The 144,179-nt window shown below is 31.7% G+C and overlaps 3 protein-coding genes across 34 annotated transcripts; 1 reads left to right on the top strand and 2 right to left on the bottom strand.

The window, feature by feature from the left end:
• Positions 1 to 5,971: 5,971 nt before the first annotated feature.
• Positions 5,972 to 21,202, bottom strand: LOC148621379 (monocarboxylate transporter 3-like). 7 transcript variants are annotated; one of them, XM_088575667.1, is made up of 7 exons: positions 14,470 to 15,871; positions 13,402 to 13,584; positions 12,990 to 13,133; positions 12,273 to 12,403; positions 7,530 to 7,736; positions 7,131 to 7,299; positions 5,972 to 6,926 (listed from the first exon to the last, which is right to left on the bottom strand). In XM_088575667.1, exons 1-7 carry the CDS (start codon positions 14,492 to 14,494, stop codon positions 6,772 to 6,774), a joined length of 1,014 nt encoding a protein of 337 aa, XP_088431793.1. In that variant the 5' UTR covers positions 14,495 to 15,871; the 3' UTR covers positions 5,972 to 6,771. The 7 variants fall into 7 exon arrangements, with proteins under 7 accessions (XP_088431793.1, XP_088431794.1, XP_088431789.1 ...); XM_088575668.1 differs by having other exon boundaries at positions 6,786 to 6,926; positions 7,131 to 7,261; positions 14,470 to 15,878; XM_088575663.1 differs by lacking the exons at positions 5,972 to 6,926; positions 7,131 to 7,299; positions 7,530 to 7,736; positions 14,470 to 15,871 and adding exons at positions 10,133 to 10,611; positions 15,907 to 16,123; positions 21,071 to 21,194 and having other exon boundaries at positions 11,234 to 12,403.
• A 17,236-nt stretch (positions 21,203 to 38,438) lies between these two features.
• Positions 38,439 to 102,056, bottom strand: LOC148621378 (uncharacterized). 23 transcript variants are annotated; one of them, XM_088575638.1, is made up of 24 exons: positions 101,866 to 102,056; positions 87,029 to 87,046; positions 83,062 to 83,145; positions 81,918 to 82,031; positions 78,855 to 78,911; positions 76,206 to 76,493; positions 75,235 to 75,278; positions 73,657 to 73,806; positions 71,541 to 71,610; positions 70,804 to 70,951; positions 67,370 to 67,405; positions 66,915 to 66,944; positions 65,755 to 65,829; positions 65,381 to 65,404; positions 61,420 to 61,533; positions 61,186 to 61,206; positions 59,211 to 59,303; positions 58,751 to 58,870; positions 57,201 to 57,221; positions 53,842 to 53,940; positions 51,203 to 51,613; positions 48,377 to 48,514; positions 45,514 to 45,582; positions 38,439 to 43,750 (listed from the first exon to the last, which is right to left on the bottom strand). In XM_088575638.1, the coding sequence occupies exons 1-24, from the start codon at positions 101,917 to 101,919 to the stop codon at positions 43,608 to 43,610; spliced, it is 2,421 nt and encodes an 806-aa protein (XP_088431764.1). In that variant the 5' UTR covers positions 101,920 to 102,056; the 3' UTR covers positions 38,439 to 43,607. The 23 variants fall into 23 exon arrangements, with proteins under 23 accessions (XP_088431764.1, XP_088431773.1, XP_088431774.1 ...); XM_088575647.1 differs by lacking the exon at positions 45,514 to 45,582; XM_088575648.1 differs by lacking the exon at positions 45,514 to 45,582 and having other exon boundaries at positions 38,439 to 43,747.
• A 337-nt stretch (positions 102,057 to 102,393) lies between these two features.
• Positions 102,394 to 133,821, top strand: LOC148621377 (uncharacterized). 4 transcript variants are annotated; one of them, XM_088575635.1, is made up of 24 exons: positions 102,394 to 102,468; positions 105,723 to 105,913; positions 106,099 to 106,193; positions 107,101 to 107,285; positions 107,709 to 107,767; positions 109,021 to 109,223; positions 110,211 to 110,269; positions 112,290 to 112,369; positions 113,160 to 113,272; positions 113,665 to 113,790; positions 114,390 to 114,671; positions 115,343 to 115,455; positions 116,379 to 116,449; positions 116,965 to 117,095; positions 117,553 to 117,971; positions 119,047 to 119,123; positions 119,872 to 120,044; positions 121,904 to 121,978; positions 122,527 to 122,726; positions 123,226 to 123,344; positions 124,056 to 124,210; positions 124,826 to 124,905; positions 125,919 to 125,954; positions 127,983 to 133,821. In XM_088575635.1, the coding sequence occupies exons 2-24, from the start codon at positions 105,729 to 105,731 to the stop codon at positions 128,040 to 128,042; spliced, it is 3,096 nt and encodes a 1,031-aa protein (XP_088431761.1). In that variant the 5' UTR covers positions 102,394 to 102,468; positions 105,723 to 105,728; the 3' UTR covers positions 128,043 to 133,821. The 4 variants fall into 4 exon arrangements, with proteins under 4 accessions (XP_088431761.1, XP_088431759.1, XP_088431762.1 ...); XM_088575633.1 differs by having other exon boundaries at positions 113,139 to 113,272; XM_088575634.1 differs by lacking the exon at positions 102,394 to 102,468 and adding an exon at positions 102,510 to 104,142 and having other exon boundaries at positions 113,139 to 113,272.
• Positions 133,822 to 144,179: the final 10,358 nt, after the last annotated feature.

The raw sequence follows: 144,179 nt of genomic DNA, 5'->3' as shown, positions 1-144,179 counted from the left end.
TTGTTTTTCTGTATGTGTATGTGATTTGTCATATGTTTTTGTCTGCAAAACTTATTACATCAAGTGTTTATTATCAAAGTGTAAAGTTAGAAAACAATGGGAGTAATAAGACCTTTACTACTACTACACTCTCTTAAAGAAGAGATATTGGAAAACCATAAATCTATGCTATCCTCTTTTGGTCTCTCCACCAAAGACAATTATTGTATTCCTTAACTCTACACAAACCCATACAAGCAACACTACATAGATTATGGAGTGTTCATACTACAAATCATACGTTATGCCAGAGCTTGTCGAAACTACGTAGACTTTTCGTATCGCACTAGAACTATAATAAATAGGCTTCTGGAACAGGGTTATGTTGCTACAAGATTGAAGTCATCACTAAAGAAGTTTTATGGTGGTCATCATGAACTCGTGGATCGTTATGGTGTATCCATCTGCACCCTGAAAAATGATTTATTCAACGGTCTTAGTTTTCCTTTCCTCGTTTGTCTATCCCGGGCTTGACTTTTTATGAGTAACTCGGCAGGTGTTTCTAGAAAAGCAGAGGACACTTACCCTACCGGTACATCTGGTTCATGCTCCCAGGTTTTAGTGGAGTCCGAGTTGCTCATTTACTTTTGTTACTTTGTATGTATGATTTTAGTTACTTTATGTTCTTTGTTGTGGATGTCTGTTTTCCATATCTGGTCTTTGTCCCTGGATTACATTCTTTTGATTACCGTTATAACCTTGGTTTCCTTGATTACTCTTGATCTGCAAAATGTACAATCAAACCTCTTTCAAAACTTATAACTTCTCCAATCCTTCAATCACAATTGTTATCCTCGTAGTATCCTGAAAAATTCGAAAGATCTTCTTGTAACCATAGATTCAAAATTATTATCAAAACATTGATTTTTCAACTCTTTATACTTCTAACCATCATTCTCATAAATTCCCAATTCAAAAAAGTTATACTTCGTTGCTACTTCAGAAAGGACGGTACAACTACATACAGATATATAGTTCTTGGTAGAAATTCATCATACTTTGAAAGGAAAACAATTCCAAATCATCTACCAAATATACTGAAGAAAATGTTTTTTTAAATGTTGGAATTTGTAACAGCAACCTAGTTATTCAGTTTGGTGGTTGCGTTTTCTAACAAATTGTCGACATTCCAATGGAAACAAATTTTGCTTCTCGCTGGCTGATTCCTTCACTCTCGCTTTATAGCTCATCTGATCTGAAGGACGGAATATCGTTTACCCAGATCCATTGATCCATTTATCTGATATAGATGACCGTGTTATCGTTTAACAATTCTAGTTTCGGGGATTTTATACTTCACATCTACCCACAGAGACATTCACTGTGAAGTCAGCCTCAACTCTTGTACGTGATATTTGTCGTGTCCGTATACAGATTTGATTTTGCTAAAACCATACATACATTAATCACGCACTTAAATCAACTAAAGAATGATACCTCTTATAAAATACAATCTATGAATATTTGAGACGCATTATGTAATTAACCAAAGTTATTAGTTTATTTTGTAACTGATTATCATGGGTCATGATAATTTCACTGTATTTATTATAGTCGCTATGTAGCACAAATGCCAGTTAAACACATATTGATGTCTGTGTCAGCAAGAATTGTCATTACAAGAATGAAAAAAGCTACTTTTAGCAGCCAGTCTTGTAGTTCGTGATTGAGGCTTTTGCTGTTTTCATATGATGGCACGATATGTAAGATGACAGAATTCTTTTTAAAGAAAAAATGATTTTCTTAAATACCAGTCCGCATAAAAATTTAGACACTGCCAATAGTAAAATTATTCGTGGAGAACAAAAATCCACCAAACAAACGATGCTTTTTTAGTTTACATATACTATACTTTCACATGACAACAATCTTTTCTGCATTTAGATCTGCACTTGTTAGATAATCATACATTCATCTCCCACCAAAATCAACCAGATGAAGTTAAATCAAGAACGATAACTCTTGCAGAGTACAAATTTCATGTACAATCTTTATGACGTTTATCCCAAAATCGCAACAACTAAATGAAAACATACATGTAACTTGAGAAAAAAATCTTGAAATCAACCATAAATGAGATAATGGTAATCTTTCTTATATTTTGGCGTAAGTCTGAAAAAAATTAAACCTATTATTTGATAAGCACATCTAAATTAATTTCCTACAAAGAGGGAGAAAAAACAACATAAGAATCATTGCACTTTTTAGCAACTATTAGCATTAAAAATTTACTATTGAACTTAAGAACTAACGTATAAAATGACGATTATGATTGTTTTTGCATTGTCGACTAAATTTGCTATGTTGTACGTACTTTCTTTACAAAATAATACGTCAATGCATAATTTGAAAGAAAAAGTAAAACACATTTTCCCAATCAATTCTACAGTAACTATACACACTTTTCTGCATCATCTGCTGTCACTTCTGAGATGAACGAACGATCAATTTGTCTTAAATAGACAAAAACCTATGTATAATAGTGTTTTTTAGAGCAATTTGCCTGAGTACGACTATAGTTACACATATTGTATACATGTATAAGTGCAGTTAATTGTGTTGTGCTTACAATTACTTAACGATTCAATTAATTGGAAAAAGTGGAGAATGTGCATAAGGAATTAAAAGTGTATACATACAATAGTGGTAAGACTTTATAAAGTTGAATCCAAGTTAATTGGAAAAGCCTTTACTTTTCAAAATGATTTTTTTTTATTTAAAGTAATGAAATGTTTCCGTTTTGCTCACCATTTTGTAAATGTGAACCAAATAATAATAATTTGGTGTCAGTTGTCACTGAAAAAGAAATTTCAAATATTGTCTCGTTTCTTTTTCGGAGTACTTATTTCAAAAAGTAAGTAATGTACTATAGATTAAATGGAACGCAAGAACAAGCTGGTGATTTTTCAAGGTTTCGTAAAAATAAATGTTCGTTCAAGAAATTAAATTTCAACCTAAGTCTATAGTGAAAAACTTGTTCTGTTTGGGGTTCTGTATAATGATACTCTGGACATTTATTGTTCTAGGTTCTCAAGTTGTTCTTAAAAAAAAAACCCTTAAATAATTGGTATGTTTGGTATCATCTGAACTCCTGTTGCATAATCTGATAGAGTAAGGCATATAATAGCCTGAGTGAAAGTATGTACGATTTCGCATTTACTTCTAAATTATAACAGGAATGACGAGTGCTGTACATGTAGGAATGACGATCACTAAATGAGCCTGGAACATGTTTTGCACATAACTTTGGGAATTTTCATGAATAAATTTGTACATCATAATTAAGTGATAATTATTTCGTGTGACAGAAAGTATGTCAAATTCCACCTCGGCATATAACTTATCTTGAGATGTAAGTTTATAGCCTTATTCTGATTGATTCCAGCATTTAAGTAGCACTTTAGAAAAAAATCACGCACAATGTAATACATAGTTTGAAAGCCTATATACTTATATTTTTGATATTTGTTTAATATGTTCTTGTTAACAGAAATTGACATGTGGCTTTTCATATAACTCATATAATATCTGAGGAGATAAAAATGATATGGAATGCACTGTAGAATTAAAAGACAAAGGAATATAACTCAGTAAATTACACTTATACAATAGAAACATTTCTTTTTCAATTTATATTATCTCATAACAGCAGACATTTTAAGCAACTTAATAACCAAACAAAATGTGTAGCCTATTTTTAGGATGTCGTCTCATGCAATTTTGCGACTTTGCAATCGGTATAACAATTTCGTCATTTAAACATTTTTATTCAAATAATGTCACATCTACGTGAATCAATATAAGGAGGCTACACGTATTGTACAAAGTCAACCGTTATGCGAAATAAATTATAGAAGTTTTGGAAGACCAATATGTGTGGCCACGGAAATATGAGCGACTGGTGACAAAGATTTGTAAAAGAATTTGCATGCCTTTTTATACATATTGTGTCTATTGGTTTGTTCAAAATTAAGTCACTTGTACGTAAAATCGTGATTAATAAATTTTCCATATTTGTTTTCTAGTATTCTTAACATTGTGGGGATTCTCACAAATTCAAATTAATTATCATGAGTGTCTGTCTTTTGAAAGCCTCATCATTTCGTTTATCTTTCCTTGCACATGTACACCACACTTACACATGACAATCTAAAATCAGTTCTTTGTGATCTGTTAGCACTTTTTCCATACAAAACGAGGGGCTTAAAGATGTACTATTCTATCATTATATAGAGAAAAATGTAAAAAAAAAGAATTATATTAACTATCATAAGGAACACTCTGAGTCTATTTTTGTTACAATATTTGAATTTCTGGTCGACAAATCATGTGGTCAAATTTGGGCGATATGTGTTTCCCCACTCTTATGAGGCTGACTTTATAGCTAATCTGATCTAAAGGAAGGAACGTCAACAAGCTAGATCCTGTAAACCCAGTTTCCGCTGTATAGATGACGAATTATCGTTAAAGAATCATAAGTTTTGAAATTTTATACATCGGATCTACCAAAAAGAACTTGAGATGAAGGATATTACTGCCTCATATCTTAATCTACACTTGGAGATCGATAGTAAATGCAAATTATTGACCAAACTTTGCGACAAACGCGATGAGTTTTCATCCCGTTTTTTTTTCATTTTTCATTTCATCTGTGGCAATATCTCAACCCCTGCGTATAGAGATTTCATATCACAAAAAATACGCTATGTCAGAGCTTGCCGTAACTATGCAGACTTTTTGTACCGCGCTAGACTTCTTCAAATTAGATCCTTGAACAGGGTAATGTTGCTACAAAACTGAAGTCATCACTACAGAAGTTGTATGGTTGTCTTCATTAAATCGCCGTGGATCCATACGATGTGCCCTTCTGCTCTATGAGAACCGATTTGTTCAATGTGGCATAGTTTTCCTTTCCTCTTTCTTCTAATCTGGACTTGACTTTTTAAGCAATTTGGTGGGTGTTTCTAAAAAAGCAGAGTACGTTAACTCTACCGGTGCACCTGGTCTATGCATCTAGTTTTTTGTGGAGTCAGAGTTGTTCTTATACCTTTTTTTTAACTGTGTATGTACTATATTGGTTATTATATGTTATTTGTTGTGTGTCTGTTTTCCTCGTCTGGTCTCTTTCTGGATTTCATTTTTTTAATTTCCACTAGAATCTTGGTTCCCTCGATTACTCTCACCATGTTTTTGAAATACCTTCCGGGCAAACTGTGTTCCACTCTTGTCTGGTCCGTTTTTATTTGTTCATATGACGCTGAATTTTCACAAGAGACGGAAAAGAAAGAAAAGCGATAAGCCCGATGATTTGACTTCCCAATTACAAACTTATGCCAGTATACCAACTTCTCTAGTCTACAGAGTATTCATTTTACTGGTTTGCCTCTGATTTGTACACTGACGTTATACGTGAAGCATTGATACCGTCAAATAATCTCCTAATACAAGGGTACATTGATGTTCCTGTGGTTGACATCCCCACACTTTGATTGATTGGTATAAAGTTTCTGTTTCACGAATGAGTCAATCTATATTTTTAATTAGATGACGATTACTTGCCATGGTGATGTCATGGGTACCGTTTGCCAAAGGGGACATAGTTGCAAATCATCTTAAATATAACGCCCGATTGTTTGTGTAAGTTCATACTGCAAATACATTAGTGTTTTGTGTGTTTTCTTGTTTCTTTTTCATAATTTTAATGTAATTGTGTTTTCATACTTTTAAAGCTGTCTATGATTAGTGGATTGTTTCTTTATTTTTGCCACGTTTTGACATGTACATCAATTTTGATGTTTCTCAAGTTGATTTCTGTGATAATTCTTCTGTATTTTTTGGCCGACGTTAATCTAAAATAACCATTGGAACAAACATCAATATCACCATCTTCTTTTCAACCTTTCAAACTAATTAGTATGATTCCTTTGCAATAAAAAACATATATATTTTTTCATTTACTATCATTAATTATGTAAATACATTTTTACGGATACAAACATACTCCATAAATTGATGACAAAGTCGAGACAGAACTGATAAAACACTATAAATAGAAAAAAAACTAAACAATGTAGTTGTAATTCAGACTCAACTGAAGATGGGCAGAATTGTTAGCACCATATGCCGATGTAGGTGTAAATCTTTCTTTTGATTGTCAGAATATTAATTAACACATTGAACTTCTCAAATAATATTTCGATACTACAAAATAGTACTCGAGTGTACATTTATCATTTTAATCCCATGTAAGCGACGAACTTACTTTGTAAAAGGGTTGTACTATTATGTCAATCTGTATGTCACAAATTATCTTGTTTTCCACGTAATGTTGAAATGTTTGGAACATTATAAAATATTATGACCGGTAAAGAGCTAAATAATCAAATGATGAAATGTTTTAAATGGGTACTTGAACATTATGAGAAGAGAAACTTGAAATACATTTTGGGGATTTGGAATTTTGATTTTTACGGCGTAATGTTCCAGCATATGCAAATAAATTGTGCATCGTTCAGATGATTTTCTTGGCATGACTTTCTTGATATTGTAATTATCATGCTTATATTTCTTAATCATATATTTTCAAACTGCCATAACTCTGCATTTTCAATTATTCAGAAGCGAATCAAATTGGAACATAGTTTTAAATCATATACCACAAATATGTTCATCTCTGCAACATAAATAATTCAACAGATCAACTTTTATGTCACTGAAATAAAAATGAAAATGTTATTCTACAGCTCCATGTACAAGAGATGCTTTAATTACATGCCCTTTTATGAGGAGATCTGATTCCTTGAATTTAACAATGCCATTCATATCTACATGTAAATATTTTTTTACCGCCTTCCAAACCCTATTTCTTAATATGTTATCTGGCTGCACTGAAATATAAATAATTTCTTTAATAGAACAAAAAATGTGGAAACAAGTTTTCATAAAAATGTTTTTCATTACAAGAGTGAAAAGTATATTTACTCAGAAGAGTTGAATAAATAAAATAAACAGTGTTTCTTTACTAAAAGCTGTACTCATATAGTCATTTCTGGTTTTATAAAGAAATAGCAGTGGTGTATATAAATATTTACTCTTGTATCCCTCAAAATACGCTTCATCGCCAATTCTGGTGCCGTGTGGAGATCTGAGGATTTCGATTTTCTCTGAAGTACTGGCGATCAACATGATCAGATCGGATTTTATACCTCGAAGAATTGCTGGCCTACAGTTACACAGAAAAAGAACAAGTTTCCCCTTCACCTTTAAAATTGAAAATATTATATCATTAAGCGACCTCCCATATGTACTTATTGAAAAGGGTATTTATCTTTTTTTTTTTTATTTCATACATTGTGTGCCAATGTGAGAGCAAGAACTTATTTAATTGAGCATATTTTCTTTCATTTTTTACATAATAAAATGTTGTAGATTATGAATTGACGCTAGAAAGTATTATAAATTTTATTCATCGATATAATATTCTATCTTACATGTAACTCAGATCCTCCTAGACTTGACACGCACGTAACTAGTTTTCCTTCTCCAAAATCAATACAACTGACGTATAAAGATAGTGCATCTTGACATTTTGTCACATCCAATACCTTTCCAACTCTTATAGCAAGCCTTGATGGATCACATTTTGAGAGTACTTTCTTTGATTTCTCCATATGGTCAAGTCTAGAAAAATACTTAATCTGAAACGATAATCGGAATCATGCTACAATTAACTTTTCTAGCACATTCTGTAACATTTTATAATTTGTTATCTTATTTAGTTCAACAATACTCTTCGTATATTGAGCTGCGATGTAAAGAAACGTCTCAGAATGTGACGACTCTATTCACTACACTGCTCCATCGGATCAAATTGATACAGGAAAGATATATAAACATATAGAAAGGTCTGAAAAATTCCCAACGATGTTAGAACTGTTAAATTTGCGAAGCAAAAATCGATACTATACAAACGTATATATATATATCTTTCCTGTATCAATTTGATCCGATGGAGCAGTGTAGCGAATAGAGTCGTCACATTCTGAGACCTTTGTATAATATCGATTTGTTGTGACATGCATCATTAATTTGATCCTCTATTCTACATAATAACATCTAAAATGAACTGTCCCATACATCGTGTACTAAGTTACAGCCCTAGATTAATCCTACGAGGAGGAATGACCCGGCCAGCGAAATCTAAAATTTTATATAGTCTAGCTGGTCGAGTGGTCTAGGGCGTTGGACTTAGTGCAGGCGGTGTTGCCATAGATGTCACAGCGGTACGAGTTCAAGTCCCGCGGAGGGAACAACCAAAACTTTGCTTCGCAAATTTGACAGTTCTAACATCGTTGGGAATTTTTCAGACCTTTATATATATATATATATATATATATATATATATATATATATATGATCAAATAAATAAAATTCAACAAAAGATTTGATCAGAATGTTAATCTTGAGCTTAATTGAGCAGGTACATTTTCCCATGTCATGAACTATCCATCGATTACAGAAAGTAATTCTGTCTGTCTTAAATGATTATTTTCCTGTATTCTAAAGTTGCCAATCATCTAAACATGAATACATTGTTAATTTGACCGAATCACCGTCACTCAGTTTTAAGACGTTTTTGACATGACGGCAGCGTTAATATGCTTTATTTCTTTACCTTGTTATACGATCTTTTGAGGAAACATTCCATCCTATGGCTAAGACTAATAGAATTGATGTTACGAAAGCGCATACTATAAAAAAACATACTGATTTGATATAAGTCGTAAACGCAGTTAAAGTATTAAACTGAACGGCATTCAGGGGTGTGCAGTGCACACTCTACACATATATTTAATTGTATATTATTTATTACAGAAGTGGTGCATATTGTGAATGTGTCAATGGTCATCTAAACACAAGTTCGTATATATTAGTGCACCAACCTGTGAGTTCAATAGAAGCAGTTTGAATGTATTACTGACATGATTCATATGAGTACGAACCAGCTACATGTAGCAGCGGCAATGAAACCCCGATTTTTTAATAAAGACAAATTTGGAAATGCCCTAAATATCAGAAGGTAATACACAAGATGCAAAAACACAAACGTGTAATGGTATATAATCACATTAGCGAGTGACATCAAATTCGTCAAATCAATGTTTCACCCGGCGTGCTTGTCTGACAGTAGCATTTAAAGCATATTTAGCAGGGATGGATACATTTTTGTCCTAAATATTTGACGGCTATCAGTGGTGGTGTTGATTTATTGATTTTAAAACAATGCCCATAACTTATATTAGCATTCTTAGTCTTTTCCATATTTTTATATACACCGTTCAATGTAAAGTCAATATAAAGGTCACAATTTCAAGCTTTTCAATGTTATGCAGAAAGTAACATGTTCTTCATTTATATGAAATTTAATATAAGTAAACATTAAAACATTAAAAAAACAACATAAAAACAAAAGAAAATAAATACACACAAAAGGAAAGCAACCCACAAAACAAAACAAAAACAAAAAACAAAAAACCAAACAAAAAACAAAAAAAACAAAAAGAAATTCGTCATCAAAATAAAAATAGAATTCAGACTTCAGTGTAATTGTTATGTTCTTATGTTACCATTTATGAAAACAAATATGATGGAGAGTGTTATATCGATGAAATATCATCAGGTTACAACTTTTCAAAGATGTCTCCCTTTTTTCAGGGGGATTTGTCTTTATTCAAATCCAAAATATAATTATAGTAATTCCTATTAAAATAAATATGACTGTAAAAGCATAAAATAGGATAAAAATATTTGGAAGATAAAAATGCCATTTTTATTTGATCATCTTTTTTTCAACACGAAACACAGTATATTGTGTCATTGACCAGTATGTTAAGGATATAAAACTAAGGTAAGGTAAAATCAGTGACATGTTTGTATCCTATTCAATTTCCCCAAAGCCTATCATGCTTTCATTTGAAACCGAATGAAATCAATCCAAGTTACTTTGATGCTTACGTGAGATTTATATAAAATGCTAAATACAACATGAAACTTTAAACTAGATAGGCGAGGTTACAGACATTTCAAAACCCAATCAAATTAACTTTTGTTTTATTTAGAAAGTACAGTCTACATTACTAGTCTTTGTGTGTAATTCGATTGTTTCGCCTTTTGGATACAAATTACATGTATTGTGTATAAAGTTGACCTTTTGCAAGATTTGTGGTTCTTGATAAGGTTATTATAAGTACAACATGAATGTATGTTTTTTTTTCTAAAAAGAAAGGTCTGAATACAGAAAGTATTATTACGTAATAGTATAGCACATGTAGACCAACAAAAGTGTCACATTTCTGCCGTAGGGAGTTTTATTGGAAGCATTTCCTCGCTTTTAGAGATTTATGTCGGACCTTTTGACTTTACGATGTTCAGACATAATCTTTGCTTTTTTTGATGAACCGTCGCACATTTTTTTAATCGAAATTGCGATCATAACAACACCTCCAAGCATAACATTTCCACTTGTAAAATAAAAAGTTGTCGTGTAATCTCCAAATAAATCCTTAAGTGCCCCTGAAATGTAGAAAACGATAAAATAAAATCCATGATATGTTTTAAGTATAAATTCACAAAGCTAGGATTCATATACCATACCATAAAACTATGAATGATCATTGTCTTTTGTGAAACAATGTGTTTATTATCAGGGTATATTTGGAAGAAGTAAAACGTCTACTCTTTCGATACGATGCAATGTACGAAAGTTTGTAACAGTTGAAACTTATACGTCCTCTAGGTTTTCACCCTAGCACTGTAAATATGAATTATATGCACATATTTCTTATAAAAAGAAATATCTGCTGTATTGAATTAAGTCATATGGCAATGAAAGCGAATTTTAATGGACAGTGTTTAAGTCGTATCATTCACAAATATCAAATACTCTTCACATTGAAGGAGAATATCTTGTTATAATGAATACCTGATTTTTTTGTAAACGAAAATTAATCAATATTATCATACCCAAAGACCTTTCAAAGAAAAAAATTAAAGCAAAGATGTCAAGAACGAGGAAAGCATATATTTTGAACAAACATGTATTTTTTAAAACAGCCTAATAACTGATTGTATGTCGGTATTTTTCTAATATCTACTAAACGTAATTAGGAGTCAATACGGTAAAAAAATATCTCACCGCCAATTGGAGGTCCTACCAATGATCCAATACCATTACTCAGCATCAAAAAACCATACGCGTCAGAAAGAGCATCTTGTCCTAGGATATCGACCGTTAATGTTATCAATAGTGCCATAATACCACCAAAAGCTATCCCAGTCAGAAGCATGATACCATACAACTCCCAAACCTGGTTTATAAACTCGACCAAACATATGATACATAATGCCATTATGAAATGCCAAAATGCGTATAAATACAATCTGTTGATACATTTGACGTTACCAAGGAGACCTCCCATCACGGCACCTGTCATAATGCCTATTCCCCCGAACGTAAGAATGGTTGCAGCTTCGCCTTCCGTATAGCCAATTGATACAAAATATTCCGGAGCCAAAATCCAACAAATAGCTACGCTCATGTTCCATAAAATATTATTAACAAAGAAAACAATGAAGGAAAAGTTACATAATAAATGACATATCTGAGAAGCACAAGTCTTCAATGATCCCTCAACTTTGTTTACTTGATTTGTAATGTTTGTGTTAAATGTATTTTTTTCATCCTTTAAGATATCGCCTTCAGTTTTTGGTCCATGTAAACTCCCTTCAAATTTGTTTAGGTCTGCATTTGATCCTATCTTAATTTTATCAATATTGATATTGACATTATGTTTTGCTGTTTTGTGTATGGAAAAATCAGTTTTTACAATATCGACATCATGTTGTGAATCCTTATAGTGTATTTTACTGACAGATGCATTGTTCATGGTTTCAGTCATTGCATGTACCACGGTAGCCTCGTTGATTACATTGATATTAATTGTATCAAGTACAACTAAACTGTTGGCATCAGTTTTGCTTTTATCAGAAGTGATGCTGCTTTTTTTCACCAGAGAGTTTCTATTCATTTTCAATAATTCATGTTCAGATCGTAGAGATTGATTATTGTTTTGAAGAGGAGAAAGTGTTGCAGCAAAAGCAACGCATTGAAGCATAATACCGGCTAGCATGAAAAATGAACCCTTCCATCCGTAATATTCTATTAGAGTCTGTACCAATAAAGGAAAGACAACTCCTCCTAGACCACTTCCACACATCAATATCCCACTAGCTAAACTTCTATGTTTGTTAAAGTAAAGACCGACAATAATGTTGCTTGGCATAAAAACCATTGCCATTCCAAAGCCTAAAAGACAAAAAGTACCGAAAAATCAAAAGGATGATCTAATTCGGTGTATAAATATAAACGCAAGTTATGTAGTAGTATTTTGCTTTCGTATGCATGTTTGAGGTCTAGATATAGATTAAATATAGCTTTATTTCAGCACATTCATTTTTGTCTTGGAAAGCGTAGCATAGATTCAATTAAAAAGACAAGCTGTCAAGAATGAAACAATGAAAAACATGTTTTTTTAATTATTTCAAAAAAGCTTATTTCACTAGATTGAGTTGTTATTTTTTTTATATTTAAAACCATAAAAGTGTTCGTATCTTGTTTTAAATTATTTAAATCAACAGATAGAGTATCTCTCCATTAATTACATTCGTTTTGAAATGTTAAGTTCCAAGTACTATAAGCATAGGATTATACCTTCGAATAAAAATATGTGTAAAATATATGCGTAAAAGAATACAAAACGAAAACAAAAAATACATGTAGGAGGTGTAATATATTTAAATGTAATATGTATATTTAATAATATCATTCACTTGAGCAGTGTTATCGGTGACTTGAATACAATTTCATACTTTTGTGGCTGATAATACTATACCTTGAACAACACCGTAAACCAAGTACAGGTATATAATGTCATTTAAAAATGGTATGGAAATAAGACTGCCTGTACTGATAAGACTACCAAGAAGGGCTACGCGTCTTAGGCTCATCCACTTCAAAAGCATGCTCACAATTGGGCCTGTAAATAAAGTGCCTTTAGAATGTAAAAACAAACAGAAATATGGTTAGAAACATGTTTGTTTTTCTTCCTTTTTATCTTGTTCAATTTTCGAAAGCAAATTCAATTTTATTTATGAGAAAGTTGCATCGACTTTGATTAAAATGGATTATAAAGAAACGCTTTCCAAATCAATTGTTTCCCCGTTATTAAAATACAATTAATAAATAGTGTCAATTCTATATTTACTTTCATAACATTTACAAAAAAAATCGTTCAAATAACCAACCTGTTCCCATATACATCGCCATATTAAGTGATCCAATCCAAGACACGTCCGCAATACCCACGTTAAAATGTTCCAAAAACTCAATGTTATAAATTCCGGTACTTCCGGTAATTCCGAATGTGATCGTCTCTATCATGAAGGACGAAAACAGAATTACTAATTTCCACCATCTCCGAATCATAGCTAAAGAAATCGTCGTAGGAGTTATTGCGTTTATTAAAATTAGAAAAACCATATTTCAGCGTAAATGTGTTTTAATTATTTTTCTGTACGTTGATGTGATATGCCATATTCATATCTAGTTATAGTTTAAATTTAACACATTTTGGCATTTTTTAGGTTTCGTATAGTGTTAAAAGCTACAACGGTAAGATATTCATGAGATATATAAAACTGAAATTTTACGAAAATGAAAGCCATTTTATCACATTCAATTGGAAAAAAGGACAAATGATTTCAAAAATGTGTTTAATGTTTTGGTTAAATGGTATCTATTTCGTTTTCTTTGCATCTTTTGATAGATGTGATATAAAGCCAGAAAAAAAACCCAACAAGGCTTTTTTGGTCAACATACGCCGTTCTAATACGTGATATTATTTCTGTATACATATAGATTTTATTGTGCTGAAACCATACATGTATTAATAATGCTCTTAAATCTATCAAATAATACTAACTCTTGCAAAGTGGGAAGCACAATCTATATAATAAAACGTTGCAATGTGACTGAAAACGTTGTTTCGGATGTTGACAAACAAAAAGTACTTCCGTAAAAGTTGGGCGTGGCCTAAATAAAACGTTGCAAAGTGACTGAAAACGTTGTTTCGGATGTTAACAAACAAAAAGTAGTTCCGTAAAAGATGGGCGTGTCCTAAATAGCAAGTTAGTTTATACAATTGAAACAATGTTGATTTTTGTCAACAAACCAATCAAATTCCAGAATTCTCATCAAATTAAAATATGATAAAATAATCTATATAAGAATTATGTTAAAAGTGCAACAACCGAATTTCAACATAAAGCTTGTGATATGGTACGTTACTGTTTCTGAAACAGAAATATACATACTCTTTTTGAGTTTTTTTACATCCATGTACAAACATACCAGGTCGTATTTATAATATTACGACTTGATATTTGAGACACATTATATATCCTCACAAAAAGTTGATAAATAAATATGTAGACGAATTCATGGATTGTTATGATTCTTTCAAATGTTATTCCACAACGCAATGTATAGGTCTATATAAACTTTCCCAAGCTTGTCCGCTGGGAATCATTAGTTTATGTTCGATACCTTTTAGTGCACTGTATTTGGAATGCACTGGTTTATCATTTTTAGCAATGCTTTCAAACGTTTCCAAAATGTTTTATGACATCGTTATCAATCGTTTATTTTCAGATTTAACAAATATATACACGGTATTTCCCTTCAATCGAACTTGTTCCCATGTCTCCTACTTTGAAAAAATTTCAAACAAAACGCAAACATTAAATAACAAACATAACGTACATATCTAGATGTACTCCATGGTTTAAAAACAATTTAATGTTAGAGGGTTTGTATATTACTCCACTGTTTATTAAAATAACATTAAATCATTCACACGAAGTATTCAAGGATTGGGCTGAAAGCAATAGAGTAAAGTGGTTGAGTGAATTACCTTTACACATATTCTTTAGTTAATCTTTAGGTTTGAAACATCTTTTGTGCGATTTTGAGAGATAGTTTGAATACTATAAATGACAGTGTTCACTAAGGTTATAAGAATTGAATATTGTTTAAAAATATTTATTATGTTTTCTTGTGATATCTTTTTGTATTATGTCGGTTTATTAATGCATTCAAACAGTTCAGACAAACACAACAAAGAACATGAGTTAACCAAATTAATACATACAAAGTAACACAAGTAACAAAAGTAAATGAGCACCTCGGGGTCTACGAAAGACTGGGAGAAAGTCCGGGATGGATAAAAGAGGAAAGTAAAACTATGACACTCAATCAGTTTTCATGGTGCAGATGGCTACACCATAACGATCCACGAGGTCATGATGACGACCACAAATTTTCTGTAGTGACGACTTCAAACTTGTAGCAGCATAACCCTGTTCCAGAAGCCTAACGGTAAGAAATCTAAAGCGATACAAAACGTCGTAGTTACTGAAAGATCGTATGCATAACGTATGAGTTGTGATATGAAAACTCAATACGCAGTTGCTGATGGGATGTTACCACAGATGAAACTGAAACTTTTGAAATTTTATCAAAATTCCTTGAACATTGTAGGATGAGTTCGCTTACGAAGCTTTAACATGTAAAACCCTGGTTTTGGGTCACTTCCTTTATGGAATCCTCCGTCAGTAAACATATTCTTTATGCACATTTGCATATGAGACTTAAAGATCTATTATAATTTCATGAAAATCCCTTGTGGGTTTTGGGAGGAGTTGTGCTTACGAAGTTTTAACATATAAAATCCTTAATTCGGACCATCTTACCCATGGTGTCCTCCGACAAAATCTATATTACTTCATTCACATCTTGATATCATAATCAATTTTCTTAAAAATCATTATAATCCATTGAGTGGTTAGGGAGGAGTTGTGTTTACGAGTACTAAACATGTCAAACCCTTCGTTTGAAATATTTGCTTTTTGAGTCCTCCGACAGCATTTATATTTCTTTACGCACATTTACTTCTGATACTCGACTTTCCTACAAAATATTCATCAACATCCTTGAGCGGTTTAGGAGGAGTTTCGCTTACAAAGTTCTAACATGTGAAACCCTTAATTCGGATTAACTCCCCATGGAATGTTTTGAAAGTAATTAGAGTAAGTAGTATAGATATGGGAAACCAATAGTATTGTTCAGGGGGAGCCAGGAGAGCACCCCATGCGCATGCGCATGACGTCACATCCGGTGGTCGTGAACCGGAAGTGACCGGTAGAGGGAGGCACCGGAAGTAAACATTAGGTATGACCGGAAGTGGACCTTGGGTGACCGGAAGTGGACTTATATGGGGGACCAATAAAGGGAACATGGAGACATTTTGATGTAGGAAGGAGGGCCTTAAAGTTTGGGAGGGGGAAACGACCTTCATAGGTATCCTCATTAAGTGCCCTAATTAGTGTCATTATATAGTATAAATCGGTAAGTATGAAAAAAGGGGTGTATTATGACAAGAGTTATCTTTCTTTGTTTATATTGCTTTTTTCATTTTTACATTTTTATTAACGTTCATTGTTTTTTTTTTAAATTATTTTTGTAAATTAATTGTAATTTAATTGTCTTTGTATAATAATGTCAAATTGAATGGGCACTTTGAATAGATTTTAAATTTTGATTTGGATTTCTTTGTGTTCAATGGATTATGAAATTTGAATAGATGTCTCACGGATTAGACAGATGTTTGAAACTTTCCATTTTATTGGTGATTTTAATAGCCCATATATTGATTTTTTAACCGCTTTTTATTGTGCTTTCGGAATACATTACAGGCGTAAGGAGGTGTTGTGCAATGTTTACAAAAGGGAAATAAATTTTTATCATTGTTTTTTATTTAATTATGTTTCATATTTTTTGTATTCAGTTTGAAATTTTGACTAACCACTAATGATTATCCTGAAAATTGTAAGATTTACATTTTGAATGTTAATGGCTTTTGAATGATGTATTGCCTTTCATTTCAGATTTTTAAAGTCGACTTATTCGTCACCTATAACAGATGGTTTCTACTTTCGGCTCTTTCGGGTAAACCGATTTCTTTTTTTTTTTCAATATATATTTTCAATGTTTACATGTCGCGTGTACTTGACCCGTTATGGGGTTGTTTTGGGTAAACCATTGATTTGTTGATTTTTTTTCTCTCTGAATTTTCATTCGTATTTTGTTTCTTACGCCCTTTTTTGTTAAAGGTTGAGACTTGTGTTCTCGTTTAATTCTTTTCTTTTGTTATTATAAGGAGATTGAAATTTTTACTGCTATAGTGTTTTCGATATTTGCATGTCGCGTACACCCAGACTTGATTTGAACGTGTTATGAGGCTCTCCCGGGTAAACCGGTTTATTTTTCATACTTTCAATGTTTACATGTCACGTGTACTAGATAGTGGGGGTAAACCATTCAAGTACGGAATATATTTTTCTCTCAATATTTTCATTCGTGGTTTGTTTCCTTCGACCCCCTTTTTTTGTTAAGTATTGCATGATGGTTTTTTTTATAAGGAGATTGATTTTTTTTACTGCTATAGTATGTTTTAAAGTTACTTACACTCAAACTTTGACCCGTGTTATGAGGCTATGATAGTAATATGTTTGTTATGCTATCGATAACGGTTTAAATATGTGTTATCTATTGAGCTACCCTGTCTTGTAAGGAGGTCTTTCTGTAGTCTAGTTTTATTACACAACAAGATTTTGTTTCTTTTATACTTTATTGATAATTAATATTCATTGTTCCATTCGTCGGGGTGTCGTCTGTATTTAAAATCCGGGTCCTGCTAAATGGTCTGTTCCATAAACCATTTATTATTTCTTCCCCATTAAGTAATTTCACGATCCGATCTTCTTACGATTCCTCTTTACTGTATCGTTGACGTCAAGGCTGTTTTTCCACTCTATTGAAGCGTCTCTTCTGAACTATCCTCTGACTATATAAGGTTCTGGCACGTAGATCAATATGATTCATCTTGTTGAACATTTGTAACTTTCTTAAGGTCGTTATTTCTTATACCAGGATGCACGATATTCCGCTCTGGTTTCCATTTGTATTTGATATTCTGACGTTGTACGTTCTTAATACATATGCACGATCTTTGTTCCGAAATCCTCGCTATACAGTTCCATTTATAGGTGTCACATCTGTTTTTCTGGTTAGTTTTTGTCCCTCCAGCTGGTCTACCACGAGGTCTTTTTGGGACCTCCTTTTCTTTTGACAGATCATTCTTTCTTATTCTAGACGATATGATGAATTCGGTCACTGAATCTATCTCGCGTCTCACCATAAAAATATAAGTGTCATGTTGCTGGTTCAGAATCTGTTCAACAAAAACAGGTATCACAGGACCATCAGTCTGAATGCCCATTAATTGGTTCTGTTTAAATATCCCAGAGACGGATCACAGGCCATGACCATGGCCCAACAAATTTTCCCCAAAAAGACAAACTACTTTATGAAATCGTACGAGTATGCCACCACAAACCCCACGGATATTTATTGATCGACATTAAACAGGGCACTCCCGACAACTTGAGATTGAGAAGCAACATTTTCCCATGGGAAATTCAAGATGTGTTCTTTGATGAAAAAAAGTATAAATAGAGATGAAAACGGATATGTGGTCATTTCTTGGCCGAATTGTAAAAGAGGTGGATGCACCCGGAGCAATATAGATTTACAAGATAGTTCCCTGTCTAGGGATTCATTTAGAAGGTCACCAGACGTGATGCCATACACGTGCAATGGACGACAGAACGTCCACAATACACACCAAAGAATGATCTGTCAAAAGAAAACGAGGTCCCAAAAAGACCTCGTGGTAGACCAGCTGGAGGAAAGACAAAAGCTAACCAGAAAACAGATGTGACACCTATAAATGGAACCGTATAGCGAGGATTTCGGAACAAAGATCGTGCAGATTTATTAAGAACGTAAAACGTACAACGTCAGAATATCAAATACTAACTAGAGCGGAATATAGTGCATCCTTGTATCAGAAATAACGACCTTAAGAAAGTTACAAAAGTTTAACAAGATGAATCATGTTGATCTACGGTGCCAGAACCTTATATAGTGAGATGATAGTTCAGAAGAGAAGCTTAAATAGAGCGGAAAAATAGCATTGACGTCAACGATACAGTAAAGAGGAATCGTAAGAAGATCGGATCGTGAAATTACTTCATGGGGAAGAAATGATAAATGGTTTATGGAACAAACCATTTAGCAGGACCCGGATTTTAAATACAGACGACACTCCGACGAATGGAACAATGAACATGAATTGTAAATAAAATATAAAAGAAAAAAAATCTTGTGTAATAAAACCTTCTTATACAAGACAGGGTAGCTCAAAATCGATAACACCTATTAAAACATTTAGCATTAGCATAAGAAACATATTTAATATCAGAGCCTCATAACACGGGTTAAGGTTTGAGTGTAAGTAACTTGTAAACATAATATAGCAATAAAAAGTTCAATATCCTGATAAAAAAACAATCATATGTAATTATATCCCTTCACGCCCAATTACATAAAAAAAACTCATTAACACCCCTTGAGCTGTTTGGGAGGATTTTCGCTTCAAAGGTTTTAACATATAAAACCTTTAATTGAGATGATCTTCCCATGGAGTGCTCTGAGAGTAATTAAAGTCCTTCATGCACATCTACATATGATACTGAAATTTCTATAAAATTTCATTAAAATCTATTTAGGCAGTTTGGGAGACGTTTTGTTTACAAGAAATGTGGACAAACGAACAGACAAACGGATGGACAGACAGACTGACGGACGAAAAAAACAGAGGGATTTCTATATACCCCCAAACACTTTGCTTGCGGGAGGGGGTGAAAAAACACAACAAAAGAAAAAGAAGAGATTTTTCCTCGCATATCAACAATTGAAAGTCAGTTTTCACCCAAAAATAAAAATAATATGTTTCTCTGTTGAAACAGGGTGCTTGATACATATTCCATGGTCATTTTTGTTTTCACATATGACATAACAGACGCGAAATAAAATGTGCGCATGATTGTTTTTGCGTGAGAAGAATCATATTTGGTTCAATCAAAAATAATTAATATGTTAGATAAATGTTTCTTAATCAATTGACGACGACAGTAAGTAAAATAAATAGCAAATTTTGGTTAATTTGGACCAGATCTGAGACAAAGAGTACTGCATCATGCCATCGCCTTCTTCTACCTATCAGATAAAAACGAATTTTGAACTTATTTTTTCCGTAGTTAGAAAGTTCATTTGTTGAATCAGATAATTTAAGAGAGAACAGGACGTATTTTATAAATATTGTAACAATTTAATGTACATGTATACGGTTTACAAGATGATTCCTCTAATGTTAATAATTATATAATTAAGAGATCACTTTGAATATTGTGACCCAATAAGGAATGCATTTAAGCAAGCATTATAGAGGAGAATAAAAATGAGAAAAAAAAATAACCATTTTTTCCATAAAAAAACATAAAACAATTACACCGTTTTCAATCAAATATTGATATGCAACCAAACAAATATTGGAAATTAAAAAAAATAAGAATCCGTAAGTTGTCTGTATATTTTGTAATTTCTCAATTCAATTGAATTATTTTTGAACGCAGAAAACGTTTTATAATATTAAGAACATAACAATGATATGAACATAAACGTATTTGTCATCATCTTAATGCCATCTTCTCAGATGCTAATCAGGAGTTGAATAAAATAATTTTTTATAGTTCGCATATATGATTACAAAGATTTAATAAATAACTTTTACTTATAATTACATCGTGTTTGTTGAAAGATTGATTCATTGCTAGATTTCAGTTTTGTTTATAAGGAGATGAATAAAATAAGAAAAAGATTCGTTGAAATGTTTTCCAAAATTTAATTACTAAGCTGAATAAATGTATTAACATGATAACTTAATTAACTTACCGCCGTATCTTGGACTAGATCTAAGTCAAGCAGAAATACATCGGATCATCGCATCATTTATATAATGAGATGACAACCATTTTTGTAAGGATAAGTTATCTAAATCAACAGTCCGTGGAATTGTGAATCGAATAATCGTCGTCTCATTTTACCATGCGATGGCGTTATAAAATGAATCGACTACCATATGATTATATTATGACGGTGTTTTTGTTGGTTGCTAGAGTGTTTTGTTTCCGTGAGAGTGTAGGGGAAAGCTCACGTCGTCAAAATATGGACTGGTACCTGTTAATTCTAGGCAGCTGTTAATCCTATGCAACTTAAATTACAATACGTTAGTGTAGTTGGTACCAGACGCCCGAAACGGCCAACGTCGCCCATTATATAGGGGCTTGATATTGAACCTGCCGTTTCGATTCGCCCAGTAAGACCAACCCACTTTCATATATAATGAGCAGGACAAAAGAAAGAGGCCCACATAAATAATAAGAATTCAATGAAAGAAAAGTTTCTTTAAATTTCACATATATCTAATCCTCGTTCGAAACGTAAATATAAACATTTGCCAAAATACAAAGGAGTTAACCCAATTAATTAGTTTTTTAAATTCCGAAACAAGTAATTTTAAATCATCTTTATTAATCAATTCCCTTATGCAAGCCTTAATTCTTAAGTACAAAGATATTAAAGGAGAAGACCATGTTATTGTGCAAGTCATAAATATCGAAACTAGTCTTTTAACTCTTCATGAAAATTAAATTGAAACAATATTATTTCCTTTTTTAATTAATTAATCGCGATTTAAAATTAAGTAATTTTAATTTCCCGCGTCTATGGGCGCCACCATGACCGGTTGAGTTGTGACGTCACAAAGTTAGTCTATAAAGTGAAAGAAAATAGGTAATTGGTTACGATATCCGACGAAATCTCAAATTTGGGACTTTTCCCCAATAATTTCAAACCAAAATAAACAGAAGAAGAGATCGAGGCACAACATGTAAGCAAATATCATACAACATTGACGATTTGCTGCCAGAAGACTAGTATGTCATAGGAAAATCTACTTCCAAGGAATGTTCATGTTGCCGATCAAAAAACTTTTAGAATATTCTCTTTTATCATTCCTGCAATCGTAAGCTTGACAAGACAACATGTTTGATGATTAGGTAAACAGGATCTTCTTTTTAATTAAAATTGTATCACACAACTCATCAATTCTGAATTAAGAGTGATTTGACCTATCCCTTAAGTTATTAAAATCTATTCTCAATTCTCAAAAGAAAAAGGTATTAATTTAACTGGAGATGTCATTAATGCCATCATTTGAATTACTAAATCAATTTTCATATGGATTTATTTCGAAAGAATGACTAGTGGGATAAATCAAGTAATGAAATTGCTGACCTAGTTAGAAATAATATTTTTGTTAAATACAAGAAAGCTAAATTTTGTATCACAATAATTATCATATGTGGCTCAATTTGGTCTAACCGCTGGAAACATTTTTTTTCATTTTTTAACAGGTCGGGATAACTAGAATTCTCACGTATGAAGGATGTTATGCTTCTAAACCAAATAAGGAGCAAAACAAAAGACTCCATTCACGTGCTATGAAATGACCAACCGCGTTAATTACTGTTCTCCACTACTTCAGCTGAATTGGCGTTTGAACACGTGAAAAATATGATAAAACTCTTTTTATTTGTCCAGTTTTGATTTAGTTCCGATTCAGCTTTATTTAGAAGATATATTAGGTTCACATGGTGATCTACAATTCCATTCTTACATAAGAAAAAAATGGAAACGTGACCTGGCTATAAGGGTTGTAATTTAGAAGTAAATGCATGATACTAGATTTTCCATGGAGACGCAAGTTAACATCCAAGACGTGTTATTAACTAAATCATGTACCGACTACTTAATGCAATATGTTTAACATTCTACAAAATGTCAATTCGATTATAATTAATAAAGTGACAATTATAAGTTTTTTGATTTTATATACTTTCAAGAACATGATACAAACCTTCCCAAATGCACTCTTAACCAGAAAAATGCATTCAATTATTCTGAACATCTGTAGAATCATGCTGATATATAGTCCTCTGCAGGTTAAAGTTAAGGTAAAGTCCAGAGAAGCCATTGAATATTGTGAAATTAGCATAGAAGCCTATGGAAAGTGGAATTAGTGGTTTTTAGCCTTAAGGAGAAGCCATGGCAAAATGAAATGTTTTTTGAAATAGCTTTAAACTACTTGAAGATCTTGTTAACTTTGCCACGAGAGGAATACACTACAAAAATCCTACAAAATATGCATTTTTTTAAGTTATAGGTCCAAATTATTGAAAATTGGTCTTTTTGGCTGATTTTTATGTCCTATCTTGTAAAAAGTGTAGAAAATTTAGTAAAAATATCAAATATTAAACTTTGAGGGCTATATTTACCTAAATATGGTGGTAATAAGCACTTGAAATCAAGTTTTGTGTAGATTTGAGCAAAAATTAGGTTAGAAATGAGGAAAAACTCACTTTCATTACTGCGGTTAAGGCCATATCAGCATTCCCCTATGGCAACATGGAAAATCCATTATTGAGTATTTTTTTTGCTTTAGGTGCCCTTTACTGGTCATGTTTTAATGTGAAAACACTGTATTTACAAATTTAAAGCCAAATATATCACCTTTTGTGAAAATTTAAAGATTTAGGATTTTTGACATGTGATCAAGAAAAAGGGGGAGGCATGTCAGAAATATTTTTTTTAAAAATAGACCAATTTCTCAGAAAATGATTACTTTTAAAACTATTTCTTCATTAATATTGTTAAAAAACAAGTTGTGATTGATATTTTTTATTTGAAAAGTCAGAAAAAGTTCTTTGCAAATATTTAATGCATTTAAGTATGGTAGAATATTGTCACTTTTTTGCTCGCACAACTTGGTTACCCTATATTTAAAAATCAAATATTCAAAAAAGTGCTTGTCACATTTCACTGAAACTTTGCAAATGCATTCAGTATGTGTGTAGGAAGATACCTGTATAGTTATTTATTTTTTCTAAGACAAAAAGTGACTCTTTAGGTTACAGACCACCAATTCAACCAAGGAGCATTTGGAACGTACGCAAAAATAGTCCTACGCAGAAATTACCCCTGTTCCTCATAGTGCTGTGAAAAAAGTTCTCATCTTATTTAAAAAATTTAAACAGTTTCTGAAAGGAAAAACATTTCTTTACATTTTATAGGTGCATTTTGCTTCTTGTGATGTGAAGCCTAATCTCCATAATGATTTTTAAATATACCCCTATCTTGTGAAAACACTGGGATTTCCCATGCTATTTATAGACCCTTCACTTCCGGTGACCAGTACTGCACTGCAAGTCTGCTAACCCCACATGCCATTCTGAGGATTGTGAGCTGACATATGTAGAATCATGCTGATATATAGTCCTCTGCAGGTTAAAGTTAAGGTAAAGTCCAGAGAAGCCATTGAATATTGTGAAATTAGCATAGAAGCCTATGGAAAGTGGAATTAGTGGTTTTTAGCCTATACACTGATCATTTAAAATGCCTAATTCCCTCACGTTTTACCGAATTTAAAAGAGAAATGCCTATTTTTTCGGATTTACATATTAAATTCGATGTTCCGGGTCAAATTCGGACTTGTGCCGTTAAAATTAATATAAGATAATTAAATTAGGCTATCAATTTAAAATTCGGATATTTCCGATAAAATTCGGTGTGTACGATAAAATTAGGATACACAGCGTATTTAAATTCGAGGAGGTTGTTCCCATTTAAACTCGAACTTGTTCCTAATTAGATTCGACGTTGTTCTCGGTTAAATTCGGAGATGTTCCAGTTAAATTTTCACTAATTTTGTTTAAAATGTGTCATAAATTTCTTTTGAAACCTAAATTTTTCACTAGTGCAGGTGGCGCCCTTCGTAAAGAGAAAATGCTAGTGCCCGGAGTAAATTCTTTAAAGACGCGGTAACTTGTAAAATTTGAACGTGAACAGGCTAACGTGAGTAATAAATTAGCGTACAATAAAAAAAAAAGGATTTTTATCATATATGATAATATTAATTGATTATTGAAAATAAATAAAAAGTAATAAGTAAAAAATACATTATAACGGGTATTTGTTAAAAAAATTGTATTTCAGCTCCTCATTTTTAAACATACGATTGTAGAAAAAATATTTAACCATCTTTACGATGCTCAACAAAAACATAATAGTCTGGCTATTAGGAATAATGTATTAATTCAGGACTTCAGTCCCAATAATAAAAAAACGAAAAACAAAAAACGAAAAAACACTATCTAAAGTCAGTGGTCACAACAAAATGTGAATTATTTGAATGTGAACGAAATAATAAATATTTATTAATAAATATATCATTTGATAGTCGGATCTAAATTACATTTCGAACAAGAAGATTACATGCGTTGTCGCGCTAGGTATATCGCCACTTGTACAAGTTAATTAGGACATCACCCCAGACTTCGTATGTATGCGCCGTCTATATAAAGACACCCACCAAATTTAAAACCAATTCATCAGTTGTGAGCCCTAGAAGTGAAAATTTAAAAAGGTGAAAAGTGAAAAAGGCTCACAGAACAGGATATCGGAGAGAATCCAAAATCACTTACAACGTATGCCCTTTGTAGGTAAAGCCTAACACCAAATTTAAAAGCCCCGTGCAGGTCCGGGTGTCAAAAGAATAGGCATACAGCAGCGCTAAGCTTGTCGTAAAAGGCGACTAAATAGTGCTCAGAAACCTAACCGGGGGCTAGGCGCTCTGCCTACAGAGCAACTGGGATGCGTGCCCCAGGTGGTGGAATGGGGTGCCCCTGGCGTGTTACATGCTGGGGGTTGTCAGGCTGTAATACGGAAAACCTGACCGCAAACCATAGTGGTGCACCGTGTTGGGAAAGATGCCACGTTCATCGCACGTTAAAGAACCCTGCTGCGGTATTCGATAGGAGTAGGAACCTTTGAGTAGGCTAAATTGCCCGACCCTACCCATCCCTTCCTTTTTCTAGTGGCAATCTAAATTTGTCGACCCTGCTGCCTTTGTGTCCCATCCAATTTTTATTTCATCATCATTTCATGTTCATTTTATCATCCATTTCATGTTCATCGTCTGAATATAACTGAAATATTGCTGCTCGGACTTTACACCCCAACAATCAATCAATCCAAATTAAAAATCATTCAAGCCATATTGGGAGTTGACGATATTCGGCCTGCCGAAATGACAGACGGACGGACGAGTTGTCCACTTGTTAAATGGGGGTATAAGTTGCACAAACGGTCGTTTACAATTGAATTGATTTCTATCGATGCAAGCAGGTGTGACAACAGATAATGTTATTGTGTGTATTTTAAAAAATATATATATCAAAATTGTTTTTTTTTTCATTTTGATTCTTAAAATTATTTACATTTATTTAAAAATATATATATTTGAGTAAACATTTTGTTGTTATAATAAATTTTCATTCATATTTTGTGAATTCAGTATGCCTTCGTTTGATTTAAAAAAAAAATATACTGTAACAGATCTTATTGAATACATGTAATCAATTTATCAGGTAATTGTAGAAAAAAAACTTGCCAGCGACAAGATGGATTAACTACCTCCGAATTCTGTTTACAGTCAACTTGCAATCTAAACTGACTGAAGTATATGCACATTGTATATATCCATAAAAGTTGTGTTTTACCTAATTCCAAAAGAAAAGTTCCGTAGAATTAAAAGCTCCAGTAAACACCCATTAACCATTAAGAATTGTTATAATATACTGTATACCGAATAAACCAGTGATATGTGAAAGTCCTCATTTATTTAAAGCCTTGCAAAATCAGGGGGAGGGTCATTTTACATTAACAAGGGGGGTGTCCGATCCAGATTTGTTTCACTCTTCGGTACGTTGACTTACTTTAGCGTGTTTAATACTCTCAGACCCACATAGGGTACATTTGTATGAGAGTGAGCCAGGAAATCAACACAGCCGCTTGGCTGTTACATGTAGTAGGACATATTTGCCTGAGTTCTTCGGTAAGGTTTCACGGAAGCTGGCTCTGCCAATATCTACTAATCAAGATCTCCGTACGGGGCGCTCATTACAGACCAAAAAATGTATATATGTCAAGTCTATGAAAACATATGGTATTAACAGCTTGTTTTATTAAAAAAGACGATTCTTACCAAATGTCCATCATTTTGCTTTAAATAGATTAAATTCTCAATTATAAAGGGGATAAACACACTTAAATAAACATTAACAGTACCTACATGTGTATATATGTAATAACAAAATTATGTAATAAACTTATGTGACATGGTTTTAATAATCTAAGTTTGAAGATTTATTTAAATGAGGAAAAAAATAAATGCATCCCCTACATCATTATTAACCTAGACCCCGCTTATTGGGTATTACATTTTGAAACATATACAATATTTCGAATTTGCCTGTAAACATGTACTGTATTTACGGACATGTAGAAGTAATCGGATTGTGCGCTGTTTATATCATCCATAAAACCATAACAAGGGCCATTCTCGATTATTTTTTGTGTTCATATATCAAGTGTTTTATAAATGTTTTTTTTAAAACATTGTTTTTTTCTGATCTTGGGTTTTGTATACCCCGCCAGCCGAAGAAGCGAGGTATCATGCGAATCAGATAACTGCTTTGAAAGTATGCATAGTATTTTAAGTGCCATACAATACAGGATAAGTTCAATATGCAATTAATTCAGTTCCATTTTTGAAAAGTTGGTGCATATTCCCGAAGACACCGATAAATCTTCATGCAATTGAGATATAGGTACATGTAGGTATGCAAATGATTAGCGGTTGAAATACCATCAAGTATTTGTAGTGGAATAAGCAGGAACGCAGCAGCAGGAACGGTTGGTATCGGCCAATATTTTTTGTTTGAACCGCACGCCGTGTGTATGCTCTTTTCGCTGTATAATCTAGGTTTCAGTGCTAAGCCACACCTCTATGTATATAGGTATACAATACATTATCATTCAAATGTGTACCCGCAAATAATATTATTGATATTTACAAGTCAGAAAAATAACAATCACCCTTAAATGTCACACTTGACAAGATTGTAACATGTTTAGCTATTTAAGTCCAAATTCGCATTTTGAAAAGACTGATTACAGTACTAAAAAATGAAATAAAAAAAAAATAGCATACATGTACAACAAACAAATAGGCTTGGATTGGTTTTTTCGGCAATTGGGGAAGGGGTACACAAGTTTTTTTTCCTGCAATCCAGACAGTTAATATCATAATATTTAAGTGGTTAGAACTCCTCTAATAATTCGTACCACAATATTAAACTCATCAAAAAGTAATTAAGGGATTGGCTGTGATAACTGTTATCGAAACCATTCAGGAATTTGTGAAAAATATGTGATAGTGTGATTTTGATATTATATTATTCTGTGTCAAATATTAATCACAATCCAAGTTTAGATACATGTACATCTAGAATAGTTATTAATTTATTTAGAGTTGATATAAACGATTAGTGTTGATTAGTGTCTGGCCATGGACAAACATTTCTGGCCACAGCATTAATGTGAATTAAACATATCTGACCCGTTTTAGTACAAAAAATATTTTTTTGATTACTTGAAGTATGTTAAACGAACCACGGAAAACAGTGGCATAACGACTGTTTGAATTTTCGAGATATACATTTAGATTTATGCACGTACGCAGAATATATGAAACAATGCGAAGTGCATTAGGCCGTTAATTACATATATATCACACTGTCAGTGCAGGGTGTTTACATTTATTTTACAAAACCGTATCCACAGACCCCTTGTGAATTCTCTTGACAGTCGTGTGTATTGCATAGCCGACCGTAAGTAGGTAATCAGGGCCCAGGGGCGAAGTCATTAATTAATGATTAAGATATTCCTTTTTGTGTCATAGTTATATAAATACATCTAGGGAAATAATTAATTATCTAAACAAATATTCTATCGAATTATTATGTTAACAACTAACACAAAATTGAGCTTCAGCTTGAATTTAAGTACTCGAAATTTTAACGTTTGCCATCCGCCTCGGCGGGATGGCACATATAACGATGCATTCTACTTTCGTTTTACTATGAAGCCTGTAATTAAAGTGTTCATTTTTGGAAACTACTAAGATAATAGCAGTGTACAGTAAGCTAAAAAGGGGTTTTGTCTGTCTTTTTAAAACAAATTCTAGCCCCGTGCGGATCCGGGTGTCAAAAGAATAGACGACAGCAGCGTCAGGCTTGTTGTAAAAGGCAACCAAATAGTGCTTAGAACCTTGACCGGTGGTCGGGGCGCTCTACCCACAGAGCAGTAGGGTTGTGTGTTCAAAGTGCACATGGGATAACCCTGGCATGTTACATTCTCAAATCGTTAGGCAAAAATACTGAAATCCCGACTACACATCATAAAAGTGCAATTTGTTGGGAAAGATACCACGCTCATCGCACGTTACAGAACCCTGTGTGGTATTCAATCGGAGTAGGAATCTTTGCACTCCGCCACAAGATGCTAAATTAACCGACCCTACCCACCACTCCCCATTTCCAGTAGCAATCAAAATTTTTATACCCTATTATCCTTGTATCCCACCCGTTTTTTTTTTTTTTTTGGTTTTCATTTCATCATAATTTCATGTTTATTGTATCATTCATTTTATGTTCATCGCTTGGATATTCTTAAAGTTTATATTTAATTGCACATCTTTAAATGACAAAAGATTATCTGAAAACATCATATAATTGGTCTTAGTACAATTTTTATTGTCTTAGTGCACTAAGGCTAAAATAAATTTGTTAATTTCACATGTGCAATAAAGCCTTTAGTTCCGCTCTCGGATTTTTTTATGCCAAAATACTGATAAATTTAAAATTTATTTGAAAATTGCTATAAACTGTTGAGAAAATCTATAAGATAAATATGTAACCAATTGGTTATTGTAAATGACCAAAGTATAATAATATCTTGTGATTTAACTGATCATTCTAGGGGTTCTTCGGCATTTGTGATCATGTTTCGGTTTTTTACTCTATCCAATTAATCATCATATCTGTATTTTTGGAAGAACTATGAAACTAAAAGAAAAATCAGACAGAAACAACTTTTTCAAATTTCCTTTAACCTCATTCTGATGCATTTCAATAACAATAACATGTCATTTTTTCAAGTAATAACATGTATTAAAATCACTTGTCAGTTCGGAAAAAAAAACGATATCCTTTTATGATTTTAAAGTACATGAAATAATAACTTATCGATGGTTGCCCCATATAGTTATAATACTAGTAAATGAAAACTTAGTCACTGTCGGATGTCCGCACGGCTGATTTTAAATAGGGACAAGCGAATTCTCATACATATTTATGTTGTTTTTTTATTTCAGATTGATGAAAATGCATGCATTTACTTTTATTGCTCAAGTTGAATAAATTTTTAAGGGATTTCATTTTTCACATCATTTCCTGTTTTAATTTCAACTGAATGTTTACTCTTGCGATTTTAAATTACATGAAATATTTAATGAATAAATTATCTACAATTTAATAATAAATGAAAACCTAGGCACTACCGGATGTCTACACGTCTGATTTTAAATATTTTGAACCAATGTTCAACTAATGAAATAAAAATATCAAAAGACATCAAAGAGTCCAGGTAAGGGTATGTTACCCACGTAATGGCTGACGTGCCGGAAAAACTTTGTACAAAAGAAGTCTATAAATTTGACGATGTAATTACTTTTTTAATAATTAACTTAGAGCATTACGTGCAGTTTTACATGTCATTTCCACTGGTAGTACTTTTTTTGTGAAAATTGTCTTTTACTGGTTTGTTTTGTTTGTTTGTTGGGGTTTAACATCTGAGCAGCAATATTTCAGCTATATTCAGACGATGAACATGAAATTGATGATAAAAATGAACATGCAATGATGATAAAATGAAAAAGGGACAATGGGGTCGACAAATTTTGATTGCCACTGGAAATAGGGAGAGGTGGGTAGGGTCGGTCAATTTAGCCTCCTGTGGCGGAGCCCTATGGTTCCTACTCCAGAAGAATACCACAGTAGGGTTCTTTAACGTGCGAGGAACGTGGCATCTTTCCCAACACGGTGCACCATTATGGTTTGCGGTCAGGTTTTCTGTATTATAGCCTGACAACCCCAGCATGTAACACGCCAGGGGTACCCCCATTCCACCACCTGGGGCACACATCCCAGTTGCTTTGTGGGCAGGGCGCCCTAGCCCCCGGCTAGGTTTCTGAGCACTATTTAGTCGCCTTTTCCGACAAGCTTAGCGCTGCTGCAGGCCTATTCTTTTAACACCCGGACTTGTACGGGGCTCGTTTATTGGTCTTAGTGCAACTTTTATGGTCTTAGTGCACTAAGATCGGTCTTTGCGGTGTTTAGACGGAACCCCACACAGGGTTCTGTAACGTGCGAGGAGCGTGGTATCTTTTCCCAACAAGTTGCACTTATATGATGTGCGGTTGGGATATCCGTATATTTGCCTAAAGATCCCAGAATGTAACGTGCCAGTGTTACCCCATGTACAAGGTTCTAAGCACTATTAAGTCGGCTTTAGCGACAAGCCTGGCGCTGCTACCGTCTATTCTTTTGACACGTACTATGATCCGAACGGGGCTAGAATTCGTTTTAAAAAGACAGACAAAACCCCCTTTTTAGCTTACTGTACAATAATATTATCTTAGTAGTTTTAAAAAATGAACACTTTTAACTACCTGTTAATTACATAAATGAAATAAACATTCTGTTCTTAATCATGTATGGCTTGTTGAAAAATCGGAATCTTCAACCTCGAGGTTTTCTTTGAGGAGTAACTAAGACTGGTCTTTGTGGTGCTTAGACTGACCGCCTGTGTGGTATTCAATCGGAGTAAGAACCTTTGCGCTCCGCCACAGGATGCTAAATTAACCGATCCTACCCACCACTCCCTATTTCCTGTGGCAATCAAAATTTGTTGACCCAATTATCCTTGTATCCCACCCCGTATTTTTTTCTTTTTTCATTTCATCATAATTTCATGTTTGTTGTAACATCCGTTTTATGTTCATCGCTTGGATATTCTTAAAGTTTATATTTAATTGCACATCTTTAAATGACAAAAGATTATCTGAAAACGAATTGTTCGAAATCGAAATCTTTTAAATTTTTTACCAATTGGTTTAAATCAGCCCCTTTTCGAAAAATAAGTTTGTCATCGACTTTTTGCTTCTTTTCTGTAAGTAATTTGTTGTTTAACAGCTGAAGTTTTGTCCTTTTTATAAGTTAATGTATTCAAAAAATCTTCTACTTCTCTTTCTGACTTCCATTTGCCACCCATTTTTGAAATTGCTTGATGGAGTAAATCAGTTTGGACATTATTTTTTTTTGAATTTGGGTCCTTTTTCCTCATTCTCTTTTTCAAAATTGAACCCCTCTCTAACTAAGGTAAAAAATTCCCTTATATCTTTTTGCCTCAATTTTTCACCATTTCTTCTTGCTGTTTCTATAATTTTTGCTTTGTCATGTTTTGTCTCTAACCAGTCTAAAGTTTTATCATTACGCAGCATAAGTTTGGCATTTATAGATGTTACATTGATATTGGTGGAAACAGTTTTTTGTCTATCGAGTTGTCCAAACATCCTTTCCATGGTTATGTTAGTTGCAAAGCAGCTTTCACTTTCCTGTAATTTTTTCAGGGTTGGTTGATAATATTTTCCATCTGGTAAAAAATTTGAAAAAAACTTCCGACATTTTAACAACATAGCTCCAGTAACATCTTTAATGACTTCAAAAACAATTGAGCTGCGTTCTTCCTTTAAAAGTGCCATCTGATATACTGGTGTATCATATTTCTCATCATTAAATAAATCATAATCATTGCTCAAAATAATTTCTGGACTTTTAGTAATTTTTTTCCAATTCTTCAACAAATGTATTAAATATAGGACCCATTTCAAGTATGGGTAAATCCTTTGATGCTATTGAAAAATAAGGAGCTGTAAATTTAGTATTAATAATTCCCAGTGCCAAAAGAATGGAGTTGATAATATCATTTTCTAGAAGTTGAAGTATGGACTGTTTCAACAAATTTGGTTTTGATTCACATGAATAGCCGGTAATAAAACTTTTTATCTTCCCCCTCAAGTAATAAATTCCACAAGCATTGTTAAAAAATACTCTCCACCATAAACTGTTGGAAAAAAACAGGTTCCTCTACCTTTTCATTATATAAAAGTTTTTAAACGCATACTAATAAGTTCTTGGTAAAAGATTCTCCTTGTTTATTGATTAAACCTGGAAATTTCAAATTATGTTTTTGCTCAATGTTTCTTGAAATTTTTTCAGCAATTTCATAAAATTGAATCAGTACATGCATTGAACTTTGAAACTGATTTAGGTCCAGTGCTAATTCATCATCTATATTCTCATTTTTCATTTTATAAATAAGTCTATTAGCCTTTAGTTCGATGTTACTTCTATCAGTCATACAATTGGTGATTTTCGATAAAAACTTCTCTTTATCATTGACCATATCAACAGTAGCACCTACATAGTTTTCAGCAGATCCACTAGCTATTTCCTTAATTCCCGTGAGAATCAATTTATATATCACAGGATGCTGTATAATTAAATAAACTTGATAATATGTTTTGGATGGGTACATTGTGAGACAAGCAGCTCATAAAACATTCACTAACTGCAAAACAGTAACCCTGACTCAAATAAACCCACATACCAAAAACAAAAACACTGGCAGAGTAGGACATGCTTACACTTCCGGAGCATCTGATGTCTACATTGTGTATGTAAAACATCTTTGTTTTCACATGTCAATCATTGTTTTGGATTTTGTGTAGAGAATAGAGTCGTCACATTCTGAGACGTGGTATATATATATATATATATATATATATATATATATATATATATATATATATATATATATAAACGTCTCAGAATGTGCGAGTCTATTCACCATACTGCTCCATCGGATCAAATTGATACAGGAAAGATAACGTAAACTTATAGAAGGGTCTGAAAAATTCCCAACGATGTTAGAACTGTCAAATTTGTCGTTCCCTCCGCCTGTACAAATTTCAGCGCCCTAGTCCACTCGGCCAGCTAGGCTATATGAAATATATCTTTCGCTGGCCGGTTCATTCCTCCTCGCAGGATTAATCTAGGACTGTAACTTAGTACACGATGTATTGTTGTACGGGACAGTTCATTTAGATGCTATTATGTAGGATAGAGGATCAAATTAATGATGCATGTCACAACAAATCAATATTATACAAACGTCTCAGAATGTGACGACTCTATTCACTACACTCCAACTTATCAAGTGTTTATCTGCCAAAGTCCAAGAATAATTTTATATTCAAACATGACTTCATATATGAAGTTATAGGATATCGTTACGGCAAATCCAACTTAGATATGATACGTAAACACATGCCAAGTGAATTCGTTTGGAACAAAGAAACCGTCCGTAGCGAACTATGCAACGATAACCTTTGTATAGAAGTAAGAGAGGAGCAGTATAGAGTATTGACCGAGAGAATGTATAATGATATCAAAGACCTGGGTGTGAGTAAATTGTACGATGTCTTTAGGAACAGATCAGTCTACTATGAACCGTTTATAAAAATATTTATCAATTTAATAAAAGAAAAATCACTGAATGGAATAAAACTTGTTTAAGAAACGCAGGTTATCTTTTAAACTAGAAAACTGCCCATGACAAAAGGAAGTAGAATCTGAAAATCATGATAACAAAATAAACAAGTCTTATCATCAGATATGTCACTCACTTATTGTTGCAGGACTGTCCAGGAATTAAATTAACTGAGTACAATAACACAATAAAATATATCAGCTGGTTAGTATATTATAAACAATGTAATACCACAAAAGAACTTGTCAGTTACATACAATCGAGGAATGAATCAGTATCACCTTTACTTGGAGACAAATTAGAACATGTACGTTCATTAACTCTGGCATGTTTCAGTGGATGTGTAGATATGGTTAAATTATTACTGAAGTTCATAGACTTTGATTGTATCTATTTATCATTACATCGGATGAGGTCGGTACAGAATTATGTTTGGTGGTATCATAGAAAATATACACCACTGACAGCTGCTAGCACAAGTAATGTTGAATTGATATCATACCTTCATACAAGGGGAGCTGATATTAACTCACTTGACAGTAATAATTGGACACCTCTCTTAATGGCTTACTGGGCAGGACGTTTTGAAATTGTTGAATTTCTGATAAATCTAGGAGCCGATATTATTATATGTGATCATTATAACGTATCACCTTTATCAGTAGCCTCCGAAAAAGCACATGGACATTGCTCGAATATTGATCAACAATGGAGCCGATATAAACTTTTGTAATAGCTCTAAGGAATCGCCTATTTATAAAGCCTCTAGGGAAGGACATAATGATATTGTTAAACTATTAACGAAACAAAGTGCTATAGTGAATCTATGTGATTCAGATAACGAGTCGCCTTCGTATATAGCCTCAGAGGAAGGACGTACTGATATAGTTCGTCTGCTATTAGATGCAAGAGCGCAGGTAAATACCTGTAATGAGGATTACAAATCACCTTTACATGCAGCTTCAGTTGGAGGTCATACTGATATTGCTGACATATTGATAAAGCATGGAGCTGATGTTAATCTCTGTGATGAGGAGAAAAAGTCATCTTTACATGAAGCTGCAGTACGAGGACATACTGATATTGTTAAATTTGATGCTTGATCGTGGAGCTGATTGGAATCTTTGTAACAATCATAGTGATTCACGTTGATATTAAGCCACAAAGACTGTTTTAGTTGAAAGTAAGTTTAAATGACAAACGATGTTTCATTTTTTTTTTTAAATACAGCAACATGGCGTTACAATCACATCATTTTACCCGAGGAGTCGAGAGGAATATAAAATATGCAAAATGATGCAGAAATAAGCATCAGATAAAAATGTAAAAGAACAGTAAACATATTATAAAAGCGATGTGCTGAAAGCTCTTGGCTCATCATCTGGAATACTTAAAGATGAAAAGGTGGTATACAATGTAAGCAATGATATCCGATTAAATCTACGTCTCATCCAATCGATAACTTGCAACTATTCACTTTCCAATTGACTTGGATAAAATCTTAAATAGAAGCGTCACAATTAGACATTCAATAACGATTCTGTAAATTTTTTTCTAAAAGAATTCCATGGTGCAAGGGAAGTGGTGGATTAAAGATGGGTGTCCTATATTTATAAGTTACAAAGTTAATGTTTTGCTATGGACCCACCCTCAAAAAAAAAAAAAACAACAACAACAACAAACAAACAAACAAACAAAAAGAAAAAGAAAGAAAACTATAAGATCAAATCTGTAAAACAGGTGCACATCTTCAATAATTTACAAATATTCCATAAAAGTATTATCAAATTCCATTCAGTGGCGCAGTAGGAATGGCGAAAAAATAAAGGACACTCTTCAGTGTAACGTACATACGGACGGAATGACAAACATCCCATTAAATATACCTCTTTGGAAGTGAGAACATTAAAAGGTTTCGGGAAGATTACCATTCATAAAAGTGATTAATAGGGAAGCGCAAACATTTGTTTGCTAAATCGGGTTCGGCGCAACTATTTATGTTAGCCAAATTTAATATAAAAGAGAATTATTAAGATTTTACGTCAGGTACTCATTACCTTTTGCATCGGCATTGTGAAAATATTCAATTGCCTTCATCTCAAAACAAGTTTTGGATAAAGGAGTTTTTTCGGAAGTCCAACACAAAAACTTAAATATCAAAACTGCTTAATTAATATATTATATAAAGTTGCAAAATAACTTACAAATACTGCAGGAAAGCAATGATAAAATCATGTTTGCAACCTACAAATTACTAGGTCCAAATCAATTTATTTCCTTGTCTGGCCTTTGACCTTTTATGAGTAACTCGGCGGGTGTTTCTAGAAAAGCAGAGGACACTTACCCTACCGGTGCACCTGGTCCATGCTCCCAGTTTTTATTGGAGTCCAAGTTGCTCATTTGCTTTTGTTACTTTGTATATATAATTTTAGTTACTTGATGTTCTTTGTTGTGTATGTCTGTTTTCCATATCTGGTCTGTGTTCCTGGATTACATTCTTTTGATTGCCTCTATAACCTTGGTTCCCTTGATTACTCTTGTATTACAATTACAATTAATAGTATTACGTCTTTTCGCTTCTTCTAATAAAACTTGTTTAAACTGTACTTTTGTTTTGGTTTAAATATAACGGTTTACACAGTTTTGAAATCGATAAAAGGGACATCAAAAAGGGATTACGTGGTTATGCGTTAACGGCAATGTATGTTATATTTCAGTTTGACTAATATTTGAGTATTTAATTTCAGTACGTCTTAAATTTATTGATATTACGTTAATGCCTTTCCATCATTGTTGATAAATTATTAGTACCATGTTTTACTGCTTATAAGGTTATGCATTACAATGAGTAGCTAAAGAGAAACCGTAACGTTCTTCTTAATTTGTGAATCCATGTTTTAATACAAGTTATTAAATTATTGTTTTAACCTGTGATAATCATACAAGGTAAATTAACTCTATGGTAAAATACATTAACAACTGTTTTAGCTTTGTTTTATTTATAAATGAATGTACATATCTGTTTTGTTTTTCCCTTTCAAAATTTACCCCATTTTGGTACAAACAAACATGTTCCCGCGGGACACTTCAAAAACTTTATGTATGAATAAAAAAAAGCAAATTAACTAGCACTCCAAATAAGAATCATGCCAGATTTGATTCATGGTTGAAAAACTTACCTATTTTTAATGTTTGATATTTTGTTTAAAATGTTATAGTAAACAGAAATTAGCACGTGGCTTTTCATATAACCCTTGTTCTAAGGAGGTACATATTATATAAAAAGTACTGTTTAATTCAAAATTAAGAAAGATCAATCTGTAAATGACACAGAAATACAATTGAAACTGTTGGATTTTCAATGTGGATTTTCTCCTAAGAGCAGCAGATTGTGCACATTTTGTGATAGAAATTAGGTTTGCATTTATTGTCGCTTTACCTATTTGTGTAGGGGCATGGAACATTCAATTCAGCGAATATTTAATTATACTGAGAATTACAAGGACGTAAACGGACCAGCATGCCGTCTTGAAAATATATTGAATCAAGCCTAGCAAAAGCAAACTAAATCTGTAAAAGAAAATGTCTCCTCAATATTTCATTTACTTGTTGTAATAAAACAAAAATATCTGTAAAAATATATTGTATTCTACATGAAATCATATTCACGATATAAACAACAAAACATGAAATCAAACCTGCTTGATTACTTTCTAAACTCAAATGTACGACAGAGCAATTAAGTTACAAATCAATCAAAAACCTTTTATAACTAGCGAACCTGAATTTCTATTTTTTTTTTATCAGATATAGAAAAAATACAATAAAATCGAAATCTTGTGTAGGAAATGCTGTGATAACTGTAATAAAAAATCCTTTAAAATCTTATTTTTTTAAAGAATTTTACATGCAAAAAAACAATTATCTATTAGATAAGATAACACATCTTATGAGTTTTTAAAGACCACCTGTGATAAATCATTTTAATTACAGCATTCAACAGTACAATCAAACAGTGGACAAACGTTTTCAACTCTTTCGAGAGAAGATTTGATTCACTAGATTTTTTTATGGAATGGACACCCCTGTTTTGCACAATTCTATACATGACAAAATCATGTCCGAGACAGTATATCTAATTCAAAGTTCTCAAAGGTTGTAGGCTACACATATCACTGATCATTTTAAATCACAACCAATAATTTCAAGTGAGCTCAGACAAAAAAAAAACTATTCAGCTGTATACAAAATACATACTGCAATGCATCCTCAGAGGAATCATATTTGAAAACTACAAAAATGTTGTTAAAACAGTAAAAGGTTAAGCAGATATCACTACTGTTACTAGTACACAGACTAGAAACCAAAATATTCTGTATTCTTGATAACCATGACAATTTTTAGTATAGTGAACTCTGTCTAAACTGAAAGTTTTGTCTATGGTTGAGTGAGAAGTATCGTTAAAACAGGTGGAAAATGTTTTATAAATGGACTTAACACAAGTTACATGTTTTCTTAAGCTTTAGACAAGTTTTTGATTCAGTTGAGTCAGATTTTAATGCCTTAATTATTTTCACACAAAGAAAGCATAAAATGTTCATTTTTACAAACATCAAATACCAACTACTTATATAATCGTTGTTTCGAAGAAAAATGATTCAACTGCAGAAAATGGAAGAAAACCTGGCAAGACTTTACTTTGTAGCAACAGAATAGAATAGTAAATATGACAAAACCGACTATAGAAGAATATATACTTTTTATCATGTTTAATTCTCTACCATTCTGTCATTAAAGTACCATTCAGAAACACCCTGACAAACACATGTTTCATGCAGAATTCAAATAATCGTATTCAATTTCAAAGCAAAACTATAAGAAGCAACAAATAGGATATCAATGGAACACTGATACTCCGCCATATAATCATGTGAAAGGGAGAGGGCAACATTAGTGTTTAAAATGGCTTAACTCAAAATCTACATTTTGGATTTTGCTGAAAACTGGACTTAACCTGTAGTTTATAGTATGAACAACAAAAATTAATAATTTTATGTTTTATGGTATTTGGTGCAGCTAAGGAGAAAGACCTTATTATCGAAAGAACAAAAACACACATTATCAAAAGCAACAAGCCAAAAAAGTACATCATCACTCAATATGCCAGTCTAAGTAAGAAAAGACACTTTGGCAGTACTGACTGACCTTTTGGAATATAAACTGTCACTACACTCAAGCAATACAGATTATAGTTTAAGTTTCCAACGAATATTTGTAATTATTTCTTTAGTGAGACAGAAAAAAGACATTATTGTGGCACATAGCATGTTTTTACATAATATGTTCTTCAACAAAGTCTCCAAATTTAGGATGTCTTTACCTCTAAAATATTTACACCTATAAAATACATATATAGAATTTTATTCTAAATACACATTAAATTAAAACAAATATATCATTATTAAAAACTTGTAATGGAGGTATAAAACGTTATAGAATTGTTACATAGTATCTCATTTTTATCAATAATTAAATATAAAAACAACTGTTTTAAAACTCAATTATGATGATTAAAATAATAAAAAAAACTAAAACTATCGGACATATATTCTCCTTCAGTAATGAAATATTTAAATTGTTTCTTCCCTCTGGATGTTAAAATAAAAAATCCAGCATGTGTGCTTTAGCGAGCATGTTAAAATCATTATTTGACCATAGAGAGTGGAGAAATAATTTAAATCAAGAAAATGTAAAATTGGGGGAACTCACGCAGAAATTTAATTTCCACCCAGTTGTTAAAAATTCACATACATTTTAATTACCGGCTAGGAGAAAAAGAATTCTTTATACAAAAATGGATCATAAAATCATTTTTTTTTCAGGATAAAGTGATCTATATTCTTCCTCTCACATCATGAAATTTTGATTTATATTATGCCAGCTTCAGCAAGCATATATTTCACCATCTAAAATGGATTAATCTTATAAATAAAATCCAGCTGAAGGCGGATGTTTCTAGAAAAGCAGAGGACACTTACCCTACCGGTGCACCAGGTTACCATTATAACCTTGGTTCTCTTGATTACTCTTTCTATTTCGTCTATGTCATGTAACACCGAAGAATAATAATCACTCATGGAGATAAAATCTCAGTTTTTTGGCTGAAGATTACTTGGAAATTTAACCACCAACTCAGAAAAGAAGAAGTCAGACACAAACACAATCAATCTGGAAATAGGACTCAGTTTTCGTTTTTTATAACAATACCCCTCAATATCTCTTTACCAAAAAATCGAAGTGTTGTTAGTATTATGGGGTTGAGATACAGTTAGTTTTTTTCAGGCATTAATCTAGAAATACATTAAACAATCTCAAGCAATAAAATATACCTCTTCGATTTGGACTCAACTTTGAAAATGGGTGCTATTTCCCTGCAATTAACTATCATGCACAAATATAAATATTAGATAACTTTCTATAATGTGTCATGACATCAAACTTAATGGTTTTGAGGGGATTGCTCATGAACAGAATATATCAAGTCCTAGTGTTTGGTTGAATCATCCAGGCAATTACCTTTCTGATATCAAACCTCATTTTCTTTTAGTTTCATCACATTCAAATAAGTTGCTTATAATCAGTTGGGCTTTTTATAATGACAAGTTGATTATTTTTTTTACACCTAATCTTGTTTTATATGTAAAGTTCTAACCATATGCAAGACTGGTAAAACCATCAAGCTCTTTATATAGATATGATATATATACATATCAAAAATAAATGTAAAGTAAATGTGTAAATACAAATGAGTACTTTTCTAGAATATACCTGAACAATGTATAAGTACAATAACATGAAAATAATTGATCACAAAAAAATAACAAGATCAAAGCAAACAGCATAGCATCAACAAATATAATATCAAATGATATCAGTTTTATGAATACAGATTCAATGTTTATAATGGAAAACAATACAAGTTCAAACACAATTGATATGTAAAAGAGATTAAGAACAAGGTAATATTTGAACTTGGAATTATTTTGGATCTAAGGAAAAAAAAATAAAAACTTAAAAATTCTAAGGAGGTTAGGAAGTTCTTCTTGCCTTTGGTTATTCAACTAACCTTATCCCTAGCCATGCTGGTGTGACTAATCACTGAAGTGAGAATTTGTTGTCATAATCTAAATTCCAAAACATTAATTCAAAATTCAAATAATGCCTTGTTTAACATGATTAAGTTGTTCAATGAACTATCAAGTCCAGGGGAAATCTATGGAAATGATTAAATAATTATACAATCTACCATACATGATAAATACCTGTGATACTTGCGAAGATCTTTTTTGACATTAAAGCAGTGTGGATGTTTTTGAGAAGATTAAAGTCTACAGTATCATCTGGTTTATAATATTTATTTTAAGTTTGTTACTTCTGAGATTACCACAAATCAGACAAATCAAAGTCAAAAAAAAAAAAAAATTAACAATGAATATTCCTTCAAGTCTTCCACTTGGCCTCTGAACATGAATTCATTAATTTGAATTATTCCCACATATCAGCACCTCACAAAAAGTTTTTGGCTTCTTGAACATTCATATACCATACATAATCTTCATTGAAAGTTTCATTTAATCAATTAAATGCAAAGAAGGAAATAATCTAATAAAGTAAGATGAGAAACAGTTCATAAAGAATGGAGAAAGAGTTGACACATCCCAAAAAATCCATTTTTAAGATAAAATGTTAATTTTTAAAATTTTAGCAGAAAGCAGCAGTCCAAGGTTTGCATTTCACATTATCTATGGGAAGTGCAATTTACCCAAAGGAAAAATACAATATTCTAAAGCATTGCAAGATTTAATATCTTTTAAAGATAAGACTTTTTATTTTGATTTATGGAAGAACTAAGAGTCATGTGACATAACAAATTAATTGTAATTAATAGTTATAGCAGAAATAACACTTTTAATGTCAATCATATAAATCTATAAATAATCATTGAGCAACCAATGAAACACAACCCTGTAAATCTTATCACTTTATCAAGGCTTGTGTAACAATCTTGTAAATCGTATCACTTTATCAAGGCTTGTGTAACAACCCTGTAAATCTTATCACTTTATAAAGGCTTATGTAGAAGTCTACTACATAAATCCTTACATTTATCATCATTTTTTTTTTCAGCACCATAAGAAAATGAAAGTAATATGTTTCATACCATTGACTTGGCACATGAAAATACATAGAATTTTTATGTTAGTTATTACTTCATACTACTTGAACAAAATTCAACTGCTACAATGTTCTTTTTTTACATTTTATGATATTTGCAAAGAAATAATAACCAACAAAGCTGTTTTTAGTACAGTTATGGGTTCCAAGATGTTTTTTTTTGCTTATAATTGTGAAAAAAAAATGAATTGTAATTGACAAAATACCATACAGAGATATAATTTTAAAAAAAATATTTTGCCTCTCATACAGGTACTGAATGGTTCTGATTCATAAAAAAAAATCTCAAATCTAAAACTGCCTCAAATCTTCAATATCAAGAAATTTGATTGGTTGAAATCTGAGATGATGCAGGATTTAAGACTTGAGAAAAGAAAAAAAAAAAAAATTTTAATTTTTCTAAAAACCAGGGCCAGCAGTAGGATCTATATGAACATGTACGGTAGAAGTTGTTCAGTAACCATAAATTGTCATTAAAGACACATCCCACTTTTATCTTGTCTATAATGTAAATAATAATAAGCATAAAAAATGTCTCAAATAACAAAATGAATCAAGAGGGTCAATCAGGCAGCTCTTCGTATACAATTTCATCATCACAATGTTGAGATTTTCTAAGAGGAGGCTTTGGCACTTGGCTTGCCTGTCCTCCAATCATTTCATTCAGCTTCCGTCTGAATGAGCTATCTGAAGACAGTCTTGCTACTGAAATAAGTACGAGAAAAAGCTTTTAAAATAATTTACAGAATAAAAGCATGCAAACAGAAACATATATCTTGTCAATATATTTTGAGATTTTGCATAAACTTATGAAAATACACATTTATTCCAAGCTTATTAGTCTAAAGCTAATTATATCATTAGAGAGAATTGAATACTGGCTACACTACTGTTTTCATACTGAACAAAATTAACTATGGTTAAGCTATTATGCTAAGAGTTGATTAAAATTTCTATAAGGTCTATGATAACAACTGCACTTCAAACACATTTTTAAACACACAAGATTCCTTGGCAAATCATTCCGATTCGTCTCTATATGAAACATTATATATTTTGATTCACGCATATTTTTATTTGGGCAGCCAAGCTTTTAAGATGTAAGTGCCAAAGAATGTGAGAAAAATAATTGATAAAAAACAATAATCCAAAGGAAAATGCTGTCAAATCAGCTTCAAAATGTGACCGTCCCATGCCAAATGTGTTAACGTTGGCACTATTGCTTTATATCTCTAATTATGCTCTACTATGTCTTTTGTCAGTTTAGGAAATCTGACCAAGTGTGTATGGATTATTAAAGTTACAATTCAGACAACCAAGTAGTTCTTATTTGGACTCAACAGAAACAAATAAATTTAATCTTGTGATTTGAAATTCACCAGAGGAGAACACTGAAGGACTACAAAACATTCTTGTAATCACAGATACCCCCTCATTCCATATCACTTAAAACAAAATGAAAAGATGATCATAATTTAAATCCTTGAAAAATGAATTATTTATACACTAATCAAATTTAGCCATTATTTCATACTTTGAAACATTTTGTTAATGCATCACAAAGATTTGGTACAGTAATAAACAAAACATCATCTGAAGCCCAACAGAGGGATGGACATAATGTCAAAGGATTTATACCATCATATTTTGAGACTGAGGGCTAACTTTCTTTTATTTTGAAGGCCATGATGGAGATACCATGAAAAACTGGATACAGGTTTATTACTGGTGTTATAGCACATATGTTGATGATATTCAGGAGATATAATTAGTCTTGATTAAATAACAATCATGGTTAACTGACTTTGGTTGAGCATTCATGACAGTTGACAATGAGATTTAACTTTTCTATCAGGCCCAGATAAATACCTAATCAAGGAATGATATAAAGTTAAGAAAGTGTAAATGGTCCAGTTAACTACCAAATTCATTAAGAGATCGTCATTCAATCAACCAACTCTACTGCCTGAACATCAACATTATATTGCTGTATTTAGTTTGAATGGGTGTGGCTAGCCACTGATTGACTGGTCCTTTAACATACCTCATCTATAAACACTAATACTAACTATTCAGTAACAATGCATGAGCTACAGATCCCATTTATCAAATCGGGGATCACCATTTTATTGCCTTTCTATTATTTCGCCACCGATCTTGCAGCCTGATATTTATTAAACCTATCCAAAGCTACTGCCATGTGACTAAACAATTTTGATATTTGCAGTATGAAAACATTACGACAGAACACTGAGCTCACAGTGATAATACGTAAAGACACGGTAGTATTCATTATTTACAATTAACTTCAACAATCTCATTACATTATAATACTTATTAATAATACCAAAGCTGACATCCCTGGAAAAACAAACATTTGTCCAATTGACAATATGCAAATTAAAATTTTGAGACAGCCCAGTCTTCCTTAAAAAAAATTCTAGTAATATGCAGGGTGCACAATTTACCTTCGAGCTGGCCTGTAATCTCAGGACTTATGGTGGGTGTGCTTTTGGAGCGAGGCCTCCCACAGGGTGCTGCAAAAAGCAAATCTTGAAGTGCAACCTTGTCTAGCAAGCCTAACACATGTTCAGAAGACATCACAGAGGACAAGATAATTTAACACAACACACAAGTAATGAAGTTCTAAAAGACATACACAACATATTGTAAATTGGCTTATATTGGATTAATTTTTTTTCAGCATTTTATTTTCAATGTCAGTAATATTACAGCTGTGGTTAAATTATGGTTTATATTTTTGACAGAATTTGAAAAGCTTCTATTATAAAACAAAACAGAAAAAGAGTAAAAACATTTATCTAGCATTTTTTCACTTCAAAAAAGACAAACAAAAGTAAAATAAAATCCAAAACAAACCAAATTACAATTCACAACTGATAAGTCTAGCAGAATTCAACTTGACAAAACAAACCAAATTACAATTCACAACTGATAAGTCTAGCAGAATTCAACTTGACAAACATGCATATGGTTTGAAGAACAAAATATATAAAAAAAGCAATGAAATTCAAGGAAATTGCAAACAATGAAGTAATTTCCACAAAAGAAATGGGCAAAATTGGTTGGGAGTTAATACCTAAAGAAGAACCAGTGATTTCTTAATATTGTTTTTTTAGAAGATAACATTATAAAAAAAATTTCTTCAACAGTTCAAATTCCTTTCAAAGCTAAGAGTCACACAAGACATCCAAAGAAGCTCTGAGTACATACGTACATGTAATTATGTATTATTGTTTTTATTCATTTGATAAGAATGTATTTCTTAGAAGGTATACTTATAACGATCCTCATTATACATGCATACATAAATGTAAGCTTCCTATTATATTCATGTAGATTTTAAATGGTTCTATTTTCCAAATAATAGACAACAAATACAAGTTAACATCACGTGTAAGTGGTTGTTTCCCTTGAAAATTATTTTATTGGATTTAAAATAAATAATTTTCTCAAATAAGAAATAGGGTCATTGTTCATGATCAAATACAAATATATGAAAAAAAACAAAAAATACATGTATGTAACTTGAAATATATCTTTGCTTCTTAGGACTGATATTTAAGTAGCATTCCAGCTAAGGATCATGCAAAATGTGATTCATGGGTAAAAAGACAACATATTTTCATTTTTGATATTTTGTTTGAAATGCCATAGTAAACAGAAATTAACAAGTGTTTTTTTTATATAACCCGTGCTCTTAGGAGATAAAAATTGTATAGAATGCACTGTAGATTTCAAAATCGAGGGAGATAACTGTGTAAATGATGCTCAAATACAATAGAATCTACTGGATTTTCAATGTTGATTATCTCTTAAGAGCAGGCAGATTTGAATGAATAATTACACATTTCATAGTATAGACCCATAAAACAACTTAATTACAAAAATAAAAATATGTAGCCTTTTTTTAAGGTGTATCATATTTTTCAGGTTTTGCATGATTCTTACAAAGACAGCTACTTAAGCTGCTTGGAGAAACTACATTTCCAACAAAGAACAATACTATCATGCACAGTACATAAGTTTTTTTTTTTTCATTTGTTCAAACTACATTTCTTCTTGAGATACACAAAATATGGAACAGAGGGGTCAATATCAATTTCCTCTTTTTTTAACTAAAAAATATACAATGACATAAACTTAGACAAATCTTTGTATTATATCTTTTGTTGGAAATAGATGTTTCTGTTTTCTAGTAAGAGCGAAGTTTCAAATATCAGTAATGGTGTATTTATTTGCAAATATTTCATTCCATACTTTAATATAAATACATTCACCAAAATCTAAGTAAAAAAGGGGGTTATAATTGAGCTATTACCGAGTACCCATTATTGTGCTAAAAAGCATTAAGTGAAAGAAAAGATTATTCTAAGGAAAATTTTCATAACTACGACCATTAAAGCATGCATGTGCAGTGTGCATTTTAATTTGGGGTTCTGGTATTCCTTTGGCGTTTTTGCTTAAGTCACAAAGCATGAATTTCAACACAAAGCTGTATAAGCTGAGTCTAAAGTGAATCTACACTACAAGTCTGAAAATCATAAATTGCTTTACTATAGTCACAACCTTTGAATTTTCACCACCAATTTCACCCCATAATATTTTTTGCCTTGCTTTGCACGGCATTTAATTCAACTTACGCCCCCCCCCTAAAAAAAAACAACTCAAATCCTGGATCCGCCCCTGTAAACTTCATTAAATTGTTATGTTATATAGATAGCAGTGTTTTATCAAATTTTCCCAGTGTAATAAATTTCAATAATTCACAATGTGAAATAAATTGGGTAATTTCAATCTCGCACTTTCTCCTGCCAAAACATCACAACTTTGATATTAATCTGCCAATCACAGAATTTAAAATTCACATGGAAAATATCTATAAATTAAGAAAATCTATAAACAAATAGGGTAATCAATTGGTTATCGTGAATAACCAAAATATGATCAATCGTGCCATGAACGCTTGAGTATTTAACTCTTGTGCGAAACAAATTCCACACACTCGTAAAATCTAAGCATTCTTCGACACTCGTGATAATATTTTGGTTAGTAATTCTTTCCAATTAATTATCCTTTTAGTATTTTTGGCTTCCAAATTAAACTAGTTCAAGAGCTATCAAAATTGAAACCTTATCTGCCACATCTTAACCCGTAAGTTATTTTTTCTTTAAATTACATCAGATGTTTTTAACAATTGTGACACCAGCAACACTTAAATGAAATATCAGACTTACTTATGCTTTTTGCAGTGATCGGAAGTCAAAAAAAAAAAAAAAGATGTTCAACAAGAAGAAGTCCTGGCCTTACCTGGAGTCATTGGAGTCATACCATCATCATAATGATTTTCAGGATCAGTCCATTCCGAAACGTTTTGGTAGTTTGGCTTGGGTGTGTTAGAAGGCGTGATTGGCTTAGTTGGCTTAGAAGGTTGTTTAAATCCAGCACCTATATTACAATATAGTTACAATGATAGAGAAAAATACAGGCAGATTCAGGAAAATTTCCATAAGCTAAATGGTTTGAGCATATTGCCCCCTTTTTCAAACCTTTGTAATCTCCTTCTTGCTTTCAATCTAAATATTCCTGGATCCACCTTTAAGAAGAAGACAGTATAGTGAACTATTCAACTAGACATAATTATTTATTCTCATACTTCACATTATTACTGAAAACATATAAAGTTTTGCAGTGTACCAATTTTTCATTATTCATAATTCTGCTTGTTATGAGCAAATAGATGTCAATAAATGAAGCCGCACAATTGATTTTTACACTTTACGCAGTGAGTTAATTTTGTTCTCAAAACGTTGAAAATGGATACTCTAATGTTCATTTAAAGAACTTGTGACTATAAACAACTGCACAAAATAATAAATTTACAGTATTAATGATTTCTTAAGAAAGGAATGAAGATTAAGAATTTTTAAATCAAAAGTAACTTAGATCAGCTACACTGACAATTATAATTGGGTAATAATTACTGTATCACATTATCACCCTACTTAAATAGTTATAGAGTATTCCAGATTTTGTTTTTGAAAGTTTGAAGGTGTATAATATACTAAATTAATTAATACCTCCTAACATAATTTTTTACTTAAAGCAGACTACATCTAATTCCTAATACATGTACTTTAGTTTAAATATACATGTATCAACATAAGAACAAAATTCAGTTGTAAAGTAATGAGAATCTACAAGGAAGATTACTGAGGAAAAATTCTTTTTGTGGATTCCAGTTTTCATGGTAAGTATCAAACTCTCGACATGGTGTAAAATTATCAATGAAAACTCAGATGCTATAATGAAATAAAAAAAATCAAAATTTCACAAACCAATGAAAATTTGAGTAACCATGGAAACTTGAAGTCCAAAAAATAATCCCATCACCATAAATATACATGACAAGCAAGCAAAAAGATAATTTGTCAGTTGAAAGGAGTTTTTAAAATTACTATAAAGGTCCTGTATGAACAACAGATGTTAATTCTTATTCTGAAGATAAATTAAAAAATGAGTTTGCAAGGGGTATAATGAATTAAATACAGCTCTGCCTTAAAACCATCATATCTTAAGATAATCAAAGAAATTTCTCAATTACATTTGTTCTATTCTAAAAATGATTCTTTCTGCGTTCATTTTCTTGGATCTGCTATACATCCTGAAATATATTTTGACTGGTTACAGTGTAAAAATTCTAGCACGAAATTTTCCTGTATTTTACTGAAGTAGAACGCAACCAAATTTTAAGTGAAAGTATCTCTAGTGACCAACTGTCAATCGCATTGTTATGGTCATTATAGTTTCTATAAGGTCTACTGAAGAATTTCCTATCAAAGTAAACTTAGGATTATGACATGCATGAATCACTTCTGCCTGGTTTTAAGGTGGAACTGTACTTAAATACATTGTTACACCATTCAACCTTTACCTAAAACACTTGTTGCTTGCATTACAAATCAACCAACACCAAACAAATAATGTGCAAAACTTAGAGATGTAATGTGCATACATATAAATACAGTTTTAACAATGTGCCATTCATAACTATGATGAAAAATATAGGTAGTTTTAGTCAATGAAAATGCCCCATTTTTGCAAAGCATAAAGCACCTCCTTAATACCTAAAATTTACATATATAAAAATTGAAAGCTTAAAAGCATATGCTTATTTTGAAGTGTGATATCATTGGAAGAAGCTTTATGCTATTATGTTTTCTATTTAAGGCATTTTTCTGGTCTTATGCCAAGTTTCCTGAAAATCAATAAGAGAGGAAGCATTATTTTCATTCTTTACATGCCCTAAGAAAGGATTGAGCGTGTTTTTTTACATTGTTCATAGCTTTTTTGTTATTTCAAAATCACAAAAAAAGGTTGGATAGTTAAATATTATGAATAGAGATGATATGGAGGCCCTCTTATACAAGAAATCAATTTCAGAAGTTATAGTAAAGCAAGTCCATCAAAATTCGAAATTTCAGTCTCCAACATTTTGAAGCATCGGTGCAGTAAATGAATTTTTAATGTGAACAGAAAAAAAACTGAACACTTGCAGTCAAACACTTTATGTTATGAGACCTTCTTAATGGTTCTTTCATTTATCACATTTATGATACTGTACAGTGGGTAATTTTCCTTGGATGCTAATTTTGGCATATTTTAGTGGTCTGTCTAAACAGGCCAAAATAAATTCTGCTGAATATTTACTTTGGGCTAAAGTACTTTGTAAACCACTTTAATTTTTTTTATATCTTTTTGTTTCAAAATTGCCAAATTTTACATCCACCATACAATATTTAATAAAATTAAAAAACTGTTTTAAAGCACATGATAGGCCCTTCCATTTCTTTATTTATTTTCATTTTTTTTGGTTCGGAAGGGATGAAGTTATAAATTAGTCCTAACCACTGAAACAAAAATAATAACAAATACAAAAAGCAAACAAATAAAAAAACAAAAATAAGCTTCCCTTCATAAATACAATTATTGTACAATGTGTGGACAGATGAATAGATTTATGCCATCCACCAAAGATAGGCATATATATATGCGAAGTGAATTTTTGGGGCTTAAAAAAAAAACAAAACAGAAAAGGAACCTAAGAACAAAATCTTTTCACATTTCATCTCCTACCTGGATTAGGTTTTGGTGACAATGGTTTTTCCTCAGATGCTTTCCTCTCAAATTTTGAGGCTATTGATGAAACCCCTCCTGGGTGTGACTGATCAACCTCAGGGGTTGTGTCTATTTGTTCCTTTGGTTTAATACAAGGTTCAACAACTGATTTTGTAGGTCTTAACCCTAAACCTTGGGGTGTTGGCACAGGTGGACTTATTGCTTCTAAGGATGAAGACTTAACCACATTTTGTCTTCCTGTGGGTTTCATTATTTCACCCACAGATGGATCTGCTTTTGTCATGTCTGTTTTTCTGAGTCCTAACTGTGCTGGAGTTAGAACGCCATCCCTTGGATCTATTTTGGCAACATTTGTTGGAGGACTTGGAATAGGCCTGCTTGGGAGAGTTGGTGCCTCATTGACTTTCACTAAAATTGAATGAGACAATTGGTATACATGATATTAGTAAACTTAAATTTTATAAAACAAAGAAAGTGGAATAAGTTTCAAAATCTCTTGTCATTCGATTCAAAACATAAAAAGAGCTATATTATGCTACGAATACGCCTCTCCCTTAACTATTTGTGACAAACTTGGAATAGGGAGCCATGGTACAAGTCTTCATGAAACAGCACTATACCAAATATCAAACATTTCCTTTCATAAGAAGCTAAGAAATCTGTTAAAGGAAAGTGTAACGGACAGACTGACAGACAAAGTGATTGCAATATGGCCACTATTTTTTCTTTATCAGGGTATAATAAATTACCGTGAAATGCATATTTAAAATCAACACTTTTATCAAAAATGATAAATATAAAGTATTTCCATTCTCTCTATAGATATAATCTATAAAAAGATTAATGTTCTTAGCAAAAATATGTCATTTATGTCAGTTTACTTTTTCCCACTAAAGTGATGCTGTGAAAGAATTATTATTTATTCATGGGGTACCAATTTGCGTGGTTTTCATGGATAGACCAAACCACGAAATTTAGTTCCTAATGAAATGAGGATTTTCCTTGATACGTATCCTGCAAACCTCAAAACCATGAACACAAAAATCCACTTGTGCTATTTCCGTAATTCACGAAAGTTTGTATCCACGAATTAAAGTACTTTCACAGTAATAGGAAAGGTCCTCTGTCATTTTTTATGGGTGACATCCTGGTAACTTAAAAACAATGTTCATTATGTCATAACTCAAACTTATATTGTTCCTGGTAGAGATTCCACATACTTTGTAAATAATTCCAAATCATCTTCCAAATATACAGAGGAAGATGTTTACAAAATGCTGGAAATTTTAATCAACAACATATTTGTTCAGTGTGGTGGATGTGTTTTTCAACAAATGGTCGGCATTCCAATGGGAATAAATTGTGCTCCTTTACTTGCTGACCTATTCCTTCACTCTTATAAGGCTGACTTTATAGCTGATCTGATATGAAAGAAAGAAAATTGTTTGGCTAGATCCTGTATTCTCAGTTTCTGCTATATAGATGACGTATTATCTTTAAACAATCCTAATTTCGGGGACTTGATACATCGCATCTACCCCAAAGAACTTGAGATAAAGGATACGACAGACACTGTGAGGTCAGCCTCATATCTTGACCTAGACTTAGAAGTTGAAGGTAAAGGAAAACTATTGACCAAACTTTATGACAAACGTGATGACTTTTCATTCAAAATTGTCAACTTTCCTTTCATATGTGGCAACATCCCTTCAGCACCTGCGTATGGAGTGTTCATATCACAACTCATACATTATGCCAGAGCTTGCCAAAACTACACAGAATTTTTTTATCATGCTAGAACTCTAACAAATAGGTTTCTAGAACAGGGTTATAATGCTACAAGATTGAAGTCATCACTACAGAAGTTTTATGATCGTCATCATGAACTCGTGAATCGTTATGGTGTATCCATTTGCACCATGAAAACTGATTTATTCAATGGGTCATAGTTTTCCTTTCCTCGTTTGTGTCTACACCAAACTTGACTTTTTATGAGCAACTCGGTGGTTCTAGAAAAACAGAGGATGCTTACCCTACCGGTGCACCTGGTCCATGCTCCCAGTTTTCAGCGGAGTCTGAGTTCCTTCTTTGCTTTTGTTACTTTGTATGTATGATTTTAGTTACTTTATGTGCTTTGTTGTGTATGTCTGTTTTCCTTATCTGGTCTGTGTCCCTGGATTACATTCTTTTGATTACCGCTATAACCTTGGTTCCCTTGATTACTCTTTTAAACTTACATTGTGCCTAGAATTCAATGCCTTTGACTGCTACTAATCAGATAAATCAAGTTTTTTCCCTGAGATTTTTGTTCATCAATTTGACCTCAGTGGCAGATCCAGGGGCTTGGCACCCCACCTTTTTATTGGAAAATTAGTCTTTTTCATGTGTAAAATTGACAAAAAATGGCAAATGATGTCACAGCACCCCCAGCTTGCATCCCTCCTTTTCAAAGTGTCGGGATCCACCCCCGGACCTGGTTATCAACCTGTAAAGATATTTACATTGTTCATTATTTTTGATGGGTATAAAGTAATTGATGATAAATGTTCGTGAAGGCTGCTATTTCCTGAGGTGCTAAACTTGCTGAGAAAAAAAAACAAATGTGAAGACAACCACACAAATTAAGATCCACAAACCTTTAGTATCAGCAGGAGTAAGCTTTATTTCTCGCAGCTGATCACCTAAGTTAGGAACAGATTTTGATCTCTCATGCATTTGTCTTGGTGGGGGTGGAGCTGCAATTTCATAATGTCATATAATTAGATTGGTTGCGTTTATTTTAAACCGTATAACTTAAATGTTAGAATGAAATAACGATTTAAGTTTTTGTCGCTTATTAAGGAGGTAGACCTAGTGTAAGGGACACAACTCTTAAAAATCATGGGAACGTTTGTATTCAGCATTTTACATCAATGTCATGTAAGCATCAAAATAACTTAGATTAATTTCATTCTGTGTCAAATGAAAGCTTGATCGGTGAAAAAGAACATGATACAAAAATATCACTGACTGGACGATAATTGCATGAAATGCAGAATTGCATCTATATAAGTATATTTCCATCAAGTGACTTCATTTACATCATGACAGAGAAAGATTACTTTTTACTTGAAAAAGAAGTAAAATCAAAACAGGGTAGGAAACTCACTCAAATTCTAGCCAGTCCTTAGGTCTCACTAACCACTTCCGGGTCAAATGGCCACCCCCCTATGTAGTACCAAAAACACACTGAACCTAGACATATGCATTGTAAGTGCATTATTTGTGTGTATTATGATTAAAAGTAGTCAAAATAAAGCTGAGAATGTGTACTTTAAAATCATATATGTAATTAACTACAAAAGTGTATGAATATTGTTTACATGTGTGAGTAATTTGCCTCCATGCTGTCAGTTAGCAGAACAGGTAAAAATGTGGATTTTCAGTATTATTTATTCAAGTAAATTTTGTGAAGAATTTCTACTATGATCGTACCATTAGCATAATGATTTTGGAAGCCTTATTTTCCAAGCTTCGCAACGGTATGCAGCTTTAAGATGTCATTTGTCCTGGGAATTCACAGTGAGACTTTGAAAATTACTTTTTTAACATGTAAAGTAATGGAAACGTTAGAAGTGGTTAGTGAGACCTTAATACAATTTTTCAATATATTTACTATATGGCTATATTAATTATTGCTATAATTAGCCAGTCCTACCAAAAAATAGTCTCGGGCTGGCGGTCAGGCTACTATATCTAACTCTGAATCAAAATAAAAAGTTGATTTCATGGTCATAAAAACCCCAGCTATCCATTTTTGCAAAGTGAAAACGGGCCATATCTCCCAAATGGTAAATGTGCAATACATGATGACCAAACATGACTTACATTTTATGGTACAAATCATTTTAAAAGTGAAAGCTTTGAGCAAATATTTTTTTTTAAATACCATGTGAAACATGTGTAATGAACAAACAAACACTAGGATTAAAGACAGAAGGAGCAGTGGTACTGTAGAAGGAAAATTTTCATACAATATTTTCATTTTAGGTTTCTGCAATCAAACAATTTGTGCCAAGTTTGCAATCATTACTAAAATCATATTATATTTCACTTAAAATGATAGCATTAAAAAATACCTTGGCCAATCTAAAATTTGATTTGAATATTCTAGGGGGATTTTCAGAAAATGTATGAAAAGTAGCATAATGAAGAGTTCTGAATAAAACATGAGTTCTGAATAAAACATGAGTTAAATTCTGACACTGCTTTCTGGCGAATGACTTGTATATGTGTTCAGTTTAATTAGTTTAAACAATATTTTATTCAGTATCAAGCTGAAATGGATTGGGCAGCAGGCTACACCTATATAAGCCCTCTCCATTTTTAGCTCTGAAGGAAGGAAGACAGACAGACAGACAGACACACACACACACACACACACACACACATTTCTAACAGGTAAAAAAACAATTTTATGTTTTTACAGGTAGGTAAAAAATGCATTGCCCCATATTATTTTCTATTCCTATGGTAATTTGCTGTTTTATTTTTAATATTCTTCGTGTTGGAAAAAAAAAATATTCTGTTCCACACAACGAACTAATTACAAATTTTTAGATATGGATGATTAGTTTAAACCTTATTAGTCTGATAAGGTAAGGAACTGTTTAACCAGTATTTATTATTGGAAGAAATGTTATAGTGAAATCTGTCTGAACTGTATGTCTGATAAAAGAGCCGAGACCCCCCTCCCCCCACCAAAAAAAAAAAATCTGTCTAGATCAGACATTAGACAGCAAGTATTCAATCCCCACCAAATTTGCTTTTATTTCTAATTCAATGACAGTAACAGACCACAAAAACAGTCTTAGATTGTGATTTGGTTATATGAATGATATGGATTGTGTATAAAATTGGCACTTTGCAAGAATTACCTTCCTTGAGTTGGTTTGATTTGGTTTATTTCAGTGGGAGGTAAATGTATGGTATTCTCAAAATTACACATATGATACAGAAAGGACTATTGTTAAGTGAAAATGTAGCATATATTGACCGAAAAAGTTTTTGTTCGGTGTCTTCTGTACCATGACTCACTTCAGCATTGGTGGTGTCTGAATTTTATATGGACTGGTACTTAAGTACTTCCTTAACAGATCTGCTGAATTTATCATGTTAATGTGCTTGATTCTTTCTGCTAATGATGAAGATCTTACATCATGAATATCAAACTTTCAATGAATGTAGCAGCTAAGACCCTTCAATGAAATTGCCAAAACAGCTACTTTCAGGACTTTAGTTAATAAATTAACATAGTTTCTGTGAAATATTGATAGCCTAAATCAAATGGTATAGTGAAACTTGTCTAAACCAAATCCCGAATAACTTGAAAAACCTGTCTTAACCAGACACTTGATATGAATTTAAATTTAAACCTTGATAAACTGATCAATGACGAAAAGTGGGCTTGGTTTAAAAAGATTTCACTATATAAGACTCGTCAGCTACATAAGCACATCTTTTATGAAGGTTTTTTGTTTTCTATCACAACAACAAAATCAACTTTGACAATATATACAAAAGCAAGAAGCCAGGACAGGTGGTTTTAGGAAAATGGTTTTATCACAACCAAAACAAGTTACAGCATAAAGTGTAACACACCTTATCTACTGATTTATTTATAGGGAGTAATATAGTTAACTTCAAGAAATAGATTTGATCTTTCCTTGATTGAATGAACGATTTAAGAAACATAGATTTAAATATCTATAACATGTTAGGAAGTTTAAAGCTCCTGCTCAATTGTCCAGCTAACTACCTGAGGAATTTTACCGAAATATGGTAATTTGCTTGATGGAAGACTAACTGTATCTCCTGATGGTAACTATATAATATGCTGTAATTAGCAATATCATTCTAACACACTTTAGAGAAAAAGCAATAAGCAATTTCCTTGAAATGCAAGCCTGTACAAGTAATACAAAAAAAATCAACAACATCTGGATAACAAACTTACTTGCTTCTGGTCGCAATCTTACTGTAAGTATTTGACAAAACAATGTGATTCATCATTCACGAAGAATAGGTTAGAAATAATATGATTTTAGGATTTGCCTATCAGGGAGGGAGCTATTTGTACTCAAATTAAATTTAACCAATTGATAATGAATGGTCATTCTTTTACATTGCTGGTGTCTTGACTATAGAACAGGAATATGTGAGACTTTCTAAAACACATGATGTATGTCTGTGTTAAAAGTTCAAACGATCACATCCTAATTGCATACGTCACTTTGGAAATACATTTCCCACAGAAAGATGTTGAACCATTCATGTTTTGACAGGATGTTGCTGATGTTCCATCATTATCATGAAGCCAATCAAAAGTTAAAGTAACCTTCCACTTAAGAATCACTGGGAATACAATACATATCCATTTTTATTTGCCTTTTGAAAAACTGACATAGCAGCTTAAGAACATTTTTAGCATTATGATAATTACCAGACCTTAAGAATAATTTTTCATGCAATAGTCAAAGCAACAAATATCGTACAATCAATGCAATTAGCTTCCTTCTTAGTAATGAAATGTTTTTGATTAATAATGAAGTAATGATAAGGCCAAATAAAAAAAATATGTGCAGTTATGGTCACTTCATAGAGAAAAATAGGGTCAGTAGGTAGGGATTTTTTTGTAGTTATTTTCAATAATTGATACTGCTTTTAACCTAAATATGAACTCAAATATTGTGTTTCAAAGATTTAATCTTACCTTTACCATAAATTCAGAACCAAGTAATGGTACAGGTAAGGAATGGAAGTGAAAAGAAAACTACCTGCAGTTAGTATTTATTTTATTTTTTTTTCATTTTGGCCAAAAAGTCTATAAGCCAATAAGATTGTTGGCAGTAAAAACTAAGGTCAGTCAGGAGACTGGAACGACACATATTTTATTATTTAGCCTCACATAAAACCAGACAAAATATGATGAGAATGAAACAGTGCATGTATGTATAAATTTACAGCAAATAATATAGATCACTTCAAGGAATAAAGGTGGTCTTCCCTAGATTAATTGTCAATCACATGATGAACTACTGTACCACTGACAGTAAGATTTAAACTGTCTACTACATTTAGATTAAAATACATATAAATTGTTAGGAAGCTGAAATTAGGTGAACAACCTAAGATATTTCATCAGGTAATGGTCATTCAATCAAGAGAAGACCAACAACATTCCATGAAGTAAACTATATTACTTGCTGTCATAATATTCAGGCAAAATAAGCTAATGAGGGGGACTGAATCAATCTAAGCCTGAAATTAACATTAAATATGATATTTGTGTGATTTTATTTGCAATTCATTTCACGTGATTATCATGTGAACTTTTATTCAACTAAAGGCAAAATTATGTTAAAATTATGGGAGAATATCGCTGCAGTGTATGAAGATATATATATATATCCGTGCAAGTATGGTATGATAGTTCCCAATGTACTTTTTCTTGGTAGAAAACAAGAGAAGAAATTCTGAAAAATTCTACCTTCTGAACAAACCTACCTGGTTCCATTGGCTGTTCATTAACATATTGCATGTCATTTCTGGTAAGTGGGTGTGTCTGGGGTGGAGGAACAGCAGGGGGAATGTGTGGAGCAGGTGGTGGTGGCAGCGGTGGGAGCTCTACAAACAAAATGTGAATGACATATAGCTAATAATAGTTTGGAAATAGACAACTAAGTACAATTTCAACTATTCTAACATGAAACTTCATAAACCTCATTCTTTTTGAACTTAAGATATTGTTTGATGGCTTATAAAGTTTCACGAAGTATAGAAAGTGATATGATTTTTCTTCAGAATATTTGTTAAGTCTGGAGATTTTTCTTATAATCTTTAGAATTTAGACTATATCAACCTATCAATCTACCAAATAAATACATATCTTCTTAATTAGCATGATCTTTTAACAAGCAGGCAGGAATGATCTTATAAGCATTAACAAAGCTAGTACATGTATTACCCTTTTTCTGCAGATCCTTCAAATTGATATAATCCTCTTCCTTCGCCTTCTCATCAAATGGCTCTATGGTCTGATCAAAAATGTGGATAGCAGCTGTAAATGCATTGTTTAGTAACTGAGAAAGTATTCATAAGAATCCATAAAAGCAATGTAAAGTTCAAACATTCATACCAAATTGAGGATCTCAAGTACATGAATACATTTTTTAAGGAACTAAACAATCATTATATTTACAGTACTCACAACACTTCAGTAAAAAGTAAAGTACTCTTACTAGGTTTTTATTTTTATATTCTATTTTAATCTAAAGTTGAAATTAAATTTATTTTTAATCTCAGACTAGAAATACTGTGAGCAAGCTCACAAAGAGAATATCTCCATGCTTCAAATGCAATTGATTTTATAATTTGAGGGTTAAACTTTTTCCCTTTGCAGTCCCTGAACACTAACTATATTCCTTTCAGCACATCTATGTATGCTGCAAAAACTTCATATAAAGTTTCATCCAAATCCCTTGAGCAGTTTAGGAGGAGTTACAATTACACAGGCAAAATTATTTCACATGATTTTCACCTGAATTGAGCAAATAAACTAAGTGACAGAGTTCATGTGAAATTTGGGTGAATGGAGCCTTCATGTGAAATTCACACGAAATGTTCACATGAAATTCGTGTTAGTGAATTTCACATGAAAATCATGTTAATTTCATGAGAATTTCACATGAATTTCATGTGAAAAATATTTGCCTGTGTATGAGGTTTTAATATATCAAACCCTTATACTAGATTATATCCCTTTGGAGTCCAGACAGTAACTATATTTCTTCACGCACGTCTACAAATGATGCCCAACATTCCTATAAAGTTATATAAAAAATCCCTTGAGCAGTTTAGGAGGATTTGCGCTTAAGAAGTTTTAACATGTTAAACCATCAAGTTTGATTATTTCCCTTTGGAGTCCACTGACAGTAAATGCATTCCTTTATGCACAGCAACATATAATGCTCAATTTTCCTGTAAAGTTTTATGAAAATCCCTTGAGTTGTTTAGTATGAGTTGCACTTACAAGAAATGTGGACAAACCAAAGGACTGAGGGGATGATTCCTATAACTTTGTTTGCTGGGGTATTATAAATGCTACAAACAGTTTTCATAACCTAATTAAAAAAAATAATAAATTGATATAATCTAGCTAAAATAATTTACTACTCTTAAAGAAATGAACAATATACTGTAAAAGTATTAATTTTCGCTATGTACTAATTTACACTACTTTTATGGTGGACAGAAAAGCGCAAAAAATAGTACCAGCAAAATAGTTTTAACATCATAGAACGCTTGTCATTTTTTGAAACCGCAAAAACTGATACCCGCGAATGAGACAGAATTCGCGGAAATTAGCAACCACGAACATTAATACGATTACAGTAGTATAACATAGTACTCATGTATATGTATATATTACTGGCATTCTATTCTATTGGATATGAACAGGTTGTGATGTGGGGTACATGGGGGTTGATTATTGTGCTTAACCAGTGAAGGTCTTTCAATAAGTGGTAGTGAACGGAACAGTTCAGTACATCCAGTTTTTTTGGTTGCTTGCTTGCCTTAAATGTGAAAATTGGTATTTTTGATCCCATCCTGATAAAGTCATACTGAAGACTTTAAAACTGTCAAAGTACATGGCATACTGACAATAAGTCAAAATTATGTGACAATATGCAATGACATGGCTTCTTGAAAGTTTTTGCTTTCATCAGTTGTTGATTTATTCCAAGAGCTTTAGTGCAGAAAGCCTGAAGTATGTATCTGTCAGTAGATGAAAAACTACAAATCATTCAATCTTCAGACTCACCTTTGGTGTTTAAACATCTTTCTAAATCAGATATTGTTGGTGCAAAATGCAAGTGGAAAAAAAAGTTTTAACATCTATTTTAAAGCGGAAAATTTGCAGGGAAATGTGTATAACATACCTACATAAAATTTGTCATCAACTTTTCAAAAAATAAAGATACTTATAAGTTATCAAAACTCATAACAAATGACAATATTCTCATAAATATTTTTTTTTTTATGTAAACGTTGTTTTGTCGACATGCCAATGTAAAATAGTAAAAGAAACACCATGATTAAGTGATACTTGTCTGTCAGTACCCCATGCAAAAAAAAAAAAAAACATTCAACAGACTAAATTGAAGACAACAAACCTGCTGTCTTGATATTAGTAGCAATATCATCCATCGTAGGTTTGCCGTGCCGATTGGGGATATCCTTTGGCACCCGCTCTGTGTGGTATGAATTCCGAGAAGCAAGGAAGTTGACTAGTGGCAAAAATAGCAGTGTGTTCATAAAAAGCTACATAACATACTAAAATTAGCTATGCAAAACAAATTATAAGCCATTTAATTCAGTAACATGCCTTGTAAAAGTGGTTATATTTTTTTTGATCTTCTAGTACTAGCTCCATTCAAAGAATCAGGTTCAAATGTTTTGATAATTCCGTCGCACATTTACTCCATAAGATTAACTTGCCTAAAAATATTGTGTCTATGGTAACCTGATCAAATAGTCTTATTCATCCTGAAATCTCTAATTTTGTTTTAATTCTGTAATAAAACAGTCAAACTGGAGTGCGAAAAAAATTCACTTTATAAATTAAAATATGCAAAATAGTTATCCTAGAATAACTTTAAAAAACCTACCAGTACTGATAATTTGATTAAGAAAAAAACATGCAAGAGATTACCAGAAGAATAAAACTATTAATAAAAACTTTGGCCTTAAGAAAGAAGAAATACAATTAAAATGTCCCTTTGAACAATATATGGCATTATAAAGAACATTTAAGGAATGATTGTTATAATTATTATAACTGAAATAACCTCCATCATGTGGTGCACACTAAATTTGCGTAGCAGGTTATCTTAAAGTGCGCACCACGGGCATTAAGTTTATTTCAAACAGACCGAAAAAAAATTAACAGTCATTCCTCATAATTTAATTTAAGTATCAAATTACTACACATGTAATTTTAAGTGTGCACCACAGGCATTAAGGTTATTTCAAATAGACCAAAAAAATATAACAGTCATTCCTTATAATTTAATTTAAGTACCAAACATTAACAAGTAAATCATTAAAAAAAGTTTGATGACGTCACAGTCACTACCAAATTTGGTCTATAAGATGATAAACGAAAAAATTTGATCCAATCAGAAACCGTATTACTTCTGAAATTAAATTATTTTGCAATAATGTTGCTTTTCAGAAAAGTACAAGTGTTTAAAGTAGACATTCATTTTTAATTGGGAATAGAAAAGTGCAGTCCAAATCTCATGTCTATAAAAAAGAAGTAAAATCAATATTTTATATTAGAGAATTAGTTGTATGTTTTTTTTCTTTATTTTGACGATTAAATCAATTTAAGTTATTTTCAACATAATGAAAATATAACACGTGCAGAGTTTTCATCAGGAAGTCTGAAAAGACTTATGCGTGAAAAAATACTTTTATGGGGTAGGATTAGACAAAACCATTCTAATATGTAGTACTGTAACTTTTTATAAAGGAAATGAGATTACAACAAGGTTTAAATGAAAGGTGTAACTAGTAATGATGCCTTGTAAAAATAGTTATAAAACTAACAACTCTATATTAATACCCCAAGCACCACCATTTACCACCTTCAGAAAAGTTTAGCCCCTATAATAGGGCTTCTGTTGGGATATTAAATGACAACTCACCACATTGTATTGCATTTGATACCTATGGTCACATGCTAAATTACAAAACATCACATCATGAGGAACAACCCATCAAACTCAAATTTACTCAGAAATATCTTTCACACTTTTTCGGCATTCCAAGAAAGATAACTACAATTTATTGAGAAAAATATTAACTTCACCTATTCATTTTCCACAACAGATAACTAATACATAAAAAAATTGGTGGGAAAAAAAAAATAAAAATAAAAAAATACCCAAAAAGAACTAGCTTTGACAATGCTTTAATATTCCAAGAAAGACCTTTCCAATTCATCCAAAAATTCTGTGAGGTAACAGAAATTCCAACTTGATCTGTATTTTATGATACTAAATAACTCTGCAAGGATCCTTTGATATCCTCTAAATTTATTATCTGGAAACTGTCGCGGAACTGACAGAACCATGGGTTAGTCATAAACATTAAATTTGTGTAAATAGTTGCAAGTATAATTAATTGCATTCATTAGATGTGTTTTAGGGGGAAACAATTTTTTTTTTATCTACACATACAATTTGAACCATTTCCCTACCAAAATTCATCATTATTTGACCACTATGGACTTCTTTTCATAGCATCCAACCCTGTTTTAAGGTTTAACACGGTTCATCTAATAATTTAGTAAAACTAGCCACTAGCAAACTAGTGTATCAGAGTCCATTTATCCCAAACTTTGATGAAAATCACATTTTCAACCAAAATTGAAAAAAAATGCAAGGTAACTGCAAATCAAGAAATGTTATGTAGTAATCTTTATTTTTGATATTTTGTTTAAAATTTTATTGTAAACAGAAATTAACATGTAGCTTTTCATATATTCCTTGTTCTTAGGAGAACATATATATATAATGTACTGTAGAATTCAAAATTAAGGGAGATAACTCTGCAAATGACACTGAAACACAATATAAACTATTGAATTTTCAATGTAAATTATCTCCTAAGAGCAGACAGATTGGAATGAATAATAATACATTTTATCATATAGACCCAGAAAACAACTTATTGAAAAAATAAAAATGTGTAGCCTTTTTTAGGTGTATCACATACTACCGAATTGGCATGATTCTTAAAAAGAGTGCTACTTCAAAAAGTCCATCAAGAAAAAGCCCAACAAATGAGTTGCCCTTTAAGGTTATGAACTTTATTTTCATTGCTAGTTACACCTAACATGTATATTAGAATCCACTTTGTATCATGAGTGCAATACATTTCAGAGTATAATGTGTATTTAATTTATTTCACTACGTCTGTACAACCTATAGCAACATTACACAGAACTACAGTACTTTTCCTCACCATGCTTAGCTGTGTTTGAAGAAAAGCAAAAAATAAAATACTATTGTCACAATTTTAACTATTATATGATAATTTAACGAAGTACATAATTTTTTTGAAAAATCAGTCTAAAATGTGTCATAAACACTGCACATGTAACTATGAACTGTAAAACAAAAAGTCATTTGTGTCATAAAGATATTTTGGCAAATGCATCACCTTTAAAAACAAAATGGTGTAATCACATCTAGGAATACATAACAAAGTACTCAGAAAACAATGAATATCAAGGCTTAAACACTCAAGAAAAAAAAAACAAAAAAAAAAAAGTAGAAAAAATAACATGCTAATCCTTCCTAAACCCATTGCATGCAGATATTTATCCACCATCAACGTGCCTTACATTCTTATAGCACACTAAGTATTGTCAAACTTATCACTTTGTGTTGCTTAAACTATTCTAAACATGCAAAATCTGCATGCCTTTGTTCCACCCAATATTCATTTGACCACATGACCAAATTCAACCAATTTTTCATGCAAAGAGTAGAGGCTCTAGAAGGGTAGCTCAATATGTAATTGTACATGAAAGTAAGTCTTAGCTTTACCCTAACTCTCTACCTCTGAGTACCAGTCCATATACAATTCAGACACTGCCTACGCTAGATGTGATTCATGGTATAAAAAATTCACCAAACAAACAATGCTTTTCCTTTATTTATATGCTTTAGGTATATTTTTTTTTCTAATGAAAATCCTTTCTATAAAAAAAATCTACATTTTTGAGAGAACCATACATTCATCTACCAATATTAACGACCAACGCAAACAAAATCAAGAACAATAACTCTTGCAAAGTGCAATTTTCATACTGAAATACACCAACCAAACGACAAAGATTGGTTATATGGTCTGTAACTGTTTCTGAATAAGAAATAAAAGTGATTTTGGTGGGTTTTTGACTTGCATAAATCATCTCCTGTCTAATCTGTATAAAGGTTTTTTTAAGAAACAGAAAGAAATTATTCTCACCATCTTTTTCTGCTGATGATTTTTAACAAACAGGACTCAAACCTTCTAGAGCCTCCAACACATTTTCATTTTTTTTCTTTCAACTAAACTTACAATTATCATACTCATCTTCTCTTGCTAAAATTGTCAACATTTTATACATGATTTTTGTTTACATTAATTTTCATTAAAAGTAAGATCCCTGAAGTAAGAGGCAATATGGTCCTCTTCTAATCAAGTATACAACATGATATAAAACACCTCAGAATATCATGTAAAGTTACAGGCAAGAGCATGGGTTCCATATGCACTTACTAATGCACTAGAAGTCACATTTATACTTTGAGAAAATCCTCTATCTTTATGGGGATACTCAAAACAAATAAAATAAAAAATCTCATGGTATACACATGATACAATTAATTAAGGTGTTTCTTGCATAAATTCTATAATTGTTGATCATATGTTCCAGCTGGCTTAAAACTTACATTTAGCACTTGAAGGGGTCACTGTTTGAGGTTTTGGATATGATTTCGGTCTGGCTTGGAGAGGCTCTTCATAGTCTGAAAAAAATAAGACTAAAATGCAAATTTGCAATTTACCTTGAATTTCACTAGTTCACCATTCTATAGAAAGAGTAATCAAGGGAACCAAGGTTATAGCGGTAATCAAAAGAATGCAATCCAGGGACAAAGACCAGACATGGAAAACAGACACACACAACAAAGAACATAAAGTAACTAAAATCATACATACAAAGTAACAAAAGTAAAAACATGATTTAAAATATTTAATTGCAATAGAAGATCCACTATAGTACATTGTAAATATGTCATCAAGGATGAACAAAAAAATCATAGAAATTATCAATTCAGATTTCAGCTCCATTTGCTCCCATTGCATCTTCAGTAACCAAGGGTTCCGGTCCTGTCCCAACAGGACTGGATCCCTTGGCTAGTGAAGATGCTCCAATAGCAATTTCTTTGATCATACCTCAGTTGACCTTACAGTAAATGAAGAACTTTTCTGGAATGGATGTGAATGTGAAATTGGTCTATTGAAATATTGACATTTGACACTTCTATACACTACTACAACAAACAATGAATAATTCTAATGTGAAAGTGTTGGATACAGGACAATAGTCTTCAAAGATAAATTGCCTCATCAACCTTCAGTTACTGTGAAAGTACTATTGTTTGTGGGGTACGAATTGTCGTGGATTTGTGGGTAGGTCAAACCACGAAATTCGGTTCTCAACATATAGTAGATTTCCACTGCTCTGTTTATACTGAAAACTTCATAACCATGAATTCAAGAATCCAATAACTTGTGTTTCTCCCCTGATCCATGAAAATTGGTATCAATGAACCAAAGTACTTTCACAGTCCTTTTTTTCTCAAACTTAGAATTTGGCAATTTTAAGATTTTTTTCCTCACCAACTCCTAATTGTGGTTTGCAAAAAAAAGTTCACACATAAAGATTAAGTGTTTCAGAAAATAACCTTGACCTCAATAAAAAAAGGAGTTAAAATCTACCACATCCATGAAAGTCTAAAGCAGTGTGAATAAACTTAACTACAAATTAAAGCTGAAAAATGTGTAAAGAAGATGTAGATATTTTTTGGTAAATTTGTTTGTAACTTACATGACATCATATGGTAAAATTTTGTATTATCTAATTAAATCAGAAAAAAATTATAAATCAACAATCCCCACAGAAAATATAAAACCTGCTATCATCAACTGAAACTTTTTAAGCTTCAAATGATTTACTGGTCTAATAGAAAACAAATAATTTAATTAAATACTTCATGTAACTTTAGTCTAAAGCATATTTTTATGTCTGAAGCATATTTTTATTAACAAGCAAATGTTTTAATATATATTATGATCATAACATAAATATAAGCTAAGAAAAATAAAAACTTTCCATGAAAAAAAGAAGCCACCACATGTTAAGTAGACCAAATTGGGTACAGTAGTTATTGCTAAACAGGAGTTAAAGAAGGTACATAATTGAATTGTTGTGACAAATTCTGCTACAGTCAAAAAATTCTACCTAATTACATATAGCAGGTAAGTAAGTAAATAAGCAATTACCTGGAGGAGGCTCAGCCAAAACATCAGCCACAGAATCTGTATAATAACAGTCAGTATGTTAGTCAAATTCATCAGCATATGAAGACAGGTCATTCTAAAAACTGACAAGCATTTGTACCAAAGATAGCAAAAGCATATTTTCTTTAGAAGATCTAATTTTTTGCAATTGGATAAATTCAGAAACTGTATGGAATTCTGGGATTGCTATAGTTCATGATACACCTGATCAGTCAAGACATATTTTAAAAGAATGCTGTGATGATGGGTCAAATTTCTGACTTGGTCCATCAGGATTTTAATACTGCAAAACATGTCTAAACCGAACCACTTTTGGGCATTCAAATAATTTAATTTAGATGGATGTTCGTTACCAAGTGTAGAATACATTAAGATTGATATAAAAAGGACTTTTGAAAGTGTCTGGTTTACACAGGTTTTCAGATTTTCCAGGGTTCTGTTTAGACAGGTTTTGCTATATTTTCATGTCCTTTTTTATCAGAATATCAATAATATGGACAATACAGACCTTCTTTCAATGGGTCTTGAACTATTAATGTCTAAGTGCTGCATTATCCTTAGTTAGGTAAATAATTTATTGAATATGAAAAAAAATACCATAAGGTAAATTGTTCAGCTTTTTAATGTGGAAGTTCATTGTCTGGTTTCATAAGAAATCTCAATTTGAGATTTTCCTCAAATCTTTCCTCCACTCAATTTTCAAACAATAGGATAACTTGAAACTGAGGATGTGACCAAATTCTCAACTTGAGATTTTTTTTATGAAATCCATGCCAGAGTCCTTAGAATCCCCTGACTTTACACAGAGATTATCAGGTAAATCAAAGCATTATATGAGCAGCCAAATAAAAAAACATTAATGCAATGTACAAATATTTGTTAGAAGTATGCAAGAATGATGTGCATTTTCTTCACTTAAATTATCACATGTGTGTTTCTAGTTAATTTGACATCTCAGTATGTTGATAACTGGTCGGAGTGCATGAGTTTCAAATAGTCTTGATTTATTTTGGTAAATATACTCCTGAACATTACTGTAAATGCACTAATTTTCGCGGTGGACAGAAAACTGCAAAAAATAATACTTGCGAAATTGATTTTAACACAATATAATGCTTTTTTTGAAACTGCGAAAATTGATACCCACAAATATGTTCTCTTGATAGAATTGGTGAAAATCAGCAACTGTGAAAATTAAGATGTTTACAGTATATTGCACAAGTGTTTTCAGTATTTCAACCAAGCACAGTGTTTCACATTTCTCTTGCAAAAACTTTTTCTATCCAATAACAACATATCTGTCATGGGAATGTCGAAGAAATATTAATCCAGGTAAGATTAAGGTGTTATTCTATATATATTTTATTTACCAAAACAGTCTGGCAAGTTTTATGCAGCTGTGAGACAAATTTTATTTTTCTTCACATGACATAATATACTGCTATTCAATATAATTTGACACAGTGTTTCAGTAACCACACTTTTTACTGATGCAGTGATTTCTCACCTTCTTTAACTGTAAAACAATGACAGATTTAGCATAAAATTAAAGTTTGTTTTTGCCTTCAAAAACATATGTCTTCACCTTTCCAAAGTTTAAAGGGTTAAACTCCCATAAAATTCAGTGGATCATAAATTACTCCTACCTATCATGTCTGAGGCCTCAAAACGATAAAAAAAATGCCGTTCATTGACTGAAATTTAGAAAATGTCCGATGGACATTTGCTAATTTCAGACATAAAAAAACATGTTTTTCATATTCAATGTTACCTGTAGTCTTTTTGTTAAATAGCCAATGGATTATTATTGCTTTCTAAACATCCTGTCTAAAAAATCCCTTTATAGTTTAATGGAATAAATTATCTGATAGAGGTGTCATGCTTTTGTACCAATTTTTTTAAATATTTCAAATTTCATTTGCGCCAAAGACTGTAATTAGGTGGAAGGTAAAAATGTGGAAAGAAAACCACATGGTCGGAATAAAACCATGTTTATCAGCACAATTAATACTAAGAATTTTGAAATATCACTTGGTGTAGAAGTTGATCTCCCAAATAAAATAACTCCATTTTTAAATGATGCAAGCAACATTTTTGATAGAATGTAAGCAGCTGAATGTTAATCAACGTGGATGTGGTCAAGTGAAAACAATGTTTTTTAAAAATGATAGAAAATAAAAATGGCTTTCGAAGACTACAGAAAAAAAATGTTTTTATAGTTTCTGTTCTCTGAAATTTAGTGCATGATGCACAAAATCAGCAATAGTGCCAACTCTTACGTATTTTGAAACTGATTAGGCAGCTTTTTTCCTTTGAACTATTGTTTTCTCTCTTCAATCTCACAGACCTCACACAAGTTTTACGAAATTTAGTTAAGAAAATTCCAAGAATTTATGCTTACAAAGACATGACAGACAGACAGAAACAGAAAGCACAAAAACAATATGTCTCCCTACTAAAGAGGCGGGAGGGGATATATAACTACCATTACTTCTAACAGATTTCCAATTGTCCTTGGCATCACATAATACCCAGATCATTCAAACTTGAAATAAAAAAATAGAACCACAAGTTTATTGCCACAGACCAATATTAAAATCATTTAGAATTACTGGTTCAGTTGTATCACATAACAATGTATGTATCCCTTAAATCTGATTCGTTCAAATATGATGACATTTACACTCAGACCAGCCATGGTAATGTTACCAAGATGATTTTCAGTTGTTGGTAGTTTGACAACAACCACAATTTACCAACAAATTTCTTGTCTGAATTTCTTCTGAAGCATAATGCTCCCATACCAATGTTTGTTTAAGTTAACAATTCCAAGGAATGACATTTCTGTCAATACAGAATTTGAAAAATACAATGATCAGTTTTTTTTTAAAAAATTGGCACATAACTACCAGTAGCAACAAAAATGGCAGATTACAATGGAATTTCTTGTAAGCCATTATAAAAAAATCTTTTGTTATTAACCATATGAACTGTAAGTATGGATGTTTGGTTTCAGAAAGGCGTGAGAAGAAAGACAACTTTGCCTCAAGAAAAGAACAGTGAAAAAAAAAAAAATAATAAATCATTGGCATGAACTGACGTAAAGTATAGAAACCAAAACAAACCTTAAGTTTATCCATATTAGTGTAAATCCTACTTTGTTTTAAAGTCTATAATATATTAATCAGATGGAAAATAACAATAAAAAAGCCCTAATATTTTCAGCACTAGAAGGAAAATATCTTAATGAGGCTAAACTTGAATTTAAAAATGCATTTTTTTATCAAGTTTGATCAATTTATACGGGTTACATCATTAAAAATTGTTAGTGTTTCTCTGGCGTAATAAATCAATGTATTTTCTAAAGTAGCTTTCCTTTTTAATATCAAGTTTTATTTCCTCTAGTTTAAACATACCTATGGGCTGTATTCTGCCAGTATTGTAAGGGTCCTCCGCCATACCAAAATCAACTGGACAATTTGTTTTCAATGGCATTGTAGCTAAAGCACCAGATGTACGAGTGAAGTAAGACATAACTTCTGTTAAATTTCTCATGGCTTCATGCTGAAAATATCATATTCATAATAATAAATCTCATATGGTAATGAGTGTATAACTTGTTGGAAATACAGAGTAAAATTTAAGACAACAACACTCTTAGTGCCCTGAAACTAGTAGATAAATAATTCTATCACTAGGTGGCACTGAGAGTTTTGTTAACTTTAATTTCACTCTTTATTACTTCATGAAAGACAACTAATAAATACTCCTTGGTATCCACTCCCAGATACCCCTACCCACCTGTATCACAGTCAGCTGACCCCTAAGTATACTTTCCCAGATAGCCCTACCTCAGTCAGGTGTTTGTTAATGGTTCCAAATCAATGGAAATAAGAAAGTGATACATCATACAAAATTTATTTTATTGAAATATTTCAAACATTTGTAAAATCCCTAAGTTATTATTTAACTTTTATGGTACATGCATCATAATAGAATAGGTAGAATATTTGTGATAGATATGGGTTGTTAGTCATATTGGAATCTGCACACACTCCATATCAGTCAATCAGGTTATTATAACAGGGATGCACTCTAAAGCTGAGATTCAGAACTATTGCCAAGTTCAGTATGCAATTTCTTTTATACTTACAGGATTTTCAACCTTGATTTTATAGCCTCTATCAACTCGTATTACTTCATAATGCTCTATAGATGATTTTCTGAAAACATGAATTGTGACCATGTAGTTAGAAATAAGAAGCTTTACCAAGTGCAGCATGATATGACTGCAGCCAGTTGAACACTGTTCACTTGGTGTAAGTTTGGACATAACATTAGTTTTTGACACTCAGCAAAGGGATTAAGTTCATTCCTGACACTACAAATGGCTCGGATACCTATTGCACAAGATTCTGAAATTCAATTTAAGTTAAAAGTTCTGCTTTCAAGGTGCTTTCACGAATCACTTTGTACATTTTTCTCAAAAATGATTACTGATAGAGGAAATTTGCTAAGTAAACTTCTTAAAGCCCTTGTAAAAAGGAAAAATTTACAAAAAAAAATGTGACATTCAGTTCCAATACAACTAAATGTAATTGCACAGAAAAAAATAACAATGCCAACAACTACAACAACAGTAGCATAAAAATAATACCACTGTAATTTTCCTGGTTTTATAAAAAGTAAAGAGTGATCAAGGGAACCTAGGTTATAGCGGTAATCAAAAGAATGTAATCCAGGGACAAAGACCAGACATGGAAAACAGACATACACAACAAAGAACATAAAGTCACTAAAATCATACATACAAAGTAACAAAAGCAAATGAGCAACTCTGACCACTAAAAACTGGGTGGGAGCATGTACCATGTGCACCAGTAGGGTAAGCTTTTCTAGAAACACCCGCAGAGTTGCTCATATAAAATTCAAGTCTGGGGTAGACAAACAAGGAAAGGAAAACTATGACCCGTTGAATAAATCAGTTTTCATGGTGCAGATATATAACAATTGTTTTAGTCAATTCTTTTCTTATCTTCAAAATGCTTCTTTAATACAGATCATATCTAGTCATACTGTGTGTTTACAAGATATAATTAACATGCCAAAGAAATGCATATCAAATACTTCCACAATGTGATGATATAATGTTTCATCCGTATGTAACCTACTGGGACATATATGTTTCATTTGTTTTGATCATGTTTGTGTATTATGCTTCATGTAGGCCCTTCAGTGGTAATAAAGCATTCTCCTTCCAAAATAAAATTCAGCTCAGTGATCAACTTCACCAAAAAGTGTTCAAGTATACAATAAATATTTTAATATGATGTCCTTAAAAGGCTTTGAAACCACAATCGCGGTTGATTTTTGACTGCCATATGACTAGCACACACTAAGATGGCGTGATTTGTGTCTGCGTATATTGCCTCCCATATTGCATTTTATCTATGATCAAACAGTGATAAAATGGAGCTTTCAAGACTTATTTTTTAATAAATCTATAATATGTACCTATTCGGACCACTGTATTTGTTTTTACTTTCTCAATGCATTATTTTATTGTAGCAGATATATTTTCTAGATCTTTTGGACATACATGTATATATTAAACATGAAGTTTGGACATAAAAAAAGAACGTCACAATAGAAACTAAGTAAGCAACCCAACACAATAGAAACTGAGTAAGCAACCCAACACAACTTCCAATTAATTTTATACTTGTTTTATTCACTGGGAACACAAGTGAACATTTTAAAGTAGCTGTCTTTGTAAGAATCATGCAAAATCTGAAAAATGTGATACACCCCAAAAAAGGCTACATATTTTTATTTTTGTAATTAGGTTGTTTTATGGGTCTAAACTATGAAATGTGTAATTATTCATTCAAATCTGCCTGCTCTTAGGAGATAAGGGCACATTGAAAATACAGTAGATTCTATTGTATTTGAGTGTCATTTACAGAGTTATCTCCCTTAATTTTGAAATCTACAGTGCATTCTATATAATTTTGATCTCCTAAGAGCACGGGTTATATGAAAAACCACATGTTAATTTCTGTTTACAATGACATTTCAAACAAAATATCAAAAATAAAAATATGTAGGCTTATGACCCATGAGTCACATTTTGCATGATCCTTAGCTAGAGTCCTACTTAAATAAAGCCTTTTTATCCAATTGAAAATAGTTACTGTCACATTTACATACAAAACAGTAGCAGGTAAAATGGGCAAAACCTAAAAGATCTATACCTCTTAAATTCTTACCCGTGCTTGACATTTCTTTTACTTATAACATAACTGCCATCCTGTTTGAATTTGGTGCTCTCCCTCATCAGTGTATCACCATAGTTTTTCTCAGCAGCAATGGCCAAGTAACTTTCTGCTTTCTCTCTAGTACAGGCATCAAAGAACCAGCTACAATCAAAGCATCAAGCACAAAAATGTACTGACACTGTTCATAATGGACAGGGTTGCTACAGGGAATGCTATTCCCCACCCTACAAGCCATAGGAAGGCACTTTTATTTACATTTAACCACCCATATAAACATAATTTTTTGAAATACATTGGGCTCAGAGAGATTTTATGCCTTTGCCCCACTACCAATGCAAATAAAACTGAACCACTACCAATGCAAATAAAACGGAGCCATCCTAATGGCGACATTTGCATTTTCTGGAAAAGCTCTGAATACATCAAGTTTAGTTGAAACCCACCGAAGGATTTGACCGTAACATTCACAGCAGTGTCATAATTAAAACAGTGAATAGCAGTTTTTTTTGTAAAAATCAGACAAAATGGGAAAAATGTCACAAACCCACTGACCTGGCAATACTATTTCACTCAAGAATGTTTTCTCTATTCAAAAAGGCCATTTTTCGATCCCTGCATCTCAAAAATTATTCGACAGTTAGAAAAATGAGATTTTGACATAGTTATCTGTACTTGAAATGTTCATTTTCAGTGCATTTCAAATGAATTTATGACTCAATTATCTAAAACGATATGGGAAATCTTGTTATATTTTCCTTGATTCTGAATGGTGCAAACAGCCAATTAAACTTTCAAAATGGTGGTTTTTTTCATACCATGTTTCACCCACTGCCTCATTCTTACTGGCCCGGTGCAGGTCCGAGTGTTAAAAGAATAAGCCTGCAGCAGCACTAAACCTGTCGTAAAAGGTGACTAAATAGTGCTCAGAAACCTAGGCCGGGGCTAGGTGCTCTGCCCACAGAGCAACTGGGATGTGTGCCCCAGGTGGTGGAATGGGGTACCCCTGGTGTGTTACATGCTGGGGTTGTCAGGCTATAATACAGAAAACCTGACCGCAATCCAATATGGTGCACCGTGTTGGGAAGGATATCACGTTCCTCGCATGTTAAAGAACCCTGCTGTGGTATTTGATAGGAGTAGGAACCTTTGAGCACCGCCAAAGGAGGCTAAATTGCCCGGCCTTACCCATCCCTCCCTTTTTCTAGTGGCAATAAAAATTTGTCAACCCTACTATCCTTGTGTCCCATCCCTTTTTTTCATTTCATCATCATTTCATGTTCATTTTATCATCCATTTCATGTTCATTGTCTGAATATAGCTGAAATAATGCTGCTCAGACGTTAAACCCCAACAATCAATCAATCAATCATTCATTCTTACTTTAGACTGGCTGAAAGAATTTGTATAAAAGAAGCTTAGACATGTTGTGACAACAACAGAATTTAATCTAATGAAACTGGTTATATTTCTCAACCTGTTATGCATGTACACGCAATATATGAGATTAAAATAATTTAATAATTCTGTTAATGAAATGAGTTATCATATCAGCCTTTTAATTTGACTTACCTTGGAACAACTGAGTCATCAGGATTATTGGAAAATTTATGTCGCTGTAAAAGTATTGTGATAAACATGTGATAAACATGTAATTAACATATACACATTAGTCTTTGAATGTTCAAGTTAATTCATTGTAATAACAATTATTTCTGTCTCTTGGATAATGATCCTAGCAATAGTATGCAAAACATTACAATGTTTTCTAAATTAAATGAAAAATTATGAAAGCCTATTAAGGACATCAAAAAAAATTCTTAGATTCTCATTCAACATTTTTCAAAATATGGGGCAGGCAGGTGCATTTATTTTTAAAATTTTACCAATTTAAGTAAAAAATTTGAAAGAAATTGACCTAAATTGTGAAAAAAATCTTACTAAAATTTTTTGGGGAGGGTGACAAAATTGGGTTAGTATGGGATGAGAATCTAAGATATTTTTTATTTTGGCCTAATGAACATCTACCAATGTTGTCTAAATTAAAAAAGTGGCATATAAAAACAGACTTGGAATACCTCAAATAATATATCAATCTTAAATGCTCTAGTTTCATTAGTAATTAACTTTTATTGACACTGAATGTCCTTGAAAATAATTATACAGAATAATAATTTAAGATTAAATATGACTATGTGTTACAGCAAGTAAAATAGTTACCTTCATGTAAAAAAGAATTGGTCTTCCCTTGTTTTAATGATGACTACCTGGTGAAATGTCTCCAGCAGTTAGTTAGTTAACTAAATATCTAACAATATTGAATTTTCAATTATTCCACAGGTATTTGAATCTAAGTCTATGTTATTGTGTAATGGTCATTCAATCAAGGGAAGGCCAACTCTATTCCCTAAAGTTAACTATTGTATTGGCTGTAAAAACAATCAAACTGTCAAGCTGGTAATTTCGTTTCATATTCTAACTCCTCATATAATTACAGAAAATAGAGCACTAACAAAAAAAGTTTTATAGAGTAAGAAAATTACCATAAACGGACCACCACCACGGCCATCTATTGTCATTGATCCGCTACCACTGGAAGGAGATCGCTGACTAATAACTCCACTGTCATTAGACAACATACTTTGTCTTTTTTTTTCCTGTCTACCTGTGGATATTGACTGCCTGTCACCACTTCCTGTGAATGATTGGTTGCTATGGTAACTAGACCTGTCTTGAGATTCATTCCCCATTTCCAAATGATAGTTACCAACATCTTGTTTGATTTTGTTGATTATGTCCCTTGGTAGATCAAGGTCATCTGGGACTTTTTGCTGCAAAAGGATGTATCAGTACACAAATTAAGAATTATTCTAATAAGAAAACAGCAATCTGTTTTTTAATAGTTCTGAGCATATAATAATTACTAGAACGTTGATTTACATGGTATATGGTACTTAAATTACCTGTGCACCTGGTCCATATTCCCAGATTTTAGTGGAGTCCAGGTTACTCAATTATTCTGAAGTTTTCATGCGTATTCTTATGATTAATTTGTGCTGTTTATGGTGTTTCATAATCAAAATATGAACATTAGTGCCAAAGAACGCCTAGATTTAATAAGTGTGAACTTGTTCCGTGCATGAGTTAAGTAGCATTCCGGCTAAGAATCATGCAAAATGTGATTCATGGGTAAAAAGCCTATACAATTTTATTTTTGGTATTTTGTTTGAATTGCCATAGAAAACAGAAATTAACATTCAATTTCTCATATAACACATGCTCTTCGGAGATCTAACTTGTGTAAAATGCACTGTATATTTTTAAATTAAGGGAGATAACTCTGTAAATGACAGTCAAATACAATAGAATCTATTGGATTTTCAATGTTGATTATCTTCTAAGAGCAGACAGATTGGAATGAATAACTACACATTTCATAATATAGACCCATAAAACAACTCATTTACAAAAATAAAAATATGTAGCCTTTTTTGGGATGTATCACATTTTTCAGATTTTGCATGATTCCTACAAGGATACTACTTAAATCTTACTGCGCTCTTGGCAAGAGTGATCATATTTTTGTCATTCACGATAATCAATTGATTATCTTATTTATGATATAGAATTCCTCCATTATTCATTGCTATTTTCAACATAAACTTCAAATTTTGTGAACAGCGGATTGATATTCGTGTTGTGACAATTTGCAGGAGAAAACGTGAGAGTGAAATTACAGAATTTAACAGTCACTGAAATATTGAATTTTTTTTTACAATTGGAACATTCAGTAAATCACTGCTATTTATATCATAGAAAGTCTTCTTGGTGTAGTCTTCGTCTCCAGATTATGAAAATCCTGTTCCTGGTTTTAATCATGGTCTACTTGGTTGACTTATTCTGAGTTGTGAAAAGGTGTGATATATTAATGGATGAACAAGGATACAGCACTATACCTATTATTGTTTTCTGATACAAAGCAAAAATCAATCAGGTATGCACTTTGAAAACAGACACAGTTTTATGTCAAGAGCAAATGTGTAAATCTGAATACAACCTCATATTCATAAAAAAAATAAATCATTCCCACCTATTCAAATGTGCATATAGGTACAGAGATCATGGAAATGTACTTACTAAATGTTACGAGTTTCTTAGTTACTGCAACATGATCACATTTCTAAGTTAAGGTGAAATTTAATTCATGATGATGACAATGAATAAAGTACTTTAAAACGATTATTCACACAAGTGTCAGATTCAAAACATTATTTTTTTTTCCGGAAGAATTTTAGGAATAAAGGGGTAATCATGTACAAATGTTGAGTACTAGACTATATAAAAATCTGACAGGATTCATGCATGTCAAAAACCCATCAAATTCAGTTTTATTTCTTGTTCAGAAACCACTATAGATCACATAACCAGTCCTGGTTTTTCATTTGGGTGTTGTGCTTTTGAGATAAAATTTATATAGATTGTACATGAAATTAACACTTTGCAAGAGTTATCATTCTTGATTTGGTTTGATTTGGTTGATTTTTAGTTGGAGATTAAGTTGTAATTTTCTCAAAAGTCCAGATCTAAATACTAAAAGATTATTGTCACATAAAAATATAGCATACGAAATCCTAAAAAGCAGTTTTTGTTCAGTGGATTTGTCTATACCATGAATCACTTTACCTTAGCCAGTGTCTGAATTTTGTATTATGGACTGGTCAAAAAGATGACCCAGTGATTATTGATAATCATGCTTCCAAACATTTGTTAAGCATAATTTCTTCTCTTTATTTGCAATTTGCAATAAAATATAATTACATATATTTAATAGTCCAGATCATCCTTGATTATATAAAAAAAACTATAAAAAAAAATTTTATTGAGCATTTTTTTCAAACATGATCTGAACTCCTAAGTGTGATGGATAAAAGAATGGTCAATGAGAATCATTGTATTCAACAAGTGAGTAGATATAAAAGCTTGTAACAAGACCTTGATCTATTTTTCTTTCACTACATGTATGCATATCATGTACTGGGATAAAAGATAACACTTTTATAATATAATTTAGTAGCAATGGCCTTATTCTATAAGAAGGTTTTACTAAGGTTGATTTATATATTCATGCCATAAAGATGTCATATATATAGCTTAATTCTATTTTTTCTTTTTTCCAATAAATTGGATCATACCTTTGAAACTCCAACAATGTAACCTCTCCATAGATCTCGTTCAGATTTTTTATCGCTCTACAATGATAAAATATAAGATTAAAATGTGATAAAACAGGGCAATATATTACATATGTATGTATATAAGCATTATATCCAAAGCTAAAATTAAACAGTACCACGAAGAATGTATATCTGCATCTTTTCTTCTTATTCTGACAAATAATGTATAATAGGTACTAGCATGAACAAGTTCTGAGCACTTTACTAAGAAAAAATAATATATCTGTTTCCAGCTACCATACTGACCTTTGTTTTTTGTGCATATCCTAAACATTTTACGACCATTTTGACTCGAGCATTATTAAAGTCTACACTGTTTCCCCATTAACTCAATGTAAAATGTTTTTGAAAAATAAAATAATTTCCCTGCCTGCCTTCTCTAATTTTTTCTTGCTGGTAACAGGAAACAAGATCACATTGAAGAATGTGATCAGTTAAAACAGGTGTTCATTTTACACAAGTTATAAGTGTATTGGAACAGATTTAAAGAGACATTATATCTTATAACAGGAATCATTTTATTCCTATAAACTATCTAAATGTGATTGATTGATTGAATACATGTGGTTTTTACATTCTTTGGCAGATATTTCATGTTCTTTGACAAGAACATTGGATCAATCATACAGACCCTGCTTTGTACTAGTTCAATACACTGTGTTATATTCTATTGGCCTAGCTCACAGGAGCAAAATGTTACATCCCACAGGTAGGCATGTCATCCAGCTCTGACACAATATTTTCACCGCCCAACCAGTTATCACTGAATCCTTTGTGTTTCATGTGCCTACCAGAGAAACTGGGACTACTATTTTTTAAAGTATTTAGTGTTACCCTACCGGTGCACCTGGTCCATGCTCCAAGTTTTCAATGGTCTGAGTTGCTCATTTGCTTTTGTTACTTTGTATGTATGATTTTAGTTACTTTATGTTCTTTGTTGTGTATGTCTGTTTTCCATGTCTGGTCTTTGTCCCTGGATTACAATTCTTTTGATTACCACTATAACCTTGGTTCCCTTGATTACTCTTTCAGCCAAGGATCAAACCAAAAATCTCCAGCACACATGGCATGCATGCTACCACAAGGCTACTGAGGTGGTTACCATACATGGTAATACATTAAAAACTGTTTAAACAGAACCCTGAATAATCCTGTGTAAACCACACAATTTTTAAAGTCCCTTGATACCAATTATAATGTATTTTGAACTTTGGTAACCCAACCAGCTGTCTAAACTAAACACTGTTTCAGTTTACAAGGAGTTTAATATAGGCAGGTTTCACTATATTTAAGCCATGTTTCTATCACATGTTGTATAAATTTATACAGTGAACGTGTCAAAGAAAACATCTTTCATAATGATGAACACAGGCACTTGTCTCTGAAATAAATCTACCCATATACCTTACAATAGTAGGTTATAGGGGTCATTTTTTTCTAAGACAAAGGCCTGTGATGATGAATAGCAATTGTGTGTTGAAAACTTGAAAAACATGACCTGATGTTAAAGTTTAAAAAAGATTTGGTCTTTAATAGGAAAACAATTAAGAAAGGAGACTAAAGTCTTGGGAGAGAACTCTCCAGAAAAAAAACACATCATTTTGAATCTTCCACCATTTTGTTGATCTTACAATTTAATGCTTTCTATTGTTAGATTAAAGCTGCATTACCTGCCAAATGTGTTCAGTTCTGATTCTACTGAATTTTGCTGATTCAATGAAATAAGTTGGTAGTAATTCAATTGAAGCAATAAAATAAATAAAATAAATACGGAATATTGTGAAAACAACGTTTTTTTTTCAATCAAATAAGATCAAAAGCTCTTGCCTAATCATTACTAATTTATCTACGTCAATTTTTTGTCTTGCAAGACAATAAATATATAGACACCTATTTCATGTATTTAATGCATTTTATTTGTGGAAGTTGGGGTATATTTCAACAGAAACAAAAATTTACAAAAATGTCAGCTAATGCAGCTTTAACTATATGCGTGTTGATTCTCCAGAAATTAATTATTCTTAATGCTCATTTGCATGGCATTTAAATGCATACTTCAAAAATTAAATATGACATTAATATAATTCCCTCCTACACAACAAAATTCACAAAACAAGTAGGTGTTATTATGTGTGAAGATATACTTTAACTAAGTTTAAAAAACAATACAGTATTGATTTACATAAAATGTTTTTAACCAAAATAGCATCAGTTTCCATTTCTAATGTAAGTTGAGTATTCTTGGAAAAAATGTAAGAAATGAATCCTGTTTTATAAATAATTGGAAGGTTACTATACAGAATTCAATAAAATTTGGAGGAAACTGTGTTGTACATGTACTTGAAAAATTACTGGCGTCAATCATGGATATGACAGTTGCATATTGAGTATACTGGCCACATGTCAGCATATATAACCAGTAACTGGTAGCAAATGGCCATTAAATCTACACACAAATAGGTGATATATAAGAACCATCATTATGTTCAAGATTCAGAACTATTTGCTTCACATTTTTTTCTTATAAAACAACAAAAAATTTAAAGTAAGCTGGTAAGCATTGAACCACTAAATTACAATGTAACATTCTTGAAAACATGAGAAATTCATTGGATACTATCCTACATTTCAGGATGAATTGGATAATAAAATTGACTGTCTCAAAAATTTAACACCTTCCAAAACATAATCTTTAGTTTGAATTATTTTCAGATATATTTGACAGTTTCACAGGGAAGGGAGATAACTGCATTGTATTTAAAGATCTTTCACATTAATCCATTACTGATGCCTCAAAATCTTCAAATATACCACAGGCATTTATTTCGCTGTACCTGTGTATAATGTTACTTTGGAGCCAGCTATAGCCTGCCCTGTGATATGAGGGTTTCCTTGTCGTTCATTGTCAGAAGACTCTTGGGTTGCCTTGAGGGAACAGTTTTCATTCCGTAGGGTTGGTTTTCTCTTTGACATATTCACCATATCAATTCTTGTTATACAATTATTTCGAAATGATCTTACCTTGAATATGTTTACTCTCCTGTTCCCAGTAGATAATACAAACTTGTAGTTACTAGGTTTCTCTTTCTGTACTTCAAATTTTGTATTTCCATCAACAGTTAAAGTTCCCTCATGCTAAAATGTGAAAGAAAAAAAGCAAGTTTTAAAAGCATTTATTGATTCAGAGTGGGAGGAAGGAGACTTGCAGTTAGTAACAGGGATTTTTCACCAATAAAATTGAATAATTAAGACCTTTTACAGATTAGATCCTCCCCAAAAACCTGGATAAACAGGAAGTTGTTGTCAATTTTTACGAAAATGAATCAAACTAGCAAAATAATGTGTTAAAAAATTAAGCCACTGTGATGAGTTGGTTGCTGAGAAAAATGTGACAATAAATTGTTGTCATATTTTTACTGAAAATATTCCTTACCATGTGGCATATATAAAGGAGAAAAAGTGTTAAAATATCAAGCTGCTGTGGTGACCTGTTGCCGAGAAAAATGTGACGAAAATTTCAACTTTCAAAATATGTCAAAAATAAACTAAGTCAACAGTAAACAGGAGGTTGCTATTGAATGTTGCTGTGACAGAAAAAAGTATTATGGAAACACGGACATGCAGGAACACAGAAACATAAACACAGGGAAACACAGAAAAGGGTAATAACAGTATAACTCCTATCCTTAAGAGAAGGGGTATAAAAAAATCAAAAACTGTCCATTTAGCTCCACAAGTTAATGTCTTACAAACTTGAAATCTTTGACTGTTCCTGTTAATCAGTATTTCTTATATTTCTAAACAAGGTTTTCATGAATACAATACAAATTAGAATAACAAGGAGAAACTTTGCTGGTTATAACAACTTTAAAAAGATTCTTGATTTGAAGTTAAAGCAAATTTAAATAGAAAATTTAAATAGCAAATTTAAAATTTTAAAATGGGAGAGTGAAACCAGATAATCAAACAGATATGGAACTGGTAAACCCACAGCAATTTCTAAATTTTTGCCTTCAATGAGGAAATTCTCAACTGCAGTAAACATGCATTATGGACAGAACACCTACAATTCCTCATTTTGAGGCCATTAAAAATATCAGGAGGTTTTAATTTTTTGTAGCGATAATGGAAAGGTGAGTTAAAATGTACTTCTGAAAATACTTACATTTTCTGGTATAAATGGTCTATCCCTGAAAATGTATATAATGTTTCTCTTCATCACCATCCATAATCGACGGTATGATGTTTGCTGAAAAAAGGAAAAAATCTTTAATTTATTATGAGCTATTAATTATCATTGGTTGTGCATGCAAATGATGTTCCTACAATCGTTATTAAACATAATTTCTGAAACAGGTACATCTACTTTAATCAAAAATACATTCTTCCTATCAACATTGCCAAAGATTTATTCAAATACATGTATCAAAATACTAGTAAAACAAGATATGTACATCTACATTCAAAGGACATTGATGTATGAACTGGAGTGATGAATAACTACAATTGGCTTAAATTCTAAATAAAAAGAAGAAGAAATTTATGCAAAAAAATTAACATTTTTTTCCCCATGGATTACCAGGTCTTCCCTCTAAATCCAAATTTCCCTGATATATGAATGGTAACTATTCCCTCTGAATCTTTTTTTCCTATTTCAAGAAGGGGTAAATGTCACATAATTTCCCCTCTGAATTCAACATCTGTAAAACTATAATTAAATCTCCCTAATTATGGGTTCCCTCCCTCGCTATCCCTTTTCCTACAGGTTATCAATCTATTAATTTTCAAGTTCCTTTATTTTTTTTTTTATTTGTCATAAAACACTTGTTTTTTGGAAAAGACAGTTCAATACATAATTAAAAATAGCTCACCAGTAAAAACTAGATTTTCCAGTTAAAATACAGTGTGTCATATTTTTTTATCAGTCTACCAAGAATGTAATCCTTGAACCTCAAAGTTATATAACTTTAATAATATATAAATTCAATATAATCAATACGACATTATTGATTTGACATATATTTGACAGCAATTCACTTTTAAATGATTAAAAAATGTAATAAGGAAACTTGAGACATTATGATTAACCTAACTGATGATTTATACCAAACAATTCTTTTAAATTTTTTTTTAATTTCTTCATATTTTTGTGACATTTATTTGTTTGTTATAAAGTACAACCAGGAAATGTAGTCCAGGTTGCAAAAAGTTCATTGAGGTCTGTCTGTCTGTGTGTGCAATTTCTGTTTGTCTATTACTAAAGCCTTTGCCATTTAAAGTACTTAAAGGAAGACAAATTTTTATGTCTTCATGCAAAGTACCTGAACTTATTTTAAGTGTATATTATCTTTTCTAAGTATCAAACAAATTTTATCAGTACTGCAAAACATTTACTTCAGGTTACAACTTCAAATTTTAAAGAAAAATAAGTTGAAATTTTTGAAAACTTCAAGATGTCCTCCAGTGTAGATGGTTGATAGGTACACAAATCTCTGGATCTAGGTTGTCAGACACGAGTTAAGTGTACTTGAAAGATTCAAAAGTTGATGAATTTCTCTAATGAAAACAGTATTTCTTTTCTGAAAAACATACTGCATTTTACATGCAAAATGTCTACCTATTTTGAGGAATAGCTTTATCTTCAGTCTGTCATCAACTGTCATTAATATAATGTTAAGCAATATTACACATATCTCCTGTGATGCTATTAATGTTTTTGTAACCATAGTTAATGATGCCTAATTTCCATGGTGATATGAACTATTATTTCTTTACAAAAATTGTGGAAGATGAGATCATATGCATCATAACATTGTATCAATTCACACAGGACCATCTTCCCTACAACTTGACACTTCAAGAGGGGTAGTCAGAATGTCCTTGATATCAAAAACATTTACACAGAGGTACATATATTTCCTTGGTTCTAGCCTTGATGTGAATACATCTTTCTAACATATTTGCATAATATGTATACACATACTGTGCTCATGTTAAATTGTCACCCTTGAAGGCTTCATGGTTTAATAAAACATTCAGATTTACCATTTTTATTAGACAGACACCCAAATTAATAATAATATGTACATGTATTAAGGCTTATCTCCATATAAGTGCCATTGTACTTATGAACCTTTTATAAATTAAATTATCATGATATTCTATTAAACCACCAGTATATGCTTTAGACTAGTGCAAGATTTACGAAATCAATTTAAACATTTCTAGTGCATCTATTACTGTTCTCAGTAATGTTTGTCATCTTAAGTACCAGTCCATATAAAATTCAGACACTGCCTATGGTAAGAAAATTTATGGTGTTACCGTAGAAAACCCATTGAACAAACAATGTTTTTTTTTGGTCTACATATGCTATATTCTTATGTGACAATAGTTTCCTGTATTAAAATTTACTTTTGAGCAAAACCACACTTAAACCTCCAACTAAAATCAACCAAATCATGAATGATTTATTCTTGCTTTGCTTTCATCATTGGTGATCAAGGTAAAAAAGTTTTGGAAACAAAATCTAGCAATTGTCACTCACTGCCAGTTTTTGCATAGACATCCTCTTAAATGTTTAATGGTAAATTTGATACCCCATAGGAATAAGTGCAGTTGCATGGTAAAAGTAGAAGACAAACACAAATACAGTGTACCTAACTGTATGTAATTTTCACAACATCAAATTAAAAGGAGTCTTAAGTTACAGATATTTACACAATATCAATACAATCATTGACAATGAAAAAAAACAGAAAAAAATCATAAAGGAAAGTACCGTTATAGCTGAAGTATTATGACACAAGTAAATCTTTTTTGTCACCAATCTGGCAGTATATCAAAATTATGTTACGATCAAAATCGAAGGTTTTTTTTAGATCTCATTAAATCCAGCTGAGTACATTTTTTTTCAAGAAGAACGAACCCAACTTCCTTGTCCCAGAAAGGGGAATACCCTTTGGATCTTAATACCTTTTTCATTATAAGATATTGGCAAAAAGGCATTTATTCATGACTTGTTAGATAAGTAAAAATATTTGATTAGAAATCACAATTCAAAGTTTTTTTTTTGAAAGTTAAGGACTGAACAAATACAATAGGCATGGCACTAACTAGGACATCTGGGTTTGTGGATACCTGTACTTGGTCCTTTTTCATGGAGGGAATTCTATGATAAAATTTATAAATGTACTTTAACAACTTAATTTCACAATCAGGTATTTTAGGTTTTTAATGTGAAATATGTCTAATCACTTAGAAAAATGGCCAATTCAAACAGTAATATTTTATAGGAAGCATCTACATATGAAATCTTCAGACATTACTACAGTAACAGTTAAGTCTAAATGAATTTTGCAAGCTAGAAAAAAAACTGTTACAAGTTTTGATTTGTAAAGGGCAGTAACTCCTGCAACATCACTATGTCACAAAATCATCTTATTTCACTTCTACAAAAATTTTTTTTATATCAAAATAATAAAAATGTCCCTTACTAACAAACTTAAGTTCTGTCGATAATTAGGGGATGCTAAGAGTAGTAGTCCTTACAAAAAAAAAGCTACCTAAAATTTTCACAATTACACAGAAGAAATTGGCTTAGTCCATTTTGCAAAGAAAATCTAAAGCCTGAGGCTGGCTGAGTTATCAATGAGGAATAAATTAATTAAAATACAATGATTGCATCATTGTTTTATTGTTCATGGGGTACCCTACCAACAAAAAGTCAACAAAACCTTTGAACTGGCACCAAACAAATTATATACCGATAGTAATTTGAATTGAACTGACACCACTTTCAATACAAATCTACATGAAGGTAAGCTTCTGTGATTTAATGGTTCCAAAAATTTCCTTTCCCTGACATCAAACCAATGTGCATTTTATACTTTCTTTCCAGTAAACATTAGTGTGATCTTTTGGACACAGTCTTTCAATATAAATTTAGCTGCTTATTTTGGCTTGAAAGACTTCATTCCAAAATATCACACTGAACTGTTCAAATAACTTGGAAACCAGGAAAGTGGAAATGATAATTACATGATTTAATTGTTATTACCAAGGTATGACTATACAGTAGTGACACGAACCACACAGCTGCACTAAATAAACCTAGCAAAAAAATAAATCACCTTTGTGTTAGCTTCCATCTGTAAAATATTAGAAGTAAATGATTGAGATCAATGCGAGTGCACACTAATCAAGGAATAGCAAAGATGATAAGAAAGATAATTCATAATTGAAAAAAAAAAACAAAAAACAAAACAAAAAATAAATTCCTTCATACATGTCATATTCATCTATGACATTTTTGCAAATGATTTTTTGCAGTGTTTTAAAAGTCCAATACATCTAACAAAAATAAGAAATATATGGAAAGCTATAACAGAAGGACTTACACAGTATCAATAATCTTATTTTATTTTACATTGCTCACATTTTATGTACATGGATGTTGTCAAATCATGAGATTTCCCCAGAGAGATTAATTCTGACTGTCATCAAATTCATATAGATAAATATGAAACATATAAAGAAAATAAAAATGAAAAAACATTTCAACATGACTATTTAAAAAGAACCCTGAACATGGTTTCTCAGCTTTAGATAATGTTCAAAATGACAAAGTGAACAGGCCGGAGATAGCATCATGCTACTAATTAAAAAAAAAACAAAAAAAAAACAGAAAAAGGTTTACTTGACACCCTGTAAGTAGAAAGCCTATAGCTGCAAGATAAATTATAATAGTACAAAAAACAGAAGTTACATTCAATCCCAATAGAAATTTAAAATGATGAATGAATGTAATGGTTAAATACACTAATTTAACACTTTAAATTTCCTTACAAACTGATCCTCCTGCTTTTGTTATACCGTCTTCATTAAAAGGACATCATGCAGGGAGAAAAATAATTGATCTTTTGACCAAAGTTGTTCACAAGTCCAAGATGAAGGTTTGATAGTAATAATTTTGTTAAATGGTATTTAATGTGTGCTTAATTTAGACAAATTGATTAGGTACAAAGGAATAATTTGAATTGACCTTTAAAAGACCCTAACATTGGATGTTAAAATTTTCTACATAACACTAGAAAAAAACAAGATTTGTGTTGATCAAGTATCTTGAAAATCAAGCAAATGATTATGGCCGAATTGTAAAATTGTCAACATCATGTTGAACAGCATAATCTCCATACAGATGAAATTTCAATAGTAATAACGGCGATTACAGACAAGGCTTTGTCAAACAGCAAGTAAAAGAATGTATATGTCAAGGTAGCTACATATTTTCTAAACCTGCTGAAACCTAAATTCCTGACAATATGCACATCCTAATACAGTCATCAAATACTGCATGAAGTATCAAAGAACCTATTGGGTAATAACAATGATGTTTGGGACAGACAGACTGACCAAAATGTCCCAAAAATATAAAAGCTCAAAGGAATAGAATAACCACATGATTAATTCCAGGTTAAGATATATGTCTATACAGGGTAAACAATATACAAATATATCACATCAATAAGTTTGTTTAAGCTGCCAATGAGGAAAACAGGAAGTTGGTGAATGTTCAAAAACACAGTTGAAAATAAAGTAAAAACTGTAATGCTAAATTTCTACACTTAATCTCACTTTATTGCTTTGAAACATTCCCAAGTTTAACTGGCAGTAGACATTTTTAAAGAGATGGATTTATAAACAGCAGTAAAACTTTCAGTCAAGTACAAAAGACATGTATATTCACAAGCCTCAATAAAATGCTGGTTTTCAATGTCTCCCTTCGATACTTGTGTGAAAAAAACGTTCCTACTTAAAAGACTTTCAATCCATTAATAATGAACTTTCATAGTGAGATTTGTCCTCAATTCATTACACAATCAATACAACCAAGAAAATTCAATTAACAAACTTTAATAAATCTATAACCTTTTTAAATGCAGTAAATATACTTATATATAGCCTGAATTATTCAGATGTCTATTGAAGATAAATGTAATTTTGATACATGTATTCGTGCATTAATGTAATGCAGGCTATCTGTAATAAAGGAAAGTAATTTGTTTAAATTCCCAATAATGCATACTATACAAGTATATTGGAAGGCAAGATAAATATACACTTGTAACCATGATAAAAATCAATAAATAGATTTAAACTGGCACTCAGTAAGGATGAGAAATATAGAGAAGAAAGTAGAACTTACTGCATTTAACTTAAGTCATCAGAGATTTAAATTAACTATCAAGAGTGAAAGGTCCTGGACTATGAAAGGTCCACAAGAAGAACATGAAAGAGTTAATGTAAAGAAAAGTAGTTCCAGGACCTAGACATTAATGAAATTTCATCGGTCCTGCAATATAAATTGGGGGTTCCCGGACCTCAGAGTCATGCCCTAATTTATGCCCCTAAACTCATGTTTACTAACATACTGCTATTCAAAGATTAATGGAAATAGAAATCTCAATATTGGAGATTTAGAATTATTTCAAACATGTTTACTTGATTATGGATGACATGTACATGTATGAGTGGGTTGAACCTGAACCCTGCTTGTGTTCAGCTTGTTATGATAATGACTACGTATTATAATTCTTGGCCTCTTGTTGCATGAATGAGCAGAGTCCTTTTTGTGTTAAGTTTGTTTTTATAATAATTTATAATTCATGGTCTGTCAGCAACAAGTTTATCTTTGTAGGTGTTGCATTCAGAAAAAAATGTTATTACGTTGCATCTTTTAAACTCAAGTGGATTAAAACAGACCATCATGTTCTACATATTTCAAGTTTAAAATGGCCTTCATCATACTAATCTGTATGTTTAATGTTTAGGAAGGTTGTGTTCATTTTACAAATAGACTGAATGCAGTCTGTCATTAATTCCCCAGCTATATCATGAATTTAGAACAGACCCTTTGAAATCACCCTGGTGAATATACATGTACAGTCAAATGTTCACTACTACATTGTGTACATGTACCTCAAAGAAAACATACAGATAAGCAAAAATACATGTATGTGTAATCAGACCTTGACAAACTGTTCAGGGTAATACAGCAGTCCATCTCCTACAATTCCAATGCTTGGTAGATAAGTATAAAACTTACCATTTTGAAGTTATATGCTTTAATTCGAATTGGAAGCCTACGACACCCTGCTATCAATAAGGAGCCCTACCTTCATAAAGCTTGAGTTATCAACAAAAATTAAAAAACTGAATGAATGAACTCAACAAAATGTGTATGAATTGTTTCTATGGTATCACCATTATACACTTAATCATTGAAAAAGCAAGAATTTGCTAGCAACCAATACATAGAATTTCGAGAGTAAGAACTGTCCCAACCAGCCATATTACATCAATTCCAATGCAGTTTAAACATGTGTAAGCCAAGCAAATATCTGTACTGAACAAAATTCATGGTCCTTATCAAATTAAGGGACCCAGTTCAGCTTGGATAGACTTGGTAAACTGTAAGTTTGATAGTCCATAAATTAAGTACCAAACTGATAAAAACTTTTAAAGTCAGGAAAAAACAACCAATAAAAAAAAAAACAAAAAAAAAAAACACTCACAACAGTCAGGCGAATAATTGCTTGGTCGATCATCATATAATGACCCAGCTATCATCTTTCAGAAAAAAAAACACTGTTTGAAGGTGAATGCTTTTGAGAGACAAAATCCCCTGAAACTCATTTTTGTTCCTTTTGATTGTCAGTTTATTGCATTGGTTATTAAATAGTCAGCAAGTAATAATTATCAATTTGACTAATAAACTGCTTTAAGGTATGTGTATACTTTATCTTTATGACAAATACAAATTTTAATTTCAATATATAAATGTCAATCACAATTAAAGACAAAAAATATGATTTTTAAGCCCTTGTGTACTAATCTGACAAATTGGGTATTTTTTAAATGAAATATTTTGCCAGTGGTAATACATTCATGTACTCTTAAAGACTATAAAATGTAACTTTTATGAACACTGATATAAACCAAGTAGATACTGTGTCCAAAAATCATGGATGGTCCAGTCAACATTAATATTTTAGCCATGACACAAAAATAATTTGCACAATATAAAATTTATCATCCAAACTTCATATATCCCTATAGAAGGATTATCCAGGAAATAATGAACATGGTACTTTGGATACCCAGTAAACATGAGATGGACTTTTAACCAATGAGATGGTGTAGCAAAACCTAATAAAGTTCAAACGAGGGGAAATTTTTAGGACTGATGCTTCAAAATGTTGAACAGTTTCTGCCTCTTATAAAACACCCACCATGCTGCTTATGAATGGTCAAGTATGGTGAAAGAGAAGGATAATATATAAGGGATGGAGGTCATTCAGTGCTATAATATTGTTGGCCTTATTTAAAACTACCTTGTCCTTTATAATTGGGAAATAAATAACACACTGGAAACAAACACTCCATATACATGTATAGTTACTAGTCTAGAGACAACATATCAAAGTTGTATGTTGTTGCCCACTCACTTTTCAATCCATCATGCTCAAACCGCAAACCACATTTTGATTAGCAGTGCTGCTTTCCAAGGGGTTAAGAACAAATAGAAATTCCTTTAAGTAGCACTCTTTGTAAGAATCATGCACAATCTTTAAAATGTGATACATACACCTAAAAACAAAAAGGCTACGTATTTTCATTTTTTGTTAAGTTGCTTTATGTATCTTTAAGATGAAATGTAGCCCCGTGCAGGTCCAGGTGTCAAAAGAATAGGCCTGCAGCAGTGCTAAGCTTGTCTTAAAAGGCGAATAAATAGTGCTCAGAAACCTAGCCAGGGGCTAGGAGCTCTGCACATGGAGCAATTGGGATGTGTGCCCCAGGTTGTGGAATGGGGTACCCCTAGCGTGTTACATGCTGGGGTTGTCATGCTATAATACGGAAAACCTGACAGCAAACCATAGTGGTGCACCGTGTTGAGAAAGATGCCACGTTCCTCGCACGTTAAAGAACCCGGCTGTGGTATTCGATAAAAGTAGGAACTTTTGCACTCTGCCACAGGAGACTAAATTGCCTGCTGACCCCACCCATCCCTCCCTTTTTCTAGTGGCAATCTAAATTTGTCGACCCTGTTGCCCTTGTGTCCCATCCCATTTTTATTTCATCATTCCATGTTCATTTTATCATCCATTTCATGTTCATCATCTGAATAAAGCTGAAATATTGCTGCTTGGACGTTAAACCCCAACAATCAATCAATCAAGATGAAATGTATGATTATTCATTTCAATCTGTCCACTCTTCGGAGATAATCAACATGAAAAATCCACTAGTTTCTGTTGTATTTTAGTGTCCTTTACAGAGCTATCTCCCTTAATTTTGAATTCCACATTACATTCTATATAATTTACATTCTATATAATTTGTATCTCCTATAAACAAGAGTTAAATGAAAAGCCACATTTACTTTCTGTTTACTATGACATTTTAAAAATTTAAAATATCCAAAAAAAAATATGTAGGCTTTCCAACAATGAATACATTTTGCATAATTCATATGTGGAGTGCTACATAATATCATAAATCAAAGTGCTATTAGCACCTGGATTTTTTTATTGTTGTGAAAATTGCAGCGTGGACAAAATTTACAAGATTACATAATGTAAAATAAAACTGCAATCATACATTTGCATTTCCCATACTATTTAGAACTGTTTTTCCTTATATGTACAAACTGAATATCAATCAATTACCGATTTAAAAACTGTAATCATATACATCTGCAAATTTTGTTATTATTTTACCTATTTCCCAATTTTTAGACCTGTCCAAAAGTTAATTTGCAATCACATTCAAACGTCCTACACTGTAATTATATTCAAATGGAATTAATTTCAGCTTAAGAAAACAGTTTCCTTGATCAACATATTAAGATTTACAATTCTAAACACTTTTTATCAATTTGAATTTTCCCACCAATTTTACTTGGTAAAAATCACTGCGCTTCAATTCCTGTCTATTCATGATAGAACATTGATGATAGGATGGATATTTTGACTGATAGTTGTATTAAATGGAACATGCTTAGCACATTTAATGCTTCTTGGGACATTACTGCAAGAACTTCATTCTCTAAATGCTAATTTATTACTAAAAATCCAAAAAGGAGTCCCTCAAATCCTCAGTGTCACTTGAAGACTAGATCTTAATGTAATTTGCAGAAATGATAGAATATCATTGAGATGAATAATTGCAAGAAATATATTTACAGGTTAAAGATGTATTGAATGATAAAAATGGAATTACCCTTGGACTATATTTTTGTATAGTGTTCAGGAACAGTTGGGAAGTTCCCAGTATTAACTGGCAACTTAAGGTATTTTGATAAATTAAAAACCCAAAAAGATAAACCTGTAGCAAGTCTAAAGACCTGAGTGCATGTGGGACAACTCCATTATCTATCTACCTTTTAACCTAAAATCTATTTGACTAGATTAACCTTTGAACTTCTTACATGACCTCTTCCTGGGTGGAATTGTAATCAGGAAGAAGATTCAGATCATTGAGTGTTATTTATATATTAGGAGATTAAAAACTTTAATAGTTTAAATATCTCTGTGAATAAAAGATTTTTAACAGGAATCTAACACATATAACATTGAATAAATTAATCTGAACATACAATCAGTTTTGGATCTAAAATGGTATCATGTTTAACTGTATTATGTTGTTAAAGATCAAAATGCCATTTTATTGATGATACGCATGTAAAATGGATAATAAAATTTTATTAAAAAAAAAAAAAAATTGAAATTATGAAATATCCACATGTACCGGTACTTGAAAATTGGGTACTTGGTCTTTATATTTACCAGGGTTATTGTATAAATTTTATGAAACTTGGCAGGTTGACATGCCCATAAAGTTTAAATGGTAAATATCAAAATGCATGTAGATACATAGTGTGTAATAATTTCAACTTATGAAAAATAACCTTTTTATAGTGATAAGCAAAGTCCAGTGTGTGTAGAATAGGATTGAGTTAAAGCTTTTTATAAATTTTTTGAAAGATAAATGTTGACAAATTACTCAAAACAGCTTAGAGGGAGATAATAATAATTTGGTATATGTACAATGTATGTGATTACGAATGGATGCTCTCTTTAATTTTCAAATTGTACTGCTTTCAGATCTTTCATCTGAGGTGAGGGAATGCCGAAAAAAAGGGTCAGGCATAAGAGTATGCTTACCACAGTAGTTAATATCATGTTTATTACGTGGACCTGACCAGTAATTTTTTTTCTATTGACATTTAAAGTAGATTCTAAAATCTTAAACTAGAAGCATGACCCTAAACTGTAAAAATAGATATGAAATCAAGCAGCAGACTAGATTTTACACAAAGAGTTTACCATGAATTTATTTTTATAATTTATGAGTGGGCTGTTTAGACAGTATTGAGGATGTTTAAGACAAACATATTTATGACATTTAAAGTCTAACTAACTACTAGTAAATGATAACCTCATATATATTTGATGCTAGCAACATACTTAAGTACAAGTATTAAAAACAGCTATTTCTAAAAACAAGGCAGGTCATACAGCATGAGCTATTCACAGATAAATATCCCGGTTTTTTCCACTCCTAATTTAATCCCCTGATGATTCTGATTCAGGATTCTGTTTAAAAAATTGTGAAGACAATTCCTGAAAATAAATCAGAACGAGAGAGAAATTAATAATTACATTACTTGCTACAGTGTCCAGAGTTATCTCCCCTGTATAATACATTCTCTTTATCTAGTACGACCAGGCTAATGGTATTAAAATACACTAAGGCTCATGTGCTTATCACAATCCAAAAGTGAAATAAAAATTTGTCCAATGAATCACCTGATGCCTGTTTCTTATAAATATCTATACATCTAATTTTTTACCTGACATCATATTTCATTAAAAATATTCAAAGGTGTGCAGTCAGTTTGCACCATCTTCATACAATCAAAAGGGCATTTCCTAGATACAATAATTTGCTGGACAGTTCTGTCATCTGACATCCATCTACGCACAGTAAAAATTGTTTTGCATAGCAATTTTGAAATAAATTTGTTTCCTAGGGAAAATATGGCTTAATTATGTAAGTTTTTTGGGTACATTTGCTTGTTGTTATGGCAGAAGTGGTGTAACTCATGGTAACTAACTTACTTTGCTTAGTCTAGAAAACCCATTTTGTCCTGGAGGGAAACATTATACCAGTATGTCTTACTATGTCTTCTTTTATTGCTGCTCGGACGTTAAACCCCAACAAACAAACAAACAAACTTACTTTGTCTTCAAGGCCAGTTAATTGACAGAAAAGCCAAAACATTGACATTACAAGGAAATGACATTATAAAAAGTTTTTTTACCATGCAAAGCCTCATTGCATCCAGTAATAACATGGCTGTAAAAGTACTGATTTTCATGCTTTTCGTGGTGGACAGAAAAGTGCTTAAAATAGTACCCAGGAAATTGGATTTTAACACTATAAGGCTTCTCATTTTTGGAAACTGCAAAAATTGATACTAAACAATATGTTCACTTGATAGAATCTGAAAATAAATATGTACACAGTAACTACATTAAAACATCATTGTTACCATTTTAATAATCAGTCATATAGATTACCCAATCTGATTGCATCCCATGAAAACATTTACTATCACAGTACATTACATGTGAACTAGGAAGATGCAGATTAAATTCTTCAAAATCAAACATAATTACATGACCTAATGATAAATCACATACCTCAGTAAAATAGCTATAGGTGTCATTAAACAATTATCCTATTTTCCTATCTAGGTACAACACAATACCCCTTGGAATATTATTTACTTCAAGAGAAAAAAAAATAAATTCTGATTCTTAGGTGATCAAGCAACCAGGAAGACACAGCTAGAGTGTACAGAGGAATAAGTGGAGGCTATGTTTGCAGTTTGACAGCAAATAAAAATAGAGTTAAATGCTTCAAATACAGAACCTCTAATGTACATATGTACTACAGAGATGCTTTTTAAATCACTCAAACTTACACTGATTTTAAAATCTTTGTAGCGAAATCCGTCATGGAAAAATTAGTCAGACTATCTGACATGAAAAAAAAAACATTCAGTCTCGCTTAAATCTCTTATTGTGAAGTCAAACTTGTCTTAGCAACCATCTGTATTCAACAAAAACCTGTCTGAAAAGGCAATATAAGAAATATCAGGCCTCATGTACTCAATGGTTTTTCTAAAAATGAATTAAGAGTCAAAAGTTAGAGTGATTTTTCTATAAATGAATTAGAGCTGAAATAAGGCTGTTTGCTTATATGCCAGAAGCATAGTTATTTTCCAAAATGACCCCATAATTTCCAAATCCTGTTTTTAAGTCAGGCCTTACCAAAGAAGGTGGAAAATTATCTATTTTAACCTCAAAAATTCACTTCTCAAGATGTCAATTTTGGGAATCATGCAACCAGTTGTATAATGAAATATTTACCCAGTTTGTTGTATATTTCAATATATTTTCCCATATTAAAAGGCATGGGCATTTTCTAAAAGCAGTTGAAAAATCACTGCTGTACAAGATATTGCATTCTGTGTAAACCTGTATATCAAGACCACCTGTCTTATGTGACTACGTTTTTTCTCTCCATTGGAAGGTCACTTTAAACAGGTTTTGTTGTATAAAAAAATGAGTTTCAGATAGGCAAGCTCGAGAACAATATCAACCAAGAACATTGGCTGTGTACCTGATAGTAGTTAATTCTTATGAAAACATTGATTTATATTTGTATCCATAAAATGTACTGGTAATAAATAATTTGCATCCAACAAACAGTAAAACATGCTCTTTGAAATCACAAGTACACATCAAGGGCGGATTCAGGCAGGGGTGTGGCGTGCGTGCCGCCCCCTAAAATTTGCAAAGCATGGGTTGTTATGGGTAGAATTAGGTGGTTTTAGGTTGAAACTTTCATTTCTCGCTAATTTTACCACAAAAGATATCTACATTGCACTCACCCTAGAAGAATATTTAAAAAATTTAACCTAAAAATTTTTTTAACTGTGCATCCCCTCCCCCTAATCTAAATCCTGGATCTGCCCCAGCATAAATGTACATTTATATGCTAATAGTTTAAGAAAATGTGCATCAAGTAATAACATATACATGTATTACTAAATAAATAATACAATGAGAAACTGGTTTGTACTAGTTCAAATTAAAAATAAATTTCAATTCAAATTTCTAAAAAACAAACCTCAAAATTATAATACCCTGCTTGGTTCCAACTAATACCAAAACATATATAAATAAATGTAACCAAAACCTTTATAAGAAAAGACAAAATTTATCAACATTTACTACATGTTCAGTGCACCAAACATGTTTTTTTTCATGTCTCTTGGAAATTTTTAAACCTTGTCTATAATAAAATGCATAAATCTTACACATTACACTTGCATGTAAAATAAGCACATTTGTTATGAGTTCAGCATATCATTATGATATATCAAATACACGTTTTAAGAATGATCATGTTCAATAAATATCTAATTATTTGAAATGACAAAAAAAATCTGTCACTAAAATGACTAATTGTATGCAACAGAAATCAAAATTTATAGTGTTTTTCTGTAATTCCAATAAACTTATATATTGAAATTGACTTAAGATTTCATAACATAATTAGTACACGAAAACGTGACAATTATATGCTAAAAACAGGGTCAAATAGGGGGCAATATTTTTGTCTTAATCCCTAAGCTAAAAAGATTGTTTTAAGAGATGTCTTAAAAAAGGCTTTTATTTGAACACATTAATTATTTGGTTTTTTTTTTCACAATAGACAAACTTGTCATTTCAGGGGTTCAAATTTACTATTAAGAGTGAAAGGTCTTGGAATTTTTTGCATCCTTATTGAAAGGTCAAGCAGAAGAAAAAGACAGGTTCCCAGTAATTGTAAATGTAAAGTAATGTAGCTCTAAGACCTAGGAAATTAAAATTTCAATTGTCCCACCTCAGAAAATGGATCAGTGTTAATCTGAACCCCTGTGTTTCCAACTAATGAGGATCATCTAATCATAATCCACACCTAAATAATAAAAAAATCTATTCTAAACTATCAGAAAGGGTTTTAGTCCTTATTTTAAACAATGTTCATGAATTTTATGTATTCTCCTAATTGGACTAATGCATACTAATTCACAACACAGTACCACATTTTGACAACCCCCCCAACCAAACACCCACATTTAATAAAAAAAAAAAAGAGAGTCTAGCTTATAATAAAATTTATGTATCTATACTTCCAATAAGGAAAGATGAAAGCCAAATCCATCTGTACACAGTTCTTAGATATCCCCGCTGACTTAAAAAATGTCAAACATCTGAATTATCATATCTGGAAAACAAACTTTGTTTATCCCTCATAGCTCTTCACAACTTTTGATAAGGTATCAAAATACTTGGGCTAACTTTGATTACTTAAAAACTGTATAAGTTAACAACTATTTCAATATCAAACATGTACATGTATGTATCCAGTATGAACCCTGTTTTTGGGGAAGTTTATGATAATGCTGTATTGTTTGAAAGCGTTTTTGGTTTTCCTAAGATGAAAATAAAACAAAACAGTCTATCCATAAATTCCAAATTATACTGGTTTTCATAATGTATTTACTATCAGTATAGTCTAATGTAAGTTTATTAATGACTCAGAGAATCTCAATCACCTCTGTAGTCAAATTTTAAAAGGGTCTATATTGTGTCAAAAGGTATGAAGGAAGAATATACATTTTTTTATAACATAGACATGAAATTTGCTAAAAAAAATATTAGCACTGTATAAAAATAGATCAGGAGCCATGCATACATACACCTGTGCTGTAACAGCAAAATCTGGCAAATTACATCAAGCAAAAACATGTACAATGTACCTAAATCTATTGAAATTGAGAACAATGATACATGTATTGGTAAATCAATTTAATGATCATTTTCTAGTTAATTTTTCTAAAACTCCCTCATACCTTGAGGATATTCAGATATAAGAATTTTTTCATTGCAACTTTGAAGAAGTGATAGGATTATCATTATCTTAGGTCTTCCCCTACTGGTAATTTTCACTGATAAAATAATATCTAACATAGCATTTAATAACCTGACTATACCTTCATTAAAAGGTGAAATGATTTAGAATGGGTATGTGAATATGAAAATTGTAGATACAGTAAACCTGTCTAAACCAAACCCTGAATAAACCCAAAATCTGTCTTAATCAGATACTTCATTATTTCAATACTTTGTAAGTATTATTGTTTGTGGAGTATCAATTTTTGTGGTTTTCATGGGTGTGGTTAACCACGAAAAATTGGAACCCCAACAAATAGGAAATTTCCCATTTGTTTGTTTGATAGAATTTCAAATCCATGAATTCAAGAATCTATGAACTGAAAATTTTCCCCTAAACCATGAAAATTGGTACCCATGAATAAAACTACCTTTACAATATATTAGTAAAAGTGTAAAACTAGCTGTTGAAATGTGTTCAGTACGATCCAGCATTCTTGTCTAAACAGGACAAATTCTACAGTTCAAAAGGCATTCTCTATGATTACAGTGTATTTTAAAATGAATTTAGCAGTGTGACACATTTTTACACAAAAAAGCACTGATCAAAGAAGTTACTGGTATTTGACACTGAACAAGCCTAGAAAAGTCTATTATACATGAATATGTGAGAAAAAAAGTTAGAAATAGAGTGATAAAGTTGCTCTGCTGATTACAGATATGCAATTTACATGTACAGCCTACCAATCCAAATTTTAAAGGTGTAAACTCACAGTGATTGGGATTAGAAATTTGAGAATGGTCCATTTTTAATATTCTTCAGAATTTCAATGGGCCATTCTTTAACATTCTTTGTAAAAATTTCTGATTTGATTGGGACATTTTTGGCAGAAATATGTTAAAAAGCACATGGCCCTCCTCTAATCCTACATGTATTTTGTTGTACACATGTAAGTCAGGGGACCAAATTTTACTGTTATACCAAGTGGACAGATATCCATATACAGATGGGTCAATACACATGTAGACAGACATGAAAATTTTTGTAGGAACAGTTATTTTTCTAGACATGAGTTAGAGTCAAAATAAGGCTGTATTCCCAACATGCCCATTGTCAAAAGCAAGATAATTTCCCCAACTGTTTCCTTAAAATTCAGCAAAATCCTGCTATTGAATTCACTTTCTCACTTCTAAGAAAGGTGCCTACTTAGGCTCCCATGTAACCAGCTGTATGATAAAATAAAATTGTCTTTCAATTCCCCAGTGTATTATATTTGATATTTTTTTCCAAAAAATGAAAACAGGGGTACATACGTGTATTAAAAAAGTTGAAAAATCATTGATGAAAAATGGCCTGGAAAAATGCCCCTTCAGCTTCCATTGTGTAACTCTTTAAATTCAAAGGCAGGAGACTTGGGCTAGAAAAAATGATAAGTATTGAGTAACCAATAATAAAATTGCTTACGTTATCACTAAAACATTAAGCAATGTACCATGTTCAAGCTACAGTTAACCACTTTTAAGAAAAATGCATCTGGATTACAATACTCAACAAATTATGTGCATTATATACATGTATTTACACATCTACATGCACAATTTAATTTTTTATGCCCCAGTCTTTCATTTTTGCAGTTAAAATAACTTCATTAAGTCATTCTGTCATACATTAAAGTGGGATCATCATCTGTCAAAGGAAGGGCATGAATTTTAAGGCAATAAGTGAGTGAGTAACCACAGGTGCTTTAAATATATATGGCAAAATCATTAAAAGTTTTGAATACTGAACTATGATGTAACCAAAGGTTTGACAGTGTAACAACAGATTAGTGGTATAGTTTAGATATCAAAAGATTATCAAAATAATTGGGTTTTAAAATACCGCAGTCCTTAATTTGTTTACATTGTTGAAAATAAATAATGTAGTGGTATATAAATCTGATATAATTAAACAAAAACAAAAAATGAAAACATAACAAACACTAACAAAAATAAATAAATTTTGACAAGCAAAATCAAAACTAAAGCTTTTATTTTTTTTTTAAGAGGTCCATCGTCAATATTACTTTATTGTGGACTTCAGTGTATTTCTATAAGAACAAGCTTCATACATGTATTTACATAGCACATCAGAAATATTAGAATTACGGTCATTATAGTGTAGAACCATAATATGGTCTGGCAAAATTCACACAATCCAAGAACTGCAGTGGTTTTGGCCTAAAGTTAAAATTGTGCAAGTTTCAAACATAGTTAGGCCATAATAAAAAAAATTCCTAGATTCTCATTGATTGTGACCACCAAGGTTTTTTTTATCTGCAAATTTCCGAACCTATTTTGTGTCTTGTCTGACCCAGTTTACAATAATCTTTACATACTAAGGACCTGTTTGTAAAGCATAGTTTTCGCTGCTATTTCTTAGAAAAATGGTTCATAATTGATGATAATTGGTAGAGGTGTAGCAGTAGAGACAGTCACACACATACTCTGATAAAGCTGTTTCTATAATAAGATATGTCCCCCCCCCCCCCACCAAATTTTATTTTAGAAAACTAGGAATGAATTTATAATAAATCCTTGATAAGGCACAAACAAATTATGGTCAAATTAAATTCCAAATAATGCAAACCCCCCCCCCAAAAAAAAAAAAAAAAAAAGGTACATTCTATATGCAACCCTGAACAAATGTAAAAACCAATACTTTCCACTCATGATTGTAACTGTATTCATTAAAAAACATTAGAGTTAAAAATGTAAAATGTACAACCTTAGCTTTAATTTTAAATATAAATTAGCAAATAAATATCACCTGCAAAAATGTTTATTTTCGAATCACCTGCATATGTACCTGTATCAACACGGGTATCGGGATTTATCATTAATACTTTACCTACCCATTTATGTTCAAGGCATCCCTCATGAAATCTGAATTCTCTTCTAGATCCCATTTTATGTCACTATGGCATCTATTTTTCATCAATTTGTTTCAAAAATACCAACTGAAAATAGTCTAATCTGTGTGACCCATGTGAAAGAATTAACCTGACTGACAGGTTTTATCACCCACAAATAAGGAAGTACATTATTATACAAATATATATACCTGGGAATTGTGTATTGCATTAATTTAAATGACTACCTATTGAACCTAATCTTCATGCATCACTGAACACTAGACGAATTTCATTTTTCGCGGGAAATGTTCAAAGCCAAATTAATGCTTGCAAACCTCGTTGTTCTTGTTCAAGAAAAGTGTTACAACTTTTCTTCTGTTGTATGTGTATAAATAATCCAAATATTCTTCCTAATAAAAACTGCCTTCATACTTTATTTTACCGATAACTAGTCAGTATCAATTAATGAAAAGAAATAAAGATTTTTTTACAAACCTCTCGGAAATCACAGTCCTTTCCGTAACCGTTTTAATTCTAAATTTACAAATGGAGGGCATGTGCTAAATTTGGAAACAAAGTTTGAAAAAAAAAAAGAAATTCTTGGTATTTTCAAACTTGTTTGCTGCATTTTATTATTTATCTACATAACTATTTGTAAAAGGAGCATACCGATATACTCCAGCTATGCCAGAGGTTGTTTGGCAAGCCTTTTCAGGGCATGAAGATTTTTTTAAAAAGAAAGTTGAGATATAATTCACTTTGCCTGAAGAAATTTCATTATCCTTGTGTGAAGCCCGCGAAGCGGCAGAACCTGCTAGGGGGGTTCGGGGGCATGTCCCTTAAAGTTTAAAAAAATGAGATGCAAAATCCTTCACTCAGAGCCTACCTGGAGGGGTTTTAGATCCTTGGGAAAATGTCAATTTTGTTCGTTATTGTTATTGTTTACCATCAAATTTCAATTTATGTCGGAAAAAGCTCTACAGAGCTGATGTTGTATTGTTATATGTGAAACCGACTTGAAATAAATCTTTTATGCTTTATGCACAATATGTTTATAGAAACAGTATACTAAATGTTTAATTACTTATATCGTCACTAAGAACAAAATCAAAACATGATAAAAAGGAACTTTGTTACTCTTTGGTTTTTTATTTTAATCTTTAACTGCTTACATCAGCAAGCACCATGAGCTTTACCATAATGTACCATCTGTGCGAGACTAGTAAAAATAATAAAGGACATTACAAAGAAGGAGGTCAACCCGGATGAAAATGTTTGCTTCGCAAGAGCAATATTTTTATTTATATTTAAGCAGCAAGCTAAATTAATATTTCTATTTGAAAATCTGTCTTGTTAATTAATGGGGAGTTTTTTTTCAATCATTGTATAGCTTGAACAATTTTTTCCCAAAAAATTCCAACCCCATACTCCCCTCTCCCCTCGCTCTCAAAGTGGTCAATAACTTTACAGCACTTCGCAATACTTTACATTTTTATCCTTTAAGGGCATCTCTAGCAACATCCATTTCCTCAGTTTTGGCTGGTCAGATCAATCTGAACAGATACCGGAAATATTACAGTTCTTCACGGATGTTGGAAATATTTTACACATATCATGTGATGTAAACAAAATTCAGTTGACAACTGCAAATTCCAAACAAGAAAGTGATTGCCTTTCCTATCTTAAAAAAGCTATGGTGCAATTTTGATAATATAATCGGAGATATATTTTTTCTGTTTTATAATATGAAGTAGGCATTACCTAAATCAGTGAGCAACGAGAGCTTTACCACAAGTGTACTGTCAGTGCGAGATTCGTCAAAATAATAAAAACAATTCAAAAAGGAAAAGGGTGGGGGTCGGACAAAAATTTTTGTTTCACAAGTGTAATATTTTTATTTAAATATCAAAGGCAAGCAAAATCAATATTTTTATTTGAAAATCTGTCTTGTTTAATAATGAGAATTTTTTTCAATTAGTGAGCAAGGAGCTAATTTTTAACTGCTTGAAACAAGTGACTGTGAAATAATTTTTTTTCCAAAAAAATTCCAACCCCATCCCCCTTTTCCCTTCGCCTTTTAAAGAGTCGATAGCTTATAATGTAACACTTTGCCATACTTTACAATTTTTATTAAAAGAGTCTCTAGTAACATCCTTTTCAGTTTCAGCTGGTCAGATCAATTTGTACAGATACCAGAAATATTACAGTTCTCTATGAATGGTGGGAGTATTTTACACATATCATGTGACGTAAACAAAATTCAGACGCAACAAACAGGTGCAAACAAGAAAATGATTGCCTTTCCTATCTTTGAAAAGCTATGCTTCAATTTGAATAATACAATCTGAGTTATATTTTTTCCAAGGCGGGTTAGGTTCTTGACAACAGCAACAGTGGAACAGAGGAGATACTCCATGTTTCCCGAAGTTTTTGACAACATCACATTCACTTCTTTAAATAAGTAAAAAAAAAGTTAAAGACATTTAGAAATGATTAATTTATTTTTACTGAAACGTAATCTTAACCTATATTTTTTTATTTGTTTGATTGAAGGAAATGATGAATTTTCTCCATAAGGACAGTCACTTTTTGTTACTTCCGGGACCTGGCTTTTTTTCGCTAGTGTATTAGGGAACCTTAAGGGAAATTTAGAAAGTACATGTAATAACCGTGTAGGCTCTTGAAATGACTTCTATGGAAAATTGTGTGCATAATACACACCAAAATATGGTATATTTCTTGCAATTATTCAGCTCAATAAGATTATATTATTTCTGCAGATAGAATGAAAATCTAGTCTTCAAAACAACTAAAGATTTGAGGGACTGCTTTTTGGCCGTGAAAAATGTTTTGATAATTTTTTATTTAGTAATTTTAATTGCATTTAAGGAATCAAGTCCTTGTAGTAATATATCAAGGAGCATTTAATGTGCTTAGCATGTTCCATTTAACACAATAATCAGTCAAAATCTCCATCCTATCATTGATACTTTATTGTTAATAAAACAGGAAGTCAAGAGCAGTGTTTTAAACCAAGTAAAATGAATGGGAAAATTCAAAATGATAAAAGGTGTATAGTTTTGGAAAAAATTTTGTTCATCAAGAAAATTATTTTCACAGGCTGAAATTGGTTTTATTTTAGTATAATTACAGTGAAGGATAATACTGTGGTGATATAGTTTTAGGTGTTATTGCAGATTAACTTTTGGACAGGTTTAAAAGGTGAAACGACAAAATTTGGAAATTTGTATTAAGTTGGATTTACAGTAACTATTTTACAGTTGGTACTACAAAAATCAGTAGATTGACATCCAGTTTATACATGAAAAAAAACAGTTTCAATAATATGGGAATATAGTTTTATTTTACATCATGTAATCTTTGAAATTTTGTTCATGCTACAATTTTCACAAAAATCGAAAAAACCGGTGCTAACAGCACTTTAATTTCTTTATTGTAAGGACCATATGAGTTACTGGTATGTATTGTGCTTGCGATCACCGAAACTTGCTGCCACTATCAAATGAGTATACAAAATGGCTGATTCTAGATTTGGTCAAAACTGAACTGAATATAGTCAAACTTTACTTGCCATTATCATATTAACTTTGGACAAATGCAATAGTAATCAATGTTAATGAAAAGCAAGACAGATACAATATAGGGATCAGTCTGTGTTCCAAATAATATTTATTAAGTGTTTTTTTTTTTTCATTTTGTCATTCATAATGTACATGTAAATGCATGCATAAAATTGTGAATTTTTGTTTGAATTAATTTGTTACATAAAATGTTATTGACTTTACTTTTAGACAAGATATAAATTGTACTTTAACTAATTCTTTTTGATACTTTAGGTCACCATGGGAACAGTACCAGATGTTATAAAAAAGAATGTCAGAGCAGTACTTCTCTCTAAAGTTGGAGGCATTCTTGTCAGTGATTTTTCCAAAGACTACAAATCATTACTAAGAGAACAACTTAACTTCAAGCAGTTAGGGTTTCAAAACCTAACAGAGCTCATTAAAGCCATTCCTGATGTTGTTAGGTACAAATTTCATTTTAAGATGAGATATTTAAAAACATGGTTTTTCTTTTACAGTAGTTAATGAGCAATTTGGACTATCAAATTTTCATTTATCAAAAATAGATATTGCAGGTTTTGTTACTTTACTTCAGCATTAATAACCATATCATCTTGCTTAGCACTAAGCATCAATTTCATCTTTTCAGATTGGAATTCAGCGATAAAGACCTTGCATACAAGATGTTTGGAAAAATGGATCCTAATTCTTCATACACCCCACTGTCAGCTAAACTTGCTGCAGGTTTGTACATAGAATAGGATGAGACATGATCAAAAAAGCTTTGTGAAAATAAATGAATTAGTTGTCAATAGAATATAGATTTTGTCGGTATGTAAAATAATTGTATTTATAGACCTGTGTGAACTTGATAACTGATTCACATGCACACTTACTCCTAGAAAAGCACATACATGTAGGATATATACATGTATTTATATTATACATTTATTGATGTTCTTAATACAAAATTTGACATTTTGGTTTACAAAGATAAATTATTCTGGTATATCACTCTTTGTTCATTAATACTGCCCTTCCCTCAAGAATACCACCCACTTTAATGGGAAATTTTTCTGATTTTTTTTTCATTTCTTTTCACTTTTTCTTTATACTTCTGTCCAAACAAAATCATCAGACACTATTGTAAAAAAAAATGGATTTTGCAAATGTAAATAAAGAACATTTTAGTAATTAAGTGGCATATAAAGACACAATGGAGACACACAATGAATTATTCAAAGAGGAATGAGATATTTTAGCCAATATCTTGAAAACTAACGGATATTGAAAAAAAAACTTTTAATCGATGAAATGTTCTACTGGTGTAATTGCCCTTGCGCATGTTAAAGAACCCTACTGTGGTATTCTCCCGGAGTAGGAACCATAAGGCTCCGCCACAGGAGGCTAAATTGCCCAACCCTACCCACCTCTCCCTATTTCCAGTGGCAATCAAAATTTGTTGACCCCATTATCCTTGTGTCCCATCCCTTTTTCTTTTCATCATCATTTCATGTTCATTTTATCATCAGTTTCATGTTCATTGTCTAAATATAGCTGAAATATTGCTGCTCGGATGTTAAACCCCAACAAACAAACAAACAAACAAAGAATATTAAGTCATATTCCAGTATATTGATTTGATTTTTAGAGAGTTCTCCTAATGAAAAAGGAGATAATCGGAGAGGAGGAAGAAGAAACAATAAAAGTTACGCAGGATATGGAGATGTCAGCAATGATGACAGTGGTGAATATGCTAGTTTTGAACCTAATATGAGAGGACATTATACTCTGTGTTACTATAGAGAAAGAGAATGCAGTGATGTGACTACAGAGGTTAATAATTTATTTATATTTGAGATATTTTTTTCTAAATGCCCTTAGTCTTCGTCTGTAGAGGCAACAGTGTTCATTTCAAAAGTAGGTTTAAAAATTTAAAACGTAACATACTAATGAGTTTTTGACACACCACACAAATTCTGTATCCACTAGTTTTGTTGAATGTAACTTTGTCACACCCTCAAACTTCTTGAAAACTATGGACTTATTTTAACTCAAATGTGAATGTTTTTGTGAAGTTGAAATTTCATCATTGCATGTATAGGGTATTATTACTAAAAAGACAAATTAAAACTTTTTGAAATACCAACAGAGATATAAAGGAACATGTTCCATGAAGACAAACTTTTACCTTTTCATGTCTGTATATAGTACAATAAGAAATAGTATTCACTTCTGTTATTTGGGCATTTTTTTCAGGATTTAGAACAGAAGTATGGAGAGTACCCAGGCTTGTATGAAGTACATCTGATTCCAAGGTATAGTGTACAATTTTGAGAAGTTTAAAGAAACAAAGTATGCTCCACTTACAAACTGTCAGATATTTTCTGATAGTTGATCTGGCTGTCACTTTATAATCATGTGTCAGTATTGGACTTATGGCTAGTTGTCAATTTAAAAAGAAATGGAAAGTGTAAAATTAAATTGAACAATGGAACAAAGTATTTTGATGACAAAACTGGCAATTGATTTTACTCTTATAACTTTTTTTTTTAAACTGATTGCAAAGTTGTTGAAGAAAAGATAGTTTTACATATATATTTTGGCATATGAAGAAATTTACACCATCGTGATGTACACAATTATTTATTTAGCAGGTGTTTTTCTAGTGTGCACCATATGCATTTAGATTATTTTGAATAGAGTGAAGAGTATTTGTCAGTACTAATTTTATTTAATTGTAGTATTCAAATATGACAAGTATTAAATTCAGCACTATTACATACATGTATGCAGTGTGAAAGGACAGCAACTTGTATTACAGATAAACACTAAAACAGTTACACAATTTTGTAAATTTTCTTTCTCAGAATTTTAACAAATTTTGTAACTCAACCATATATTCTTGCAATAAGTTACTTTTTGTTTATTATATCTTGCTTCATAGGAAAATGGGGATTACTCTACTTGTGTCCATCATTCCACTTTTTTTTTCCGTAACAGAATTATCAGCTTCTTTAAATCACAGACTGTTTTTACACACAGCTTCATTATGTTTACATGGGTTTACTTTATGGTGGGATGTGTTTTTGTACTTGTATGACATGTACTTCCTGTTGTTCAAATAAACGTGAATTTTACTATAAATAATGCAGTGGTTGCAGTGTTTTTATTAAGAACAGTCTTGAGGCCAATTTGCATGCTTCAAAAACCTGTCTGGTTTGTTCAACTTGACACAATTACATATCATTCAATTAAAAATCAATAGATTAGTCCTGTTCAAATTTTTATTTGACCTTGTAGTAGAAAAAATAGTGAAAACATTGGGTTATATACATGATTCTTATCACATTTTTCTCAGTAACCATTAATCACAGGTTGGTGATATGTTGTACTAATCTTTCTATATAAAAGTTGTATTGTTGTGTACGTTTGCGTACTCATATGACATCTATTTCTTGTTGCCTGAAAAAAAAAAAAAAGAAAAAAAAAAATTCTTATATTGTAATGGAAAGCAAGGGTATCACTAGTGAGCTGTAGCTCACAGATTTCTTGTCATTTCTACTTTCAGGTTAATATTTGTCAGATACAAAATAAAAAGAAGTGCAATACAGTGTTTGGAAAAATACAGAAATGAAGTAGGAATGAGAATAGCCAATGAGAAAGAACCAAGAAAGCAATCTGGGGGAGGGAGAAGGAATGATGATTCAATCATGGGTGAAAAGAGGTCACAGAACAGAGATGATAGTATCATGTCCAAAAAGAAATCTGATGGTATTATTTAATGAGGGATTAAAATTATAGGTTTTCTTGTGATTTAAACTCAGTTTCATGTAAGACAACTAAGTATTGATTTTCAATTATTGTTTATACAAAAAAGATTTAAGGGTTGTTTTTATTTTGGACTAAAGTATATGATTTAACCAGTTTTGCAGAAGTTTATCTGATCTGTTTACCCCTACGATTGATTGCAAATATGCTCTATGATTTGTGAATCTTTCCATAATACCTATGTTAAAATGACACAAAGTTCAAGATTTTACAATTCATTTTCTGAAAATACTACTAAAACTATGCTTTGTCTTTAAATAGTGTGGGTCTGGTTTTAGCATTAGGAACAAGCATAAGTTGGTCTTTAGTTGGTTAAGCAAACCTAGCTCTTGTCAAATATTTCAAATGATACTTACAATTTAATTTCTGATTCTGATATGATTTGCTTCAAAGGTTTTTAGACCATAGCTGTGGTCAGACTTGGACAGACATGACAGTCTTATATCTGATGTTTTACCCAACTTGACTGATATAACAACAGAATTTTGCTTCATAATGATCGCAATTTTTGCAACACTTATACTGCATCTTTTTAGAAATATGAAGAAAGTAGTCCTTTAAGAATAAAATAAATTGCATAAAAAATGATAAAATGGAGTTTTGAAGATTTATTTCTTAATTTATAAATGCATCCTAATGATGAGGTCTACAAACTAAGTCCTGTTTGGGTTAAAGTTGTAGGAATATTGATTGAACTTGAAAAGTAAAAATTACATTTGTGCAGTTTTTAGATGATATCTTAAAACCAAATTGAAATGAAGGTAGAAGGAAACTTTCAAATGATGAAACCCTCGTTATGATAAGGCCTACAAAAATGTCTAGTGGTGTTGTGTTGAATTTTTATTACATTTTCCCATTGTGTACCTCCTATTTTAGATTTTATCGAAATCATTTTGGAGTTCAATGTGGTTTTGATATATTTCTTCTCAGATAGGAATGGTGGTGTAAACGAGGTATATTTAGGAAACTTAGCTCAGACAGTGACAGAGGTGAGTGTACTACATAGAATTATAATAAAAACATATTCTGAGAATGTTTCAGATCCTTATACACTTACATTGCCATTTACTGGCTACAAAATAAAGGACTGTAATAACTGTCAAAAATTAACTTTATCAAACAAAAGGTGAAGCTGCTGCAATAGTTGAAATATCTTGATGTAGATCAGTTCTAATAATTCTAGTAGATAGATATTCCTAGTTGTTCTCAAAGATGACCTTGAATGACCACACTTAAGAATTTTATTGTTAAAAACATAGGTCACAGAACTTGATTTCGTGATAATTCAGCCTTGATATAGGCAATTTTTTTTTATATTTCACTATTTCACCAACTATTAAAAACCTGATTATAGAATTTCTTCTAAATTTTTGTAATAAACAATCATTCTTTCTAATTGGGGTGACCAAACTCTTTTCCTTGTAATATTAAAAAAAAATTCCCATTATATTTCTATTGAACATATTTCCCGCCAATTATCTCCCTTTGAAAGGGATTAATGTTTATATATGTTTTTACGATTTTGCAAGATGACAGAAAAGAATTCTCCATGTAATAGGGATTATCTACCTTAAAAATTAGCCAACCAATATTCAAGTTATCGCATGAAAACCAAGTGTCTATGGACAATAACAGAGTCATACCGTTATACATCCACAAATAATTTGTGGTTTTTATGCCCCCGCAACAATAAGTTGGGGGGCATATTGTTTTAGTCCTGTCCATCCGTCCGTAAGTTTTCCGCACTTTTTTTGGAAATCCTTGAAGATATTGAACTGATTTTTTGTATGTGAGTCTGTCATGAATAGTTACACAATGAGTTAAAGTTTCGTTCCGCTACGCTGAGTTTCACCAAAAGTATGGGCCCTGGCGTCGGTTTCACAAAAAGTCGTATGTGTGAAATTTATCGTAAATCATGACGTCACAATGCTATTTTAGTTTATGACATCGTTACTTACGATCAATTTTACACTTACGACTTTTTGTGAAACTGACACCTGGACTTTAAAAATTTCATGGAAATAACAGTTTTCCGCACTTTTTTTTTGTAAATCCTTGAAGATATTGAACTGCTTTTTGGTATGTGAGTCTGTTATGATTAGTTACAAATCGAGTATAAGTTTCATTCTTCTACGCTAAGTTTTACCAAAATAATGGGCCCTGCACTTTAAAAATTGTATTGAAATAACAATTTTTAGCTTGTTTTTTGTAAATGCTTGAAGATATTTGACTGGTTTTTGGTATGTGAGTCTGTCATGATTAGTTACAGATTGAGTTTAAGTTTCGTTCAGCTATGCTGAGTTTTACTCAAAACCACATGCGGGGGCATCATTTGTGTCTCACAGACACAATAACACATCTGACAAAGTGCGTTTTACAATTGTGAATTAGGATATAGCTGTATGAAGGTTAAATGCGGGGGGCATAACTTTATCTAGTTTAAAAATCGATCAGAGAATTATTATACAGCGAGCCCTGTCCAAAACCAACCTCTTTTGGACTTAAGTTTTGGTTCAATTTAGACAGGTATACTTATATAAGGTTCAAAATACACTGAAACTTATTTAAAATTTTAAAAAAGTGACTGGTACAGAAAGGTTTTCAGATTATTCAGGATTCAGTGTAGACAGGTTTCACTGTATTAATTAGCAAATCCTTACTCAGTGATCAAATTTAAGGGGAAATACTTGCTAAATGCAAGTTGAAATTCAATTTTGCTAGTAGAAATTATTTCCACTTGCTAAATTTGCTAGTGGAATTCTATATGTCTTACAGTTTAAGTCCAGAAATAACCCAAACAATTTAAATTTAGTGAGTGTAAATTATCAGTACTTGCTAAATTAAGCTTGTGGAAAAAAATTTGAAATTCAATCCCTGTTACTTGGATTTTTGAAGGAGTATATTTCGTTGCTTCACCACTGCACTTATTTACCAAAATTCTGTATGTGGTAAATACTTGGTAGGATCTCATTCAAAAATAAATCATAAACACATTCTTCATTTAAATAGAATGACTTAATGGAGTTGTGTGCAGAGTTTAATCCAACTGATCTTAGAGTAAGGAAGAAAAAGGATGACCCCAGGAAAGTGTAAGTTCAATAAGTTCACAAAACAGTTTGTTTCCCTTCATAACAGTTATACTACTTGGAAGAGGACTTAGAAATACCAGTGTCCGTCTGTCCATCCATCTGGTCACATTTGTGAAGACATAACCTGGGAAACCACTTGAAGGATTTGTTCAAATTTTGTATGATTGTTAGTCACCATTTGTGGTTGTTCATATTGCAGTGCCATTTTGAATGGGCAAATTTTATATGAGTTTTGAGTTTTGTTACTATAACATGTGTAAAGCAATGTATGGCATTTGTGTACATATTATTAATATATTTAATTTTTAAGCATGTTGAACTTAGTCATTTTTTGTCACTGAATGTTGTGAACAGTACATACTTTGTGTAATCCTTAACTCATAAGTATTGAAGTAATATTATTATTTGAAGTCTGCACAGTGATTATACACCTGTTGAAGATGTGCATCTTTTATTATAGGGAAGATTGATATTTTTTCTGGCATTTTTAGCATATTGAACTGAGCCATATATCCAGTAGTATATGCTATCGTCAGGAAATCATAAATGGAAATTTGTAACCCACATTTTAGATTTTTGTTTTTAACTTGATTAGTGTTTATATACATATTGAAGACATATAGGTACATGTACTTACAAATATATGACAGTGTCTTAGGTCTTGTGATTTGATGGTCCTTTACTTTATATTATACATGCATGTAAATGTTTTATCCTTTTTTTTGATCATCTTAAAAATTTAAGGGATGCAACTTTTATCTATTATCAGATTTGCCTTTGCTAATTTCAGTGATTTGCACAGTGCAAAGAGATGTGTAGAAAAACTGAGCAGAATGGAATTCCAAGGACGAGCAATTGAAACTCGCTTGGCAAACAAAGATGTAAAACCACAGAATGGAGAAGGTATAATATAGTGTGTTGACTTTAAATAAAAATGACTTTCAGATGAGGCTTAAGGTCAAATTAAAATACTCTTTGATAGACATTTTTTTGTAAATTTTTTTTATTTTTTTTATTTTTTGTCAACACACTGAAACTGTTTTCAAATTGCAATTTAAATAAATCTCATCAAATTTATTTTTTAAGTATGTTTTCATTACTTTTCTACCAACTGGTGGTCCCTGATATTGTCACTAAATTAAACAGTTAGTTCTTAGCAGTTATCCATGTACAATTCGAAATGCCAAGGTTTGGCTGCATGAATAATTTTAAAATGCCAGCAGTCGGTTGTCATATTTCTACATTTGAACATTTAAACCTTGAGGTTCTGTTACTTTTTTGTATTGTAATTTTAGAGTCTTCAGCAAGATCAGGAAGGAAGGTGCCATGGAGGTCATCTGGAGGTCAGAAAGCCAGGGAACCTGTTGTTATAGAAGATGATGAGGAATCATGGGATCTTCCAAACCCAAATAATAACACTGGTAAATGACTTGAGCAAGGTAGTTTTGTTAGGATTTAAGTGCGCATTAGTGAGTTTTTGTTTAGTGTTTTTATATCCTTTAACTCCTAAAAGTATTACTTTTGTAGATGATTTGATGCATAAAAAAATTGTCTGGAGAGTTTTATTCTGACTATAAATTTGCTTAAATTATAATTATAAGATGACATTTTAAGTGTACATTTACATGAAATTTATTAAACCCTCTTCTGTACAAATTTTTTTCTTTTTCATGTATTTGTCTAAATCCTACGGTTCTTTTTATAACATGGATCAAAGTGTACATTTGAATTATTACTTTATAAAGTTACTATTTTTTTTAAATTGTCAGCACTAGTCCTGTTTGGTTGACAAGCACAGAGAATAATGTATTTTTTTATATTGCCATCACATGTCCATGTGTTACACATTTCTGTAGAATATTTCTCAGGTTTTGATGGAGGGAATGCTTAGATATTTTGTATCATTATTTGCATGATGATTTGCACTGTGCTCCACCCCCATTTCAGGTTTTGTAGCTCTTTCTACTTCATTTTGACTGTAGATGGGTGAGTGGGGGTAACCTATTGCTTTTACTTTCAGGTCAGTCATCTTCAGGAGCTGGTGTATCGTGGAAACCTGTACTAAACCAGGACAAATCACAGCCAAGTCCTACTGGTGGTTCATCATTTGGACAGAGCGGTTCATCCTTTGGACAGAATGGTTTCTCATTTGGACAGAGTGGGTCCTCATTTGGACAGAGTGGGTCCTCATTTGGACAAACTGGTTCCTCATTTGGAACTAGCGGACAAAAATCACCTTTATTTGGACAAAATACTGACAGAAATGAGCAAAAATCTGCAACAGGAGGGAAGGGAACTAAAAGTAAGATCTTCAGAGGTTTAAATGATCATTAAAAAATATTGACATATTATGGTTTGAAAATTCCCAAGTTTTTGCATGAATTTGCATGTTAAAAAGGATGAATTTTAAGTAATGCACACTGTTTAGATTAAAGATTAAAGTCAGCTGGTTTTAGGGGCAAATACTCTTTTAAGTTCATAGATGATGTCTTTTTTGCTCTATTGCAAAACTGACCTAACCAGTCCAAATTTTATGGTACATTGTGTAAGGTCTGATAGCTCCCAGGAATTATACATTTTACAGGAATTATACATCGTACAGGAATTTTACATTTTACAGGAATAATCCATTTTGCCTCACTTCAATTTCCATTACTTCTGTGCATAAACTATGAATCAGATTATGTTAGCCAAGTAAGCATTCATGTTACTAGATATCATGCAATATCCATGTGATTTAATTTTCAGGGTTGCTACAGCCTAAACAGTCCTCTTTCATATGTATGTTTTACATGAAATGACTAATTGTGATTTTGCTATCAATGTATATTTTCTCTTTAAAACTCTACTCTGAAGGTTGAAATTAATAACCCGGGGAGATCAGCGTGTACCATTGAAAAGAAACGAACCACTCAATCAGTTAGTATTGACATTTTATTGTTTTTTGAATAATAATTTTTCTTATCTTTTAAGAATCTGATGACCAAGGAAGAGATCGTGGACAAGGAAGCACTGGACCCTGTAGAGGAAATAGCTCAGATAATCCTACAATTTATTTTGGAAATCTCCATAGCTCTATTACTAAGGTAATCAGTTTGAGTCCTTCAGTAATTAAAACTGTCATTTGGTAGAAAGATTTAATTTTTCATGCTTTTGTTCTTGTCTTCTTATTGTGTCCAGGTAAATTTGTTTCAGTTCTTGTGAACTAAACTTACATGAAATGATTATGGGTGCATATTGCTTTTTTATAGTGAGTTGTGTATGATCACTTAATCATATATCTGCCAAGATTCAAGTAGCAGTTTTTATAAAAATCAGACAAGAGGTGATTCATGCATATCAAAAACCCACCAAATTCACTTTTATTTCTTGTTTAGAATGGCTATAGATCACATAACCAGTCATAGTTTTTCATTTGGTTGTTGCGCTTTTGAGATAAAATTTATATATATTGTACCTGAAATAAGAACTTTGCAAGAGTTATTGTTCTTGATTTGGTTTGATTCGGTTGATTTTAGTGAGATATTGAAGCACAGTTTTCTCAAAAGTACAGGTCTAATTACAGGAGGACTATTGTCATATAAAAATGTAGCATATGTAGACCTAAAGCGTTGTTTGTTATGTGGGTTTTTTGTACAGCATGAATCACTTTACCAGAAGCAGCATTTTCATTTTTTTATGGACTAGTACTTGATGTCTTGGAGGAGAATGTTGGGTTGATCAACTAATAACCAACCTCCTATTCAAGGTAGTGCCAAACCATAATGGACTATTCAAGTAATCAAAATACACACATGTACATGTATTACAAACGTCTATCTAAACATACAAACAAGGAAAAACCTTACATGTTTTGGGTTTTTTTTTATTCTACATGTATGTAAGGCTTTTACTCTTAAGATGATATTGTAATGTAGATAACATATTTTCATGGGAGGATGTATTGAAAAGATTGTTTCTATAATTGTTGTATGTCAGATCACTTCTAGTTTAGTTTTTGTTTATACAGGAGGTTTTAGAAGACATGGTCAAAGATTACTCTCCATTAGAGGTTAGACACAGAGTGGATGGTCCTAAAATGTAAGTATTCATTCTAACTAGGTTGTTGTCCAAAAAAATTGCATACTTGTTATTCTAAGGAATTGTTCATGTGGGAGATTCTCCCCCATTGACACTGTCTCATTTGGGAGATTCTCCCCAATTGACACTGTCTCATGTGGGAGATTCTCCCCCATTGCACTGTCTCATGTAGGAGATTTTCACCATTGATACTGTCTCATGTTGGAGGTTCTCCCCCATTGGCACTGTCTTAAGGGAGATTCTCCCCAATTGACACTGTGTCATGTTGGAGATTCTCTCCCATTGGCACTGTCTCATGTGGGAGATTCTCCCCAATTGACACTGTCTCATGTGGGAGAATCTCTCCAATTGACACTGTCTCATGTTGGAGATTCTCCCCCATTGACACTGTCTCATGAGGAACAATTTTGGAAAAGCAAATTTGCTAGGAGTCCAAATCACTTGTCGGATCGGCTTGACATGTCTACATGAGGGCTGTTGAAATTACAGCCTTGCATTAGTGTATGTACTTTCAGATTTGGATTTGTTTCTGTGAGTTCAGAAGACCTTGCTAACAGCTGCATTAGCCGATACAATGAAATGGAAGTACAAGGAAGAAAAATAAGATGTAACTTGTCAAGGAACAAACCTGATAAATCCAGCCATGGTAATAATTTATCCTGATTAAAATGTTTGTTTCCTTGGGATATAGAATGAAAAAAATTAAGGTAGAAAATAATTACGATGTTCTGTCCTTCACTGCTAAAGGAAGGAAGATAGGGATAAAAAATGTCGTGTGGACACATTATGTCTTAAAATGCTTTGGTGTTTGCTTCCATTTATGAAATCCACATACACATACTTTCCACATATTTTGATTTAACAGATATGGTATGAGTTAATGAATTAAGATTTCTTTAAATCTTATTAGTAGTAAGGGATATATGTTTTTTGTAGATAACTTGTAATTGACCTGTGTTAACATTTTTAATTTGGTTTTAATCTTGGTTTCCCCTACAGAGACCCTGAAATGGAGATTTGGAAATCTTATAAAAAAAAAAAAAATTCAGAGGTACTTCTAAAGACTTTGACATTTTTATTTATATCAGTATGTAAAATTGCAGGAAATCAAGGTCGAGATAGATATGAAGGTATTGATTCCAGAAGTGGAAGTATATCTACAAATGATCTGAATTCAAAATTTGGTGCATTGACAGTTCAGACTGACATGTCTAACTACTCTATATCTGGACCATCCCCTTCAGCTAGACAAAAGGTAGTGTCCCAGAAAAATCAGTCCCCACAAAAACCCTTATCCAAATTTTCAAAGATGAATCATCAGAACAGGAGTCCCAGAAAGGCAAATGAGGAAGATTATTCAGATATGCCAACATTAGAACTTCAGCCTACAGTGAATGGGTATTCTGATATGCCACCCCTTGAAGGACCAGATGAAATGCCTGCTTTGGAACCAGTTTATGGAATGGAAGATGATGGCTTAATTAAAGTCTGGGTGGCTAACTTTCCATACTTTGAAACAGAGGTAAACAAAATTGTTAAATATAATTTTCATTATGTTACTTGATTAAGCTTTTCTAAATCAATTTTATGTTTTATGTTTATATCAATGAGAGTATTTGATTCCAAGATAATGGAAAACTAATATTTACATGTGTTTTAATACATAAAAAAAAGTTTTCATACCTGTCTTTACACTTGTGTTTCCATATGATTTAAGATACACAAAATCATACAGTGAGTACTGTGAAAGTACTATTGTTTGTGGGATACCACTTTTCGGGGTTTTCATGGGTAGGCCAGACCGCGGAATTTGGTTCCCAGCAAAAAGGGCATTCCCATTTATGTTTGTATTGAAAACATCAAAACTACAAATTGAAGAATCCTCGAACTTCTTTATCCACCCTAATCCATGAAAATTGGTATCATTAAATAAAAGAAGTTTCGCAGTATGTTACTTACATGTATTTTGTGTGTAGTTGCCCCATTTGTTGATGAGTTTGGGTTCATAAAAGTGATTGTTTAGCTTGGTTGTCCATCTGTTCTACTTTTTGTTTTGGGTAGATCTTTAAAATAGACCTGCATCAAATGCTTGAAAACCATATAACATAGTTCAAGTTCCTGACATTTACCACTCAACAGAACAGTTCATCATCTCATGAATGTGAAATACAAAATAGAATCAAATATATAGGAAGATCTCAATCCAAAAATAATTGTGTACAAAATGTACTCAAAACCAAAATCATCAAAATAGAAAGCCAAATCTATCTCTGAGAGGTTCTACCATGTGCAATACAAGGAAGGAAGCCTCAGTGTTTCAGGTACATTGCAATTTGTAATACTGCAAATTGTGATAAAAAAGATAAACAAAATCTGATATAATTCGAGATCAGACAAGTTTGACTACTAAATAGCTTTAAAAAAATGTCTGAAATGTTTACCTTTGTTGATTCTCTGATTTTCATTGCAAAATTAAGTGAAAAATGATGACAGATTCTTACATTTGTTTGAAATTATGGAATGTTAAAGATTTGGGTCAACTGATCTGCTTCTAAAGATAAGTTATTGTGCATTCTAATTGCTTATTGTATTTTCAGAGTGATTTGATGGAAGTATTCGCACCACTAGGGGCTGTTGGTATTACTGTGACAAACAGCATGAACACAACAAAAACGTAACATTTAATTATTAGGAATGGTCTAGATGTGATTATGTCAATTGTTGTCTGGCTTGGTTTTATCTTACTTACCAAAAAATGTAAAGAAAAAGAATAGTCTCTATTTATTCCTCAAGTCTTCGAAGAAAAAGGTTTTTTTTAGATTTCACCTCATTGTATTTCAGTATTTTTAAAAGTCAAAAAGTAAACTTGAATTCTATTTAGTACCTAACCTTTCAAATCTTGTTTTAGTGTTATGTTTCTTTTTATTTCCGACGCAGTCGGTATAGTTTCACTTTTAACCCTTTGACCTTAAAGACACCCTTCCATGGAAGTGCAAGTCACTTGATCACAGTTCTCTTTCCCGTCAGATACTGATAACTATTGCCTTTCGAAAAAGCTGTATCAGAAATTGGAATTTATGTGCTATGTGTTATTTCCTGAATGAAGTGAACAAATTTTACTGCATCGGCTATCTTTATTTTTAATAGTACGTGTTATGTTTACTTCTATTTTTGCCAATTACTGTTGTTTAGGGGTTTTTTTTTTTTTTTTTTTTTTTTTTTTTTTGGCAGCATTAAATAAATACTTAAAATTTTTTAAATGTTTTTACAGGTATAACAAAAAGGTCAAGTTTAATTATTCACTGTAGAAATATTGATAGTAAAACCAGATCAATTTGCTTTATTAGAAAACGTAGTTTTGACATGATCTTCTTCCCCTTGTTAATATACAAGTATATTAATTTTGTTTTGACCTTCATAAGCACTGGAGCAATTGTAGACTTTTTGGATGAAGAGACTGCGGAATCAGCCATATTGGAAACCCATCAAGATGTGTATAAAGATAGATTATTATGGGTACAAATCTACGAGGCAGATCCTCATAAACGTAACAATGCAGCAGGAAGTGTTGATCTTAGTATTTCAGTCAGAACAGGTAAGGACTGTTCCATTTAAACATATAAGGCAGTGGAAAAAAGGTGACCAACTCATGTCCTGGCTGTAACTTTTTTGTCTTTCCATGTGCGCTTTTGATATTTGGTATGTGGGTAGATCACCTAAACTTAATGGGTCACATACTATGGACAGTGGCCTTTGACCTTGACTTTAAGGTTAAAATTTTTGCACAACTGTTTCTGTCTTGACTGTTATGAGTTTTTTAAGAGTAATTGAATTTGTTAAGCATGGCTGATGTACAGGATTTTTTACCTCAGTGGGGCCCTCATAGATGGGTTCCATCTCAATGATATCTAGGTCATTTCAAAATTGTATCAAATCTATTTAATACTATAGTGTAATTGTTGAAGAATTTATAAAAATATGATATGCTTCCGAAGGGAGCGTAAAGGTGGAGAAGTCAAAAGATAGTTAATATATATACTTGTAGTATGGATAAAGAAATATCTGCAAATTTTTGGAAATGGGATTACTAGCATGTGAATTTACTTGAAACACAATAGTTATCAGACTAAAATTAGATTGTACCCAGAAGTGCTTAACTAATTTTGGTAATGAATTTCAGGGGCATTTCAGGTTTGGCTATATTTTTTGTTTGCATATTTTTATGTATAATTCAGGGGATTCCATGGTGAATGTGAGGATAGTACATGGTGTAATGCACCATTTTTGCCCTCTGCCTTTCGCAAACCGGGATAGTATAGAATTTGGCTCTCCATCCGTCCATCTGAAATTGGTTTTCAAAGTGTAGTTTTGAACGCCTTCATCGAATTTCACCAACCTATTAGTTTTGAGGTCAGAAAGTCAAAGGTCAAGGTCACACAGGCTTAACAAAATATTATTTTGGGGGCGAAAATTGGTTTCTGGAATGTAACTTTTGAAAGTTCTCATAGAATTCCACCAAACTTAGACAGTTGAAGGCTTATGAGGTAAGGAGGGCACTTATTAAATTTTAGGTCAGTAGGTTGAAGGTCAAAGTCACACAGACTTCACTAAGTATAATTTTAGACGCAAAAATTGGTGTCTGAAGCATAACTTATGAACGCCTTCATGGAATTTCACCCAACTTGGATAGCTGAAGGCTTGTGGGTTAAGGAAGACCCTTATTGATTTTGAGATCAGTAGGTTAAAATTCAAGGTCACATGGACTTAACAAAATATACAATTTTGCATTTTGCAATATTCCATGAAATTTTACTTTTGTTGCATGGCGGGTGACCTGGAGCACTGCTCTTGTTAAAAAAAAACTGTTTCATGCAAAACATAACAGGCTTAGAGGCTTCATGCCTTCTGGTCCTGTATTAACAAAAAATTGCCAGTACAAAAATATGAGTATATATTAAGTCTTTTATGACTTTTTATTTTACAATATATTAATTTATTATGTCGGGAGGTATATGGTAATTATGTTATCTGTCCATTTATCCTCAATGTTTTCATTATAGTTTTCTCTGCTACATATCACGGCCATCTGATATTTTGATATATGCATGCCATATTGTGCAATTAGATTTCAGACTGAAGTGGAGTCCGAGTTGCTCATTTACTTTTGTTACTTTGTATGTATGATTTTAGTTACTTTATGTTCTTTGTTGTGTATGTCTGTTTTCCATGTCTGGTCTTTGTCCCTGGATTACATTCTTTTGATTACCACTATAACCTTGGTTCCCTTGACTACTCTTTGTAATATGATTACTATGGTAGGGAGTTGGGGATATCCTGTAGTGAGTTCTACTCATCATTTTTTCTAGTTCATTTTTTAAAGGTTTTGTCATCTTTACTAAGATTTTATTTGGATGTCTTAAAGAGTATTTCTTTAAAAGTCAGCTATATTAACAGGTGGACAAGGATCAAGGTCAGTGAGTTTAAATCAAAGATGCCTACAGAGGTCACCACCAGAACCAAATGCTCAAGGTAAAGGCCCAAAAATATGTATTTCTGTTTATGGTTACTGTATTATCCCTGTTATTATTTATTTTGTCAATATTGGAATTGGAAGTTAAAAAATCTTGATATATTTAGAAAAAAAAACTGTTTAAGGGCATTATTGTACTTGCAAATTTTATATTTTTCTGAAATATGTTAGACTTATGTATGTTGGGATTTTATATATATATAATAAGTGGGATAGAAGAACATTAAATACAATTGATTATTTGAAATTGTGATTTGATTTTGAATTTTAGTAAATGATTTATTTAAGGAGGCAGACCTAGGGTAAAGAACAAAACTCATGAAATCAGTGATATGTTTGTATCACATTAAATTTCACTAAAGTCTTTCAAGCTTTCATTTAAAACAGAATGAAATCAGTCCAAATTACTTTGATGTTTACATGAGATTGATGTAAAATGCTGAATACAAATATTTCAGTGATTGTAAGAATTGTCCCTTCCCCTAGGTATACCTCCTTAAGTATTGTGTTGGCTTGCATTGTTTTATGTCTAATTATACTATTTCAGCTTCTGGAAGCCATGAAATGTCCACCCCTGCAGCACGCTCAAATAGAACCTTCAAGAGTTTACTACAGACTTACAAAATCATAATGAATACATTAGGAACACGAGTTAGAGATGTAGTATTTAAACCATATGAGGAAGTAATGGTCTACATCACCTCTGTGTTTGACGACACTAGCTTTTGGGGAACAGTGGTAAAAGATGTAAGTATACATTGATTTTTTTTATTTAATTATTTATTTATAAGTTTCTTATTTGAAATACTTTGTTCCTATTGAGTGTATACATTCCTTTTTACACAGACCTGATTTTCTTCCATTTCAAAGAAGAATTCCCTTTTCTCAAATCAAGAATTTACCATTAGGGTTCTTTTTTTATAGTACGTTTCATTTTTTTTTGTTAGGCTATGTAAATAACAGCTGTATACAGTTCATATAAGGAATTATTGCATGCATAGAAAGTTGTGAAGCCTAATAAAGAAATTGATAAACCAGGCATTATAGCAGAGATGTTTACTCTTACAGAGTTTTCATAGTTTCTAAGAAATAACACTCTACAGATTGTGAATCTCCCCATGGTACCGATGTTAAAATTTCACAAAATTCAGGATTTTATTGATCACTTCATAAAAAAATCATTAAGTAGTACAAACAGTTCTGTTGTACATGTTGTAGGTATATTAGATTTTCATGTCTTTTCTAGGACTCCTCATTAGAAGCCCTTGAGGAGGTATTGGAACAACTACAATACCAAGAGAGTAGAATAGGGTTTACCAAAGGTCTTGGCAGGTGTGCTGCCCTGGTTAATGACGAATGGCAGAGGTATGCTGTGTTTTCTGTTTTTTGACAAATATCTATTGGTTGATGTTCATACCTGTTAACCTTTGGAACAGTTCAGGTTGGAGATTCTCCCTATTGGGGCTGTTTAATGTGGGATATTTTTACGTTAAACAAATATTTTGATGTAAAAATTTAATTTTTAAGTATTTTCACTGAAAAGATACTAGTTTTTACCAAAAACTTCCCACAAACCTTACATTTTTATGTTGGCTTTTCTTAATTTTTCATTGATTTTGTACGAGTCTCCCTCTTTTATGTGGATTGGTGTTAGCCGTAGGCAAAAATCTCTACTTTAAAAAAGGCTGTATTCTTTAACAGAATAGATATTGATTGCTTGATATTTTCCAAAGTATCCTTAGTTTTTGTGTATTGACTTATTCATACAATATTACTGTATTTTCTATTATGTACGAATTTTACTTCTTTTTATGTTAGTGTCCATCAATTCATTTACTTTCATAGAAACAGGTGCATACTGTAAATTTAGATATTGTCATTTAAGTGAAAAATGCAATTTTATATTTTGGTCTGTCAACGTGTTTCATGAACAGTGTAACATTTTATCAATAGTTGTGGCTGTACTGCCATAATTTTTTTTTATTTTACACAGGGGTTGTCTTTCTGTTTTATGAAGCTCAATATTTGTGACTATGCTGCCATAAATGATAATTTTTAAAAAAAAATTTTACACAGAGGTTGGGTGATTTCCAGTCAAAGGAATGATTTCTCAGTCGAAGTATTTGATGTTGACTCAGGAAGATCATCAATTGTAAAGAAAAACAAGGCATTCTTGACTATACCAGAGATCTGGGAGGTCCTGCCTACGGTCAGACCATTTAAAATTCAAGGTTGGTTGATTTGAAATAGACAGATCTCAGGGGGAAAATCCAAAATATTATATGCTTGTGTTTTGGTGGAAATGTTAGTTTTCACTATCTGTCATTTGCTTCTGTGCTCTTAAAGCTCCTCCTTCTTCTAGGAAGTTTGGTTTGTTAATTAACTACCTTTCAGTAGTTCTATGTCTCATTTCTAATAGAATAAACATCAGTCAGAGTTAATCAATACAAATTTCCTATGGATAAATTCTGCTTACCACTGGTAAAACGTTACAAGAAATCTGAAGCCTTGGTAAAAAAAAAAATCAACTTACAAAAAGTTATGTCCCTTATGTATGTAAAATAATTCCCAATTCCTTCCATGCAGGGTTGAGAACCACAGTACATCTTAAATAAAAAAAGTAAGAATGCAACCCATGTCATGCCAAAATCTGCTTTTAAATAGATTGTTTTAATTTCTTTGTAAAAATCAATGTTTGTATTAAAAAATGCTATCCTTTTCACTAAGTATGTTTTAGTGAAAAGGAAACTGTTGCTTTCTGTATATTTTTGTTGAGGATGAATGTACTGGTTTCAACTAATCTTTTTAGAAGACATCATTTTATTAAGAATATTCTTTATTTATAGAAGGAACAGTAAATGTTGACATGGACATGGAACATGCTCTCGTAAATGTACAAGTGACTGGTACTTCAGTAGACGACACGGTAGGTTACCAGTTTCTCTTGACATCATCTCTCCAGAATCTGTTCTTGAATTATGGGAATCTTTGTTGTACATGTGTTTCTATTTCTGAAATGAAAAAGATGTAGGGTTTGACACTAGTACTAGTAGATTTACTTAAAACTAGTAAGTTTTTTTTTTTTTTTTGGGGGGGGAGGCTAATGAAAACCTTTATTTGTATTAGTCTGATTAGCTAGTAAGTTATCCCAATACTTCTGCTCAATTATCAAACTATATAATAGCAATTTTAATGCAAAATTTTTAAAACCAAATAAATATACATGTTTAAGGTTTTCTACCTACCATAGTTTCAGATGCCTAACCTAGCATTTTTATGGACATTTTGACCAAAGCACTATTTGAATTCAGATTTCTTCCCCAAAGAAGAACTCCCTACCAACCTACCCTAATATTGTAAGGTATGAAACTTTAACAAACATTTTTATCCTTTTGGCCTAATGTTTTCTTCACTTGTGTTCTGAAGTAGTTAGTATCAAACCCTGATTTTAACCACTGCTTTGTTTACCTGCATGAATGATGTACACGTGTTAACTGGCAGACCATGAAAAAAAAACAGGCAGTGGGTGCACATGATAAATTTTGTTTCCAAACATTTTTTATCCTGTTCATATCACAAATAATACATCTTTTCCAAAGATTCAATGTTGCTTTTTGATTAACAGCAATGATTGAATATAAATAAGTTATAATAAGCATTAAATTTCAGTGAAAGGGAGATACTCTTTTATTTGTTGTATTTGTTGCAAAATTTGGTTGGTTAGTTACTATCAAATCATTTTTTGATACATTCAATGTTGATTAAAAAAAAACTTTGAAATACATCCATTTTGTATGATAAAAATATCACATTGGAACAAAAGATTCAGTGGGAATTTGTGTTGTGCCACCCATATAGGGTTTTTACATGGACAGCCTCTTAAAAGTTTACATACTACCATTTCACATCTTCATCAGAACTTCACTGTTATCATTTTAGAACTCGAAAGACTCATCATTATTCCATGAATATAAGGTATTCTTTGCATGCCGTTAGTTGTTTAGTCTTTTCATTGTTTGCATCTTCTCAATAGTACTTATGTTTGTATTTTAATTACATGGTTTTACCTTTTCCAGCAATTAGTCATAATAGCTAACTGATGTATGGAAACATGCAGAGGATAAATACATGTATAAGGCTTTATACTCATTAAGTCTATGTATTTAGACTTGCCAGTGTTTATACTTTATAAAGGAAATTATACATGTATAAATGTTTGTAGATATGAGTTTGGGTATATTTTTGTTGATCAGTCCCCCACAGCTTTTTTGTTTTGTTTTTCAGCTTGTTTTATGTTTATTCACCATTCAGTACTGAACAGATAAGTCTGTTAGTCATGGTTAAAAGTTTATTACAGTCGACTCCACTTAATCGCATATCGCTTTATTGCATATTTCAGTTATTAGCATAATTTTCTCCTGCACAAAACCATTTCCTATTATTCTATTAGAGAAAAAATCGCTTATTTGCATAGGCCTTGCAGGTGCATTTCGGTTTATTGCATAGAGAATTTTGCCTCATCCAGGTAAAGACAGGTTTTCCCAAATTCTATTTTAAGCCTTCGGGTCATAAATATGTCAATCATATTTATTGTTGTAAAAACTAGGTAATCATCAATCAGGAGGTGTTAATAATGAATTAAAAACATAATTGACATAAAAAACAATTTAAATGATTTCTAATTACATTAGAATAAACAAGCACCTAGGTCAACAATGACTTCTGACGACATGCCAAACATCACCTTATGACGCGGCTTGGGGTTCGGCCTATTTAAATTCTTCCGACTACAAATGATTATCAATGTAAATTTAATTTTCTTTAATGAGCTGAACAGTTTTTAGTGAGCTTGGGTTACTAGGCATAAATATCAACCAAAAATTAAAAGTCATCATTCATTCAGTACAATGTCTAATGAAATTCAACTACCCTAAGGTGCCCCATACTATCCACACTTCATAGGAATATATTGAGGTCAATGACACGTATAATACACAACTATCAGTGTACAATGGTGATTGAACAGAGGAATAAAAACACACATACCATTTCAAAAACCCAGAAACTGCAAACACTGATGAATATTACACTGAATCCTGGCTGAAATATGAAATATGGGATTTTCTTTCATAGAAAGATCAGGAAATTACTTGACTATTTATAGAAGAGAAACACGTGGTTTTACTTATAAATACACATGACGTAAAGAAGGTCAATAAACAAGATAAACACAATATATATTATCATTTATTGATAAAAGAACAATACAATGTGAAGGTCTATAACAATTAAATACCAGATCAGAAATGTTGAACAGTGATATCCCTGGTTGATCCACAGTATCGTCGTCTTACCTGAACTCACACTTCCGGTAAAATCGTAATTTCGGTTATAAGAATAGCCCGGTTATTTGCATAATTTTTACTGGCAATAGGCTATGCAATTAAGCGGAATCTACTGTATTTATATCTATGTTTATTTTGTCTTCTCCTAGCCTTGATGTTCTAGGTGGTAATGAAGAGCCTTTATTAATTGCTTTAGGCCCTTGCTTCAAATCTAAGAGCTGTACCAATCTTACAACAGACTTCTTGTGCATTGCCACAAGTAGTTGTGAGATACAATGTGAATACTCTAACAAACGATGTTTGTCCATCCCCCACAGGTTCCATATGAACGAATCAATGATCAACTTTGTACAGCTTTTGAGTACCATAAAATACCAGTCAAGATAAATTTTCAGACAAATCCAAAATGCAGTTTTTAATGTTGGTCATTTTGATCATTTTACCATCCTTTTTCACCATTACCTGTATCAATGTTCCATTTATGCCTTATTTTTTAATATATTCTGCTGTTTTGTTACAACAACTTTGAATCATTTTATAGGCACATGACAATTAATTTGTTTTGTGTTTCCATGATCTCATCACAGGACACAAAAAAATAAATTTTAATTTGTTCTTAAGAAATACTCTCTAATGCTGATATTTTGTGTAATTTCAGGGATTCCTGACACAAGTGAAGATAATGAATGTTGTTGAAACAACAGAAGATGAAGACTGATAATGATTTATTGTGCATTGGAATAACATTTTCCCATGATGCACTGTTGCCTGAACATGAGACAGTTGCCATGACAACATGTAAGTGAGGAGGAAATGGCATGGTGCAAAACAATTTTTGATTATGAATGGAAGTTGACAAGATGTTTTATACATGTATATTTGTTAAGTTACATGTATACTGATTTATTGTTGAAGTCCTTTGATTGTGATATCACCATTCATTTGGGTCATATTTTAATGGAAGTTTTGATAGGATGGAGAGAATCTCTTATAAGTTGTATTGTTATCTTAAGTGTAATGTTTATGAGGGGAGTATACTTCAATAATTCAGTTACCTTTTTTATTTTTACATGTAAATAACTCCACCATGAGAGAAAATATTGTAGATATATAAGGGATTTTACATGACTTGTAACACTTTTGTGGAAACTGTTGATTACAAAGAAATCAAGACTTTTATCATTTTAACCTGACTTTTCCAAATCTTCTCTACTCTGTACTAAATAGTGTTTTGTATCCTTTAAATTGGTAGAGACTTTAGTTTTAGGCTTAATATTTTGTGAAAATTACAGATATTTTGCTGAAAGGTCTTGTTTACAGATTCATACGTGTAACTGAATTGTGGAAAACCATATTGACATTCTGTTGTTTTATTATAATGTCAGAATGTCATAACAGAAAATTGCTTTTATACAGTTTTCAAAGAAATTCTAAAAAAGGATTAGTTAAGGGATGGTTTTAAGTATCAGTCTTTTTAAAAATCAGACAGAAGGCGATGCATGCATGTCAAATACCCACTGAAGTCAGTTTTATTTCTTGTTCAGAGACGGTTACTGATCACATAAACAGTCTTAGTTTTTCATTTGGTTGTTGCGCATTTGAGATAAAAATTATATAGATTGTACATGAATATATTGGAACTTTGAAAGAGTTATTGTTCTTGCTTTGGTTTTATTTAGTAGGAGATGAATTTATGATTTCAGATCTGAATGCAGAAATGATTATCGTTATGTGAAAGTGTAGCGTATGTAGAATGAAAAGTCATTGTTAGTTTGGTGGGTTTTTCTACACCATGAACCCTTTTACCATTGGTAGTGTGAATTTTATGTGGACTGGTACTTAAAATCTGAAAATAAAGAGACCATATTTTGCATAAATGAAATATTTTCCAATAGTTGTTATGGTAGAAAGACTGTTGCTGTATAAATATATTAGAGTTTTATGTATATTCTTGGTATATTTCCTACTTGATAATATCATGAGTATCTTATGAAATGAGCTGTATTATAAAAAAAAAATTGTCATATTTTTAATTTTTGCTTTATGAGGTACATGTATGATCTGCAGTACAATCTTTTATTTCAAATAAAGTACATTTAACTAGTGAATTAAGTGATTTTCAAAGTACATGTATTTTTTTTTTATTTTGGACTGATCTTGATCCAGATTACATGTATGCCTTTGCATAATTGTGAAATGAAGTAACATCCCATTTCAGAACATGAATGGTGAAATTTTTTTTTTCTGATGATATTCATTTAAGGATTGTTTTTAATTTTTGACCAGGTTATGGGAAATAAACAACGTTGGGGCAGTTTATGCTTCATGAACTGGGAAGTGTAAAAAAGAAACAATTTTATAATTTGATTACTCATTGATTTAAGTCAAAATGAAGATTTGTCCCTTCATCAAAGCCTTATTAATATTTACTATTGAATTATTTGAACTGCAGACTGAACTCGTTAATGACTTCACAGTGCATAGTTAGATTATGAAAAATAAATTATCTTGCCTGGAGAAGAAATAAATCATCAAATTAAGTGACATGTATTACAGTTGTTATGCTTATTTCTTTTGTTAAGTGCTAATACACCCAAATATATATATTTTTTTATTTTGAAAAATAATACTATTTTAAAATGATAGATTTTTTAAACTTGTTTGGACCACCTCTTGTCTAATGCACACTCATGTAGGAGTTTTGACATGCCAATGAAAAGAAATATGTTGACCTTTTAGATATTTTGCCATCTTATCAAATAAATATATTCTGCAGTTCATATTCTGATAATAGAAAAGTCACTAAACAAAGTTTTAGTTAAGGAGGTAGGTCTAGGATAAGGGACATAAATCTTGAAGTCAGTGATATGTTTGTAATTATATTCAATTTCACCAAAGCCTATCAAGCTTTTATTTGAAACAGAATGAAATCAGTCCAAGTTATTTTGATGCTTACATAAGATGGATGTAAAATGTTCAATCCAAACGTTCTGATGATTTCTTAGAGTTGTGTCCCCTACCCAAGGTCTACTTCCTTATCATAAATGTTTAACTTGCACTAGGCATATCTTTACTTTTGTTTGGTGGTTGTAAATAAGAAATTCTAATGTACAAGACAAATAAGTAGCATTTTATAAATTCTTTAGCAACAGTAATTTTAGAAGTGAGTACTAACTTCAGAAATTTATAAATACATATATCATTTTATCAAAACAGTCTTCCTTGTACATACATGTTGACAGTCATGTACAAATTGTACTTTAATATGGTGGTACAGTGTACCAATATACATGGCTTTTTTTAACTTAATAAGTATTGTGAAGTTCTGAATATGCCGATTTCAGAAGGACCTCTGTGTAGCAATAACCAATTGACACTTTTTTTTGGAAATTTGGATTTTTTTTAGATTGAACATAAAACAATAATTAAGTTGGTACCACTGAACATTAGTACCTGACTGTAGTAGTGTGGGATAAGAAGCAAAATAATTTATGGAACATGTTTTTTGTTTGTTTTGTTATGTTGTTGTTACATTTTGAGTTTGATATGTTTAAATAATTGTTTATTCTAATGATCTTAATAATGGTACATGTAGCATGTACATGTAATAGGACAAAGATGGAAGTAATCTTTTTAGGAGAACAAAAAATCATTTTGCCCACTTTTTAACAGAATTTGCAAAACATAGTTTTATCAGTTGGAATTTTTAAGTATTCTCTATGTAACAGAGGACTGCCTTCTCCCTTTTCATCAATTTAAGAACAATTAAAATAAATATGTTGAATTATCTAAGTAATTGTAAGTAATATCGATGTTTTCCAATGTATGAAGTTGTATTGATTCAATATCTACGGTTGTGTGTTTTTTGGTGTTCATTTCACCTGGCATAAAGCTTTTGTACAATGATTACTTTTGATTGCACACATTATTGCACCTACAGAGCTTTGTAAAATAACACTTTCTAGGACAACAAATGATGTTTCAGAAGAGCTGCTTTCAGTGTTATTTTGCCCCCCACTTTTTCAATGATTTTATTATGTAGCTTGTCTGTACAAATGAGTGATGTATCAAAAACATTGTTCTACAAAGCATCAATGATTCATTTTCTTGTTAATTTTACACTTTAAAAGTACTGCTTATTCAGAATTTATTGCTGTGGTTATTGCCAGCACTTTGTTATATTATGCCTAAATGTGGTTGTAATTTTTGCAATATTAGTTGTTGTTTCCATGCCATAATGACGGAAAATCCAAGTTTTTAACAGTGAAACTTATATTTACTGAAATTTGAAAAAAGTGTAACCTTTCTTAACCCAATATCGTATAATGTCCTGTTATCATCTTCATATATTTTGTACCCATATATTAAAACCAGTGTAAACAATTCATCCATCAGTCTTAAAAGGATTTGATTTAAACAGGTTTTATTATATTGTGGAATTCCACATGCATTGTGATATTGTGTGCAGGTTTAATTTTGTTAGCCCTATGCATATGTCTATGGTGCTTGTCTAGAATTAGTTACAAGAATGAGTTTGGTTAATTTCTAATATGAAAGGTTAATAATTACTTTCTTGTTACCATTTTATTGCAATTTTTATAAAGTGCAACAGCTAAAAAAAATATACAGGTTTATGCGGTTGGCACTTTTATCTTCTACATCAAGACCTGTAGTGATTGACTATACATTTTTGACAGAGTACACTGGTGTAAATAATTTATCAAATGAAGACAAAATGGTGATTATTTTGTCACATTGTTATGTGTGACATGAAACTTTTGTCTGATACAAATTGGCAAAAATTTCTAGTTGCCATACATTGCATGACCCAAAAAAATCTTAAGTGAATTTAAAAATTGAATGTTACTTCTCACATTATTTGCATCGATGACTTTTGGGAATACATTTTTAGCTATGCTTTAAATGCTTCTTATCAAACCTGTTTTTATGGTTGAAAGTTATGTACAAAATAACATTTGTTGATTCCTTTTGAAAACTAAATGTTCAAGTTCTTAAAACCGCTGAAATAAATAATTTGAGTTTATAAGTACAATGATTCATTCTTTTATCGCTGACCACATTATTTATATAATTATTTGATAAGTGGTTCGGTTTTGTCCACTTTCATCATTCTTGAATATTTATTTTGAGAATTTATCAGTTTCTTAAAGTAATTAGGTGTGTACCTTCTTCCAGCATCAGTTATTATTAGTGTGATCAAAAAAAAAAAAAAAAAAAAAAAACAAGCAGCAGGATATATTAATAAAAGTTCTTTTATTTGTTGAATGATGTATTAAAAGAAAAGTAAATATTTTATATTTGTTTGTATATTTTTTCATCATCTGTTTAGATTTCCATCAGATTATAAATGTTTAGTACCTTTCATTAGGTCAAGATATACAAAAAATATGTCAATGTTTTTATCATTTATTTCTTAATGAGGTGGTATTTTTCCGTTACCATTACATTTCCTTATAAATGGGTTAATGTTTAGATATGTATTTTGTATTTTTTGTATTTTGATCTTTGGTCGAGAAGACCTTCCAGTTTGTACTTGTAGTTCATTTGAAGAATTATTTTGTCAGATGTTTTACTTGTTAATATTTCTTGAACTGTGTATTTTACATATCTATATTGAAGTGTATTTCTTAGACATGTTGAAATGTCATGATCTTGTGTCTTTTTGTCTCAATATTAAAAGAAAAGTAATTGCTGAATTTACCGTAATTATCACCAAAATTGATTCCATCTGTTTTCAGAATGTTTTCGAAGCCTTTTTTCTTATTCATCCCCAAAAAGACTTCTCTTTTTTAAATCCCATTTTCAATTTATCCAGTCCTGCAAAGATCTTGTTCTTTTGGGTTGCAATTAAAACAAAAATGAAATACAATTTTAGTTTATATTCCTAATTTTTTTTATTGTATGCTAATTAATGACAGCATTATTAGAATCACAATAATTTTATTGTACCCTTTTATCTATAACAATGATGACATACATGTAGTAAAGTTGAAGGGTTATTATATATAATACAGAATGACATACGATATATATATTATGTGTATATTCTACATTATATTACTATAAAAAAAAAAAAAGAATACACGAATTATAACCAGTAAATCTTCGCAAGGTGGGTTTCAATTATGCTTGTACTTTAAAGGTTGTCAGTTGCTAGATTATGATATTATGATATGCTATATATATGTTTGACCAATCCAAAATTTTTATTTTTAGTCTGTGAAAAAAAAACAGCAACTTGCTTAAGTGCCATATAAGTTTTGACATAAGTTACCATCATGACTAGCAGAATCGTCTGAAACATAATTACATTTTGCAATACAATATGATTGGTTAATGAGTTTTTATATCTTTGCCAATTTTAGTACATTGCACTGTTTCATACATTGTCTGTATTTGCTTTGAAATTTATCAATTGTTTTGTGAGCGTTTTTACTTTGTGCTACTCATTTATTCCGAATAAAAACTTTTCCTCATTTTCTTTATTTCACATTTTTAAGGCCTGTTTTTAGTTTGAGGTATTATATGCCATAAGATAGTTCTTGTTTATTAACAGTGCATTTTTATTGATAGCTGTCCATGACATAGTGGCAAGTAGTCAATGCAGGACCAGCTTAAATTTTGCCAATACACTATTCTGCTTACCAATAAGCATAATAGGTTGAAATGTTTGCTGCATGGTGAAGTTAGTTGAAAAACGTTGGTTAGAAAAAAATCCTTCAGCTCTCTACCTTTCTCATTTCCGTGCTATAAAAAGGATCCTGTAATTAGGAAATATCTTCATCTTTTGCTTAATTTTTACATAATTTCTTAGAATCCTCATTTGATCCTAATTTTATATGTCTGCAAAAAAATTTCTGGATTGTATGACATCATCCTGTCTTAATCGTCTTTGGCGTCCGTTAACATTAGTGTAAACACATTGTGTCTATGGACGTGGTGGAGGGTTCTATATATTTTGAAGGTTTTTGCCCCACCCCTTTTGGAAACACCGGGGAAATGGGTGTTATCATTAGAAGTGACAGGAAAAGCTTATTGTTATGATACAAATGTAAATCTTTTCCCTTTGAAATTCTGTTAATACTATTAATACAGAGCTTTTCTTGTCATTTGTTTTGGAGTTTTAGGGGTGTAAAATTGGGCCGCTTCAAAAAATCCTTTTTTGGTTCATTTTCGAATTTCTTTAATTGGCTTATTTATGAAAATCTCTGCCTGCATTTTTCACTTAGATTTCAGATTTTTCTTACGGTGATTTGAGTTATAAGGGTCAAAGAAGTTGTTAGCTTTCTCTTTCGATAGTTTTGGTTTTGAGTACTTCTTGTATACAACTGATATTTCGATTATGATATTTCTACATATTTGATTTTAATGCCGCTGATGAGAGGTTACTCTTTGAAATACGTGTACAGCATATCGAAATTTACAATATATAAAACTGTTTTGTATTTGACAGATTCTACCATGTGGGTAAAAAATGCTCAGTACCATGAGATCTATCTGTGGTCAGGTTTTCGTGTTGCATATTAAGCTATGTTGGAGTTATTGCCCATTTTTAAGTGTTTTTTTTTTTTTTTCGCTATTTTTCATGTTATAATCTTTCAAAAAATCTCCTTTGACAATACTACACTAATTGGAACCAAATTTGTGTGAATATTTTCTTAGGGGATTCTGCATCAAATTGATGTAGGAGTTTTATTTCTTTTTAAAAATCTTTTCCTTCGACACTACTAGACCAATTGGAACCAAACTTGATGTGATCATTTTCTTAGGGAATTCTGCTTTGATCTGTCGAAAACATGATCGTCATTACTACAAATGGAACATAGGGATCAAATTGCAGTTTTTCGCATATATCTTGAAATCCGTAAGGTTTTGACAAATTCTTTCTGTTCAAATTTTCATATTAATTAATATGTTAAGCCATGTTAGAGTTATTGTCCTTTTTGGACGTTTTTTTTTCTTTCTTTAAATAAAAAAAAAAATCTTATGTGACACTACTGGAGAAATTAGAACAAATCTCGGTATGAATGTTTCTAATGGTATTCTGCATGGAACTGATGTGGTGATTTTTTATCCGAAAAAATGGCCCTCTAAAATAGAACATAGGGGTCAGTCAGAAGTTGTTCGCATATGTCTCAAAATTCGCTAAGTTTAGCCAATTTCTGACATTGGATTTAAGTGTCAATTTTTCCTATGAATCTGTAAAGCCATGTTTGAGTTATTGCCTTTGTTGACTTACAAAAAATTAGAGTTTGTCAGAAACTAATATTGTATCCACACTTGCCCTGATTAGAATGGGTTCGACTACAGTAATGCTGCACTCCGCCAAGCTCTTTACTGCATCTTGTACAGAATCATTAAAAAAAAATGGTTTGAATTAGGCAAAATTTCATAGTAAAATGCTTTGCGTTAATTTTAAAATTGGAGTTTATCAGATATTTCGGAGGCTATGGATTGAAAGTAATAAAAAAAAAACTTGTATGGTAAATTTCAAGGGGAGTTAATTGGCGGGAAAATGTTCTTTAGAAATGTAATGGAAAATTCAGTTTGTTTAGATATTGAAAGAAAAAGAGTTCGGTGGCCCCAACTTTCTTTTTGAAATATGGAAGAATGTAAGTTAAGTGTTCTTTACACTTTACATAAATGCCTACGATAAGGCTCAAATATCTCGAAACCACGATCGTTGATCTGTGGTTTTACATTAAATTCCATTCACGATCATCTTTTCTGAAATAAGAAAATCTATAAACTAGAAATTGATCTACCCGAATGATATATCATTTGCAAAGGTATGAACAGGATTTCAAAATGGCTGATGCTAAATGTTGAACGAGGTTCACTTGACTGGTTAGAATTTTAAGAAATTCTTTGAATATAGAACAAGATGCATGTTTTTTAAACAAAAATCGTTATGATTTGATTTATTCGTTACAAAGATCGTAGATGATGAAAAGCAACCTTTTAGATTTGTAATGTGGTCATGTAAGTCTTTGTAATATCTGCCAGCTTCCTTCCATGTTTCCGAACATGCTACACACACAGTACATTTTAAATAATCTCTATTTGTATATCTTGTTAAGACTGTGGGTATTTGCGTTCATTCAGACCCGGTTCGCTTTCTCAGCACGGCTGGGGCTATTAAAGGCCACGATTGTTCCCCTTCCGCTGTCAACCACTCTATAGATCCCCAAACGGCTTTCAACAGCTCATTTTACCACTCTATTAGAAGGCTTCAGTATGTCTACGACCTAAAAAAAACTCTGCTCTTTCCGGGGCTAACCAAATAGAAGGCTTCCCCTGATAGCTGCTCAAGATATGCAGTTTACACAGGGTTGTTTGATACCGGAGATATGTATTACAGGAAGTGTTTACCTCTATAACCAGATAAAAAAACATCTTCTATGTCATAGGCGCAACTATGAAAGGTTGGAGCGAGGACCCCATTCTAGACCTAATGGAAACAGACTTAGGTGAGTAACTGTATTAAAATACGTTTGTACGTTAAAAATGCGTGCCAACAAAATAATGCACAAAATTAAATTAAAAGAAAGTGATAAAAGCAAAACAAAAAAAAAACAAAACAAAACAAAACAAACTTTTTATTAAAAAGCTATTTTTCGAAATAAATTAGTAAATCCAGCTACTTAAAAAAGCAGTACAGAAAATTGAATTAAATCATACGTAAAAACCGAATAAAAATAGTAGTAGAATTTGTAAGATGAAAACATTTTGGAAGTCAAGAAACAATTTCCAAGATCTAAGAGAGATAACTCGTCTAGTACAAAACATTGATTTAAAATCTAAGGGAGATAATATACAAAATGTTTGATTCATGTTTATTTTCATAACTATTTTTAACACATGTGATGATATAAAAAATAAAAATGAGGCAACATGAAAAACTTTCGTCTGATATTGTAAAAAAACAAAATTACATCATCATGATCTTGACTCAAAATGAAGACTTTTTTTTTCAAGTTTACAATATGCCCTGCATGTGGACCTAGATATATAAGTTGGAAGCTTGATCTATAGCCAAGCCTTCGTGGAACATTAGTTTATTTTGTAGCCAATCTGAGCATTTCTCCGTAACCAAAATACTATGTATGGTAGCGGTGCTATTCTATCTAAAAACTGGTCAAAAATGAAACTCACTATTATTATTGTTTCCGCATACAACCCACAGTCTGGTGTAAAAGAAAGTGAACGATTTCGACCAGTTGATAATTCACGGTCTCGTGAATTCCATACCAGGCGCGTAGCTAAGGCCAAATTGAAGTGTAGGCAAAATCACGACAGGGGGTCTGGGCGAAGTCACCCCCAAAGCTCCGCGGAGATACAGTTTTAGAGCATCATTTATGCCTTTCCTGGATGTATTATATCTAAAAAAAAAAATGGCAAAATTAAATGCAGGCAAAAGCTTTTTTGCCTAACGGCAGCTACGCGCCTGCATACTGATAAAAGATAGCCGGTGCTGTTAAAAATATGGAAATATTCTGTGTTATAATCAAGAACTACTACATTGTCATTTGGTGTTTTTGCTAGATCCCATGGACAGAAACAAATGCTTCTATTAACATCGTAATGTCCTGAATATATATATTAACTAACATACCGTGAAAATCAAGAACAACGATCGTCCCTTCGGTGTAAGAGTTATTTATATCAATTAAGATTATATATGAGTTATGGATACTAGTGATATTTCTAATGTTTTGAAATAATTGTTCCCAGTTTTCATCGCAATCAAATACGTTATCTTGCTTCCCATAAAAGACCATTACGATAAGAGTTTGTTTTCTTTCACCCAACGCTCCAAATATTACTCTCTCAGTACTTGTTGTATGGACAGCTTTCTTGTCGATGTTTTATCTATTTATGACACAATGTTCAGCCGTTTCATCCCATCTACCATGCTTACTGTCTTTGCATTGATCACTCATATACTTATTATAATCATAACACCCCCAGTTAGCGAGAGGACTTATGCTACACTGTCCACATATCACAGCACATTGTTCGGGCATATTTCGTTCAGTTTGATTAGACTGAGCGTTACCCATATTGCAATTTGGGGATGTAGTAAAAAAAATAGAAATTACCCTGAAGTTACGTTTGAGTTGTACAAAGAAACGAAAAAAAACGAAATGCGAATTATATATTCTTAGGAAATTTTTGTACATACTGAAATAAAAGAGATGTACTATTCCTTCACTGGTAAACTTTTGTCAACCTTGTATAACATATGAAGATATTAAGATCTAAACAATACAAACTGCCAAATAACAAAATATATAAAGATCCGAAAATGTACTACTGACAACCCTTTTATATAAGTATAAAACTGCCATTTATGTTCGGAAAGTCATATATATATATATACATAAGTGCATTTAAAAGATTAACTATATTAGATACATATGTATACAAAAGATGTATACACTGAAAACAACATAATAATGTTTGTCATACACCCCTTGAGACGTTTAGGTTTCCCGCACGCACGATACCTAAGTGCATGCTAAGCGCTCACTAAATGCTAGATGAACAAACGCTTCTATCGAGCGTTTAAACGGACGAATGATGAAAAATAATAATATTAACAAATAATGATGAAAGGGATAATAGAAAATTGAATCAATGAAAATATATAAATTAATAATAACAAATAATATAAAAAATAACAGTTGAATCAAGGAAATAATCAAACTACAAAAGTAAACAAACGCTTCTATCGTGCGTTTAAACGAACGCAAAACGATGTGTAAACGCACGATAAACGATACACGAACGCTAAAATGGAAAACGTGAACGTTTCAAGGTGTGTAGCATTCGAGAAATACTGACGAATTGTTTCAAAACGAATGCTCAATGAAAACAAGAATCGTATAAATTTATTGGGTAAGTAGAATGTAGGGGATTTTGTGTATGTGCAATACATTGATACTAATAAATCAGATTCGGAAAGTATTCCTCCAAGGAAAATGTCGTAAGACGTAATATTTGTCCAAAAAGTTGCTGCTTAGATACAGAATATGGTATTTTGAAATATTCTTAGCGCAATTTATTTTTTTTATAAATAATCCAGTTTTGATATATCAAACTGGTATTTCCCTTCACTTCAAACAAGTTACGTTGATATATATATTTACTTTTTTGCGCAATGGAATAACAGATCATGGTACAAGTTGTTGCAAAAGCAATAGTCCAACAACAATTAACATAAACATGTAATGTTTATCTGTTTTCTTGGTAATTTCTGAATTGTTCTTCAAATAAATCGTCAAAACTTCACTAGTAAACACAAATTGTGAATTTATCAATTTTCAAATTAATTTAAGATTTTTGATGATTTTGTTGTGTAGATATCTAGTTGTTTGCAGAATTGGTACCATAACAAAAAAGCAGAAACCTTGAACATAAGATATCAAAAGTTCATTTTTTTTTAACACCGAGGAAACAATTATTGTCAGGAGGTGTTGCCAAACGTTTGATCTAATAAACATTAATATCAACAAATGTCGGCCTTTTGCAGGAGTCATTATTAAACAACTAGAAATTAATATGGATTATTACCTAGTATTTTTCATATCAAAGGCTTTATCAGCGCCGAGAGCCGTGAAACTCAAGGGATGAGGGTTTACAAACATAGGATGTGATAAATACTATGTAATAACCTGTTTGTCGTATATTCCAAAACTTAGTCAATTATCTCGGTAAACACGAAAGAGGGCTGCATCTATTTTGTCCATCTTGGTAAACAATTTTAATTTTTTTAGGAAAGATATTTGTTAATAATTTTGAATTACCTAGAAATGACCGGAAAAGGCCGTTATAACAATGAAGAACAGGCATGGGAAATTTTTCGGAAGTGGACCTTTATCGCCCCGCTTTTTATTATAATACCAGTGGCGTTTTTAGATTTATCAAGGGGTAAAATTTTGCCTTTATTTATAATTGACATATGATATATTGTGCTATTTGTTTGTTTGTTGATTTTTTAAAGTATAATAACTTCATAACATGTTTGATCACATACGTAATATTAGAGCTCTATTTATACAACGCCGTTCCTGTACTTTACCGATTTTGTGCTATGTCGACCAAGAGAAACCTATAAATTTCAAAGAGGGTGTGAAATGTTTTATTCTATGTGGAAGTTTAAAAATATACTTTCTCCGTACCGGTACAACAATTTTGACTAAATAATTACACAAAACATAATTAAAACAAATTTATTGATTCAATGCTATCAAAAATCATCGTTTTAAACACACAGCGTTTTCACAACCTTGAGATATATCATATTAAAATTTCAAGTGATCAGTTTAACTTCAATGTAGTCCAACTAGAAGTTGCTAAGTTAAGACTTTTGTTTTGTTCTGTGCCATGAAAATTCAGTTCAATATTGTACAAAATGAATATCAACTAAACTAACTTTTAAATCATAAAATTATAATAATTCCAATACCTTAGTTTTATTTTGCATTAAAATGACTGTTAAGTTTGTATCACTTATATTCAGACTGAGTGTAAAATATACCATGACTAAATTCAAATCATTTTATGAATAACATCAACTTTTCTAAATGTAGAAAAAAAACAGTCTTTAGTGTGCGGGCAGATTGTCTGAAAGAATTCTTTGAATTGTACATCCATTTGAAATCTTTACATTCACTTAAGCAGCAGTCTTAGAAAAAAAAACCGAATTCACTTTAATTTCAGATTCTGTAACTGACCACATAACCAGTAGAAGTTTTTCATTTGAGATAAAATTTATATAGATTGTATATGAAATTAGCACTTTGCAAGAGTTATCGTTCTTGATTTTATTCGATTTGGTTGATTTTAGTGTGAAATGAATGTATGATTTTCTTGAAAGTGCAGATCTGAATATGGAAATGAAAACTGTTCAGTAAAAAATAAGTATATGTAGATTGAAAAAGCATTGGTTTGTTTGGTGGTTTTTTTTCTTCACCTTGAATCACTTTAATATGGAGAGTGTCTGAATTTTACGTGGACTGGTACTGAAAATCTTATTCTAGAACTAAATTTGATTCAAATTTTATTGAAAAGTTACAAAATATATAATAGTATATAACAGAAGAACCATCTTTCCAACAGTATATATATAATTGTTACAGTATTAGAAAAAAAAAACTTTCGTTCTTGGTTTACGCCACTGTTTCAACCAATGAACTTTTAATGCTTACACAAAATCAGTCCATTACAAGTTTCCATCTTATTAGCAGAATAACGCGATGATACGATGCATTACTGATTGACCCGATCTGGTCAAAGACAAACCCAATTCATAATGTCAGTTAATGGAAAGTCGTTTTTTAATTCTTGCTGATTCTTATCTCCTGATTAAGAATGTGTTACACGCCATTGATTGAACTAAAGAACCTTTTTTATGAACGCAAACATAGTCATCAACACATCATAGTTCGATTGTGTTATGTTATGTTGGAAAAAAATGAAAATAAAACCTTTAACAGTGAATCTGTTTCAGTAGAGAACCATATTATCTTTAAGTTAGTTGAAATGTAATGACACACTTCTTCATTTTTTTAATTTGGTTTTTTTTTTTGTTTATTTGGTTGATTTTGTTTGCTTTTTTTTTAATTCGCTGCTGTATCTATAGACTTCTTGACCACAGGAAAGAAGATCGTATACGATTTCATAATTGGTACATGCAATGTTTAGTTGGTATATATTCTTCTATTGTCAAAAACTTAAGTTAAAAGCACAATTATAACAAATAAAATTAATTGATATTAATATCAAATTGCATGGAAAGTACCTGTAGTGGTTTCTGGACTCAATGGTCTAATGGGCGACTTAGAATATGGATTTTGTATTTTAGATAGGTATTCTAAAATGTAGATTAAAAACACTACAAAATAAAGTAAACATGTATTCAACTGAATAACAAAATGTCGCTTAATAAAATGACGAATTGTTTTTTTTTTAAATTAACAATTAACCAAAAATGTTTAAATTTGACTTATTCATTCAATTATTGCTTCGTAAAGTAAGATACATAAAAGCTAAATATTTATATTATTTCTCCGATAGTAATCTAGTCTGTCAATCACCAATTTTCTGATGTTTCAAAGCAAAACTACTTCCGATATTTCCATTCACAACAGTTAGTGTTTGTATTTTATACATGCTGTATGTACACCAAACAATATTAAACGACTATGATTCAAAAATAAAATACGTATACATTCCGTCAATAATATATACATCAAAATAATATTTGCGTTATGGCATATGATTAAGTTAAGGATAGATAGCCTTGTTAAGTATCAATCGCTGTGAAACCTAGATTTAACCCATTTGTCTGAAGTGCCTGCCTGTATCAAGTCAGGACCATTGCGGTTCCAGCTATCTATTTTGCCAGATTTAATTTTGGACTTGACTTGATTATGAATCGGATTAGTGTTCGGTAATTTTGTTGTTACTCTGACCCATATATAATTAAGACCCTTAAATTGGTAGAGGTGATTCATAGCGTAGAAAAAAACCATTAAATATACAATGCTTTTTAGGTTTACATATGCCATTTTGGACATAATAATGGTCCTTTCTGTACTTTTTGAGAAAACTATACATTCATCTCCCACTAATACTTATTAAATCAAACAAAATGCATACGATAACTCTTTCTCAATGCATAATCGACTTACTTATTATATCGAACGTACGACAACCGAAGGACAAACCATGGCTGATTAATGCTTTGTAACTGTTTTGAATTAGAGAGAAAATTTAGCCATCATCAAGCACAAATATGCCCAACTTTACGAGAACAAAACACATGGCATATTTTGAAACACTAATTTTTTAGCACAACGCCTACTCTGTGTACTCTTTGTCTTTCAGCTTTTTGATTTGCAGTGATGTTCATACCAAGCAACATTATTGGCAACCTTTACTTGATAAACATAGTAGTGTAGCCCTTGGAATATTGATGTGTGGAAGTGGTCTAGAAGGAGTAGTCTTTCCTTTATTAGTGCATATGTTGATAGATTGTAACGGATGGGAACGATCAATTTTGTGCTAGCCAGAACAATGTTTCATAGTATCCTTTTTGCTGCGACTCTTTTTTTTTCTTTTCAAAACGGTGATTAACATCAACAATCAAAAGATTAGTTTCCGGAAATGAAAGAAAACATTCCAGCAAACTAAAACAACACTCCTGCTTAAATCACGACTGATAGTAAAATGAAGTATTTGCCTAAACGAAAAATTGAAAGGAAAAAGCAACGACAAAATTCATAGACAAAACAAATCTTATTCAAATCTTAAAAGATAAATGGGGCCAATCAAAGCCCTATCCGAATTGTAATTCATGTACCCAATTGGTTAAAAGTATCGGTTTAAACAAAAATGATTTTGCTTGAGGTAAAATAATTTTACTTGGCAGTATGAAATAAGTATAAACAACTAATAAGAGGGAAAAGTTTGAAAGTCTACCATTAAAATCAAATGCTTATTTAGTTTGAATTAGACAGATGTTTATATACTTTAAAGAGTTACTGGGCGTAATGGTTACATCATAGTTAGAGGAAAATAGCCTTTGTCGCAAATAATAGAGGTTTCTACACTATGGGAAGAGCTATTGGATGGTACAGAATAGAAGGGAAAAAATGCATGCAATTAGAATATTAAGTATTCTGTTGGCTTTAAATTATTACGACTTACTTCACCACCCTAAAACTGCCGATCGCCTTGCCAAATTTAAAAGGAAACATTCAACTGAAATTATTCGAATATCTATATAACAAAAGTCTATTAAAATACTGCTAAATGTCTGTCAAAA

Source organism: Perna viridis, chromosome 3, assembly GCF_037379345.1.
Source record: "Perna viridis isolate PV_CMFRI_1.1 ecotype Kerala chromosome 3, ASM3737934v1, whole genome shotgun sequence".
Classification (NCBI taxonomy): Eukaryota; Metazoa; Mollusca; class Bivalvia; order Mytilida; family Mytilidae; genus Perna; species Perna viridis.
The sequence above is the reverse complement of the archived record's forward strand: the minus strand, read 5'-3'. Positions and strand labels throughout refer to the sequence as shown.

Bases quoted from the DNA above. Each gene is read 5' to 3' on its own strand.
- LOC148621379 (XM_088575662.1), bottom strand. From the start codon at position 14,494: ATGGATGTAAAAAAACTCAAAAAGA. The intron at 13,585-14,469 runs GTATGTATATTT...CGATTTCTTTAG, and splicing joins TGTAAAAAAACTCAAAAAGA to CTATGATTCGGAGATGGTGG. The intron at 13,134-13,401 runs GTTGGTTATTTG...CTTTATTTACAG, and splicing joins GGCGATGTATATGGGAACAG to GCCCAATTGTGAGCATGCTT.
- LOC148621378 (XM_088575638.1), bottom strand. From the start codon at position 101,919: ATGGGATCTAGAAGAGAATTCAGATTTCATGAGGGATGCCTTGAACAT. The intron at 78,912-81,917 runs GTAAGATCATTT...TTATCATTGTAG, and splicing joins GGAGAGTAAACATATTCAAG to AGCGATAAAAAATCTGAACG. The intron at 58,871-59,210 runs GTAATACATGTA...TTTTGTTTGTAG, and splicing joins GAAGGATCTGCAGAAAAAGG to AGCTCCCACCGCTGCCACCA.
- LOC148621377 (XM_088575633.1), top strand. From the start codon at position 105,729: ATGGGAACAGTACCAGATGTTATAAAAAAGAATGTCAGAGCAGTACTT. The intron at 106,194-107,100 runs GTTTGTACATAG...TTTGATTTTTAG, and splicing joins GTCAGCTAAACTTGCTGCAG to AGAGTTCTCCTAATGAAAAA. The intron at 116,450-116,964 runs GTAAGTATTCAT...ATGTACTTTCAG, and splicing joins AGAGTGGATGGTCCTAAAAT to ATTTGGATTTGTTTCTGTGA.